This window comes from Galeopterus variegatus, unplaced genomic scaffold (genome assembly GCF_000696425.1).
Source record: "Galeopterus variegatus unplaced genomic scaffold, G_variegatus-3.0.2 Scaffold643, whole genome shotgun sequence".
Classification (NCBI taxonomy): Eukaryota; Metazoa; Chordata; class Mammalia; order Dermoptera; family Cynocephalidae; genus Galeopterus; species Galeopterus variegatus.
Window position 1 is genome coordinate 321,176 of NW_007726754.1, and position 144,179 is coordinate 465,354.

The 144,179-nt window shown below is 41.6% G+C and overlaps 2 protein-coding genes across 2 annotated transcripts; both read left to right on the forward strand.

Moving 5' to 3' along the window:
• Window positions 1-4,281: 4,281 nt before the first annotated feature.
• Window positions 4,282-66,527, forward strand: MRPS6 (mitochondrial ribosomal protein S6). The gene is made up of 3 exons (XM_008570924.1): window positions 4,282-4,392; window positions 49,557-49,696; window positions 65,910-66,527. The coding sequence occupies exons 1-3, from the start codon at window positions 4,282-4,284 to the stop codon at window positions 66,100-66,102; spliced, it is 444 nt and encodes a 147-aa protein (XP_008569146.1). The 3' UTR covers window positions 66,103-66,527.
• On the forward strand, window positions 23,970-26,710 carry SLC5A3 (solute carrier family 5 (sodium/myo-inositol cotransporter), member 3). The gene has a single exon (XM_008570923.1). It carries the CDS (start codon window positions 24,474-24,476, stop codon window positions 26,628-26,630), a length of 2,157 nt encoding a protein of 718 aa, XP_008569145.1. The 5' UTR covers window positions 23,970-24,473; the 3' UTR covers window positions 26,631-26,710.
• Window positions 66,528-144,179: the final 77,652 nt, after the last annotated feature.

Genomic DNA, 144,179 nt, shown 5'->3' on the forward strand with positions numbered 1-144,179 from the left:
GCCATGAAAGGGGACCAAGAGGCTAAGAAAAATCCCAAGACTGCAGGATCATGGACAGCAAATAAGAGCCCCGTAAGACTGCAGAGGGTTCCGTGACAATGATGCCTGGTAATAGGAGATGGATGGTGATGTGTGGATGAACACAGACTGCAAAGGCTGTGTTCGAGAAACGTAGCTGTAAGAAGAAAGAAGAATGGCAAGTTGAGAGGGCAACAGGGTTAAGATTGGCCTTTTTGTCTAGACAGAAGAGACCCTATGTATGTTTGAGGGGAAAAGGGAGAGGCCTGTGCAAAGGGAAAGTTTGGGTGCTCTAGGGAGGGCTAGTTATATTGGTGCTGGGAGTGGAGACTGAAGTGACATAGGGGCGAGTACACAGGGCCTTGAGAGCAGTTTGTTGATGACTGATCGTTGGTGTTTGCATTGTGTAGTAAACATTGAGATGCTGTGTAGTATTGGGGTTAAGTGTGCAGACTCTAAGTTCTGTATAATTTGGGGCATCTATTAAGTCTCATTTTCCTCATGTGTAAAATAGCGGGAGTGATAATACCCATTTCTGTGGTGAGAATTGAATATTAATATGTGCAAAGCAATTAGAACAGTTCCTGGCTCATAGTGAATGCTTGAAATGTTAGATTTGGTAATAAAAAATAATAGTTATCTTTGAGAATTAATGATCAAAGTCAAGTCTCATTACACAGCAATATAAAATAATAAGGTAAAGGTGATTAAACTGATCCTTGACATATCTTGAGATGACTTTTTTTGAAATAGTACTGTATTTCAACTTCTGTTCTTCTTTGCTATTCCCCCCTCAAAAAAACTTCCTTGCAAATTAACCAAAACTTCTGGTTAGTCAAACCTTAAACACATAACATATTAAGTATCTGGGAGAACCTAACAGTAATTTTTAAATTAATATATTAAATATTACAGTAATGTTTTATAATTCTATACACTAAGTATACATAGTATAAAGTTAAAAAGTTGTTTTGCTAAATATGTTTGTAGTTATAATAGGAAGACACAATTTGCAGCAGCATTCCTCATGATTTTAAGAAATCTTTTTTTTTAATGAAGCCACCAGCATTCTGCTGCAGTGCTTTTAAAAGAAAGGTTGAAGGAGAAAAATCAGGGCATCTGTCCTCCCTTTAAGAAATGGAATTAGGCTGTGGGTGGCCACCAGATTGGGAGGGTTTGGGGGTGCTGTGTTGAGGCATTATGCAATCAGGCTAATTTCCTTATACTATTTGTCAAGTTAGAGAGAGGGGTAGAGGACAAAACCATGTCACTTGTCCCTGGGCATTAGACAAAACTGTGGTGCTTCCAAGAGGAAGCATGCTCCAAGATACTGCAGGGTCCATTCTCATTCCCTGACTGGGTCATGTAACTAACAATAGGAGAGTCAGCTGAAGTGGGGACCATTCTAGAAAATCTGGAACTCACTTTTGAAGGTCCAGAAATTCGTTGTTTCCTTCTGTTATTTATTTATAGTAAGCTACTCTTTTAAATCAAAGGTGAAGTTAGCTGACATTAACCAAATAATCTGAATTAATCACCTGTGGAGTTTCTATTCAGAAGAACATGGGTTGTTGACAAGTCTCAGAGAAAATGTTAAAACCCAGATATCACAGAAAAGCTTGTGTTCAAACCATCCTCCTCATCTTTTGTGGAGTATGGGATGTAGGAGATGTGAAATGGTAGGGTCTGAGGATAAAGGAACTCTGTTCTTGGCTTACATGAAATACATGATTAATCCACTGAATAATATCAGCACCTTGATTTGTGTGGTGTGAGAACCGGAGGCCAGAAGTGTAGCATGGTGTCTACGAGTATGTCCGGATCCAAATTTGGTCTCTATCACTTACTACGTGTGTGACCTTGGGCTAGTGACATAACTTTGTCATGCCTATACAGTATTTCCTAATTCCTAAAATGGGGTTAATAGTATTCGCCTCTGTTAAAGAAAATATTGATGATGCATATTTAAAGCACAGTAAGGCTGACTTTATTCAGAACCACTGCAATAGGTATAGAGGTCTTGCAGTGGGGGAAAGATAGGGCTCAACTCTAAATACAGCATGGGCAAGTGGGAATTTATAGCCAAGGAGTAGTGTGGGTGTCAGTGGATGGAAGATCACTAAGAGGAAACATCAGGAATAAGGAGAGATTCTGGCTAGACTGATTTAACAGGATTCTGAAAGAAGACAGGCCAGGGTAATCGGACATCACCTTGGGGATGGTGTAGGATGAGGAACCTGATCAGATATCCAGGATGCGGGTTCTTGCTAAAAACTGAAATTTACAAGGAGGTGTACAGATGGGCCTAGCAGAAAATTCAGAAGCCTGACTAAAGTTTGGCCAAGCAGAGAATCTTATCACCTCATAGAGTTGTGGGAATTTCAGGAAACACATGCAGTAGCCTCAGCTTGGTGCTTGATACAGAATAAGTGCTCAACAAATTTTACCTATTCACGTCAAAGCACTTTAAAGTAGACGAACATTTCACTTTCAGACCCTTTTAATGGGGCAAACAGGGGCAGGGGCAGCAGTCTCTAAAGAGTGGAGATGGAGAAAACTGCATTTAACCATCTCCTGCCAGTAAGAGCTCAGCTGGCGGCCGGAAGCAGAGGTGAGCACGAGCGTGTGTTGGGGGAGATTCTGGGGAGTGCCGGAGTCCCCTTTCCCCACTCCAGGGCACGCTCACGATCTCAGACGGTTGCTAAACGGTCTCCCAAGTACTCAGCATAACCTTTCAACGAACGCCAAGCAAACACTTAAAGAACACCGGGAGCACACCACACATGTCCGTGTCGCATCTCCCCGTGCCAGGCCCCGTTCTCCGCGGTTTACGTGCATCAGCTCACTCACAGGTATCCCACCCCACATCCCACAAAAGCAGCCCGCCCAAGGTCACGCAGCCTCCGAGGGATGGAGCCGCAGCCAGACCGAGCCCGCGCCTTGCGCCCCAGCTCGCCAGGAAGGGGCTCGGGTTAGACGCGCGAGGACTGCGGACGGCGGGCGGGGGGAGCGAGCGGCATCCCACACCGACCCCAAGCGGGAACGTTCAGGAATCCTCGTGCGCAGCCGCGGGGTGGGAGAGCCCCGGTCCGGCCTCGACACCGCCTTCCGCCGGGAAGGTCCCTAGCGCCGGGGAGTCGCGGGCGGACGAGGGGAGCGCGCACCGACGAGACCGCACCGCAGCGCAGGCGCACTCGCGGCCCGCACTCGCCCGCCGCCCAGGATGAGACGGAAGGCATGGAAAGTTCCAGCCCGTTCGAGAGCCGTAGGTAGCAGGCGCGCCGGCGGGGGCAGGGCAGCGAGGGGGCGTGCGGTCTCCGAGGGCCACTCCAGTCCGAGGCCGCGGCACCGCCCCCGCGCAGCTCCGGGACAACGGGCCGGGTCCGTTATAATAGGAAGACACAATTTGCAGCAGCATTCCTCATGATTTTAAGAAATCTTTTTTTTTAATGAAGCCACCAGCATTCTGCTGCAGTGCTTTTAAAAGAAAGGTTGAAGGAGAAAAATCAGGGCATCTGTCCTCCCTTTAAGAAATGGAATTAGGCTGTGGGTGGCCACCAGATTGGGAGGGTTTGGGGGTGCTGTGTTGAGGCATTATGCAATCAGGCTAATTTCCTTATACTATTTGTCAAGTTAGAGAGAGGGGTAGAGGACAAAACCATGTCACTTGTCCCTGGGCATTAGACAAAACTGTGGTGCTTCCAAGAGGAAGCATGCTCCAAGATACTGCAGGGTCCATTCTCATTCCCTGACTGGGTCATGTAACTAACAATAGGAGAGTCAGCTGAAGTGGGGACCATTCTAGAAAATCTGGAACTCACTTTTGAAGGTCCAGAAATTCGTTGTTTCCTTCTGTTATTTATTTATAGTAAGCTACTCTTTTAAATCAAAGGTGAAGTTAGCTGACATTAACCAAATAATCTGAATTAATCACCTGTGGAGTTTCTAGCGCCCGCCGGCCGCCCTGGAATGTCCGCGCTCAATAAAACGTTCCCCCCAAGCGTGTCTGTGCAGTTCTCTGTACCCTGGTCGCTTAAAGCCGCTTTCACGTTGAAAAAAAAAAAAATCTTTGACTTCTCTTTTTCTGACTTCAGCGAAAATCCTGCTCCAGGTGCCCTTAACCCAGTTTCATTCATCCAAGTTGTGGCCTTTCTTGCGCCTTCAGAAGACATTTTTCTCCCCCCGGCTTTTGATTGATCTTGAGGTAGGGGATTTCAAGTTGGAGGGATGATAAGCGAACCAGCAGTCCGCTCACTTCGGGTGATGGCGCGGCCAAGAACAGGGGCCAGCGGCAAGGAGGCAGCGCTTCGTCCTCTGTTCTGGGTCAGGTACTTCTCAAGTCGTCGCCGAAATCCCCGTTCTTCCGTGAATTCGGTAACGTAGAGTGTGGTGTATGCTCCCCCATCCCCAGATATTAAAAAAAAGAAAATTTTTTTTTTTTTTTTTTTTTTTTAAAGATGACTTCCGTGAATTCGGTAACGTAGAGTGTGGTGTATGCTCCCCCATCCCCAGATATTAAAAAAAAGAAAATTTTTTTTTTTTTTTTTTTGGTACTGCGTCTGAAGCATGGTTTCCCACATACAACATTAGAGGGTTGGACGCGTTTTATATTTGAATCAACTTTGGGTCAGTTTCAGGGTATACCAAGTTTGATTGAACTAAATAAAGCATGGGATCATGGTCCAGGCTCTACTGAAGAGCTAACAGTCACGGAGCATTAGGAGATTGTTAGGGACAGGACACCAGTGCCTCTTGATCAGGTCCAGAGAGAGTCGGGCCAGACGTGACATTGTGTCCCCAAGCCTGTTATCCCTGAATTTGGGAGAAGTTAAGATTGTATTGTTTAGTCTATTAAATATCCCCCGTTTTTGGTTCTCTTCCCTTCTTACCAGGATATGTAGTTTAATGAGATAGGAGCATTTAAAAAAAAGACATTATTAAGGATACATTTCAATTCAGTGGAAATTGTGTAAGCCCTTTCTTTAAACTATACTTTTTAGGAGTTGTAGAACTTGGAAAATGTGGTTACTGAAATTTCTTTTGTTTACCTTCCTTGTCTTAGGGAGGTAGCAGGTGATCACTAAAGAGGCAGGGTTTAGGCATAATATTTGCTCATTGCCTAAACATTTGAAATGAAGACTGCACTCTTTGTTTTTGGCATAGCTGCCAAGTACCTTGGTTAACATGGCTACAAGTTTATCAGTTAAGTGTATTTTCTTTACACACACTACTTCTATTTTTTTGTGTTCTGTAACAACCAGGATTCACAATCTTTGATTGTGGAGCATATATGTTTTATTCTAGTTCATATAAACCAAGTGCAGTTTGGTTAAAATAATAAATACCTCCCTTGAAATCCTTGCAAGAGGGCAAGGGCAAACAAGATCCTAGAAAGCAGATAATCAAGATGAATTCCCTGGAGGAGGAGGAGGTGGCCCCCCATAGATAAAAGGTTGTAACAATGATGAAGTAGTGTTGAGATTCTTGAGGTAAAGTAAGATTAAACAACGAAAACTCACTGTGTTGTTCAAAAACTTATCTTTGAGTAGGTTGTAAATGTGTAACAAACACTTCCAGATTTGTGATAATTTTGTTTACTTTCAATTTAGGAAAATTGGATTGTGAAATAGGATGGATACTTGGGGAGATAGGAATAAAAAAGTTAACACTAGGTGGAAAGTGCCACTGACTGTGGGCTTGTACACTTTTAGCAGGCCCTGGGGAAACCTGAGGCAGTTTGTCTTCTACATGCAGGCAGACCATAACAATTCTTCAATTCTTAGTTGGAAATTTTTCATGTTTTCTGAAACATATATCTCTCACATTGTGGCCCTTTAATGTGATCGTTCATTTCTCCCGCAAGTCATTTATGTGTCTTGGAATTGAGGAAGTACGCAGTGTTAGGCAACTTTTATAGCAGATATGGAAGTTGAAAGAGTGCAGTTTTTCCAGCCCTTTCTTGGATTTCCAGAGCTGTTTTCTTGTTTCTTTTCTGTGGTACTCTGTAAGCCTGAAGTACTTCCCTCCCCTTCCGCCTCCATTTTTTTTTTTTTGTCTATGACCCCTAGCTTGACTCCTTAAAATTGAGCTTACAGAGAGATTTTAAATTTAAAATATGGATATTGTGTTGAGGTTCTCACAGCATCTTGCACTGTAGCAAAGTCACTTGTGGGAATTCCCATTGAAAGATTTCAGTGTGTAGTGTGTAGAATAAGAAGTCTGTAGTGAATTATACAATTATATGTTAGTCAGTTCCTCAGAAGTTCCAATGCTATCTTTTTTTCATTTTGCAATTGGGAGTTGATTATCATGAGTTTGCTTTCGTTGTATTTCCAACGTTTTGTTGCATTTATGAATGTAGGTACCAGTCTTCCAAGAAGAAATTTATTTGCAGGTACTGTTTAGCTTGAATTGTAATGTGTATATAAAAATGTCATTTCTATTTTCTCCCTCCTTTTGCTTTAGCATGAAAAGTAGGTAAAAGTGTGGTTAAATTCTGAAATATGACACAGTTATGGATGTTGTGAAACCAGGCCTTTAAAGGTGATGACAAGCAGTCTGAAAAAGTACTTGCTTAGACCATATTAATAGTAGCATCTCCAGTAAAAAGATATTTTGAGAGTCCTGTTATACTTACATAGCATCAAAAGAGTTTTATTCACTTCTGGAAAACACAGTATTCAAAGGCTGTAATGTGGAAAGACATAGCTACAGAGGAAAGACCCAGGCTACAGATTTCTCAGGCAGTCTCATCTCAGAATGAGGAAGACCTTTTCTAACAACTGAAAAAGAAATGGATGGCCTGTGAGCTGGTGAGTTCTCTACCTCTACTGCATCTGGGAACATTCAGGTAGACAGGAGAAGTGTGAGTTACTTGGTGGGTGAGCTCTGACACTGATTCGAGTCCCCTCTCTGGAGAGTCTGGGAAAATGGTTGATGTCCTTTGATTTCACTTTGTAATTAGATTTTGAAAACTGGTACTTAATTTCAGTTAGGTAAAGGACTGAATTGCCAGTACATGAATAATAAAGCCACATACTGTGTAGAGGAGCTTAGGAAAAGTTGTGAAAACTTAGTAGAAGATTTTTATGCCTGGGGTGGGTACAGGAAGAGGAATTTTGAGAAGAAAAATCTGCAGTAAATTTAGGAACATTTTATCATGTCTTATTCGATTTACCCAGATGATAATTACAGCTGGCATATTCAGACTTGTGAAAACCATAGGAGGATGTTTTCCCTGAAATTTTCTTATTGCCAGTCAGGAATTTTTACATGAATTAAAGGTTAATGATTTAGATAATAACTAGCTTAATTGCTAAGTGAATGCATGTACAGTAAAATTGCACTTATATATCTATTCTCTTGTATATGTTTTCCTAATAGAAATAAAATAGATAGCTACCATAGAAATCCCAAGTTCTTTCTCATTAAAACATTTATTTTTATATTCAGTATTCCCCATTTATTTTTGATTTCATTGAAGAGCAGATTATATTTTATATTTTAAGATAACTCATTGAAATAGTTCTTTGTAGGTAGTTTTCTGATGTAATCTGCATTTAGCGTACAGCCTGGTTTTATTTAGATATAGAAAAGTGTAGTGATAATCTAGTTCCTAAAACATAGAAAGCATAGGTTTTCTGGTTGTGCGGTGAAGAATCTCTTTTCTGTTTCTCTTCACTCAAGACTTTTTGATTAGAAAACCTGGCAGAAGTTTTGTATTTGTTTTAGATTACTATCTAAGTTAGGATATTCTGAAAGGAATACCTACTAAATGTTTGCATTTTAGATACTTTTGGAGGCATAGGGTGCTAATGAACTCATATACGGGTCTGGCCAACCCTAGGTCATTGTAGCTTGGCTTGCTTGGCAACATTTGGTAACTAGGAAATAGTGACATTTCTGCTGTTGGTGGGAGACATCAGTTCAAATGGAAACATCAACGTCTAGCTGTCAGATGGCAATGTTAGTCTTTTTCCTCTCATGGGCCCTCCCTGAACAGCTTAGTTTATATCTTTAGTAATCTCTCTTTGTGTTTTGTCTGCTTGAAACCAGACAACTAAAAATAGTTATCCAGTAATGAAAGACTTGAGCCTTGTGGACAATGTTATACTTTTATGTGGTATTACAGTTTTTTTGGATTACAGCTTATTACCGCAGCAAGTGATTGAAGAAGGAGTCCTGTTCCTGCCCCTTAGCTACAGCTAAGGTACAGGAGTGGCTTGGGGGTAAGGAGTCCTTCCTCACCAGATGTGGTTTGTATGTGTGGAGACTGCTTGTCAGAAGTTGACATTTTGCACTGATTTTTTTTTCTTAATTGCTGTTCATGATGCATACATTCAATACTGTTTATAGGTTTTAAAAATTCGGTTATGTCTAGTATTTATATGCAGGATGCTCTTGGATGTTCTCACCTTTTTGATTATAAAATTACTTTAAGAAAATTCAAAGTTTGAGAGCAGTGAGGGACAAATTCTTTTTTTTTTTTTTTTCCCTTTTTGTCTTTTTTCGTGACCGGCAACGGATCGCAACCCTCAGTGTTGCGCCCGTACCGGACCGGGACCGGCTACGGGATCGCAACCCCCAGTGTTGCTCCCGCCCCTCGCTCAGCCAGTGAGCGGCCGGTCTGTATGTGGGATCCGAACCCTCGGCGGGAGCGCCACCGCACTTCCCAAGCGGCGCACTATAGCAGTGCGCCACCGGGCCGGCCCAGTGAGGGACAAATTCTAAAGTAATGTTTTTCATCTAGTGCCTTTGCTGTGTTCGTAGTGCAGGTATAACTCATCTAAGAGACCTGGAATACGGAAGGAAGGGTAGGGAGGGGATGAGGAAATATTGTGGTGTGATTACTCATATTTTACATAAATCTGTTGCAATTTAATTATCAAACTTTTTCTAGTTCACTTAGTTATTGGCTTTGCATTAGAATTCATTTCTAAGATTCTCATGAGTTTATCTGTTTGAGAGAAGGAGTATGTACTTTTAGTGGAAGACAGATATTATCAACACATGTTGTTATCTCTTATTCAGGGGAATCATATTAGAGAAATTAGTCAGATAAAGGTCTGGTACGTTCCCAATTGATCTAAAGGAAAAACTATGCTCAGGAGTTTGGAAAAGGACAGTTAATCTTGTTGTTCTTAATTTAGAGCAGGGCTGGTGAACTATGGTTCATAGGCCAGATCTGACCTGCCACCTGTGTTTTTATGGCCTCTGAGCTAAGAAAGGATTTTACAGTTAAATAGTTGGAAAAAAAAATCAAAGAAGAACAATATTTTATGACACGTGGAAATTATTATTCAAATTTCGGAATCCATAAATAAAGTTGCATTGGAATATATAACCCTGTTCTTTTGTTTATATTTGTTATCTGGTCCTTTACAGAAGAACTTTGCCCATCCCTGGTTTAGAGTATACAGACAGTTTTCTAGGTTCAACATTTTTCTTGGCTTCTTAATGATGCTGTTCTCTGACATTTCTCCTTTTATTCCTCCCTTTCTCTTTTCTTTACGTACTATACCTTTGACCTTCATGTGGATGATGGGCTATTTTTTGTAACAAGCTGAAACTGGTGATTCCTACTGTCTGCTGTGCTGATTATAGCCTGGATGTTCGTTCCCTTGGCATTGCAAACTCAGCGTGGCTCAAAACTTAATGAGTTGGCTATCCTAAAACTTGTCTCTGTTGTTCCTTAACTTCTCTTTATTGCTTCTCTGTCTTCTGTCATCTGGAGCTGAACAAATCTGATTCTTTCTATTCCTGCAGCCCTAATCCCATATAGTTTCTTCTGTGCGCTAGTTGAACTGCTCATGTTTCTTGGACTCTCTTGCAGTTTCTTAGGTGGTCCCTTCTGATGTACTGCTGAAGGAAGGATAGTTAGTGTCTGTAAATATACTTTTTGGAGTACAGAAATTCATGTTTTTGAGATAGTTTAAAAGAATTAAACTGAGATGCATTTTTAATGAAGAAATAATAGAAAGCATTGTTCAAGGGGTCTTCAAAAAGTTCATGTAAAAATGTGTGTTATCAGGGGCTGGCCGGTTAGCTTAGTTGGTTAGAACACAGCCTTGTAACACCAAGATCAAGAGTTCGGATCCCTATACTGCCTCCCACCCAAAAATTTTTTTTGTTTTTTCCACAAACTTCTTGAAGTACCTTTGTATAATGATGGCTTTCTGATTTCCATACTAGTTGATTGTGTTGACACTTGCCAAATTACAGCACACACCTCTCTCTCAAAGACATTCAGAATGAAGTCTGGTATCTAAGGCCACCTCTGATATGACTCCAACCTATTTTTATAACCTCATATCTTAATTTTTTCCATTCTCTATTCCATATACTGAGTAAACAAAGCTACTGCAGATCCCTATAAATACCATTCCCTTTTGTTTTCTTGGGTGCCTGTGTTGTACTGCTTTTCTGTTTGGAATGCTCTCCCTTTCCACGTTACCCCACCACCTCCATGAAAAGCTGTCCAGTTCCTCAAATTCATTTTAACTCATTTGGTAATTAAATATCAAGGACATATGCACCATTAGAAATATAGACTATAATCTTTCCTTTGGTCACATGGTGTTTTTCTATCTCTCATCACATGGATCACTTTCTACTTTGTATTTTAGTTAATTGGTGAGTGTGTCTTACCTTCTTTGCTAGATGACAAGTTCTCGAGGGTCAAATCTGTTTCATTTCTGTCCTCTGCTATGCTTTGTACATACAGTAGATGCTCACTTAGCTGCTTTGAGGGGATTACTCCTCATATTTCTAAAACAGTTCTTTGATATGATGTAGCATGTTGACCTCTCATGCTAGTATGTTGCTTTCAAGTCAGTTATACTTTGCTTTCACTGGGTGAGTTGTATGCTTACTAGAAGTTGTGTTGATGTTCGAGACTATTTTATGGCAGGTAATTTTGTTTTTATAATAATTTAAATATCGTGTGAACTGATAAAACGAATGCAAACTTTTCTTTTTTTTTCTTGAAACCAAGTTGGATTCTTTGGGAAGACTTGATAAAAGGTGAGTCATAAATAATGGCTGTAGAATTAGATATGGCTGAAATAATTAAAAGCTTGGGAGGAAGAGTAACAATAGTCTAGGAGAATTCTGTACATAAACTGCGTTACAAGGATCTCTTAGAGCTTCCACTTTAATGAAAGTGAAACTGGAAATTGTAGATGATGCATTTGTAGATGTGATTTAGATCAAGCAGAAGGAACTTCAATCAGCAAGAAACTCCAAATCATCGGTACCATTCTTCAAGTGCTTTGATCCCATATTAAGGTTGGCAGATAAATTTACATTTACGTGTTAAACTTAAATAAAATATTTAAGGTACGTATGTATGGTTTTTTTGATTGGGTATGATTATCTTGGGGTGAAGGCTTGTGCTTCAGTATATGCTCTGATTTTTTTTGTTTTGTTTTGGTTTCTAAATAAATAAAAGAACTTTAGATCCCAAGTGAAGATACTGGTTGTGTTATGGTGGAATAAAGAACTGACAGGGATACCAGAAGGAACTTTAGAGGTGGATCGACCTGGCTTTGGATCCTTGTACCTACTTCCTAGAGATCTTAACCCTTTGACATCTTCAGTACCTCATCTGTAAAACGGGAGTAATCTGTACATTGGAGAATCTGAAGATAAAGTGGTAACATGACCTTGGAAGTAGTGGGTGCTCAATATGTCATTAAAATAGATTTTTGGTCTCAAAGTTACTAAACTTCATTGCCTAGTTTTCCTTTATTCCCATTTTTATTGATGGAGACTCCAACAGATAAATTTATTATATGTAAGTTTATTTTGTCAGAACCCCAGACTGAGTCAAAACCTTAAAAATTGTTCTCGCTCAGTACATATTTGAATTAGTGGTGTTGATGCTTACTACTCCGCTCCAGTCCCTTATTGCCATGGGGAGTGTGGGCCTGGTTTTGCCAACTTTTCTATCCTACTCCTAGCCAGAAATCCAGATTTTATAAGAAATCTGATTTTTAAGATGTTGGCAACTAATTCAAGAATATTTGAGTACTATGGGCCAAATGAAATGTATCCGTGGGTTAGATATGACTACAGTTTTGTAATTTCTGATTTAGACTATTGGCTTTAGACATCCTTTAAATCTTTTTTAGCATTTATGTTGACAAAGCCCACCTTGTTAATTGGCTGTTGGTTTATAGTAGGATTAATAGCTACTCAGTAGATGGTAAGCATGTTCAGTTCTTAAAGGTAGTATCTAGTTTTGGACTGTGGATTATGTGTGTTCATTTAGGCTAAAGTACATACTTGAGAGAGTTGCATATGACTGAAGTACGACTTAACAGTGTAAACTATCAAATTGGTATTCACAGTCCACTTTGTCTTTGAATGTTTGGGTGGTTGCTTATTTTAAGCATGCATTGGTACGATTTGATTTGTACTCATTGTATTAATCTCTTAGGGGTTTGATATAGGACGTCCAGACAAAGACTGCTCTGTCTAGAAAGTCACATTTTTTGCTCGTACTGTATCTATAAAGTTTATAGTAGTTGATATTACGCATGGCCCTTGGAATATAGTATTACTGGTTGAGCATCCCAAATCTGAAATCCAAATTTGAAACTCTTTTGAGTGCGGACGTAATGCTTAAAGGAAGTGCTCATTAGAGCATTTTGGATTTTGGATTTTCAGATTAGGGATGCTGAACTGGTATTCTGTAAATATTTCAAAATCTGAAAAAAATTTGAAATTCGAAACACTTTGGTCCCAAGCATTACAGATAAGGGATATTCAGCCTGTACCATGAAGAAAATTGAGGTGCTTGCCTAGATAAGAATATAGAGCAGGGGAGTGATGATATATTTTTATTTTTGTCTTTTTCCCTTCCCTACTCTAGATATATAACTTCAAATTGCATATTAAAAGACTCAAGCTCCAAATTGTTCTTACCTGCCTTTCGTCCACTGTGCAATGGACTTGTGTTTTTCCCTGCTCCCCCTGATCATTTTTACTATGATTACAGTCCCCCAGCTAAGAGAATCCTTACCTGTTTTGGGAATACCTCAGTAGAGTTTGGTGCAGAGCTTAAAAATGAAATTGCATATGAAGACATAAACCGAAGAAGGCCTTCCCTATTCCCTCAATCATGAACTGTCACTTACCTCTTCTGCCCGAGAATTCCTGGTTTTGTCTGTTTAGACTCCAGTTTTTAAAAGGTTCTCCTTGACACCTACCCTGGCTGTTAAAATGCTTTAATTTTGTCAGGTGAGGAAACCCAAGTGCAGCCATAATAGCCATACTCCTGTGGATGTGTCCAGTTTGAGAAAATTCTTATTGTGGCGATCAAAAATGCAGTGTTGCACTTGCATCTTGGTTGCTGGGAATATGCTCCTGTGGGAACCTGTGTACAGTCCTTGCTTCTGTTAGAAAGGTACAGAATCAGTTAAAGTCCCTGATAATCTGCCCTGTTTTCAGTTTGTGTTCAGATGGAGTATGTGTGAATTATAAGACATCTGTTCAGTACTGGCTTTGATTCAGATTTAAGATGAGTTGTCTGAGTTAAAAGCTAAATTTGAGGGTAGGCTCTTTGCCAGGCATTTTATAAGAAAGGTGTACTTAAGTGTTTTGTTTTTCCAATTGCTTGACCCTGTTAGGTAAATGACCTAGTGATGGGTTGTTTTCATTGTCATTTTTTTTGTTGCTGTACTGCTTGCCTTTTGTTTTGTTAGCAGTCATATAAGAAAGCAATTGTGTAAAGTGTAATATCTTGAAAGCTTAAGACAGAAGGTTTCCATTAGGGACAGTCTAAGTCCGGCAGACTCTGGTAGCACTGTTGGTCTCATAGGAATGTCATTCTCATGTGTAGACTAAGTAAGGGCAGGAGTTCTTGCAAATTCAGTTTGTGTGTGTAAGAAGATTAACAGTGAGGAAAAAAATTTCTCCTGTCATTTTCTTTGTTACTTATTAGGATGAAATCATTGGAAGCTATTTGTAACTTCAACATCTCTTGCTTTCTGACATCCAGGAAAAGCAGTTCTGAACGTATTTCTCCCAATTTTTATACCGTCTCCTTATCCTATCTTGGAAATACAAGAGGAAAACCCAGCTGCATTCATAATATAGAATACCATGCCCCTGTTTTCCTTTCACATCTTGGGTTCAATTCAGGGCATAATTTTTACCGGTCCTCCTGAATACTCTTGAAGTTATCCTATTTGTGGTCCTATTTTTTACTTCTTGATAATTTTATATTCTTTGAACCTTGGGGAAAATTAGGTTTTTGAATTTCCCAACCAAAAGTATCATTCTGAGGAAACATCCCAATTTTGGGATCTTCTGTTTATAACTTGGCCTCCTGGGAGAATTAGAATCTGGTCTACCAAGAAGAAGCTTGTGTTTACATTTTCTGCCTCAATCACATGGAAAAATGAGAAAGGTATATGTTTGTATTTAGTATCTGTTCTAGGAATGGTTTTTGTCCGAGAGTAAAATCGGACCCAAGTAGGATAAGAACATGAAGGTGAACCACAAAGTGGACCTGGTTAGATATTTTACCTTATAGACCTTATGGTGGTCAGTCTTTGAGGGAGGATAGATGAGTGGTGATAATACCTAACCTTAGCAGTTGATTGAAGCGGAGATTATATGTGTATGTATGTACTCAAGGTATATACGTGTGTGTGTGTGTGTGTGTGTGTGTGTTTGTGTACCCCCCCTCCCAATCCTCAGCTACCATAAGGGTTAGGTAGTGTGATTTCCATTCTGCTAAAGAAAATCTAAAGCAGAAAGGTGCCAAGGGTCACACCGTTCAGTGAATGGCCAAGCCAGGATTCTAAAGGCAGTACCAAATTAGAAGTCATGCTTTTGATAACTGCATCTGAAAAAAAGAGTGTGCATAGAGTATAGTACTATACTTATTTATATAAGTTATATAGTTATAGTACAGTTAAAGTCCTTTTAGATTGAAGGAAGTATTTCATATCTGTTTTGAATGCCTACTAGGTGCCAGCACTACCTTGTGTTTGGGGAATGTAGTGCCAGACCACACAAAGTTCCACCTTTCATGGTGCTTACATTTTAGTAAAGGAGATAAACTAGCAAATGCTGCGAAGAAAACCAAAGCAGGGCAAGGGGACAAGTGTGGCAAGTTCCATTTTAGTTAGGCTGCTCTGGTAAAGCAGAAGCATAAATGAAGTGAGAGAACAAGCCATGGCTACTTCCTGGGGTAGAAGACCTGGTGTGTGTGCAGAGGCCTTGGAGTAGTTCTGTTAACATATATTCCGTTCAGCAGGCTTTTGTTTTTTCAGAGGTCCTCTTCAAGTCTTTCCTGAAAGAATTGACAGTGTATAACAATTGTTTAATGCTTGCTTTTTTTCCCACAGGACTTTATATCTAGTAATCTTATCTAGATGATGTTGCCTTGAGGGGCGTATTCATTTTATAGAAGTGAGAATTAAGACACAGACTCAGGCAAACGTAAAAGTAAATAAGTTAATAAATAGTTTAGTGAATCTTCATATTGTACCCATCAGTCAGCTTCAGCAGTTAATCATCATTTTACCAATCTTACTTTGTCTCCACCCCCCCTTTTTTTTGCTAGAGTATTTTATATTTTCTTAACTTTATCTTAAAATTTCAAACTCTTACAAGAACACTTCATTTAACACTTGCGTGCTTTTCACTTAAATCACTAATTGTTAGAAGTTGTCATATTTGTTTTATCTTTTTTAATCTGAACCATCTGAGAGTTACAGACATCTTGACATGTCTTTCTTAAGAATAAGGGCCTTCCTAGCCACAACGTATTCATTATACTCGACATTGACACAATCCTATTACAAAATATTCAATTATTGAAATTGATGTTTCTTCCAGTAACATTTCTTAGTTTTTTAATTCAGTACTCAATGAAGGAGCATGCTTTTAGTTATTGTTCATTCTCCTTGGACAGTTCTAAAGCCTTTGTCATAAATGACAGTGGCACTTTGGAGAGTCCAGGCCCACTGTTGTGCAGAACCCCTCACTTTGGATTTGTCTGTAATGCTTTCTCATGATTAGAGATAGGTTAAACATTGTTGGCAGGAATATTCCATAGGGAAGTCAGAGCATCATATTGGGAGGCATGTCAGTTTGTCCCACTCTTCGGGATGTTAAGCAGTCATTTGGTTAGGTGATGTCCACCAGGTTGCTTCAGTACCTTTTTCCCTTTGGTCATAAGTGATCTGTGGAGTAACAAACTTGATCGAACATTTTGTTCAACAATCTTCCATTGGTTTTAGGGTCTCTTGGTGATCCCGAGTCAGTTATTTCTGGAGTGCATCAAAGCAAACACAGATGTGTGATTTCACTTGTAAATATTTAGTATGTATAGAATAGATAAGAACTTTTTAGAAACAACTATAGTGTCTTCACACCTGACTACAGTTCCTTAACATCTACTATCCATCTTCAAATTCCTTGAATTGTCTCATATGTCTCTCTTCAGTTGGTTTGCTGGAATCTGAATCCCAACCAGGCCCACAGGTTATATTTACTTGATGGCCTCAATTCTCTTACTCTGTAATAGCTTCCCTCACTCTTCTCCTTTTCTGGATTTGGCTGATTGCTTCCTGGTGTTTTATGTGTTCTTCTATTCCAGGTATTTTCTGTAGACTGATGGGTGAAAATTGGATTAGATTCAGGTTTTGTTTTGTAAAATCTGGGCACATTCTGAAATGGAATTAGTACGATGAAGGGAAGTGAGCCACTCTTGTGGTGGGTAGGTAGGGGAAGGTGGTGGCTCCAGATAATGGTTTTTACTACATCGTGGCCCACTGAGATTTTTATCTGAACAAAGGGTATGTTTGCTTAGTCTGATTTACCTTGTCATTCCACACACCCTCAGTTAGAGCTTTTTGAGATTGCTGATCACTTTGGTGGTGCTCTAGTCTCTCTTGTCCGTTTCGGTCTGCCATCTCTTATTGGCTAGAAAAGACATTATTGATGGCTGTTGAACATTGAAAGTTTAGCAGTCTTGATGAGGTACTTAGTCTTTAATATTCGATTCATTTATTTAATGAACATTTGGCACATACAATGTGCAACATGGTGTTCTAGATGCAGACCACATCAATGAACACCACAGACAAGATTCTCTGTCCTCATGGGGTTTACATTCGGTAGCGAGAAGACAGAATAAATGTAAATAAGTTTTATAGTATGTTAGAAGGTGCTGAGAGTTATGGCAAAACAGAAGGGTGGATTGAGATGGTTTGGGGGGTTACTTTTGAGCAAAGACATAAAAGGAGAGGAGAGCAAGTCTTGTGGAAATTTGGGGTGCAGAGTGTTGCCCCAGAGGCTTGTTTGGTCCATTGTGATCAGAAGGATGACTGCTTGCTGTATTAATATTAATGTCCTGTAATGGGCCAAGGGCAGAAGCATGGAGACAACCTAAGAGGCCAGGATAGTTATCTGGATGAGATAGGGTGGTGATTTGGGCCAGGGTGCTAGCAGTCGATGTGATAAATAGTCTGATTCTGGATCTACTTTAAAGGTAGAATCAACAAGCTTTGCTAATAGATTGATTGTGCGTGGTTTGAGGGAGAGGGTGAGCAAGCAGTTGAGGATGACTGGTGTGAGTGGCCTGAGCAATAAAAAGGATGGAGTTGCCATTCTCTGAGCTGGGGAAGGTTCAGAATACAACAGGTTATAGGGGGCCAAGCCAAATTATTTATACCCCTGAAAAGGATAGGTGGTCACAAACACTTCATTCAGTAAAAACAGTGGCTTATAGATTTTACTGTGAGAACACTGGTATGTGTAGATCATATGGCCAATTTTGTTAACCTAATGTCTTCAAGATATTACAGCAGGTAAAGATTGGCTTAGATGGATTCATATAGCCCATGGTAACTGGGTCAAGTGTAGGATAGACCATGAGACTTAATTTATTTCCCCCCTGGACACCATGTTCCACTATTCACAGTGCAGACCAGATGCAAGGCCTGGGCTGAGGTGTACATGGGGTACTTTACTCTGCCTCCTCTTTTTATACAGGCAGTGTAAGAACACAGCCTGTAGTATGCACCAGGAGGTGAGAGACTTGAATTTTTTTATTCTCTGGTGGAAGGACTGGTTAACACTGATAAAGAGAATGCAGGCAAAAAGTTTGGTCTTGGATGGTGAGAACCTTGATAACTCTTATAACTGACTCATGAAGGTTTTTCCGGTTTGTGTGTTTACTTACCTAAGTGGCCTATGTCTGGGACTTCTTTTAATCTCTTCATTTTCTCCGTATGCATATCTGTTCATATATGAGGATACTTCAAAAAGTTCTTGGAAAAATGGAATTAAAACATACGAATCTTCCCATAAATTTTTTGAAGATCCCTAGTATGATCATACATAAATACTTCAACTGGATTTTATCCTGTGTTCTTTTTGCAGTCTGACCTCGTTAACATTTGTTATATATCCATTTTGGATATGTTCTCTGCAAGAACACACATTTTAAAAAATATGCATGATGTTGAATGATCACTTATCAATTAATATTGTTAGTGTTTCTATCAGTAAAGGGAGTATTACTTAGTATTACATAGTGGGTAAGGGCAGAAGCTATTCAGATAAATAGGTGTGAATGCAAATCCTGGCTTAAACACAAATAATTGCAACCTGGGACAAGTTATACTGCCTCCTTGGTTTCAGTTTTCTCATCTGTAAAATGGTCATAAAAATTGTACTTAACCCATGATTGTTGTGACGATTAAGGTAATACACACAAAAGTCTGGACACAGTGCCTACATGGTGTAAGTCAGTGTTAGCTTTTAAAATTTTTATCCCCATGACTTATAACTCACTTATTTTTGATAAACAATCTTTCACAAGTGGATAGTGCTGAGCTTCTTGAACTCTTCCTACTAAGAATTACCCAAATGTCTAGTCATTGAAATTACATGATGTGGTATCACAGGCACTAGTACTCTGTTAGGTCATATTTTCATTCCCCTCAAAAAGATAAGTTGTAGAGTTTGCTCCTTTTACATGATCTAGTATTATCCACATAAAAGTTACAACCAGTGGTAGTTTTACAGTTGTTTCTCCATACCCCAAAGGTTTTATTTATTAGCTTCTTTAAAAAAAAAAATTCACGGGGCCGGCCCGGTGGCGCACTGCTACAGTGCACCGCTTGGGAGCGCCGCGCTCCCATCGAGGGTTCGGATCCCACATACAGACCGGTTCCCGCTCACTGGCTGAGCGAGGTGTGGGCGCAGCACCGAGGGTTGCGATCCCGTTGCCGGTCCCGGTCCGGTACGGGCGTGACACTGAGGGTTGCGATCCGTTGCCGGACACGAAAAAAGACAAAAAAGGAAAAAAAAAAAATTCATATGAGACAAACTTTTATATTGATAGAAGCAGATTAAATGAATATATGGGGGTGTATATGAATGAAGTGGTAAATCTGATGGTTTATGAACTTTTCTAGGTGAATAAGATTTTGTTAGAAGAAATGTTTACTTTCATGGAAAACCATCCATCCTTCTCTCCCTTCCCCCCCCATGGGAAACGGATAAGAGTAGAACTGTTCTGGTTAGTAGAAGGTTATAACTTTTGTGAAGATCTTAATATGCCTGGCATATAATTGACAGTTTAATTTGAAAGGAGCTGATATCATCACTTCCAGTCCATCACTTGGAGAGTAAACTGACATTTGCTGAGCCACCTGCCTGTCATACTTGGCAATATTATGAGCTTTCTATATGTTACTTATTCTTTATTCAACCATTAGGGGCTAGGTAGTGATTTCATTTTACAAAAGATACAGTTCAAGCTCGTAGAGATTTAGTTGTTTGTCTAAGGTTGGAAGTGACAATTAGGAAGTGACAGAGCTTGGAGCCCAGCCTTTCAAAGCTTGGCTGCTTTCTGCTATATCATGTCACCTACACATGTATGGTGGTAACTAAACCCACCTTTCTTACAGAATCATGAAATCTGGTGGTAGTGAGAGCCTTTGTCTCTTGCTGTTTAGGGGTTGAGGTGGACAGAAAACAAGACATGGGTGTGCTGGTATTTTTTCTTTGTTTTTGGGAAAGGTGATTATAATTCAGGCAATCACGTTTTCAGAGGTGTCTGTTTTATAACCCTTAAATTGCTACCTGATAAGGTGAATATTTTTCATTTGGATCAGAGTATGAGCAGGACTCATCAAGCCTTACCATTGACGGAGTACTAGGCCGGGCCTGTTCAGATGGTACTACGACCCCAAAATCGATCCGAAAGCTGAAGGGATTGTTGTTCAGTCACTTTTAGGGCACCTGCATGTGTCATTGAATTTACTATGACTTGGAGTCCTGACTGAGTTTAGGGATCATTTTCCTTGTTCTGTTTGGTTTTTATGACAGGTGAATTTTATTTTTTTAAGATAGAGTGACCATACATACTGGATTTTACATATTGTTCCAGAATAATTTCCTAGATTGGAAGATAAGTTATATGTTCACCCTAGATAGTAAAAGAGAGATTTGGTCATTTTAACTAATTGTATTTTGGTTAACATATTTTATATTATCTGAAAGAGTTTAATAGCTGATTTAAATTTGGTCTTACCTTTTTTCCTCTTTGTAGTTGGTCTACTGTAGCAAATATTTATGTGTACTTCTCTGGATTAATTTATAATTTAATTCATCCAAATACATGAAATAGTATGAAAATTGCATTCCAATTCTGTGTAAACTATCAATAAAGCATTACTTTCTGAGAAGGAAGCCCTTTCTTTTGAGGGGAATCTGCTCCGTTTCAAAACACCTTTGTGTTTGAGGTTTGGATAAATCTGCCCATCACCACTAGGGGACTGTTTTTTGTACAATCCACAAATAATTTCTCTCATTATAGAAGTATTTTTTTTTTAAATGTACTACCAATGAACCAACCCACATACTTTTTGTAACTATACCTGTTTTATTACTTGCCCCTCTCACTTAAGGGGTTTGCCCGAACTGTGAAAAAAGGCACATAGGTACAGAAATACAAGTTAAAACGCTTCATGTTAGTTGAAGAAAAGATTTTCCCACATATAGTCTTCCTAAAAATAAAGGAACTCTGGATTATGTTCATTGTATTTTTATTGAAGAAATGGTTACTGCTCTAAAAGAAAGAAAAAAAAATAACTTATTTTATATTTTATTTGGAACCACTTTTAAGGAATGTATAATTTATCTCCTGAAAGGCCGAAGAAATTCAAGGCTGTAACAGTCTCTTTTTATGTATGAAATTTATGTATGAAATTTATGTATGAAATTTAGCTGCATTGTATTATACTATTTTATATCTTTCTACAAACAAAATTGACCTATTTTTAGCTTTGTTTTCCTTTTCCAGTCTTTGCCAGGTGTTGGTTTCTGGATGTATTTTAAGTTGGAAAAATCTTAAAACTTACCTACAGACTGCTGTGGTATCCAGTGAGAAACGGACCATCAGCAATGGCTTTTGAAGGGTCTGAGGAGAAACAGGCAGAAAGACTTGAGAACTCAGCCTTGAGCTAGTGTTTGGCCATGCCCTGCTACCTCTCCTGTGGGCAGAACATCTTTTCTAGTTTATCTGCTCTTCTGGATAAGTTAGAGGTTAGGCCTTGCATGGGAATTTCAAACAGTCTGAGCATTCAACAGGGAGCAGAATGCGGCTTAGATACATGCCTTGCATAAATCATATCTGATATTGATAATGATGTTATTGATATTCAGTGCTCCCTAGTGATTGAGAAAGGAAAGGCTTCTTTTGTTTCTGAGCACTGCTGCAACTGCAGCTGCTATGACACATACCTCACCCTACCTCCCCGCCAAACAAAAAAAATTCCCTAGGAATTTTTCTCTCTCTTCCATCTTGGGAAACATATGGTCATCTACTGCCACTGAGAGAAGAGCAGTACCTGATAAAAAGGTCTAATGACCAGTGAGCTAGGCTTATCTGTATAGGTTATTAGGTTAGATGTTGGGTAATAGGATGGAGAGCTCTATTGAAGGTGGCATTTCCTAACTGCCAGCCACAGTTCTCATTGTAATTGAGGAGCTATCCCTTATAATGAAACATATAAAAGTACCCTCTTAAATAATGTTTATTTGTCACTAGATTAGGTTTTATTAAAAATTTAGGTGCTTCTTTCTTTCTTTTTTTTTTTTTTTTTAAAGATGACCAGTATGGAGATCTTAACCCTTGAGTTGATGTTGTCAGCACCATGCTCTCTGAAGTGAGCTAACCGGCCATCCCTATATAGGGATTCGAACCCATGGCCTTGGTGTTATCAGCACCACACTCTCCCAAGTGAGCCATGGGCTGGCGCTAGGTGATTCTTTCTAAATAATGTTGAAGTATTTCTTTAAAAACTCGGAAGTTTTGGGGGGGGTGGTGGGATCATAGAAATAGGACCAATTCAGGATTTGGCAGGTGTGAAGTGATACAGATCCCAACTTTGTATCTTTTTTGCTTTTGTCTGACAATTTTATTTATGCCAGCCATTGACACTGACTTTTAGGAGGAAGGATATTAATCAGTTTTCTTAGTGCTTTATGTTAAAAAAAATATATAAAAAAGGCATGAAGGTGGGATTAATACATTTCTATCTAGGCAGCTTTATGAATTAGACCTACCAGCCTTTTTGGTTAGAGCATTGGTCTTCAGGCGTTATGCTGGGCTCCTTTTCTTGCCAGTAAGAAGCGTGTTTTTAAATTTTTAGTACTGTGGTCGATTTTGAACAGTTTTGAAAAGAGGTAGCTTTAATATCATTTGTAGGACTTAAATTTACTACTGATTTCAAAAGAAAAAATCCTAGATTTATCAGAAAGCAACTGCTTTTTCAAGCATGGAAAAACACTTTACTCTGAGGTTGCCTTATTACAAAAGGAGAAATCACTTAGGAGTTAACATGAGGAAGGCATTAGATTGAATAATAGTATTTTTCATTTTGATCTGTCAGCTGCAATTATAATTAACTTTGAAGCTTCAGAATTTGTCTCTTTTCCAGGAGAAAAATCATCAAATTCATAAACTTGATTTTAGGTAAATTTAAATGTCTGTTTTGTAGAGTGATTTTCTTAATCCAGGACTGAAAAATATCTGATTAACTTATTGAAGATGACTTGTAGATGACTTGTTATCTAATAGTTGACAAATGTCTGTTTTGAGATTTGGAAGACATAATAATCAAATTATTTTTCAGTCTTCCAGAAAGCTTTTCTCTTCCCTCCCGCCCCCTGCTTTCTATACCCTTCAATGAAAAAGCATTAAAATGAAAAAATATTCAGCAAAATAAAACCTTGAATCAGTGCCTTTATGTTCTCAGAAGTTCTCTTAGAAATATTGCCTGATGAAAAAGAAGGGAAGGAAATTATCCCATTTAAAAATTTTCTTTTTATCTTCTTCCAGTGTTTTCAAACTAGCAGAAAGAATACAATTTTAGGTTTGTTTTGTAAGTCATATGTTCCTAGTTTTTTATGTGGAATGTCTTGCTTCCCATTAGGGCAGGAGGCATCTCACAAATTCTGGGTTACTGTATGATAACTATATACATTTGTAGGTAAATATTTACAGTAGGAATCTAGGAAAGTTTTGTAGCAATAGGTTTGCACACAATGAGCAATACTTGATTTTCTGTGTTTAAATTCTTTGGAGGTAGATGATAACATCTAGTAAAAACCACCTGCCTGTTCAATTAAGGACCCTAGCTGGCTGTAAAGTTTAGCCCTATATACTCTCGGGATTCATAGTATTTGAAGATTCATTTTCACTCTGTTATTATGAATAATTAGTGTTTTTCCTCCCCGTTAGGGTGCTTTAAGATCTTGATGCCTTTTCTAATCCAGGACTACCACAGTATGACAAGAAAGGGCAATGTCATAGTGGGCAGTTAGTTGCTGGAGAACTTAGGCCTCTTAGTTATGAGGTTGATGAATTTTTGTTCTTAGTGAAAATGTTAAATATTCTCCCTGACTTTAAGTATCAGCTGTGATAGCATAGATTGCTCTTTCTTGTGGAATTGAAGTGTATTTTAAAAGTTTTTTTTTCTTTTTATAAATAATGTCTTGTTGCGCCGTGTTTTGCTAGACTGAAAGTTTCCTCATCACTTGGTGAGACCCTCCTCTAATTCAATCTTTGTCTTTTGTCTTTGCTGCCTTGCAGGGTTGGTACAGTAGGCTTCACTAGACTTAGCTGCAACTCAGAATTTCTCCTCCAGCACCTGAGTAAATGCTGATGGTCTTGTGGAGAGTGGATTAAGAGCTAAATTCTCAATCTCAATTAAGAAGCGGAGGAAAATTTAAACTGTCTCCTTCAAAGTTTATCACAACCACCACCATCAAGACAGCAAACCAAAGGACAAAGACTACCTGCTGTGTTGCTCTGTGTAGTCCAGTTCACGTATGGTTTACAGACTTGGCTGGGGTTATTATAAGTAAATAAAAAGTCGGAGACTTCTGTCATTGGACGCTTTTATTCACAAGTTACCAGAATGAGGGCTGTACTGGAGACAGCAGACATAGCCATAGTGGCCCTATATTTTATCCTGGTCATGTGCATTGGTTTTTTTGCCATGTGGAAATCTAACAGAAGCACCGTGAGTGGATACTTCCTGGCGGGGCGCTCTATGACCTGGGTAGCAATTGGTGCCTCTCTGTTTGTGAGCAATATTGGGAGTGAGCACTTCATTGGGCTGGCAGGATCTGGATCTGCAAGTGGATTTGCAGTAGGCGCATGGGAATTCAATGCCTTACTGCTTTTGCAACTTCTGGGATGGGTTTTCATCCCGATTTACATCCGGTCAGGGGTATACACCATGCCTGAATACTTGTCCAAGCGATTTGGTGGCCATAGGATTCAGGTGTATTTTGCAGCCTTGTCTCTGATTCTCTATATCTTCACCAAGCTCTCAGTGGATCTGTATTCGGGTGCCCTCTTTATCCAGGAGTCTTTGGGTTGGAACCTTTATGTGTCTGTCATCCTGCTCATTGGCATGACTGCTTTGCTGACTGTCACCGGAGGCCTTGTTGCAGTGATCTACACAGACACTCTACAGGCTCTGCTCATGATTGTTGGGGCACTGACGCTTATGATTATTAGTATAATGGAGATTGGCGGGTTTGAGGAAGTTAAGAGAAGGTATATGTTGGCCTCACCCAATGTCACTTCCATCTTGTTGACATACAACCTTTCCAACACAAATTCTTGTAATGTACACCCTAAGAAAGAAGCCCTGAAAATGTTGCGGAATCCAACAGATGAAGATGTTCCTTGGCCTGGATTCATTCTTGGGCAGACCCCAGCCTCAGTATGGTACTGGTGTGCTGACCAAGTCATCGTGCAGAGGGTCCTAGCAGCTAAAAACATTGCTCATGCCAAAGGCTCTACTCTTATGGCTGGCTTCTTGAAGCTTCTGCCAATGTTTATCATAGTTGTCCCAGGAATGATTTCCAGGATTCTGTTCGCTGATGACATAGCTTGCATCAACCCAGAGCACTGCATGCAAGTATGTGGAAGCAGAGCTGGGTGCTCCAATATTGCTTACCCACGCCTGGTCATGAAGCTGGTTCCTGTTGGCCTTCGGGGCTTAATGATGGCAGTGATGATTGCAGCTCTCATGAGTGACTTGGACTCTATCTTTAACAGTGCCAGTACCATATTCACCCTTGATGTGTACAAACTCATCCGCAAGAACGCAAGCTCCCGGGAACTAATGATTGTGGGGAGGATATTTGTGGCTTTTATGGTGGTGATCAGCATAGCATGGGTGCCAATCATCGTGGAGATGCAAGGAGGCCAGATGTACCTTTACATTCAGGAGGTAGCAGATTACCTGACGCCCCCAGTGGCAGCTCTGTTCCTTCTGGCAATTTTCTGGAAGCGCTGCAATGAACAAGGGGCTTTCTATGGTGGAATGGCTGGCTTTGTTCTTGGAGCAGTCCGTTTGATACTGGCCTTTGCCTACCGTGCCCCAGAGTGTGACCAACCTGATAACAGGCCAGGCTTCATCAAAGACATTCATTATATGTATGTGGCCACAGCATTGTTTTGGGTCACAGGACTCATTACTATAATTGTTAGCCTTCTCACGCCACCTCCTGCAAAGGAACAGATTCGTACCACTACCTTTTGGTCTAAAAAGAGCCTGGTGGTGAAGGAGAGCTGCTCCCCGAAAGATGAGCCATACAAAATGCAAGAAAAGAGCATTCTGAGATGCAATGAGAATAGTGAGGCCATCAACCACATCATTCCCAATGGGAAATCTGAAGATAGTATTAAGGGTCTTCAGCCTGAAGATGTTAATCTGTTGGTGACCTGCAGAGAGGAGGGCAACCCAGTGGCTTCCTTAGGTCATTCAGAGGCAGAAACACCGGTAGATGCTTATTCCAATGGGCAAGCAGCTCTCATGGGTGAGAAAGAGAGAAAAAAAGAAACAGAGGATGGAGGCCAGTACTGGAAGTTCATAGACTGGTTTTGTGGCTTTAAAAGTAAGAGCCTCAGCAAGAGAAGTCTCAGAGACCTGGTGGAGGAGGAGGCTGTTTGTTTACAAATGTTGGAAGAGACTCCACAAGTTAAACTAATACTAAATATTGGACTTTTTGCTGTGTGTTCACTTGGAATTTTCATGTTTGTTTATTTCTCTTTATGAACTTAAGGGTATGGTGAAACACTAACTTAAAATACTGGTCTTTGGAAAAAATTATGTAACTGTTGCATCTCTCAGGCATTGTTTACTTTGTAGGTTTTAGCCAAATTTTACTTAGCAGAAAATCATCTATTTGCAAGACTTTATTTTCCCAGAGATGGATGAAAGTAAATCTTCAAATTAAATGAAACAGAACTTGTTTAACAGACTGAAATGTGCAAATGAGGTTTGAAATTTTCCATACCAAAGTAAGGAGAGACCAATTATTCTCGTAGAGCAGTTAGAGCAGAATATATGTTAAGATATCATGAGTAAGATATACTGTGTGTACTGCCAAGTCTTGTTGGGTCTTTTTATCTGAATGAAGTAGAAGATTTGCTCATTTCTAAGTTTTTCCTCTGTCTCTGTAATTTCTACCACAGTTAGGAAAACCACAACTGAATTCTTAGACATCGTACAATCAATAGTGAAAATCTAACTAATGTGCTTGTATGGTACTTGTTTCAGGACAAGTTGGTTAGTTTGCCAGATGCATTTTGTAAGCATGAGCCTATGGATTCTGGTTGCCAAAAGAAAGGAAGAATGTTCTTCTGTAGGTATTTTTGTACCACCAGTATATGAAATGTTAAGGAACTATGCTTAAGGAACTATGTTCTAGTTCCTTTTTTTTCCTACTTTGACTGAAGTTGAAGTGAACTATATTCTAATAACCACCAAGTCTTGTGTATAAAGTTTCATGTCATGATTGTATTGTTAAGTGATTATGGGGGAGAAAATGAAGTAAACATTACTGATGATCCCCACATTTATTCACCAAATTAAGGTTGTCCATATAGTTTGGGAATTACCGGCCCCCAAACAGTGTTTGGTTAACTAAAGATATTATTATTCATCCTCCACTAATTTTTTAGCTTTATTCTTGTCATTTGGCAGCATTTTCTATTAGCCAAAAGCCTTCCCAAGTGGATCCAGTTGGAAGATATGTCCAGAAACTTGAAGAAAAATTGACACTGCCATTGTGTGCTGGGTTGCCCTAATTGATTACATCATGATATATTAAGGTTGAATTTTTAGAGGGAAAATTTAATTCTGAGGTCATATTGCATCCTTGATAAGTTTTTTTTCTGAAAAGACTTGCCGTCTGTACACAGCCTCTATGTTTTCGTTGTTATAATTACTTAGAACATGAGGATGTTTCAACACAGATTGGCCATCAGTAACAGAAAACTCAGAGTACATGCTTTGCCATTGGTAGATTGTCAGTATAGTCTTTCTATAGGATGGTTAGCATGTTCAAAAGGTGCCATGAACAGGAACTTCTGGGTTTAGCAGTGTGTCTTGTGGCAGATATTACAGGACTTGTGTAATTGTAGGACCCTCTATCTTGACATGGCTTCATACCTCGTTGCAACATCCATGGGTGAGAATCTGTTTTTCACAGGCTATTTCCCCTTAGAAAAGGTACAAAAGATGTTAGAAAAGCTCTGCAGGTTTTGTATTACTTTGTCTGTGTGTACTCCACACTGCCCTTTGTCCTCCGTAAGAGATGAAGGAAGCTACTTGTGTGACTGTTTTCTTTGACTTTCTTTAATCTCTGATACTTTTTAAATTGCATGATTTTATTAAGCTTGTATTCTTTAGGGGAAATTAATTTTAGAGATGATTTCGTAGATTTTGAATCAAAACTCGGTCCTAATGTCTTAAAATTTTTTGGAGTCTATAAACTAGTTTATTATGATGAACTTGATTAGTCCAAAGTTGATTTTAGAAATTATCAGGTAGCATGTCTTCCCATCTTCAGGAGGCTTCCTGATAGACTGAATCTGTAGATGAAAAAATAACTCATTATGGATAGCATGTATTTCTGAAGAGCTTAGAGTGCCTTGCAGAATTCTTTTCTCAATTTCATTCTTGAGATTTATAACCTGGCATCAAATAGATAGGAGGTTGTATGGAGGTTGAGACTGTGACATGTCCAAGGTTACCAAGTCTGTTTGGGAAGAACAAAAACTAGGTCCCCAAATCTGAACTCATGGTTTGTCCAGGTGTATTTGGACAGATGGTTTATCCTATTTTCTCAAAGGAACTATTCTTTCGAGACAACCTTTTGGAATTTGGAAAACTAATAGGATGTTGGGTTATCCAAACTGGCATGAAATTGTATGATTTGAAATTTTCTTTGACTCTGTAAACACATTACTGTGTAACTCAGCGGCGAGAATTGACATATTGGCTGGGCAGCCTTCCTATCCCTTCTATTTACAGTATAAAAGAATAGGAAGTGTTTATGTAGATTTTTCCCCCCTTTATTTAATGTCGAGTTCTAATAGTTTGGAGTATTAGGGTCCCCCTACCTTCTCTCTGCTGTTGTCTTAGCAAGATAGATAAAATACATCATCTTGTATCTGTGTGTGTATAGCAGTAGGTCAAGTTTAGAGTACTAATGTCTGTAAATAAGGAATGATTATTAGCATATCCATTAGAATTGTTTATTCTTGTAAGTATAAACATCAGTTTATTTAGGCTGAAGTCCCTGAAGCTTGTCCTTCTTGTTGCTTCCCAGTAATAGATAATGTGCTTGAATAAGTATGTGAATTGCTGATTGTAACTTCATTTCAGGGGACTAATCTTCAGTCTGTATTTCGTTAGAATGATTGTTCCTGGAATGCCACATAGACTGTCTTAAGCTAGCGAAGTCTTCATACTTTACACTGACTACGTGGGTCCTAAATGATAACATTGATCTCCAGACATGAACATGTATATATTTTTATATTAGTTCAAGCTAAGGTTCACAGTTGACTAAAATAGTATCTATAAGTAAAAATGAGGTGAGGACACTGGTCTTCAGAAGTAGAGAAAAATATTGTCTTATCAGCTGTTAATGGGATCCCCAGTTCTTAGATTTTTGTCTTCTCTGGCAGTCTTAGTCTCAAGATCTGATGAGAAGGCTTATTACACTGGTATGCAGAATGATTATTGGCTCTTTCATGGGACCTCTGATTTCCTTGTTCATCTCTGAGTACTCTGTCCTGCCATCCCAAGAGAGTATATAGCTGAGCCAATCTCTTCTTGCCCAGCTATTCTTTCCTGGAGAGGTTGTCACTCTTGTCAAGCAATAGCAGTGGTGCTGTGTCCTTTGGCCTAAATTTGATAGATCTGATCTCCCAGGGCTTCCTTTTCACTGGGCTCAAAGGATCCATTGTTTTTTCTGCACAACAAGGCTGGCTAGGGTATTGTAGCCATAGCTCTTAGGGATGGTACCTTAAGAAATTAGCAGGGACCCATCACTCTGTAAAACTTCACATTTTACGAATTGGATGGAAAGGTTTTTATTCACTTCTTTGACCTAAGGCTAAGCTTAATTCTCATAAATCTTGTCCAGGGCAGAGTCTTTGTTTCTACATTCATAGTCCATGGCATTTTTCTCTATACTGGGTGCGTGGATTTTCCTCTTTCTCTTTGAATATCATTTAGTGTAGCGTATGGGTTATTCTCATTTTTTACCACTAAATAAACCAGTTATATTATTAGCTCTCAAAGGGTTAGATCCTTCAGTGTTACTCCTTGGTAGTATTAGGCCCACTCGATTCCCTTATACTTTACTTACATCTCATTTTCATCTGAGGTATGGTGACTGGAAAAGGGACTGTATGGGTATCTAGTACTGACACTTTACCATGGTCTAGGTTTGGGATGAGATAAGATGTATATAAGACCATTCCTGTTAAATTATGTGACTACAGAGACTTGGCCGGGACAGAATTTTCTGGAGAAATAAGATAAACTACTACGCCGATAAGTATCTGGGTGATACATTAACAAACTGGTAAAGGACAGACATTAGCTTCAAATCTGTAGATGTAGAATCTTATTCATTGGAGTCTAGAATTTGAAGCAACTTGGCTATCAGCTAGTTTAAACCCCTCCTCATATAAATTAGGATACTAATGAATAAGATCCAGCCTGTAAAACCCTGGTTTGATGTTAAGTATTGTAAAGTATGAGTTAATTAATGCATTAGAGATTAAAATGACATACTTCATATAGCGATCATCTAGTAGGGGAAAAAAAAAACCAAACACTTTTAGGCTTCACGACCCATAATATTCTCATTAGCCAGATGGTGAGTTGCTTAAGTCATTTCAGTGTTGATATTAGCCCAAGCAGACTTTACAAACGGGGTGTATTGTATGTGTGTATACCCACCTGCTATTCAGAGACTGGTCTTTCTCTTTGTCATCCCTTACATTGCTTCTTCAGTTCTTCACCCATTCTTTCTTTCAACAGTTACCTAGTTCTTATTTTGATCTCTTCTCAGCTTAGTTCACTTTTAGTTATATTGTCATGGTGTGCAAAAGTGCTGCTTTGCACCACTATTAAAGATTAGATCCAGATAATGATTCATTAAATATAGTTATGTTTAAATACACTCAATTTCTATTTGCTTAAAATGTTAATACTCAAGAATAATTTTTCTCAGACTTTGACTAATAAAGCGCTAAAAAATTCATCAGTATTTTATTGTTAAAAATACTTCCTCAAAAATTAGGGAGGAGAGCAACAGTGAAAATTCATGAGTCCCTTTGAAATGATGGTGTCAGAATGCAGAGAGGCAACAGTTTTGCGGCCAAAAAGACTTGTTCTTGCAGTAATTAAAATTAAAAATTTGAAACTAGTTGGCATATAGAGAAACCATTTTGTACAAATAGGCATGAGACTGGATTGCATAAGAAGTAATCTTTTGATTACTAGACTTGGTTAGACTTGATAGACTTAAATCAAGGTTACAAACTCCTTTTCTTCCATTAAGTTCACTTCTCTTAATTTGGTATGTTTTTGTCAAACTCTTCCCTCTGTTGGAATACTGTAGCTCTTTGGCTACTTTGACTCCTAGAGGAGAATTTAGCTAAGGTTTAAAATAATTAATGGACTTTGCCGGTGTCGAGTCCCACACCATTATTCACCTAGTCATATAAATGTTTTTATTTAAACCCCTCTCTTTCTCCAGTGTTGGCAATAAGGATTTAAACTTACTGATTCACCTTCAAAGGAATGTTGTGAGAATTGATGTAATTTGTTTCTCTTTCCATCACAACTCCTCCATAAAAGGTGTGATTTAGTTTTTGTTTTGGGGTAAGTACCCCATTTATCTGGTAACCAACAACTTTAACCATTGTCATATAGTCTTTTACTCAGAAATAAAAAAGGTTTGTATCTGTATCATTACTACTCTCATGCATCTTACTTGCCAGGGAGTACTGTACATAATCTGAGACTGTTGACTTAAATCAGTAACCTTTCATTATGTGATGACTCTTAAATTTGATTACCAAATTCACAGCATGTTTGAAGAGAGGGATGCTAAAGTAAGCAACTGAAGAGCAAGTTGAGATAAAGCACAGTGGTCTCAGATCCTTCTTCTTGGTGTAGGAGCAGTGGTTTTGCTCTCTACAGAAAGCAGAAAAACACTATACCATAATGGTTGCCTGTGATAATGAAGCTCCCTCCTCTTCACTTTAAGACAGTTTACATTCAGTTAATGCTATCAATAAGGGAAATGTATATTTCAGTAATTTCAACAACAGCACTAGTTGTCAGCAGATAGCCACAATTGAATTGGAGACTTAACATTTATCTTGGTAAAGTCACTGTGTTCCCTAGTGCTGCTGGGTAAAAGGAGTGTTTACTTTTTTTTTTTTAATTGCTTTTGGACAAACTAGATAATTTTTCAATTTATCAGTGTAGCCTAGACTTCTGTAAGAGGAATGTTCATTAGTAATTCACTTTTTTGTTGTAATAATTAGAGATTAAAATTAGGTTTATTGCTCTTATTGAAGCCCCAAATTGGCAAAGTCCAATATATATGGTATTCCATAATATAGCCAGCTTTTGAAATTTGTGTGTTTGGATTAGTGCCTTCTCGTTGCCAGTATTGACTCTGCTAGTTTGCACCTTTCCCTTTCTTAACAGTAAATTCTTATTTGTTAGTATGTCTTTTCTTAAATTTTGTTACAACTGGTGAAGGAAGTAAAAAAAACAAAAACAAAAACAAAAAAACACATTTACATACTTTATATGCAGCCTTTATTTTGGTCCAGGGAAACCAGGTAACTCTGTATTTGTGTTGCAGTTTAAATGTTATTTATTTTTCTGTCTTTGTTTCTTTTACATCCATAATTAAAAATGTAAAGTTACTTACATTCCGTGAGTGTATTTTAATTTTATCATTTTTCCCATTTTAGATTTGATAGGTATATCTGAGAACAGATATGTGACAACAGTTAATATTTCATCATAGAGAAAAAACTAAAGGTCCATAGAAAGCACAAAATCGTGTTCACACGTATGTCTCCACACGTAGAAAGCACAAGGCCAGTAGTATTCTCACTATCCCACAAGTGCTAGTCATAAAGCCGCCAGGTGTTTCTCTCAGAGGTGTGATGACAGCCACGGTATTGAAAGCCCTAAACAATATGGTTTCTAGGTTATGGGTCCTAAATGGTAAGGGATTCAAAGCAAAAATGTGAGTAAGTTTGTACCACTTTGGAGGGAGAGAGTACAGATGTCAGGAATGCTGCAGTTATATTGGGTTACTAGCTAAAATGGGCTCTTTCCCACAATGTAGAACTAAAGAAATAGGGACAGATTTCTAGGTTTTTGGTGGGTGGAACAGGTGACAAAACTGCTGTAAGCTGTAGAGCCATTGGAGTTGATTTTTTAAAAAATCTTTCGGAAATATCTCTCATCAACAGTGCCCCCCCCAAACATGGAGGAATTCACATTTTAACAGGGCAAATATTACTTGTTTTTAGTTTTTGTGTAGTTTTGTATGTGAGAGGTGAAATTACCTTTATTGTCTTTGTTTGCTTAACTGTATTTCATTTTAATAGAGGAGAATTTGATTCACGTTTTCTGAACATCAAACTAATTTTGAGACAGATCTGCCAAATGAGCTACTTTGGTTTTCACAATAGCACTGAGTCTAAAGGATTCTTTTATCTGTCCCATTACCTTCTTCAAGACTAGTAGATTAGATGAAATCTGCAAATGTGCATGTAAAAGAAGAAAATGTTTTCTTCCACTGAACATTGCCTTTATCCTACCCCTCACTTTCCTAAACTCTGAGTAGTCCATGTTTATCAAGAATGAATAAATGTCTTTGTCTTGAATTTTACCCATATGTCAAATTTGCCCATATTTTGAATCATATGTCAAAAGATAAAACTCAGATGGGAGAAGAGTGACTACTTCTTTGTTCCTACTCTCTTCTATTTTGTATACTTATCTTCTTAGGGAAAGACTTGGCCAACTCTGCTATGTCCCGAATGAAGACTATAGCTTGTGTAGACGAACATGACATGTTTTAGAAGAGTTAACCTGAACACTTTGAGGGAGAGATTCCTTCCTCCAGCAAAGAGCTGACCAGGTGTATACCTATGGCATTATTTTAGAATGTCAGACTTTAGGCTTGGGGATGAGAGAGATAAGGAATGCCAGAAATGCAGGTAAAAGGAGAAGTTTGAGGAACACCCTAGGCTTAGCAATATATGTTAATGCAAAGCAGTTATAACCTGTTAGTCCTATAGATTATGTATTCTGTACCTTTAACTCTTGGTTTTTAAATTTAGTTTGTAAGAACTTTAAGAAATGCTTTTGAAGACTCCTTTGGCAGGAATATCTTTCATTTGTAATTCCATGGAAAACTGCTTTAATTAGCCTAAGAGGTAAAAAGTAGTCTTAGCAGTGTAAATATGTATAATTAGAATTTTCTAATTTCACTGTGAGATCTCCCAACTTTTGAGTGGCAAACAGATTAACAAGTCTTTTGCGCATAGACTTTTCTGTTGGATTGTTAAAATGCAAAAGCTTTATTTTTTTTAGTGATGACATATTACATTAGTGTCAAATAATGGTGTGGAATCGGTTTCCCTGCTTTCCCTTGCTGTTATTGCTTCAGTTTATAGATGGCCAGCAGAGTTCAGAAGTGGAGCAGGGATTTACCCACCATTTGCTTGGAACCTCCTATTTTCTGTTACCCAGACCTATTTGGCAGTCACGTATGAACTGTATTATGCTTCTCAGTGCTTTTTTTAAAAAATTTTTTTGATAAGATGGATATCAAAAATAGTTGCTGTGCAAAAGTTAGTAGTCTTCTTCAAGAAGAAAACCAATTCCTTTTCTAATAATATCCTGTGAAATTGCATCATTCATTCCTTTATTTTTAAGCCAAATATCAGCAGAGTACTGCTGCTTTTATCTTGTAACTTTGATAATATGTAAGTATTAATGCATTTTTAAGAGATTGAAAAACATTGAGAAATGTTTTCCCAGTGTCCTGCCTATTAAGCTTTGTTTAGATTTTCTGTAGGAGACCAGTCAGTACACTGGGGGAGTGTACATGTGTCATTTTAGTCAGTTAGGCATAGTGGACCAAATGTGATTATAAATGAAGTTGATGAACATTAATTTTGTTATGGGTAAGTTTTTTGAATTGTAAACTGATTTCCAATTTACTCTCCATTGTCCACAGCTTTTTTTTAATTTTAAGGTTTTATTAATTGGTTCATCTCATTGTACAATGTTGTAGTTGCAAGCAGAAAGTAGAATTTGGTATAAACCAGGCTACTTCCATATTGAAAGGAATACCATTGAAATTGTATATTTGATTGCTAACCATTCATGACAGTTCTGATTTGACTATTCTAACCTACTGTATACAATCTGATTTTTAAAATTGTAGACATGTATGATCTTGGTTTAATGTGTTTTAAAAAGTGGTATTGTTGTTTAAAAATATGAAAAAAATGAAGCAAATCTGCTAAAGAGCTGTAGTTTTCATTACTGACTGTAAAATACACTGTTCTTTGTGGACTGTGTGTTATTTTGCCAGCTGCTGCATTAGCCTTCAAAAGTATTTGGAAACTTAATATGAACTACATTTCTTGCAAAGTACATTTCTTTCTGTGGTATTTTGTCGTGTAACTGAAGTATAGTAATTATTTTATGGAAATGTTAGCACTTCTGTACCAACTTTGAATAAAATGAAAAATTTATATTTCTGTGACTGAGTATTTTCAGTATAAACTTGTGTCTACCCCCCAAAATTACACTGTTCTTTGTCTCATTTGAAGAGGTTGTACCTCAATTTCTTTTTCTCTTGGTTCATGAATGGTTTCCAGTGAGTTTGCCCCTCCAGGTTATTGTCATTTTTAACCTTTGTGAACACTGACACATTGGTATTGACCGAGAATAGAATTGTGTGTAAGACATTGAAAAAATAAAAATATTCTTAGGTTTTTCACTTCTAATTTTGAAATTCAAATTACAGCAAAGATGTAAGAACAAAATGAAGAATTTAGGGATCATTTTCATCCAGATTCACTAGTAAGCATAGTTCCATGTTTGCTTTGTCATTCTCTCGAATCACGTACGTTTTTCTGATCTTAAGTGATAACATTTGCAGACATCATTCTTCTTTTTCCCTTAAGTACTTTGGGGTATATTTCTTAAGACAAGGACAGTCACTTATAATTCTTAAAATCTGGAAAGTAATACTGATTTTTAATCCAAAGGCTATTCAGATGTTGCTGGTTCCAGTAATGTCTTTACGGCAGCTTTTTTTTTTTTTTTTTTTTTACATTCAGAAGCCGGTCCATTGCATTTAGTTTTTGTCTCTTGTGTCCTTTAATCTATAACAGTTCCTTGGCCTTTCTTTGTCTTTCATGGTATTGACATTTTGAAGTGTACAGGGCAGTAGTTTTGTGAATATTCCTCCTCACTATGGATTTATCTGTTTCCTTATGATTAGATTCAGACTATGGACTTTTGGCAGGAATACAACATAAGTGATGGTATGTCCTCAAAGCTTCACATTAGGAGGCATGTGATGTCATGTTGTCCCATATGGTTAATGTTACTTTTGATAAGTTGGTTAAGGTGGTATCCATCAGGTTTTTCCACTGTCAAGTTACTCTTTTTCCCTTTGGTGATAAGTAATTTGTGGGGAGATAAAGACTATATAAATAACTTATTCTTTTTCAAACTTGAGCACCTGTTTTTAGCATCCGTTGATAATTTTTCCCCAAGTTACTACTATAATGGTATAAAATAGCCATTTTTCTAGTATCTTTTTTTGGGGGGGAGGGGGTATATTGCACTTAAGAGCTTCCTCTTTTGCCATTTATTTGTCAGTATGAACTCACGGGTTATTTTATTCAGTGGATCATAGTTTACTCCTGTCATATTGCTTAGTTGTCTCCAGATTGAGCTAGTGGAACCCCTTTCAGAGTAGTTTGTGTCCTTGTGACATGTTTCCATAATTTTTTGAGTACTTATTTTCTGACACAACAGGGTATTCCAGGCTCATATTATCCTTTTCCTGCCCCAGTCTCTGGAGATCAGGCATTTAGTAGGGAAGGGTCTGGGTCTGCTCATTGATACAGGGATGTCATGATTTCTGGGCCCTTTTAGTGTACTGAGCTGGGAAACTCATGTACATCTACTGATGACCACCATTCTAAACCAGCACCAGAGATTTCTTTCTAGCCCTTCCCATTCTATGTTCATGTCTCCCTTCTCCCACTGCAAGAAATTTGCTGATAATGTTGACATGCTCATATTTTTCAATTCCACAACTTCTTAGAATTAAGTATAATTTTTGCATGTCTAAAAATGTCTTTATTCTACCTCATATTTGTTTGAAAGTTTGGCTGAATATAGAATTCTGGGTTGGAAAGTACTTTCCTTCAGAAATTTGGAAGTATAAGACCTGTGTTTTCTAGCGTGTAGTCCTAGCATTATGAAATTTCACAATTATGTGCCTTGTTGAGTGGGCTCTTTTTTTTTTTTTTTTCCCCCCTTTTGTCTTTTTTACTGACCGGTAACGGGATCGCAACCCTCGGCGGCGTGCCCGCACCAGGGACCGGCAACGGAATCACAACCCTTGGTGTTGTGCCCGCGCCACGCTCAGCCAGTGAGCGGGAACCGGTCTCCACATGGGATCCGAACCCTCGGCGGGAGCGCCGCACTCTCCAGTGCACCACTGGGCTGGGTTGAGTGGGCTCTTTCAATATGATAACTCACTCAGTTCTGGGATAATGATTCTCCTCTTTTTTTTTTTTTTGGAACTCCTTTTGTTTCAGCTCTTGGACTCCTGGACTCTGGTATACTTAGTTTCGTAAGTCTGTTTTAATTTTCATCTCTGTCTTTTTGCTCTTTCTAGGGAAGTTTCTAAACTATCTTCCAATCCTTCTGTGTTGAAAAAGAAATTTAAAAAAATTTCTCTCAGGGTTTTAATTTTAAGAGCTCTTTTGTTTTCTGGATCTTTCTTTTTTATAGCCTCTTATTGTTTCATGGATACTGTATCTTTTCAACTCTGAATACACTGGAGTTTTCTTCTCCTGTGTTTTTTATTTAGTCCAAGATAGAGTTTTTTCTGTTGTGTTGTGTCTTTTCATGTAAGGCTTATCTCAGATGTGTGCTGATCCTTGGTTGTTTATATTTAATAAGGTGAACTAAAAATGCTCCGAGTGTGTGGGTGGAACTTGTTGGCTTCCTTGTTTTGCTTTCATGGCCTGGCTGCTTGTTGGATAAGTCTTGCAGTATCTTTTAGAACAGGTCATATTCCCCAAAGAAAATATTTTTGAGTTTTAAACTGAAGGGTCAAAGGCCTCGTGCCATCATTCTGAGAATCACATGGAGGAAGAGCACAGGGGTCTCAGCATTCAATATGTATTTTTTTCTTAATCCCTTTTTAATATGGTGTCTCCATATCAAACAGTTGTGTTTGTGTCTTCCAGTCCAGAGACTTCCTTCTGTTTTATCCACTCCTGAGAATAAACCTTCAAATGTGGATCTAGGGATCTGACTACTCCTTACCAACCAACTATATTTATTTTAGTCTCACTTTACCCTCACTCTGAGTGCTCGGTGTTGATATGGTTGATTCTTGGTTTTCCCCCTTGTTGCTTTTCTCCATCTTCTTTCTTTCTTCCAAAATTTTCTTGCTGTTGTCCCTTTTTTTCTCTCCTCCCACATTCTTGCAGGGATGTCCCCCCCCACAAAAAATCCTGTGTAATATATACATATATCAAAACATCATGTTGCACACCTTGAATATGTACAATTTTTATTTGTCAGTTATACCCTAGGAAAGCCAAGAAAAACAGTAGTTCTAGTAGGTTTCCAGAAGGGAACATAAGTAGATGCTCGTGTTGAATCCTTCAATTTGCCTGTAGTCCTAGTATCCCCGCTTCACTTAGCCTTGAGTGTTGAAATTTCAGAGCCTATTGCCCATTTCTGCCCTTCCCTAAGTTGGCTACCAGAAATGCAGTTGGACTTTTAAAATTCTGCATGTCTCTATACAAAACTATGAAGATTGTTCACCTTTCAAAGGGACATTAGAAACTATATAGTTGATTCTTTTGTGCAATGCATGAATCCTACCCATTAAAGCATTTTTGTCGTGAAATATAACATGTACCCAGTCCATAAAATGATACAGATGTAGTGAATACAGTTGGTTATCATTTTTCGTGGTAGTTAGGTTTTATAAATGCACCTTGAACACTGAATTAGAGAATACTGAATCATTGCCCCTTGGGAACATTCAGAATTAGTTTTCTGCGAGCCTCTGGTCACATTGTTTTTGCCATCTGATCAACGCATAACCTTGTTTTATGTGTGTAATTGTTTAAAGACACCGTATTTAATATATATGGGTGATTTGTTAACATTGGGCTCAAGGCCACCAAGCACTACAACTCATGCCTGAATGAAGCTTATCTAATACATTTTCTTCCTAAGGCACATCACAGCCTTGCACTTAGGAACACTAGACAGCACTTCAGCACTAATACTTGGGGGCCATTTTAAACAGTGAAATCACCAACAAAATGCACACAAATGCTAAAAGTACATGGCACCAAATAGACTGCAAAAAGGACACTTGTTTATGATATAAGAGCTGAAACAAGAAGGCAGAGTGTTGCCTTGTTCCTTCTCAGTGGGGAATGTGTGAGACAAGCAAATCAAGTTTCCTGCCACTCCACATGTGTGCATGTTCACAAATGACCGAAAAGTACTGGGAATGTTGATGTTGGGGTTACAAATAAGTCTTAGCAAATAGGCAAATTGGTAAACATGGATTTCACAAGTAATGAGAATCAACTGTAATTGTGAAGCAGATACCTATGTGACCATCACCCACAAGAAAAAGAACCTTATCAGCACCCCACCCCCAAGAATGCATATTCTACCTTCAGAAAGTTCTTATTTTAAGGGGTTTTCTTATTGACCCCAAGTCTCTCTCTGACTTTCACTCCCAGTTGTGCCTCTGAAGTGTTACTATTTCTTTCCTTTATTTAAAGATAGGTATTAAAGATATAAAAGTGTACTCCTAAGTCTCAAAGTCAGGCTAATGTTCTCTATTCACGGGGTGTGCAGCACAGGACGTTGATTTCAGACCCTTGACTATCTTGGTCTTTTGTTTTTTTTCTGGATAACTTTGAGGCAGTTGAGGTCCCTTTTCCTATGAGGCCTCCAGGTTGAATTCAGTACTCCTGGGTAGACAGTGCTAATGTTAGACTGTAGTAATGAGAAATAGATAACAGTGAAATAAGAACTGCCATTACCCTGGGGTTTCTCCTCTTCCAATTCTAATTTGAAATCTCTCTGTTACAGCCTATGGCAGATCCTGTAAAGACCTGTTGTGTCTATGTAGGGCTTGCTGTCTCCGTTTCCAGAAGTTTTTTTAGCTTTTCAGATTCTGGGTTTTATTGTTGCTGTAATATTCCTGTACATTCTAGGAGTTGAGCATCCATTGGGTTTTTTATTTCTTCCCATGGATTTTTAGAAGTTCGGGGACACTGCTGAACATCTGAATGTGCCTTTGCTTTTGTTTTTGTCTTTCACCTTGTTTATTCCTAGTTCTTTACTTGGCATCTCTGTTTTTGACTAACTGGAGGTGCATTAGCTTCGTTATGCCTCTCTGCCTTTCAAAAACAAAATGGTGTTGTTTTCCTCTTTGCAGTGAAGATCTTTTTTCTTAAATTTTATGACTCATTCTCATCCTTTCTTTCCGATTGAGTTAAGTACAGTTAGCAACTTCCATCTCTCAGCGCTCAAGTTTTCTTTGACTCACATATTCATCAAACGTTTAGTGAACACATACTGCCTGCCAAGTTCTTTGCATCTGCAGCATCTGGTGAAGATGTGAGATGCAGCCTTGAAGAGATTTAGGGGAGGGGGCGGACTCCTAGATGATGACACGTGGAATTACAGAGGAAAGGCACAATTCTAGGAAGTAGCCAAATCTTTTATTTTTTTAAATTTTTTTTCCTTTTTGTCTTTTTTCGTGACCAGTAACGGGATCGCAACCCTCGGTGTCGCACCCGTACAGCGACCGGCAACGGGATCACAACCCTTGGTGTCGCACCCGCACCGCGCTCAAACCAATGAGCGGACCGGTCTCTATATGGGATCTGAACCCTCGGCGGGAGCGCCGCCACACTCCCAAGCACCGCACTCTACCGAGTGCGCCACCGGGCCGGCCCTAGCCAAATCTTTTTTAAAACAACCTTATTGAGAGATAATTCACATATACAGTTTACCCATTTTTTTTTTTTTTTTTTGTCTTTTTCTGTGTCCGGCAACAGATCGCAACCCTCAGTGTCGCCCCCGTACCGGACCGGGACCGGCAACGGGATCGCAGCCCTCAGTGTTGCTCCCGCGCCTCGCTCAGCCAGTGAGCGGGAACCGGTCTGTATGTGAGATCCGAACCTTCGGCGGGAGCGCCGCCGCGCTTCCCAAGCGGCGCACTATAGCAGTGCGCCACCGGGCTGGCCCTACAGTTTACCCATTTAACGTGTACAATCCAGTGGTTTTTAGTTTATTCAGAGTTGTGCAGCAGTCCCCACAATGAATTTTAGAACATGTTCATCATCCGAAAAAGAAGCTCCATAACCACTGTAGTCATTTCTCATCTCTCCCACCCCCTGCCCCAAATAATCACTTTTTATTTCTATATATTTGCCTATTTTGGACATTTTTAAAGGTATTTTTCCTATCTAATTGTAATTATATCTTTTGACCAACATCTCCTCATCCCCTCCCCTCGCCAACCACCTGAGTGTCTGGTAACCCCCATTCAATTCTCTACTTCTGTGAGATAAACTTCTAGATTCTGCATGTGAGTGAGATCATGCAGTATTTTTGTGTCTGGCTTATTTCACTTAACATAATGTAGGGAGATGCAAATCAAAGGCACATTGAGATAACACTTCACACCTGTCAGGATGGTTGTTATCAAAAATGATAGATAGCAAGTGTTAGCGAGGACGTGGAGAAAAGGGACCCTTGCACATTGTTGATTGGAATGTAAATTAGTACAGCCACTATGGAAGACAATATGGAGATTCCTCAAAATACTGAAAATAGAACTGCTATATGACAGCAGTCCTACTACTGGGTATTTATCCAAAGGAAAGGACATCAGTATGTTGAAGAGATATGTGCACTCCCATGTTTGTTGCAGCAGTGCTAATAATAGCCAAGATATGGAATCAGCCTAAGTGTCCATCAATGGATAAATGGATAAAGAAAATGTGGTATAAATACACTATGGGATACTATTCACTCATTAAAAGAATGAAATTCTATTATTTGCAACAACATTGATGAGCCTGGAGGACATCATTTTAAGTGAAATAAGCAGGCACAGAAGGACAGACACTACATGATCTCACTTACATGTGGCATCTAAGAAAGTAGCTGAATCTTGATGGATGTTTTTATGCCTATAATTACCTTGTGCTCTTACACCCTTTGTTTTTCCTGCTCTTCAGAAGAATCCATTAAGTGCCTTTCTCCCAATTCTTGATTTTAAGCACTGCTGCAGTGGCCCAGTTGGTGGACACACATTTGGCCTGTTGTTCAGCAGCATGTGCAAATCTGACTCTCTTGCCAAAACCCATTTTTCTGATTCTATAAAAGCATATTTAAAAAAATTCTTAACCCAGTCAGCTGACTGATATTTTTGCTAAACCTTACACTGGTATTTAGAAAATTCACAGGACCTAAATGGAATTTTCTTATAAACCTTTTGTCTCCATTAGTAAAATCCTTACCTTCCCTGATTTCCCTGTCATTCCGGGCTGTTCTTCGCCCCCCCACCCTCCGAAGAAGTTAAAATATAAGGCGAAGGCAGGAAACTGGATTGTACATGAAGGAGTGCATTCAGTAAGACAGGTAGCTTCGTAATGTCTACCTGATTCCTGCTCTCGCTATCTGTTTCACAAGCTTTGGCATTTCATTTACTTGCTGCTATAGTAACCAGGACTCCTGCCAGTCTTCCCGTTTCCCATCTTTTATTCATCTCTAAGTGCATCTGGAAAGGGGCTGGGGAGGATAGAAATGGACTTTACAATGTCCTCAGAATAGCAAAGCATGAGCACCTTAATTCTGGAATTGTTTCCAGCTGATGAAGCAGTATTTGCCACAAGCAGTCACCCACTGGGATGGTCATTTCCCTATTTCACATTCAGAGAGAACTCCAGTGAGAACTGTGAGAAAGAGTAGAACTTTTATATTCCTTAAATAAGAGTTGGAGAAGGTCATTGCTTAAAATCCTTTATAGACATGTATCATTCAAGTTATTTAAAAATGGATCCCCGATACAGATTTCTCGGTGTTTTCCCTCTGTAATTATTTCTTTAAAAAATGATTATGTAAATAAAATGTAATATTTATGAGCACTTTTTATTTAATTTAGCAATTCTTAAGAGTTATAATAACTTTAACAGTTAAATGACCACTTGATAAGTCTGAACTATGAATCTATAGTATTTAATCCAACATTATTTTAAAAATTTGGATTTTTTTTTTTTTTTTTGTCTTTTTCCGTGTCCGGCAACGGATCGCAACCCTCAGTGTCGCCCCCGTACCGGACCGGGACCGGGAATGGGATCGCAACCCTCGGTGTTGCCCCCGCGCCTCGCTCAGCCAGTGAGCGGGAACCGGTCTGTATGTGGGATCCGAACCCTCGGCGGGAGCGCCGCCACGCTTCCCAAGCGGCGCACTAGCGCAGTGCGCCACCGGGCCGGCCCTATTTTTGTTTTTGCAGAGCACACAACAGTGGCTTATAAAAAGAAATAGTTTTTCACTGCATTACAATATTTATTTTCCTAGTACACTTTATGTATATTGGTTTGTCTTTTTTTCCCCACTCCCGCACTTTTTAAAGCCTGTTAAGTCTTTGTGCAGTAGTTACTCCATATTTGTTGTAAATGGTCTATTAAATATGATTTGTGGGCAAAGTAATAGAGCAGTTTTCAAAAGTGTTTTTTATCTTCGATCTTTAAAAAGCCTATAAAAGTTACTTTTCTAGTCACTTCAAGTTACGTGGTGTATGATAGCCCATTTAGGTGAGTAACCATGTTTGAACATGTTTTATGTATCTTTATGTTTCATAGTGCTTTAGACTTGTCCTTTTATTTTAATTTTTAAAATAGCTTCTATGGTTGATAATTTTTAATTCTTAATTACCTAGAAGACTACAACTCTTGATTCAAAAGGTTGTGGTACAGAAGGGGTTCTGTCAAGTCAAAAATATTTATCAAACAGTTCCTGTGGAACCAGTTTTGTAGCTGGGCTTTGCAGATGTCATTAGGGCTGGCACTTCAAGAGGTAGATGATTGTCCATTTTGTTCTTCCAAGGTCTGCTAGTGACAGAACTGCTTCTTCCCTGGAAGCCTGTTCTACTGTTGAAAGGTTAGAGCTCACAGGTTTTCTTTTTCAAATTACTGTGAGAATGCAGAATTTTTAGGGGCATTCTCTCTATTTGAAAATTTAAATAATTTTTAAAGGATATAAGCCTTGGATTTAAGATTCAGCAAAAAATGGGAAAGGCTGTTACATTTACATTTTCACAGGTTTTGACGCTTTTCTGTCCTGGTTCTATCTTCCCTAAGTTCTACCTGCTCTTGGGGGTTGTACCGCTTTTTGTAATACGAGGAAGGCAAGGTGTAGGCAGATGCTGTGTGCCATTACATGTGGATTCTGTGTGTTTCTAATGTCCCGGTGGACTGAGGGGGGGTTGTGGTGCTGGCTGGGTGCATCTGAGGGCCACTGGCTCAAAACTCTGCTATAGAGTTTAATTTATAAGATAATTTTGCTGCCAAGTTTCTCTTTGGGGATGAAAATATGTTTAATCAGTTTAAACACTGGACATTGACCAACGATGTTGTTTATGATACTCCCATGAATTCTTAGCTGAAATAACTTTTACTGGATGGGGATTTTATTTTGGGGGCACGTAGAGATGACCTTCTTTAGTTCTTCCCATCTTTTTGCTCTCATCTTTTGTGATAGAAACTTTGCCAATTAGAACCTCTAGAACTGTGGTTTTCAAAATGTGGTCTGAGGACCATTGGGCTTCCCAGGGATCCTTTCAGGGGATCATTGTAAAAGAAGTAGTGGCTAAAACAGCTAGCTCATTAGCATAAATCCATGCAGTGGCACTTTTACTAGTACTCAGTATTCTTCACTCCCACACAGTTGCTGTTTTCAAAAAAGCCAGTTTCACTTAAGCATGTCCTTCAGAATGATGAGTGGTACCAGAATAGTATTGGAATTCCGTCTTGGCAGGAGCTTTGGAAGTTGTGGAGTTCAACCTCCCACCCAGTGCAAATGTTGATACGATGGCCATCCCATGTCTATTTGTATCCTTCAAGTGATGGGAAGGCCACTACTTCACAGGGAGCCCATTTCATTTTCATACAGCTGTAGTTTTTTAGAAATGTATTCCCGTGTACAGATCAAAGCTCTGTTTCTCTTTGATTTTTACTCTTTGATTCCAGTCTACCTTTGGGGTCTAATCAAAATAAATCTATCTCTTGTATAATAGCCCTGAAAATATTTGAAATTAGCTGTTGGGTTTTTCCCTAAGTATTTTGTAGGCTAAACACTAGGAGTTTTAGAAATTATTGATTGTAAGATCAAAAGTTGGTTTTAATTTTTCCAGAATTAGTTCTCTTTTTTAAAGTACTGTTCAGTTAATCTTTTTTTTGGATAGTATTTTATCTTACCTTATCAGCAAATAATTAGAACACTATTATTTTAACATTTACATTTGTATGTATATTTGAACTTGATGTTTTTGAAATGTATGTAATATTTAGTATTTAGTTTCACTTCTACATGAATTCTGTATCTTTTTGATGTACAATATTGGTATTAATAGCATTTTTGTGCTACATGAAAAAGTGGGAAAACACTAGTACATATTGTAATTTTTCTTCAGTATTACAGTGACTACCCTGCTATTGAGCTTTGTTGTATGTGAAAAGTGTCTTCAAGTTGTTTTAGAGATAGGAGGAAACTTAGGGTTCCTTGAGAAAAGATAGGAGTAAGTAAGCAAGAGTCCCACTTAGGGAGGTACAGTTGATACATTAACTCATTTAACAACTGTTTCTAGCACCTATTCTGTGATGTGGACTGTTTTAGACTTTGGGAATCCAGTTGTGTACAAGACAGATAAAGGTCCTTGCTCTTCTGAAGCTTACATTCTAGTTGGTGAAAGAATATTTATAGATTGCCACAAATGCTGTTGGAAGTAAATGAGAATGACATCGGGAGTAGAGTACCTGTGGTGGGAGGGTCACTTTTGGATGACGAGGATATCATATTGAGAGCATAGAAAGAGAGAGAGGGAGAGAGAGTTTTATTAAACTTTGCCTCCAAGAGATGTTGAGAATTGCAATATGAATGTTATGTAGAGCTTGTAGAAACAGAAAAAATTGAGAACCAGTAGTTTAGCAGATGAGGAAACTGAGGCATGAGTTTACAGTAGACCAATTTTAGCAATTTATCCAGGGTTGTATAACTCATTAGTGAATGAGCTGAGACTAGAATTCTGTTTTCCTAGTTCCCATTCATGTTTGTGAATTGTTTCTTTTCTGTATTTTTTCAAATGAATGTTTTCAGTACCCTTTCTGTGCCTTGCCAAAATTGTGTTCCATCAACATATATGGTAGGTTGGAGGAAAGTCTTGGGATACTGCTTTCAAATGGAGTGGGAAAAACCCTTATGAAGCATGCCTGACTTCTCTTAGATAGTTGGAGTTAAATGATTCAGAGAGACCTTGTAAATGTGAATTATGGCAGCAAGATAATTTGCTTTCTGTAAACCATATGCTTTTACAAATTGAACATTGTGCTGGATTGAGCAGAACTTTTCTTCCACCAAGCCTAAGAATTTCATTTTAATAGATCTGAAGGTTTCACTAAACGAGGAAAGTTGCAGTTGGTAACCTGGGTTGATTAGGAGATTAGTAGCTTGATGGATGGAATGGTGAATTTGTAGAATCAGTTCTGAGCCCTGTGGTAAATTGAACAGCCAGGGTGGTGGTATTCATTAGGTGCTGTCCTGTGTGTCCACCTGATAAACTCATCCCATGGGGAATTCAACCTCTGCACATCAGTCAGTGGCCCAGGCTCATGGTTTTATTTGTGATGCATTTTAGGGGCAGTGGTTTGAGGCCCTGCTGGCTTCCCTCAACCCATCAAATTGTAGAGCAGGGGTTGGCCAGATAGTGAGTAGTTTAGGCTTTGGGGTCATATCGTCTCTGATGTAATTACAGATCTGCCTTTAGCATGAAAGCAACGGTAGACACTGCAAATGCATGAGTGTGGCTATATGTTGCAATAAAACTTTATTTGCAAAAACAGGTAGCGAGCCAGATTTGGCCCATGGGCCCTAGTTTACTGACCCTGTTTAATTGTGAGGTAAGGTATATGGGACATGTTGAGCAAGCTTAATAAACAAGAAGTATTTTTGCTTCTTCCTTCCTTTTTAAAATTTCTGGGTAATTTGAAATTACAGTGAAGTGAATGTGGCCATTTAATTTCAGGCAAAATTGAAATTAAAAGGTATGATTTGGGTAGCTTATCAAGAGATGGTAATTAATCAAAGTTGGTTTTGTTTTGTTGTTTTTTTTTTTTAAATCATACCCTTTTTAAAAATTTGGATAGATGGTAACTTATCACAAGTTAATTGATATAATGCCAGCTCAAGAAATGGCATTTTAAATGAAATGAAGTAGTATTCTGCTGGTGATAATTAGGCTTCTGCAGAAATATGGAAATGTCTTTGTGAACTAATGAAATGGGAGAAGAATTTAGTATCCCTGTGATTAGAACTGTATAAGAATATGTCTAACACAATCATAAAGAAAGTTGCCATAGACTTTTTACCTAGTTATTATTAATGGGAAGAGATTTTGGCTCTTATTTTTATTTTTTTCCGGACATTTCTATTTTATCATAAGGTTGGTTAAATATGTAAATAAACATAACATTTCAGTAGGAACTTTTAAAAAATCCCTGGTGTGTTACAATATGAAATCAAAGTAAAAATTTCTTTCTAAGCCTTAAGCTAGTACTTTGTGCGTTCATAACATTTTAGCAGTATTCGTTAGAAAGAAACTTTATAAAATATAGTGGATTTTCTTTTGTTACCAGAATGCACACTTAAACTTCTGCAATTTTCTTCTCATTTGACCCAAAATAAGCCATTGGAAGGTAGCCTTTCCTTAAGTTCCTGCACTTCAAAATCCTGCTCGCATCTGTTCACTTCTGCCTCTGTGGGAGAAGTGCCCCTTACCTTGGCCAAGGTGTGCTCTGGCCTCCTCCCAACTGCATTTTGGCAGTTTTTCTTTTCCTTGCAGCAGGCTCTTCCACTTAACTACCTGCCTTGTCATGGCATCTCTGTAAGGCCCAATTACGAATCGGTAAGCCTTCTCTTGGCTCTTTTTTTTTTCTTTTGGCGAAGATTAAATGTGTAATAGTAAAAAAGCACTAGGCCAATGTCAGGCATATAGAAGTTATGCAGTAAATCATAGCTGCCATTACTGTTGTTGTTTAAATCCTACACTTTATCCTCTCAACTGGTCCATTACTCTTTAACTGCTCACTTGCTCATGTTTCTTCTCTCCTAAAACACTTTGTTCAAACTTGCTTGCCCCTCGAGCTCAACACACCTCTTCTGTGGGAACACTTGCAGTCTGCCTTCTGGCCCTGTCTTGCTAGGTGCCTATGCAGCCACCACACTGTGGCTTTTTCTTTATCTCCACCCTCTGCCGCATCATTCTGGAGACTTCCTCTTTCTTTGGTTTCTGTGAAAAGGCAGGGTCCTGATTTTCCTTGTCCTGTTTGACTATACGTTTTCTATTTGCTTCTCTGACTTGGACTCTTGTCAGCCCCCAAATGTTTGCACTCCCAAGTTCTGTAGTTGACCTCTCTTCCTCACCTCCATCCTCCCTCCTTCAGCGACCTCTCCTCCTCTTCAGGCTTTAGGTGGCCTTCTATGCAGATGACTGTAAAATGTGTATTTCTAACTTGACTACTGTTTTGAGCTTAAGATTGACATCTTGAGAGGACACCCTAGGGGAGCTAGGAGTATCTCAGACTCAGCATGTCCTAAAACAAATTCAACTTTTATTGTTCCCAGCCAGCTTCTCCAAATTTCAGTGCCATTCTCCTAGCCGCCACATTTTGTTGCCCTCTTTTGCCATATCTTGCCCTTATTTTCCACATTGCACTAGTTACATTTTTCAGATTTGCCCTTGTATTTTTCCTTCCAACATTTTTTTGTGTATACATATGCTTAGAGAGATATCTCCGGGGCTGCTCTGGTCCCTGAACTCTCTGGACTCTGATTCTTCAGATTTTCCTTGGTATCTGTGAACTGTTTCGTATCCTTACAATAACTATCTTTTTTTAAGTTAGCCAAAACCAATTTCTGTTGCTTTTACCCAAAGATCCCTACCAGTAGAGCTGTTTTGATTGGAACTGACCAGACCTAATCATTCTAGTTCTTGTATTGATTCTGATGGGCTTTTTTCCTTCTCTTTAAAAATGAAAACAAAAACAGCCAGATACTGCTGCTGCTTTGAAACGTACGATAGAAGCCCTGATGGACAGAGGAGCCATAGTGAGGAATTTGGAAAACCTGGGCGAAAGAGCACTTCCTTATAAGATCTCCATCCACAGTCAACAGCACACGAGAGGGGGGTAAGTTTCTTCATGAAGTGCTTGAAAAACGTCTTTGATAGGCTCAGTAGGGAATACTGTTTAATTAATCTTAGAAATTATTATAATTTCACAGTCAGATCCCTGTCATGCCAGGTGTCATTCAGGCATACACCCTAGCAATGTTGGCTGCAAGTGGGATGCAGTTATGCTGGCCCTTAACGGACTATAATCAGAGAACGGAAACAGGCCATTCTAGGAGCACTGGCCTTATCAGCTCTTGGTTGTGGGAAGCTTTTCTTGTCAGCCTAAGCACTGTTTTTCCCCTGGTGCTTTAACTTTGCCTTTAAAACACCTCAGTGAACAATGCGTTGTCCACATACTCAGTACATCCTTTGTAAATATGTAGCTTACAGATAACAAGCAAAATGAGTCTCTTTCAACCAGTTTGCATAACCAGAGCCTAATCCACAAGAGAAAAGTGGTTTTACCTACTCTGGCTAATGATCAGTTTTCTATCATGGAATTTTTTCTCCCACAGTGTACAGCAGCTTCCTCAAACATATGTCAAGAATTTGATTCTGTAGTATAAGCACCTTTGTAGAAATTCTTTGAGAGCAATTTATAGTGTCAATTTGAAGCTTCTCTAAGCCCCAATGGTGTCTTTTTTTATGCCCATGGTTTCTGGTTTGGGGAAAGGATCTTCTCATGTTGGTAGGTTTCCTGGAAGTAGATGTTAGAGAAGATGGGAATCAGTTTTTAGCACAGTGGGAAAATTCCAGGAGTAGAAGACTTGATTCTCTCTCTGGTTCTCACCAGCTCTTGTGGCCTTCAGCAAGTCATTTGGCTTCTCTGATTCTGGCTTCCTTGAGTACTAAATCAGGTAGTCATTCTCCCATCTATATTGTCATGGGGATCAAGTGAGATCTGCACATGTGCTCTGTGGACAGAGTGCTGCTTTGAATCACGCAGATCTAGTGGTCTTGTGCAGGTGCAGTACATGAGCTGGGACCTGAGTGGAGTCACGTCTCACATCAAGGCTTTCTTAATGCATTTGAACCTTCTGCTGAGATGCAGCACGTACTGCAGATTTCATCTTTTGCTTGCCTCTCTGTGTTTAGTGCTAGTGTTCAGCTTCTTGAGAACACCTTTGAAGAGAGTGCCTGAGGTGTTGCTAGGCAACAGAAAATGCACAGTGGCTAGGTTTCTTCCACAATCATAACAACAGTGAGGGATGGAGATAGTGTGTGTGTGTATACAACCTTACTTTCTATCTTCACCACTAATGGGTGTGGTTTTAACAACAAGACTATGAATCTTTTTGCCTTTTTGTTTAAAGAGGAATATAAAATCTGGCCAAGAGTTATTAGTCAGGTTTTCAGGTGAAAGGCACTGAACAGGGAGAAAAGTCAGTTTCCACATTCATGTGATGCTTGCAGGGGTGTCCAGTAGGGGTCTTCCTTCTGCCCTTTTTCCAAATAGAGGATCTGACTGTGTTGAGGGCTGGCGTGACCAACATCCTAGAATATACACTTGTAACAAGTGCTTGGGTAATGCTGATGCTGCTTGTCTGAAGCACACACTTTGAGAATCACATATTAACTCATTTAGTTTTCAGGCCTTTGTGTGCAGTGCTAGGGTGTGGGGGGTACTGTTTCTCTTTATGGGTGGAATAAATTCAGGCCCTGAAAGAACCCACCTTGGGACTAAGCTAGAATTGCTGACAGCGCTAGCCCTGCATTTTGGATTTCTGACAAGGTGCATGTGCCTCACCAAGAACTGTGTTGCAATTATTTAGTTCATTGACTTTTAAGGATTTTATTTCTTGTTCTTTTACTTTTAGACTCCTCAGCAAAGGAGAAGTGATATTCATAAACCTTATTACATATGTGTATTATATATAGACACAGAAAGGTGGTGCCCAGCCGCAGTGGGGAAGGTTCATGTTTTTCTAGGATAAATCAGTTTCTGGTATTTATTTGTTCAAGATTTTCCAAAGTGTGGTCTGTGAACACTAGTTCTACAGAGATGCTCCACCAAAGAAAAAAAAAGGTATGTGTGTGATCAATTCAATGTGGGAAGGCTTGCATGATCTAATCCCTTCTGGAGAGTCACAACATACATTGACATATAAACAGTGAGAAGCCTCCTCTATAAGATCTCTTCATTTATCAATTCTCCTTGACCATATTACCTTTTATTGTAACATCCATTAATAGTCTCCATAGTGACTTTTGGGGATTGAGGATGTGAGAGGCTAGTGTAGTTTGGATTTACCTGGATAAAGATTTGGAATTGGTTGGTGTGCCCAGATGTCTGCAGTGTGGAGCTTAAAGTTAGTCTGATACTAGCTTCAGCCAGTCCCCTCCATAGTCACTAACCCCAACAAGGTTTGCACCAGCATTTTGTTCACTTGGCATATTGTTTATGTGCATTGCACATAGCCACACAAAGTATTAACAGACATTTATTAAGTGGATTATGTGCCAGGGTGTGTTAGGTGCTGGGAAGGCTCACTTTTTTGAAATGGTTAAGAAGAAACAGACTGGACTTGTTGGTTATGTATTTAGCATTCAAAGCTTTGGCTCTTTTTGAACAGCCCTAGGCCAGGACATGTATCTGTAGTTTTGGCGAGGGGCTGTCTGAATCGTGATGCTGGTGTGTAGTTGGCTAATGGAGTGAGTCTAGATGCCTCTGAAAATCCACATTCCACTGTGGCGTTGTAGGTATCATGTGTTTATTGCTTTTATATTTTACAGGGAGAAATGGATGCCCTAGTGGTATCCATAGGTCTCGGGATGATTCTTGTGATTGTCGTGGTTCCTGGTCTCAAGGAATTTTCGGTCTAATCTGGGGCTTGGCTGCGTAGTGCTAACTAATAACGGGAGTGTGAGTGAAGGTGCCCAGCACAGCAGGGAGTAAGTGTCAGGAGGCCCTGTTGCAGTTACTTCCCAACAGGTTGGGCGATTGCCTCTGTCATTCTGCTCTCCCCACCTCCTTCCTCAAAGTCAGTCCCCCTGCTACACATGTGCAAGTAGGCTGAAAGAAAGGAGGAAGTAGAAAAGTGCTTAGGTAGGAGAGATCCTGCTGCTTTAGGGTTATCTGGGAAGTCTTCCCAGAGGAGGAGGGTATACTTTGGAAATGGTACCTGATGTTTATTACTATAACATCTATTACCAGTTTATGCCAAAAATAAAAATATAGTCATTATATTCCAAATATTAATTTGGTCAGTCCCCACTTTCAAAACAGGTTATTTTCCAGAAATTTGTCTGTAAGTCTGTTGTTTATAACTGGGAACTTATTTTCCCATTGGAACAACTTGATGGTTAAGTCCCCAGACTGGTCCACAGAAATTTACTTAATTCATAATCTTGGGGGGTCAGAAGAATTGTGTAAGCCATATATATACAGTTGAGGACCATTTTAAACCTGTTTTTAAAAATACAATTCTGTGTTCTACCTGGCAGAATGAGGCCTGGGTCAGGTCACCCTTACTAGGGAGACAATATTTCAGACACCTGTAACTGATTAACACTATTTTTCCAAGGGAAGTCGTGTCCCAAGTCAATTGTCTCCCAGGTGATGTGAATTTAGGAACAGGGAGAAGTTGATCAGATGCCCCTGGTGCTGCTTGGTTACATTGCGGTGTTTGGGAAGTTTGGGTCTCCTCCTAGGCCAGCTTTCCAGATGGAGGCTGTTGGCCTTAGCACCTATTGTCACCGGGCAGCATCTGGAAACCATTGGAGCACAATCTGGAGTTGGGAGTCTCAGGAGGTCTAGGAATCAGTCTTAGCTCTGGGTTTGCTTTGGTCTCTCTCAGGCCCCCTAGATCATCTCCCCTTTTGCCTTTACATGCTCCCCTTGATATCCTCATTAACCCTGTGTGAAAGGCAAGGTTGTTGTGGAGTGTTATTACTGTATTCCTCAGCATCTGAAAGGGGAGGAAGTCGCATATGTAGGAGGGAGCGTATGCTTATTTACATTCTTGTTAAAAGTGGGCAGGCGTTTTAAGCCACTCTTTGCCAGCACCACTTCAGTGTCTTACTCCAGGGCTCACATCGTTTAAGCTTTCCTTCCACTAGATGGGCTGAACTGAGACTGAGTGATTTCTGGTGCAGGAGATGGGACTACAGAAGAAACTGGTCCATATTCAGTGTTGGTTGGGCTTGTGCTTGTCTGTAAAAGGATGCTTCAGATTGGTTTTGACTCTTGTGTTACTGTAGTGAGATTGGGCTGACTTCCAAATTCCTGTGTGTAAGAACTCTTCAGTAGTGAAAGGGGTTTTTCTTGTCTAATTTGCCCCTTCCTTCCCCATTTTCATCTGTTTTAAAATTTGCATAGGTGCTTAAAGCAAAGTTCTGCTGGCCTACATATAAGATATCCTTCTATTTATGGGTAAGCAGAATGATAAAAATAACTGGCTCTGTGGTGAATCAGTGGAATTTTACTGACTCGTTCCCCAAATGTGTCTGCAGCTTACTCCAAGAGTGCTGGCACCCACTCTATAGGAGATTGATTCTCCTCTGTAGTTTTCCTGTTAGCTAACATTTCCATGTTCTTGTGCTTTCCTGCCAGCATTAAGTCAAGGCCAACATCCCAACCCCATTCTTGTGTGTAGGTACCTCTGCGGTGGACTTCATGGCAGGGCTGCTATGGCCTTGGATTTTTTTTTAGTGGTGGTGCCCCAAGATTTGTAAGGATTCTGCAGCAGGTTTAGCAGTTTTTAAAATGTATGATACCCAGATATAAAAAGAAATGGGGCTTTTCCATGCAGATGGTACATTGGCATTAAGGTGAATAATTCACTTCCTCAGTGAACCCTGAATGAATCCAGCAAGGTTTAACTGAGACAGTCTAGGAACTGGCATTCAAACAGATCTGTTTCCTGTCTTCAGAAAGGCTTCAGGGCTGCAAAGCCCTCCCCTCCCCCTCTCCAACCCCCCACCTACTGTGAGCCACTGAGCACTTCATTGGAAATTTCCACTTGTCTGCTAGGGGGAAGGGGAGGGTGTCTGCGAGAGACAGAGACAAAGAATATTACTCAAATTCAAGCAAGCTCTTTTTATGGAACTTGTAAATACAGGGTTAAGACAAACGTGAAATTAAAAAAAAATACAATCTTTACATTTAAGAGCACTACAAGAAAACACATTTCTTCCCTCAACAATTAGGGGAGTAGAGGATGGGGGCTGGCAGCTCTAGGAGTCCGAATAGCCTTATGTCAGAAGGTGGCTGAGTGATAGGGAGGAGCTAGAATGCTGAGAGCTGCTGGTTTCCTTATGACAAGGCTGCTGTGTATGGAATGTTCTTGATGGCATCATTTTCCAGTTTGAGCACAGTCTATCCTTGCAGAACCATTTCTCTGTCTTTTCAGATTTCTACGGGGTTTTTGTTATAGTAGTAGAGTTTTGTAGTGTGAGAGTGTCTTAAGAAATGCAGACAAGGGTAAATTATCACCTTGAAGACCGCATGGGCAATTTCTACTTGCTCCAGCTTTTGAACATTGGCATCTACAGTGAGAAATGCATTAGTGACTGGACCATGGCATCTCCCCTCTTCTTCTGGACTGATACTTCGCCCAGTATCAGTCATCTCCTTAACTTGCACTTCTGCAGAGTTGATGTGCATAAAAGTTAAGTGTTTTTGTATAGAAAAGAGAGATGCTTGGGTAAAGCTGACATTGACCTTGAAGGTCGAAGTGATTCTATAAGTAGAACCACGCATGGGAAAACAGATCTTTAAACATAAACTCTGCTAAGCTTTGTGTTCGAGGCGATGGCAGTGCTTACATCAACCCTGGCTGCCCGAACTGTTTTCATTTGTGCCCTGTAGCACATGGTTGAAGGTGCTGGGAATATGTAATATAATGGGATTTTCAATTATTGAGCTGGATTCTTTTAAAATGATCTGTCCACTTACTGATTCAATCACTGATTAGAGTAAAAGTGGAAAATGGAAAATTAACTATTTGGAGAACTTTGGTTTTTTGTTGTTGTTTCTTACTGGAATGTCAGCTTTGGGGCATGACGAGGCGGTTGCAGTGCAGTCATAATTCTGAACTATTCTACCTTGAGTCTGGAGTTTATTGTGAGGACGGAGATAAGAAAGAGTCCACACGCATTAGACTTGTGGTCTTGTGTTTTGATTCTGCCTAGCTTGGTTAGGAGAAGAAGCAAATGTTGATATCTAATTGTGGCTCTTGAGTCCTCTTGATCCTCCTCTCTGTCAGGGCCAGGATGAAGGTGGGACAGTGGGCTCTCAGAGTCCCCTGTGGATATGAAGCTCCTCTCCTTGTCTCCTTCCCTTGAACTGTAGCTCCTCTGACCTTCAGAATTGTTCCTCCATGGAAGCCTTCATCAGGATGTAGGAAGTAGGTATGAGGTTCCAAGGTCATTTTTTCATCCTAGCTCCCATTTTTATAGTTCTCTAATGTACCTGTGCTGTCATGGGAAAGGGGTGCTTGTAGGCATCAGAAACTGCCCAGACCCACAACTCCAAGTAGGATGTTTCTAGGTCTTACTTTCTTCATGTGTAAAAATGGAAATACAGGGCTGTACTCAGTGCTACACATCGGTAAAAGTCTCATTCTCATTCCTCTGGTCATCTGTAGTTAGCAAAGCCCAGAAGCCGGGAGTCGAATGTGCATGACCGCCGCACTGTTGTCACATACACAGTCTCCCATGGAGTGGGAGACTTGTTGAAGGAGTGTAAGCCTGGGTTTCTGTTAGCACAGCGGTCCTGTGACTTCTCTTTCCAGCTGGACTACATGTTCCAGGAGGATGAAGCCATCTGGGCCTTATCCTATTAGCCTCCTCCTGAGGTTTGCCTGTAGTAGATACTCATTGACCAGTTAAGTTTGCCCAGATAAGTAGCTAAGAAAAAAGGATATATACTGGAAGCAGCCAGTAATTGGTCAAGGTCCTTTCTGTGTGGGAAAGCCATAATGGACCATTTACCTCTGTGCCTGGCCCACTAAGGCAGACAAGAGATTGAGTTTGTCCTGGACTTCTGTTTGGTTCCCTCATGGTCGGGGAGGGGCAGCTTGGTTCCCTGGGAGGAGAGGTGGAGAGGTAAGAGATTCAATTTTCAGTTGAGAGTGGTGAATACAGTAAGATCTGCTCATCTGAGCCACTTTCCCCCTTCTCTATTTTGGTGGTGTTTTCTTTCTGTGGAAATTTCCACGGTATCGTAAGGGACCATGGGAATGGAAGCTGTCTGCCCACATGAGCCGCATGCACAGATCAGCAGGGTGATGAGCCTGAGATGATGGTCACAAGGTGTGGTTGTTTGCACAGCCCATTTGCATTTTGGACAGCAACCCTGTTTGGGTTTGGTTGCTAAAGGAGTGTCATGACTAGTGGAGGGGAGTCAGAAGATGGGTTAAGAGGGTGAAGGCGAGAGGGGTTTTGATAGCAATAGGGAGCCTCTTAAAGCCAAGCTGTAGCACAGTCGTAGGATTTCCAGGCCTTTATATAGGGCTTCACTTTATCTTTGAGAAACCTCCAAAATGCTGAGTGCAAGGTAGCAAGAGATGTGGTAGACAAGGTGAGGAACTCTGCAGTCTGGAGTCCAGAGCCTGTCACTCACTTTGTGACCTGAGAGATCAGTTTCCTCTCTGGGCTTCAGTTTTCTCATATAAGGGGGTTGGACTGCATTGTCCTTATGGTCCTTTCCAGCACTTAGATTCTATGAGTCTGTAACTCATTTGGTCTCAAAGCTGCCTGAGGCATCTTGTGTCCTGGAGTCAAAAGACCTGCTCTATTTGAATCCTGGCTATGGCTACTTGGTAGATGAGTGAGCTTGGGCTAATGACTTAGCTTTTCTGAGTCTGTGTTCTTAACTACAGTAGACTGTAAGACTCAGAGACAACAGTGTGTAGGAAATCACTTTGAAAACTACTAGAGGAGTAGTTGTTGCTGGGGAGAGGGCTACTGGACCCAAACCAGCACTCAACACCACCTCCTCCTCCTCTTCTTCCCTTTTCTTAATTGCCATATGCAGTGGAGCTTCAGCTTTCCCTTCATCCTCTTCTAAGGAAAATTAGAGAGTCTTATGTAAGATACTTTAAGTTCTGAAATACGAAGTTTCTGGTATATCTGGCCTCTAGTTTCCATCCTTGGGTATTCTTTTTACCCTTATCACAAAATGGTATCTAAAAGCTTTAAGTGTATTTCTTAGGATTGTTTGATGAGTACCAGTGTATACAGAATACTGTGCAGGAAGACTACATGAAAATTGATTTGTGGACAGTTGAGTTGGTTGGTGGCAACTCTAAACACATTTTGTTTTAGAACATGTTTAGACTCCTAGGCTAGCCCACAAAACTGCCTCTTGAAGCTGACGTGCAGTTGAATGGAAAATGGAAGAAAGGAGTGCTTGCTGTTAACAATATCGTTAAGTAAAACCAGGACAACCCCAGAGATCGTGTTTGAATAAGTTGAACACTTGACTGTAAGGAAGGGCAGGCTTAAACTTAGGAGAGCAGGAGACACCTGGGGACTTTCTTCAGGGAGGGACTAGGAATGCTTCCAGGGTTGGCAATGGTGGTGGTTGGATTATTGGGTGCCCAAAGAGTGTCAGGACCTTGCTAAATAAACACTTTCCTCCATATTGCCCCGTGTAATACATGACATTTTACCAGCACACTACCTTAAGCTACCAGTACAGAACAGGGCTTTAAGTGAAATAATCCAAGAGAGGAAGACTCTTCTCTAGACAAAAGGCAAAGAAAGAGGAAGAAGCCCAGAAGAGAATGAATATGTGTTCAAAGGAAAACTACCTGCTATATGAGGGGTCTTCAAAAGTTCTTGGAAAATGCATATTATGAAAAAACTTATGCACCGATGGCAAAGTTTTTTTGCACCAAAATAAACTCGTACTGCCTTGTTATAACATTTCTGAACAGGATTTAGTTTGAGACATTAAGAAGGAGAAGACATCAGTTTGAAAAGAGCCCCTATTAGAGCAGCATGAATTGTCCTAAAATTGAAGCAAGAACAAACATCAAATTTACGGTGAAGCTTAGATGGAAGAAAGATAAAATCATTGATGCTTTATGAAAACTTTGTGGGGACAAGTGTCCCAAAGAAATCAGCCGTTTTCAAATGGGTAACTTTTTTTTTGTCTTTTTTCGTGTCCGCAACGGATCGCAACCCTCAGTGTCGCACCTGTACCGGACCGGGACCGGCAACGGGACCGCAACCCTCGGCGTTGCTCCCGCACCTCGCTCAGCCAGTGAGCGGGAACCGGTCTGTATGTGGGATCCGAACCCTGGGCAGGAGCGCCGCCGCACTCCCAAGCGGCGCACTGTAGCAGTGCGCCACCGGGCCGGCCCCAAATGGGTAACTCTTTTTAAAGAGGGATGAGACAATGTTGGAGATGAAGCCCACAGCAGCAAACCACCCACATCAAATTGTGAGGAAAAAAAATTAATGTTGTTCATGCTGTAATTGAAGAGGACTGACAATTAACAGCAGAAATAATAGCCAACACTGTAGACACCTCAGTTGGTTCAGCTTACTCAATTCTGACTGAAAAAATACAGTTGAGCAAACTTTCTGCTTGATGGGTACCAAAACTGTTGTTCCCAGGTGAGCTGCAGACAAGAGCAGAGGTTTCCATGGAAATTTGAAAAAAGTAGGATCAAGATACTGAAGCATTTTTTTGAAGAATTGTAACAGGAGATGAAACATGGCTCTTTACCAGTACGATCCTGAAGACAAAGCATAATCAAAGCCATGGCTACCAAGAGTTGGAAGTGGTCCAGTCAAAGCAGAAGCAGATTGGTCAAGAGCAAAGGTCGTGGCAGCAGTTTTTTGGAATGCTCCAGGGATTTTGCTTGTTAACTTTCTGGAGGGCAAAAAAACAATAACATTTGTGTAGTATATGTGTTTGGAGAAAGTTAGCCAAAACTAGCAGGAAAATACCTGGGAAAGCTTCACCAGAGATTCCTTCTCCACTGTGACAATGCTTCTGCTCATTTCTTTCATGAAACGAGGGCAATTTTGTGAGAGATTGAGCAAGAAATCACGAAGCATCCACCTTACAGTCCTGATTTGATGCCTTCTGACTTCCCCCCTCTCCCCCCATCTTAAAAAATCTTTAAAGGGCACCTATTTTTGTTCAGTTAATATAAAAGAGACTGCATTGATATGGTTAAATTCCCAGGACCCTCAATTCTTTAGGGATGGATTAAATGGCTGGTATTGCTTACAAAAGTGTCTTAACTTGAGGGAGTGTATGTTGAGAAAAAGTTTATATTTTTTATTTTTGTCTTTTAATTACATTTTTCCACAAACTTTTTGAAGTCCCCTCTCAGATTAAAGTGTGGTAAGAGTGTTCGCAGACAGAGAGTAAGGTCATAACTTCTGCATGGTAGTCTTGGAGGGACTTTTGATGAATACTAAGTGAGAGAACAGACGGATACACGGGAAGAAAGAATTGCTGGAGGCTGTGTAGGGTGATAATTCTCTGTCCCTGCCACCAGGTGGCCAAAATGAAATTACTTGGGGGCAGAGGGAGTGAGTTAGTAAAAGGCTGGGGGTTGGAAAGGAGGAGATCATTTGAGGTTGGTCATACTTATTTTTTAGACTAGATTCCAGAGCCTTGCTCAAGGTAAGTAATAAATAATTAGATGTTAAACAAATGAGCGATTCATAAATTGGGTAATTGCAACCCTGTTACCTGCTATATGGAGTAGAAATAAGCAAGTGAAATGAAACCTTGGAAAATTTGGCCAGGCTGGTATATAGTTTTCCAAGTAAGCCCAAATTGTGTTCTCATCAGTGAGCAAGTGTGCAAGTCACTGCCTCAAGAAATTTGCAAGATAGTGGAGGAGTTTATATACCCTTTTATTTCATTTCTCAAGGAACTTTGGGAGTCTACATAAGCTGTAATTGCTCCCTTATCGTCTCCACCCTGTATCAGGTCATTGACAAAGTCCTACCCATCAACTTCCTAAATACCATTTTTAAATCAACAGCTTTATAGGGGTATAATTGACATACAATAAACTGCATATATTTAAAGTGTACAATTTAATAAGGTTTGACATGTATACACCCGTGGAATTACAGTCAAGATAATAAACATATTTGTCACTCCCAAAGTTTCCTCCTGCCCCTTGTGATCCCTCCCTCCTACTTATTGTCCATTCCAAGCAACCACTAATCTGCTTTCTTTTGCTGTTGATTTGTTTATATTTTCTAGAATCTGATAGAGATAGTCAGTGTGTGTTCTTTTTATCCTGTTTGTTTTTGCTCAGCACAATTATTTTGAGGTTCATTGATGGTGTGTATCCATAATTTACTCCTTTTTATTGCTGGATAGTAGGCCATTGTATGCTGTCATTTTACATGTTGATGAATATTTGTATTGTTTCCAGTTTGGAGTTGTTACAGGTAAAAGCTGCTATGAACGTTTGTGGACATGTTTTTGTGTGGACACATGCTTTAATTTCTCTTGTGTAAATGTCTAGGAGTGCAATGACTTGATTATAATGGCAGGTGTACATTTATTTAAGAAAATGCCAAACTGTTTTTTTCAAAATGATTGTATCATTTGCATTTCCTTTAGCAGTGTATGAGAGTGTCATTTGCTCTGAGTCCTTACCAAAATTTGGTATGGTCAGTCTTTGTATTTTAATCATTCTAGTAGGTATCTCTTTGTGGTTTTAATTTGCATTTCTCTAATGACTAATGATTTTAAGTATCTTTTCATGGATTTCTTTGCTATCATGTATCTTCTGTGAATTGTCTGTTCAAATCTTATGCCCATTGTTTAAAACTTGTTTTCTTGTTCGTTTTTTAAGTTTGAAGAAATATTTATATTCTAGATACAAGTCCTTTCTCAGACATGTAATTTGAAAATACTAGTCTGTGGCTTGACTTTTTATTCGATGAGCAGTTTTAACTTTTGCTGAAGTCTAATTTATCATTTTTTTCTTCTATGGATTATGCTTTTGATGTCATGTCTAAGGAATCTTTGTTTAACCAAGGTCACAAAGGCTTTTGCCTGTGTTTTCTTCTAGAAGTTTTATAGCTTTAAGTTTTACATTTAAGTCTGTGTTCCATTTCGAGTTAATTTTTTTTATATGGCACAAGTGTAGAGCAAAGTTCACTTTTTTGCCTGTAGATACTGAATTGTTCTAGCACCATTTGTTGAGAAGACTATCCTTTCTCCACAGAATTGCCTTTGCAATTTTGTGGAAAATCTTTGCCTGTGTTGTGCACATACGTATGGGTTTGTTTCTAGACTGTATTTTTTTGATCTATTCTGTGTACCTTTACACCAATACCATACTGTCTTGATTACTATAGCTTTATGATGAGTCTTAAAATTAGTGGTGTAAGTCTTTCAACTTTATTCTTCTCTATCAAAGTTGTTTTAGTTCCAAGACTTTTGTATGTCCATATGAACTTTACAATCAGTTTGCTAGATTTTGATTGTGATTCTTTTGAATCTATAGATCAATTTGAGGAGAGAAGACATCTAAGTAATTTTGAGTCTGCTTACCCATGAACAAGGTATTTCTCTCCATTTATGTAACTTTTCTTTCAGCAGTGTTTTATAGTTTTTAGTTCACAGGTCTTGTATACATCTTTTGTCAGATTTATCCCTAACACTTTCACAGTTACTTTCAAGGTCTGATTATTTGTTACTAGTGTATAGAAATACAGTTGATTTTTGTATATTGATTTTCTATCTTACAATGTTGCTAAACTCATTTATTTGTATCTTTTTTATAAATTTCTGTAGATTTTCTCTCTATATAATCATGTCATATGTAAGTAAAGACAGTTTTACTTCTTCCTTATCAATCTGGATGTTGTTTACTTCTTTCTCTTGCCTGTTGCACTGGCAAGAACAACCAGTGCAATGTTGAATAGAAATGGTGACAGTGGTCACCCTTGTTTGTCCCCAAACTTGGGGGGGGAGCATTCAGACTTTCACCATTTGGTGAAATATTAGTCATAGGTTTCTCAAAGATGCCCTTTAAAAGGTTGAGGAAGTTTCCTTCTAGTCTTAGTTTGCTGAGAATTTTTATCAGGAATGGCTATGGGACATTATTAAATGCTTTTATTTCCATTTACTGAAGTGATCATATGGTTTTTCTTTTTTAGTTTGTTAATATGGAGAATTACATTGATTGATTTTCAAATATTAAACCAATCTTGCATTCTTAGGATAAACTCTTCTTGTTCATGATACATCGTTCTTTTTATGTATTATAGTAGTCAGTTTACTAAAATTTTGTTTAGAGTTTTTTCACTTGTGTTCATGGGGGATATCAGTCTTTTTTTTCTTTTCTTGTAATGTCTTTGTTTGGTGGTTTTGGTACAGGATAATGCTGGCCTCAGAGAAGTAGTTGAGACATGTTTTCCTATTTTCTGGATGAGTTTATGTCAGAATTGATGTTTTTGCCTTACACGTTTGGTATAATTCACCAGTGAAGCCATCTGGACCTATAATTTTCTTTTTGGGAAAGTTTTTAAATACAAATTTAATGTTTTAAATAGGTATGGGGTATTCAGGTTATTTGTTTCTTCTTAATTGAGCTTTGATAGTTTGCATTTTTCTAGGAATTCTATAATTTTATTTGAGTTATCATATTAGTCTGTTTCTGTTGCTTATAAGAGAATACTTGAAACTGAGTTATTAATAAAGAACTGAGATGTTTTGGAGTTTGGGAAGTGCAAGGTCCAAGGGGCACATCTGGTGAGAACCACCTTCTGGGTGGGAAAATTCTGCAGAGTCCCATTGTGACAAAGGGTGTCACATGGTAGGAATGGCAAGAAGAGCAAGAGAAAACTAACCTTTTCACTCACACTCCTTACAAAGCCATCAGAACCACACCCATGACAGCCCATTAAACCATCAACCCATTATTCCATGAATGGATCAATCCATTCATGAGGGCCCTTATGGTCCAGTCACCTCTCCAAGGCCCTACCTTTCAAATATCATAATCAGATTTCTCACCTTCTTAACACTATTACAGTGGGGATCAGATTTCTAACACATAAACTTTTGGGAACACGTTTGACCCATAGTAACTGTCAAATTCATTACAAAAATTGTTCATAATATTCCCTACTGTCGTTTTAATATTTGTAAAATCTGTACTCATTTTACCTTTCTCATTCCTGACATTGGTGATTTGTGTCTTACTTTATTGATCAGTCTGGCTAGAGGTGTGCCAATTTTATTGTTGATCTCAGTGAACTAGTATTTGGTTTCACTGATGTTCTCTATTGTTTTTCCCTCTCACCCTCCTCCCTTCTTTCTTTCATCTTACTAGATTTAATTTTTTTCCCCCATTCTCTTAAGGTGGAAGCTAAAGTCATTGATTTGAGGCCTTTCTTTTTATCTTCCATAAGTGTTCAGTGCTAAGTGCTGCTTTAGTGGCATCCCCCAGATTTTGATATGTTTTTACTTTCCTTCAGTTCAAAGTACTTTGTACTTTCCATTCTGATTTCTTCTTTGACCCATTGGTTCATTGGTTATTTAGATGTCTGCTAGTTTCCAAGTATTTAGAGATTTCCCTAAGATCATTCTATATAACTTAAATCCCTTTATGTTTATTGAAACTTGTTTTATGGACCAGAATATGGTTGACCTTGGTAAATGTTCTGTGTGCACTTAAGAAGAACGTGTATCTTGCTGTTGTTGGGTGAAGGGTTCTTTAAATGTCAGTTAGTTTCAGTTGGGTTGATTTTGGTGTTCACTCTTTGTCTTTTGCTGATTTTCTGTATACTAGTTCTGTTGATTACTGAGAGAGGAATGTTAAAAGTTTCCAGCTGTGGTCTATTTCTCCTTTCAGTTCTGTTAGGTTTTACTTCCTGTATGTTGAAGCTCTGTTGTCTGGTGCATATACATTTAGAGTTGTTCTGTCTTCTTGGTGAACCCATCATTATGTATTGTCTCTTTATCCCTGGTAATTTTCTTTGCTCTGAAGTCTACTTTGTCTAATACTACTAGAGCCTCTTGAGCTTTCTTTTGATTAGTATTTTTGCTAGATATGTTTTTCTGTCCTTTTAATTATTTGCTTACTTGGATGATTTTTCCACTAGGCTTGGCTAAGAGTGAATGGTCATTTAGGCAGTTTTCTTATAAGTTTTGAACCTTCTTTGTATGGAATTATAAAAAATGCCATTCTTTTTCTCATAACTTTCTTTCTTGCTGAATTTGTCCATTTTCAATGTAGTCTTGACTGAGTTCTATGAGAATTCCACTTTTCATGCTAATACCGTCATTGTCAAAGATTTATTCTGGGCCTGCTTTATGTTAGTCTCTGTTGAGGGTGCTGGGGATAGCAACAAAGTTCTTTCTAAGGCAGTTATGTTTTAGTGGAGTGAGATGGATGGTAAATCCATATATACTATGCCAGTGGTGATAAAGGGCTTGGGAGAAAATAAAGCCTTGTTTAAGGGAGATAGAGAGTTAACGGGGCTTGGCGGATGGGACAAGGGTGGTGCTGCTGCTGTAGAAGTGGTCATAGAAGGCCTCTCTGAGAACAGAGCAGAGACGTGACAGAAGTGAGGGATGACGTATGTGGAACTTGGGCAAAGAACATACAGCAGAAGGAACAGCAAGTGTGCAGAGACCTAGGATGGGAGTATGCTTAGCAGTGCTGTATGGGGTGCCTGTTGCATTAGTCTGACCTGAGTAGATGAATATTAAATTCTTTCTCTTACCCAAGGTTTAAGTAATTTTCTTTTTGTTCCTTGTCAGTTCTTGAACAAGTCCCTTGCCTTTCTTAATCCTTTTCCACATTTGTGAAGTGTGGTTGATGGTACTTACTGGATCTCTTAGTTGCATTAAGTCACTTGTAAAATATTTTGCAAAATTGGAAGAGTGCCTAATAGATGTTTTTACAAAAACCATCAACTAGATGATTTGAGAACTTTAGTCTTGTCTATGAGTTAGAGAATTCTGTCCTTGCAACCATAATTTACCATACTTTAGTATTTCTTACTGTTTGTAATGTCACAATGTTATTTTGCTGCCATAAAGTTTGTCTGGATTCAAATTGTCATGAGAGTGTAATGGGAAAGGCCATAGGGAAAGGGAGATTGGGTATACTACACTTCCGTTTAGCTGGTCAGCTAGTAGTTTCTGTTTTGACAAGGATGTCTATGTTTGTGTGTCATTGATGTCTCTCTGGGAAGAGTAAAAATGAAAACATTGATCAAAATAGTAGAATTGTTATATTTCAGAATGCAGGAATTTACATATTTTTATTTTATTGCAGGTATTTCTTGGTGGATTTTTATGCACCAACAGCAACTGTTGAAAGCATGATGGAACACTTGTCTCGAGACATTGATGTGATTAGACCAAATATTGTAAAACACCCTCTGGCCCAGGAAGTGAAAGATTGTAAAGGGATTGTCCCCATCCCACTTGAAGAAAAATTATATTCCACGAAGAGGAAGAAGAAGTGAGAAGATTGACGAGATTTTAGCCATGTACTTAATTCTGTAACATTTAAGCAGCATGGATGAATAGTTTACAAGCTTGGCCTTTTTAAGAGTGTGTTGCATGTGCCCGTTTGATTTTTCTAAGGTATTTTTAGCTCTTGGCCACCTTTGCAGTGTGAGGTAGGGAACTGCCCTCTGAGAGCTGCTTCGTAATCTGTGCTACCAGCAGATCATTCTTGATTTTGGTTTCATTAATATAATTTCTTTGTCAGTGAGGACTTTTACTCTTACAACAGTAACACCACTTTGAAGTGCACAACTCATAAAACTGCCTTGGACTGTGAGCTAGTCATTCAGACTGTATAACCATGCAAAAATGAAAATTGATGGCCACTGTACTATAAGGGCAACTTTTGAACAGAGTAATAAACATGGTTTTTAAAACTCCAGGAGATGTTTTTTTCTCTTCACCTACCCTAGCACAGTGCACTATCCGAGGCCTTGCAGTTCCAGTCTTGCTGTGGGTGCCTAGCGCTGTGTGGGATGTGCTGCCCGATTACCTGCTGGAGATCAGAAAGTGGGAGGAGGGGTGGTGGGGTGGGGATGTGTCTGTTCCTTGACCACTGGGCCTTCTACACAATCAGTAACTTTTCTTCTCACATCTTACTTGTCACTGTCGTGGGTGCTCCTTGTAGGGGGACACATGTTCTAGGGTACTTGGGCTCTGGCACTGCTTCTATCATTTCTTTGCTGGGCACCTGCTGCCTCTACTGTCCCTCAGCCCTGGGCAGGACTCTTTGAGGAAGTGGCCACCTGGCAGCTGGATGGCTTCTGTGATGGGCGAGGGTGGAGTTTTTTCCTGGAAGTCGCTCACGTCTCATCCTCAGTCTCCTCGGGGATGGTGAATTTGGAAAGACTTGAGCAGCCCTTCTACCTTCCCAGAGGGTGCCCTGCAAAGGGTGTCTGTCACCAACGCAGACGACAGAGCTTCTGCATGTAAAATGTTGGGGAAAGTGCTGGTCACTAAGAATCTCTAGTTATATTGATTTATACTATCAGACCATCTTAAAGCAGGAAGGGGCCGAGAGATCTGGCGTCTGCTTCATTTTTAACTGTGGCAGGACCGAAGGAGACAGACGTGTGAGAGATGCCCATGAAGCCAGGAAGGGCCGGGTCTCCTAGCTCCTAGCTCAGGGTTTCCTCCCTCTGTAAAGCTGCTTGTCTATGCCCTGGGTCATCAGTTTTGTCACTTGCTTTTTCCTAAGAGCCCAACTCCAGCTTCAACTTCCTCCAGAGGCATAAAGTTATAAAAAGTCTTTTTGAAGGCAGTCGTTCAATAAAGAGGGTCATTAAGAACTGTAGGCTGGAAATAAAAGAGATAAAGTAGAGGTCACCTGGGAAAATATGCCACTTCCTATTTTATTAGGAATTTTCTGAAAGCACAGGCCCCACCAGGGCTAGCAAGAGCATGAACTCTTTTCCAGTGTCTCCATTTGCTCGGGTGCTATATCTGAGGTATGCTTCCCATTTTCCTCAAAGCATGTTAAGCGCACACTGCATGCCATATGCTGTGCTACACATGTTTGGTCTCATTTAGTCCTTTTAGCAGCCCCATGGGGAGCATTGTTATCCCTGTTTTTTGGATAAGGAAACCAACTCAGATTTGACCTCACAGCTACCACAGGACAGCTGGGATCTTGAACTGGAGACCCTGATGCCATCTGGCCTTTTCTATCCAGTAATACTGAGGTTGTCTTTGCCCTCTCAGGTTTAAACAAGGCACCTGGGTGTCTGGGATGAATTGTCACCCCTCAGGTAGTAGCATTTGTCCTTGTGGCCTAAGTGTGGTGTTGGCACTTTCTTTTCCTGCATTTGCTAGTCCTTAAGACAGTTGATGCAACTGAGCATTCCAGGTCATGCAAGTTTCAGAATCCTGTGGCACAGTTTAGAGAATGCTAGGAAGGATACTAAGTAGGACAGCTGTGCAGTGTGCCAGTTCCCATCCTTGGAAGCTCCAAAATGAAGCCACTGTTCCTCCCCTCTGATCTGCTGATTCATAGCTTGGCCCTTGGGAACTAAGGGGCTCTTGCCCTCTTGCTGCCTCTGGCCTGTCAGAATGCCTGGGTTGGAGCGGGTTGCATGTGTAGGTGACTTGCAGGCTGCTTGTTTGCTGTCGAGCCCAGGGTCAGGTCTTCCTGCCCAGGCTGGTGGTGGTCCAGGGTGCTGTTTGGTGGTCCACTCCTCAGTGGAAGATCATGAGCAAAGTGCTGGAAGTAGAACAGTGAACAAAGCCTGCTGTCCCTGTCCTCGTGGAGTTGATAGTTATCTGGGAAGGCAGACCAAGTGGTATGCTACCATATGGGCAAGTGCTGCCAACAGGAAGTGCAGGGCAGGCAGCTGGGTGCGGGAGTGATGATGACGTTCCACATGATGTAGGCGGAGGATGCAGCATGTGCAGGCACCCTGACGCCCTGAGCTGGAGAACAGAATGGAAGGCAAGAAAAAGGACATGACAAGGAACTGAGGGGCCAGATCTGGGAGGCCAGAGGCCCCTGAGGAATAAACATGAAGGGATAGGGGTTACTGAGGGGAAATGAGCTACAGAAATGCAAGAGAGCCAGCTTAAGGTGAAGTGACATCCCCAGATGCTCCCTTTGGGCTCATGTCCTTGCAAAAGGGCATCTTCCCTGGATTTGTAACCTTGACTATTTGTGTCCACTTTGGACAGGATTAACCTTCCAGAAGTACAGATGGTCTCCTACTCAGTGATGGTTCAATTTAGGATTTTTCTACTTTACAATGATGCAAAATTGATAACTCATTCATTAGATACCAAGCTTCGAGTACCAAGTATTTACACAACCATTCTGTTTTTTACTTTCAGTACAGGATTCAATAAATTACATGAGATATTCAACACTTTATTATAAAATAAGCTCTGTGTCAGGTGATTTTGCCCAACTGTAGGCTCAAATAACTGTTGTGAGCCTGTTTAAGTTAGGGTAGGCTAAGCTGTGATGTTCAGTAAGTTAAGTATATTCAATGCATTTTTAACTTACAATATTTTCATCTTACAATAGGTTTATCAGGACTTAATCCCATCGTAAGTCGAGGAACATCTGTACTTTGACTTGACCGGTGTTGTTGGCTTGACCCAGCTGCACTTTAGGACACCGTACTTGGACTTCTTAGAGCAATTTAAGAGGAGCTTCTCATCAGCATTTAAGATAGTGCTCAGGGTTGACGATGTAAGTGATACCCTCACAGTCCTCTCAGCTTTCTCTGTCCAGGGCTCTAAAGTCACTCCTCCCTCCTTCCAGTATTTCCTGAAAGACTTTTATTTTTGCCAGCCCTGCCACCTGCCTGGAGAAAAGTGTGCTGACTCAAGTCCACCAGGGCAGAGCTCCTGAGAGGAGGCTGAGAGTCCCTGTGACAGTAATGCCTCCAGGAGTCAGCAGTGCCTGAGTCCAGAGGTAATGGCTACAGTACAGGCCTGTGACAAACCAGGGGGTTGTTTTTTGAAGGAGTGCTGGTGCATGAGGTGGGCTCTGAGAGGTGGAAAATGAGATGGAGGCTGAGGGCCCGAGAAGCTAGTCTCCGAGGTGTGCCTGGGAAGCTGCTCCCCATACATTTCCAAGTCACAGGTGTGGTCATTCAGCGGGCCTGAATGGAGACAAGCCCTGTACCAGGGAATGCCAACAGGAGGGACGATGGAGCCCAAGCAAGCCTTTTAGATTTTTGCTGAAATACCAGTTATTTTGGCTGAGATGAAATATTTGGTTTAAAGATTATTGGAATATTGAAAGCATGAGTTGTGCTTCTGAGCTTCTAGTTCTGGAGGAGTCTAGAAGAGCAGTTGTCTACCCCAGCCCACCTGAGGAATACGAGAGAGTGCCCTCAGCAAGAGCTCAGTGTGCAGATTACTCCTTTACCCTCCTAACACCGCCATGAGGCAAGTACTCCACTCACATTACAGAGAAGGCACCCATGGCTCAGAGAAAGTAAAGCCACAAAGGAGGAGTTGGGATTGGGAGCCATGACTGTCTTATTCTGAAGCCCACTTTTGGCCTCTACACCCTTCTGGAGGTGGACGCCACCCATCTGTGGAGTCCAGGCCATGATGTGAGGGGCTGGACCTGAATGACCTACTCCCCTGGGTCCTTCTTATCGCACATGTAGACCCTGGTCCGAGACTTCCTCACTGTAGGAGAGGATGAGTAGACCTGAGACTTTGGAAGTGTTTTAATCTCGGGTCTTTAAAAGGAAGACCTGAGAACAACAGAAGAAAATGTTAGTGTTTCCTGGAAACCAGGTGTCCTTTTTGCACCTTTCTCCCTGCTCCATAATTTCCCACAGAGCCTTTTTCTCTCCACATTGCTCCAGAGGTGTATTTATAGAGCATGCACATTGCAGGTGCTGCCCTTGGCAGGACCCAAAAGAAAGAACAGGCAGTGTCCCTGACCTCAAGCTGTCACAGATAGGGGAGGTAGAAATATTCAGCTATTCAAAACACAGGACATAATTAAAATAATAATTGAGATTCCATCCAAGTGCTATGGAAACTGGGAGACCTGGATTCATTAGTGCTTGGAATGGGAGTGGGGCTGGAAAGTCGTCCAGCAGAGCTGGCATTTCAGCTGGCATGGGAACAATTAGTGTGGAGCATGGGTTGGAGAGACTGGGAGGTGGGTAAACCAGACTGTGTTTTGGGAACCCCCGGGAGCAGGTGAGTTTGGTGTGATGGGAAAGAGCTTGGAGTGTGGGAGCCACAGGGGCTGTAGCTGGAGGTGAGACGGGGAAGTCAGGTAGGGTCCAGTCGCTGCCAGTGAAGAGAGACTTTGTGGCTGCTAAGGGTTTCTTGAAGGATCAGGAGTCCTTCAGGGTCAGGAGTGCTATAAGATGTGCCTCCTAATTGAGCACCCCCATGCTGCCTGCATATTTGTGAGAAAAGAAGTGATTCTACAGATTCACTGTGAAGTACAAAGAGGGCTGAGGCAAGGTTTTCAGATGTCCACATGAAGGTGGATGGTGTGGACTAGAGAGTGGATATGTTTGCTCAGTGACCCCTAACTGAACAGGGTGTGCTTTGAAGTGATATGTGTGGGAGCATTTGAAAAGTACAACTCACTCTGTCTCTGCTGTGGTCTGGGCTATTGCCATTTGCAGTAGGGAGGCTCAGCAGAGAGATTACTGCACCTGTAATGGCCTTGTAAAGCTACCTGCCAATCCCTGTCCTGTCTTCTGCACCTGGCAACAGGCAAGGATGGTGTTGGTGGGATGTTTTCCAAGGCAATTTGTGGGATTCTGGTCACCTTGATAAAAATTCAGTAGTGGAAAGAGCATAGAACTTTTGGTCAGAGACCTGCTCAAAGGCCCTGGCTTTGCCACCCACCAGCCACTTGACCATGGACAGTTTTTTTTCCCTTGGCTCTCTGTCCTCATATGGAAAATGTGGGCAGTGAACCAGATGGTCTCAAAGAGCCCTTCTGTGCCCTGGACCAAGTTCTACTGCCTAGTTTGCTGAGGGTTGATTCCATCACTGATGTAGGAACTTGGTTGTTGTTAGGACAAGGAGATGGGGAAGGGTTAAAAGGATTTCTCAGAGGCTTATTCTTTGCACACTTCTTTTCACCTTCTGATAAGCATAGCTTTTGGTTTCATAACCTGGTAGTAGGTTCTGTGGGGCTGACTGTTACTCTAATTCTAAACAGAATAGGCACTGTACTTAATCACAAGAAAACAGCAAAGGGAGCCCCAGAGGTTAGCACAGTCATTTGCTGGGCTTAAATTGCCAGCATTCTTTTTGCTCTCTGAAAATGAAGTTTTAAGGGACATGGACTTAGGGCCAAATACAGGCAAGAGGTATTCTGTTAGTCCACAGAAGGAAAAGAGTGTTGTAATCAAGACGACTGGGAGTGGTGGTGAAGTTTTGGGTTTTGGAGAGCCACACCACAACCATCCTGCACATTCCCAGCTCCCCTGCAACCCAACAAGATTAACAAAAGTCAGACTCTTGAAACCAAACTTCATCTACAATGTATTCAAGTCCTTTGGGTTGCTAAAAGGGGGAAGAATTGGTGTTGGTATTGCATCTGAAGTCTTGTCCCCAAAACACTGGCATCATCACATTTCCCAAAGAAGCTTTGCCCTGAGACAATTCCATTGTGAGGAAAAGACAAGGATGCATTGTTCAGCAGACAATGCCAGAAGTATTATGCAAAATGGGCTCTTAACCCCTCGGTTCCAAATAAGTAGGAGGCTCCCTTGCTTCCATAAAGCTCCTGTTTGAGCTAACTGATTTGACTGGGATGCAGAACCCTTTGTTCAGATGGATCCCAGCATGTAAGCACCTCTTTGTGGAAGACTAGATACTACTCTGATAGAGCTGTCAAGCTCTTGTTAATTGGTACAGTTGATCCTCATTATTGGCAGATTCCATATTTGCAGAGTTGTCTACTTGCTAAATATATTTGTAACACCAAAAATCAATACTGGTGGCATTTTTGTGGTAATTCACAGATATTTATAGAGTGGCAAAAAACTTGGGTTGCCTGATGAGTCTGTTCCCAGTCAAGGTCGAACAGAACAATGCTGCCTTCTTGTTTCAGCTCTCATAGTGTAAACAAATGTCTTTCACGCTATATTTAGTGCCATGTTTTTTGCATTTGTGTGCTTTTTGTTGGTGATTTCACTGTTTAAGATGGCCCCCAGTGTTGCTGAAGTGCTGTCTCGTTCCTGAGCTCAAGAAAAGTGTGATGTGTCTTAGGGAGAAAATAAGTGTTAGATAAGCGTTGTTCACGCATGAGTTACAGTGCTGTTGGCCTTGAGTTCAGTGTTAATAAATCAATAATATATAGTAAATAAGATGTCTTGAAAAAGAAGCACATACAAAACAAGATCATGTATTGATGCTTCCAAGATCCATTACATGATAACCTACTGATCAAAGTCATTGGCACAATAAGGATTTGTTTTTCTTTTCCTTGATACATTTATCAACTAAGAAAGAATAAATTTGGGGTGGCCCAGGGGTGAGGTTTGGTTTAAAAGTCAGTCTTGAGGGAAAAAGGTTTATGATTTGAGATAGACTGAGGCATGGAGTAGAAGTATTGGGATTATGAAAACTGGTCCTGGAAGGTTAACTTTGGGGGGTGGGGGTGGGGGTGTTCTGGGTAAAGGGTAACATTAGGAACATCTGTAAAATTAGTGACATGTATCACTAGTGGCATATATTGGTCAGGAATAAATATAGGAATAATGTGATAGATCCAGCAATCAGTCAAATTTCCTCCCTTAGCTACACTCTGAGATAGTTTGACCAATATATTGTCATGCCATGCCAAAGATTGGGAGAAAAGGGTGAGAACAGAAAAGTAAATGAAGGTCATTTTACAGTTTTATCCAGGTGATGAGTCCTACAGTCTGGCGAAGACCTACGAGTACAGATACTCCCCAAATTAACACCAAAAGTCTGAAAAATACAAGGGCACACATTCATGCGGCATAAAATATCTAGAATACATAAAATTCCTAAAACAAGAAGGATAGCAATTATAAAGTAAGTGTAAGGATTTGTTAAAACTGATGTCTTAGACTTATACAGGCCCGGTCTGGAATCTTGGGATAAAGCAGTCTACCCAGATTTTGTCTGCTTCTTGTCCTGGTTGGAAGAGGGAAGTTGTTTGTGAGTCAACTTCATCTGAAGATCTCCTGTGATAGAAGAAGTCCATTCATGTGTGTGTGCCTTTTTAAAATGAGAAATATGAATATATGAGCCAGTGCCTTTAAGTTTAGCTGCACAAGGATTGGTTAACAATACCTGATATGGTCTCTTCCAGCGTGGCTACAGAGAATATTTGATATCATTTCCAATAAAGTCTCCAGGTTGTAAGTCATGTTTTCAAATTTCATCTCCCAGAAACATGCTGTGAAAGGACTCTCTGACTAGCTTAGTATTTTTTTCAAGAAATTTTGTCAGGCTTTGGCAATAATGTAAAATGTCCCCTTTTATTCTACTGCTTCTAAATGCATGGGTCTTCCAGTGATTATTTCAGAAGAAGATAATTGATGTTTCCCAAATGGGGTGGGAAGCAACAAGCAATACCAATGGAAGAACTTTAGGCCAAGGAAGACCAGTTGAGTTTTTATTGTGCCCCTGGTGTATTCTACCAATCCAGAAGACTGGGGGTGGTATGCACAATGGAAATATTGATTAGATAGGCCAAATATCACAAATGGATTTTATAATTTGTCCAGTGAAGTGAGTTATGTGATCACTGTGAAGCTCACATGGAATTCCCCAAGTGGAAATAATTTCTCCAAAAGTATTTTCCTTACTGTAAAGGCTGTGGGCCTTCTGCATGGAAAGATTTCCATTCAATGTGAAAACATGCAAATCAAAACAAGATCATTTTTGTAACCTGAGTTGGTGGCAGTTGGATAAAGTTCATTTGCCATAACTCAAAAGGCCCTGGGGGTAGGAAAATGTCCAGGTGGACCATGTGTCAGTTTCCCTGGGTTGTGTTTAGGACAGGTGGCACTAGAGTAGACCTTCTCAGCTACTGTTAAAGGACTGTTTCCAGTAATACTGTTTTCCTGGGGCTATCATCTTTTCTGGGCTCCAGTGTTTTTACTCATGGACATACTGTAAAAATGGAAACAGAAGTTCTGTAGGTAAGACAGGCTTTTCAGTAGGTGCATAGCATAATTCGGTTTCAGGAGAACACATTCCCCCTTTTATTTCCCATAAGGCCTGATCACTTTGAGGTATGTCCATTTGGGCTTCCCTTAAGAGGAAAGGAATTAATTTATAAACTTGTAAAGATATTCTCATATGTTGGATATCTTCTTTAGGGCAACCTTCTTGGCCACAGCATCTGCAAAATGATTGCCCTTACTTTCTGGGGTGTATAATTTAGAGTGTCTGGGAATTTTCATGATAGCCAGTGATTTAGGCTTTTGATGGCCTCAGGAAGATCAAAAACGTCCATTTTTGATGGATTATACAGAGGAGGTTAGAAACCCTCTCTGTCTCCATAGCAGGCTGGAATTACAGGCGACCGCAAAAGCGTATCTGCTGTTAGTATAGACATTGTTCTGATTTTCACCTAACTGACAAGCTCTGGTTAGGGCAATCAATTCTGCTTGCCGAGCAGTAGCCATCCCTGGCAAAAGATTATCTTCAGTCATCTCAGTTAAAGAAACTATTGCAGAGCCAGCAGAATATTTTCCAGATTCATCCCTTAAATATGAGTCATTAGAAAACCAAATTAAATTAGCATTACCCACTGGTGTTTCTTGCAGGTCTTCCCTAGGAGAAAGATCAGGTCCGTTAGGGTAATATAGTCTTGAGGTGTCTCATCAGAAGGGAGAGGCAGAAGGGTGAAAGAGTGGGGGTTGCAGTGAGAGTGATATTAGGGGAAGATAATAAAAGAGCTTCATAACAGGTAAGTCAGCTCAGAATAATATTGAGTGTGATGAGAATTTAAGACAGCTTTTATAGAATGTGAGACATAAATAGTAAGTGGAGAACCCATAACAATTTCAATTGCTTAAAGAGTAGTGCAGCTGCTGAGATTGCCCTCATGCAGGGGGGTAAACCTTCAGCTGCTGTGTCTAACTGTTGACTATAATATCGTACAGGTCTATTTTGGTCTCCATGTTTTTGGGATAGGACTCCCAAGGCATTTCCCTTACCTTCATGTACGTAGAGGAAAAAGGACAAATTGTTATTGGGATGTCCTAAGGCTGGTGCCGAGATGAGTCTTTCCTTTATTTTTTGTGAAGTCGATAATCCTTTTCCATCCAACTAAGGGGATCTCGTTGGTCTGTTTTGATAAGAGCATATAAGGGCTGGACCATTAGTGAAAAATTAGGTATCCAGTTTCAGCAATGTCCAGACAGTCCCCCAAATCTCATAGTTGTTTTTTAGTAGAGGATCTTGGGAAGGCTAGGATGCCCTTAATCCTATCTGGGTGTATTATCAGTCTCTTCTTAGAAATCAGGTGTCTCAGATATTTTACTTGGTGCTGACAAAATTGAAGCTTTTCCTTGGAAACTTAATGGCCTTTCAAAGCTAACGGACAAAATTATGTTGAGTGAAATAAGCCAGTCACAGAAGGAGAAATACTGAATGTTCTCACTTATGTGGGAGCTAAAAAAGAGAACAAAACAAAACAAATAAGTAATAATAATAATAAACTGTGCATACTAGAGGTGAGGGGGGAGGGGGGAATCTATAATTAACAATAATTTACTGCATGTTCCCAAGCGACTAGAAGAGTGGAGATCAAATTGTGCACATCACAAAGAAATGATTGGGTTTTGCAAGGATGAGTATGATGATTGACTGAATCATCACAATTGTATACAGGCATTGAGATACAACTCTATACCCCATAAATATGTACAATCAATATGTTTCAATAAAGAAAAAGAGCAATTCTGGGATGTAACAAAGCTGTATTTGTTGATGTCCTGGCACATAGAAAGCCCTCAGTAAATGCTATCATTCTTGTTTGTGTCATTATTAAACAAACACATAATCACACAAACAAACGAACAGTCTTAGGAGATAAAGGCTGTTATCCTTCAAGGTTTGGAGGTTTGGAGAACAAGAGAGGTGGTTATCCACATACTGAATAAGTGTGGATCTTCCTGGGAAATCCAAATCAGCTAAATCAGATTTTAATATCTGAGAAAAACAAGTTGGGCTTTCGATGTAGCCCTAGGACGTGACAGTTGTTATACTGATGGTTGTTCCAGCCAAAAGTGAATAAATATTGGCTATTAGGATCTATTGGAGTGCTAAAGAATGTACTGCATAGATCAACAACAGTAAAGCCTTCATTTTTAGTAGGAATGGCTGATGAGAAAGTGTGAGGATTAGGCACCCACTGGGTGTCATATCACAATATTATTGATACCTCTTAGGTCTTGTACAAATCGCTTATCCTTTCCATTAGACTTTTAAACTGGGAGGATTGGGGTGTTACATGGGCTAGTGCATGGAACAAAGAAGCCCTTTATGTAGGATTAATACCTTCAATGGCTATAGTAGGATTAATACCTTCAGTGGCTTCTTGTCTCAATGGCTATTGTTTAATATTAGAGGTTTGTGTCAGTCCACCTCAATCTTAATAGGGTTAGTGGAGGCAAATAGAGGATTGAGTCCAAAGACAATCAGGCAGAATTGACAATTGGGTAGATTCTTTATAACCTGAAAAATCTGATAGAGTTATTGTAGCTTGTATTTGTACGTGGACATTTAACATCTTTATTTGTAGTTGCTTGGTCCTTTGGCTCCATTGCAGATACATTTTCCCCTTTGAAGAAAAGAAGATATGTGTATTATGTAGTTCTAAAAAGTCTCTACCAAGTAAGCAGAAGGGACAAGCAGAAAAATATGTTGACCATATAGTGGACCAACCTGAAATTGCAAGGGCAAAGATTTATATACAGTCATGGGCTTATTAGAGACTTCTGCCATTTGGATGGTTTTTTTACTCTGAGGAAAGGATTTATGTAAAGTGGTGGGGTTGAGAACAGATAGGGTGGCTCTTGGTGTCAGTGAAAGCCTGGGTATGTTCTCCATTAATTATTATTTCCATTTCTCCCAGGGTGTTAGTTAGGAGTGGAAAAAACCCCGAATGGTTCCTTGAAGCAGCCCTATTCAGCCTGAAAGGGCTTGTTTTCTTGCTGCTATTTTAAGTTTTCTACAATACTTCTTTAAATATCCAGGTTTCTTACAACAAAAACAGTCTCCTTTTTGGTTCACTTGTGGCATTCGTTTTCTTTTGTCATAGGGCTTGGCCAGACAGCTGTTGAAGCTGGAAGCTCATTATTTTTACTATTTTAGGTTTTTTTTTTTCTTTTGCAGAGTTTTTGACAATTTATCAGCAAAATTGACAAGATCATGTGTTTGGGTGGTTGCCCAGTTTACCTGGTGTCTTTTGACTAAGGTCATCAGGTCTTCATCAAATGCATTAAGAAAGGTAGAATTTAAGAGGGAATCATTTCGATGGTCTCAAAAACTATTATCAGAAATGCCAGAGTATTGTTTTAAAGTCTTTTCAAATTTAAAGTCTTCTTCAAATTTCATTAGGGCCCTATCTACACTGCTGAATTTTACTCCAACCTACATTTTTTGGAAAAATTTGTGGGATGGCCTCATGAAGGGCCTTGTCATAGTTGTTGAGCTCCAGTTTGACCTGCTTCATCTGCCCTATCAAAGTCTCAAGGGGTTATTCCAACTGGCCTTTTTGAGCCATTCAGCAGCTTGTGCTTCAGAGACTAACATGTGGACTAGCTGATAAAGATCTGAATATACAGGCTCATAAGTTCAAATATTTAAATCACACTCTCTGGCAAAACCTATGGGGTGTTTAGTTGGGTCTGGAAAATCTTTAACAAGGTTTTTAAGCTTCTTTCTAATTCCCTGGCCTCTTGGCTATCTGATATCTCCATCTTGCTGTCCATCCTACCTTAGTCACCTGCTCCCTGGTTATACCTTAGATCTTATAATTACCAATAGCTACATTATCCGAAGTCTCCGTTTCAAACATCCCACTCCTACCTTTCCAGCTCACTCCCTTTTGTACCCTAGTTCCAACAATCCCTTCTCTGAACCCCTTTGTGACCTACCAATCCTACCATCTTTTCATTGTCTCTCTCCTCATGCCACCACTTCCTTCCCTACCCAGCTTAAATTCCATCGGTTGCTATTATCACTCCCTCAACTCTCTTGATCCTCTCTTGTTGATTATGTTCAAACTCTACCCACAGCCTGCACCTATGCAGCTGACATGGCTGGAGAAAAACACATCTCTGCTGACTAAGTCCCAGGGCCACTAACCACACTTGGGCCTTTGGTGCTTCCTGGAACAGCAATACTTCCCTAGTCCGTCAATTCTCTACCTTCCCAGGTAAATATTTCCTTCTTTCCCTTCTCAGTCTTCCAGTACCTTTTTGCCTATATTTTACTCTTAGCTGATGACCTCGCACCCTATTTTACTGAAAAAATGAAGGCAAAAGTTCCACAAATACCCAAACATCTACTGTCCCGCTTGCATCTGTAACTACATCCTCCAACTCCCTCCCAGAGGAACTCATGATACTACAGAGGGCCCATGTCTTTCTGGCACCCAAGGTTTGGTCCCAGCAAATTTCCTTCTGCCCTCCTGCATCATCAAATTTCCTGTCCTCTGGCCACTCCCATCATCAAAAAACATGCTGTTAATTCTTCCTGGAAAAGACTCCTCAAAAGAGTTATCTGTAGTCCTTGTCATTTCCTCTCTTCTCAGTCTTTTTAATGAAAATAATGATGAAAGAAAAGAAAAGAAGCCCATGCTTTTGTATTGGAGTGCATACCCCACGCCCTGAACTCACATCAGGCTTTTGCCTCCACCCCCTCAACTCGCTCATGTCAGGGTCCCTCAATCCACTCTCCTCTGCCCTTGTTTTCCTTTCTGATCAGCAGCACTGAATGCAGCTGCTCATTCCCTCCCCCGCAAACGCCTCCTTCGCTTGTTTCTAGGGAGTCACAGGCTGCACTTGTCCTGACTTGGGCCCCTTCGTGGGCTCCTCTGCCTGTTCCTCCTCCTTTCTTTCTCTCTGTGTTGGAGGGTCCCAGGCTCAGCATGTCTGCTCTCGCTCCCCGGTGATTTCATCCAGCTTTCTGGTTTTAAATACTATATATATATGTCCCAATTTTTGTCTTCAGTTTGCATTTCTCTCCAAGGCTCCACACGGGCATCTACAACAGCCTACATGGCATCCGCCCTTGAAAGCCTAACAGGCATCCCAGACTTCACGCATCCGATACCTGAGCTCCTGCTTCCCACCCAAGATGCTCTTCCAAGAGCCTTCCCTGCCTTTCACTGGCTAAGCCAGAAGTCTCAGAGTCATCCTGGACTCCTCACTTTCCTTTACCTCTCCCATCTGGTCCCCTGGGCAAATCCTGTTGTCTCACTTCAAAACATATCCGGAATCCAACCTTTCTCATCACCTCCACTGCCAGTACTGGGTCCAAACCACATCATCTCTCTCCTGGACCACAACAAGAGCCTCTTCTGTTAGTTTCCTGGGGCTGCCATAGCAAAGTACCATGAACTGGGTGACATAAAACAACAGAAATTTATTCTCTCATGATTCTGGAGGTCAGAGGTCAAGGTCAAGATGTCAGCAGGACCATACTCCCTCCAGAAGCTCTAAGGGAGAATCCTTTTGTTGTTCTTGGCATTCTGCAGCTTGTGGCTGCCTCACTCCAATCTCCACCTCTGTCTCCACGTTGCCTTCTTCCCTGTGTGCGTCTCTCTGTGTCTCCTCTCTTCTTAAAAGGATACGAGATTTGGATCTAGGAGGCTACCCTAAGTCCAGGATGATCTCATCTCCAGATCCTTAACTAATTACATCTGCAAAGATTTTATTTCCAAATAAGGTCACATTCTGAGGCTCCAGGTGGACCTGAGTTTTGGGAGACACTATTCAACCTGCTGTGCTTTCTCTTGGGGCTCCCTGTGCTGCTCCTCACCCTCAGGTCTGACCTCAGCCCAGCAAAAGAGCACATGACTCTTCTGCTCACACTCTCTGAGGGCTTGTTTCACCTGGAGTAAAGGCCAGAGTCCTTCCAATGACCTATAAAACCTGACCTGGTGTATTAGTCCATTTGTGTTGCTATAACAGAAATACCTGAGACTGGGTAATTTATAAAGAATATGTTTATTTGGCTTATGATTCTGGGACAGCTGCATCTGGCATGGGACTTAGGCTGCTTCTACTCATGGCGGAAAGCGGCAGGGAGTCAGAGGTTACAAGCAGATCACATAGCGAGAGGAAGCGAGAGAGAGAGAGAGAAAGACGAGGTACCAGGGTCTTTTAAGCACCCAGTTCTTACAGAACTAATAGAGTGAGATCTCACTCAGGAACCCTACCCCCCAGGGAAAGCATTAATGCATTCGTAAGAGAGAGATCTGCCCTTATGACTCAACTTCCAACACTGTCACATTGGGGATCAGATTTCTGCATGAGTTTTAGGGGGACAACACATCCAAACTCTATCACTCTGTCTGGTCACCCCATCACCATCCCTCCTGCAGACTTAGTTATGCTGGCTCCTTGGCACCCCTCTGCCTCTCACCCTTTGACCAGCAGTACCCTCTGCTTGAATACTGCCTCACATCTTTGTATTTAACAGACACACACATAACATTTATAATATGCCAGTCCCAGTTTTGAGCATTGTACGAACGTTAACAATTAATTCATTTAGTCCTCTTAATAACCTTATACCCAGGATACTAATGCTTGTCATTTTACAGTGATTGAAACCAAGGTACAGAGGAGTTAAGCAACCAGCTCAAGGCCAAACTGCTAGTCAGTGGGTCGGATGCAGAGATCTGGCTCCAGTTAAAACTTCCTAGGCTGTGAAATCTCTTGTTTTAAGAGAGCCAGCTCTGACAGCCCTGTCTTCCATCCATTCTGGGATGGACTGGCCCAAAACTGGATAAAGATCAGTAAGGAAAAGTACAGCAAAGTACCTGTAGATGTAAAACACAAACCAAGGGTGAGTTGGCAGTAGGTAGCAAAAGCCATAAAGAAAGCATCCTTGCGACCAAGCAATTCCGCTCAAAGGCATTTACCTTGAATCATGATGGTGCACAGAGTTAAGGTACAAGGATATTCACCAAATTGTTCTTTAATAAAATCAAAAAGTTGAAAACCACCTAAATGTTCTACAATAGGAGACTGTAGAAATAAATTATGTATGGATTTACTATGCCATCATTAAAAATCAACATACGATAGAATGAGAAAATAGTTAGGACATATCAATGGGAGTAAAATGAAATTTAAACTATGCATAATTGTGTTTTAGATAGATAGACTTAATCTGAAAATAAAGCAGATTTGTATCAAAAAGAGAACCAACTTTACAGATGATAAAAAATATAGATGGGTTAGTATAATACATATGGGGTTTCATAAGATATAATAGGAAGTCAATGTCTGGCTCCTGGCATAATTTTGAGCACAGAAACATCATTAGGTTGGCACCAATTTGGAAGAAAACCAACCAGCCTGAGGGTCATCCACAAGAAAGGAGTGGGTGGGCATTGAGCTCTAGCCTAGGATACCAGATCACTCCTTTAGTTCCAAGGACATGCTAATGCTCATCTTAGGACCCTGTCAGGGGCAGCTCAGTCCCCTGTGGGAGCACAGAATGCCCGGAAGAAGGTCCTTGGTGTAAACCAGGAAGACTCAGAAGAGGGAACAAAGGAAAGGTTTCGATTTGAATAAATAGGTCAACTCTTAAAAAAGAAGAAAATTCAGTCATTCACAACAACATGGATGAACCTGGAGGACATTATGTTAAGAGAAACAAGCCAAGCACAGAAAGACAAATATCACATGATCTCACTAATATGTGGAATCTAAAAATGTCGAACTCATAGAAACAGAGAGTAAAATGGTGGTTACCAGATGCTGGGGGCCTGGGGGCTGGGGAGATGGTCAAAGGACACAAAATTCAGTTAGGAGGAATAAGTTTTGAAGAGATCTGTTGTATGTCATGGTGACTGTCGTCAATAACAATATATTGTATTCTTGAAAATTGCTAAGAGTAGATTTTGTGTTCTCATCACAAAAATATGTGAGGTAATTCAGATGTTGATTAGCTTGATTTAGCCATCCACAATGTGTGTGTATATATCTCTCAAAACATCGTGTGGTACACCATAAATATATAGTTTTTAGTTCTCAATTAAAAAAATTTTAAATATACAGCTATCTCAACCCAAGCCTCCCTGTCTAAGCACCGTTGAGTGCTTGCTGTTGTGTAGGTTCCCGCACTTTGCTGAGGGTAAAGAAATCAGTGTTGGTCCATCTGTTTTATTTTGCCCCCTAAACCTATCTGAACTACTGCAAGGACTGGTTCTGAGACTAGGAGCTGCTTTTGTGTTGAAATGGGTCTGTAGCGATGGTGACAGTCACGTGCATGAAGGGTGAGGCCACCCTGAGCAGGGGGAAAGCCTGGGACCCTGGTTGTGCACCTATGTTCCATGTTATCATGTGAAAAAAGCAGTTTACAGAGCATTACAATACAGTCTGATCTCTTCTTAAAAAGAAAAAAAAATTAGGAAAAAAGACCAAAATGCTGAGCACCAACTCCTTATGTCTAAGGAGTGTGATGATGGGTACTTTTCATTTTCTTTCTTTTGTTAACTATAATTTCTAATTTCTAAAAACAATGTCCATGTGGTAAAAAACACATTAGAAAAATTTCCAATAACAGTGAAGAAAGACTGAGCAAACAAAATAATACGAGGAACAAACGAAAGGGTCACCACAGCAAACTTTCCTGTGATGCAAAAACGTGAGCAACACCGGGCGTTTATTTAGAGAAAGCTAGTGTGATTTGGAAGGTAGTAAACGTGGTTTGTGAAGCCATTATCTCTGGGGCCTCATTAGGCTCTTTCTGGTTTTAAGAGACACCCAAGAGGTTCTCAGCAAAACACAACTTATAACAGAATTAAGACAGGATCGTTTAGCCTAACAGAAGCTATGGCTTAATTGTCTATAAGTAAAGAGATTTTAGATTGAAGACACTGACCATTTTCACAGAGCAGAGAACAAGTAGATTTGGGCCTAAATTGATTGAGAGAGCTTGAAGAAGAGATCCGTGCCAGGGAGACTGAGACCCAGGGAAGTGGGCTCTCTCAGTCCTGGGAAGACTAAATATAAGAAACACCATCTGTCACAGAAGAGTGAGGGGAGACTTTCCTGAGGCAGGCTGCCCAGAAGATTCCTTGAAGTCCAATCCTATGGTGTCTTGATGAAAGCTTAAACTCACCTCATCTATTCGTGAACAACCTGTCCTGGAACTCAAGAAGTGTTTGTATTCTTGGCCAGGACTGGTTTGGGGAGAGCTGGTGGCCATCTGTGTGATTGGAAGGTTGCCAGAGCACCATTCCTACTGCTGAGCCATGCTGTCTGATATCCTACCAGGTACCAATCATCTTTTGGTCCTCAGGAGCCCAATGGTGTGTGAGTGATACATTTACAATTTTCTTTTTTTCTCTTTTCAAGTTCAAGAAGCAATAAGTTTGGGGATTCTGAGATAACTAGTTTAGAATTTTCTCTGTTGAGAGATTAAGAAAAATTATCCGAAACTCAGAAATAAGGCAAACGGGCATGTTCTTTCAATGTCATACTGGGGCATTGTCTGACAGGCTCACCCCAGGATTATTTCATTCTTGAGGGGAATATACCTGTGTTTGACTTTACTATTCACAAATTGATAAGCCCAGACATAGTAAAGTTAATGTTAACTTGTCGATTTCTGTCCCTTAGGAAAGATAACCACAAATGTTATGGTCTTACTCCTGTGTAGGGCATTGACCAGTTTTGCATCTAACCTAGCAGTCTTTCTAACTTTGTTTTGTTCTTAAATGCCATTAAGTTTCACAAATGCTCTTTGAACCATCTTTACTATCCTACTGGTTTGCTCATTAATGAGTTAAAAGTTCATTGTATATTTGCATGAGAGTCATGTGTTTAACTTTTGAAACAATGCTTTGACAGGAGGAGACATTTTAAGAGCATAACATTGATTCTCATCTGTATAAGATGATTATATGGTCATTCCTAGAAGAGGGGGGATGTGTCCATTCTCAGGTAATCTGTGATTAGCCAGCCCCTTGGTGAGCAAGAGGTAATTGGATTTTTCCCAACTTAACAGCAAGCTGAGAGCAAGGTCTGCAGGGGGCTGTGGGTGTGGCCAATGCTTCTAGAATAGAAAGACGGAACTCTGAGATAATGATTAGGATTCTGAAATGAGAATCCTGGTGGATCGGAATGTCAAACTGGAGAGTAAGATCTGAGAAGCAGAGGAATTCAGGGGAAGACAGGTGGTGGTGCTGTTGTGGGAGAAGGTGGCTGAAGTGGGCATGAAGCTCACTGGAGCAGAGGGGTTAAGACAGGGAGCGGCAGGGAGCTGAAAGAACCACCTGTGGGGTTGAATTTCTCCCTGACAGTGACAGGCCCTGGGCTGGCAACAGGAGCACCTGTCCCTGGGATGCCTGGAGGGAAGTGGTGTGCTTGGAGGAGAGCCAGGTCTCACCCGTGGCCAGAAGGTGGAGGGACTCTGGAGGGCAGAGGATGACAGGAACTATCTTGTTTAAAAGAGGATGGGACCAAGGGGTGAGAGGGGAGATGTGGCAGAACTGTAAGGGGCATTGAGGATCCAGGTGAGAATTGGTGATGGGAGGGCTGATATTTTGGATCATGCCCAGAGATTTCCAGGATGAGAGACACGAATGAAGGAAGTTGGCCATGAGAGGCCCAACAACCATAAAAATTATTTGGGTGATACAGCCAGAGGGTCTGTGTGTCAGTGGGTCACTGCCTACCCTGCCCCAAGGCACAGAGGCACAGGTGCACTTCAGACACCAATTTGTGTGGTGTAACAGCTCATTCTAAGACTTTCCCAGGAAATGGCATCCTGTGTCTCATGGGAGTCCACAGATGAGGAAAGCTGAGGAGGAACCAACCTTCTCAAGCCATAGAAAGCAACACACAGTGCATGAAGCCTGTGGACTTGCAAGGCGATGTTGTATGGATGGCAATCTGCAGATTGGTCAACTCCACTCCTCTCTCCCACCTGGGCTGCTAATCTGGCCCCTGTCCAAAGCTCAGGGGCCACACCGCGCTGCAGAGTCCTGACTGCTGGTCCCACTGTGGAGTGTTTGGGGCTCTGGCTCAAGGGACCTGAGCTTCTCATAGGCATCTCCTGAGTAAAACGAATCACCATGCTACTCTGCACTCTGTGTGGGGGCTGCTTCAGTCCATGTGTCTTTCGGCCACAGCTGCAAATTCCAGTTTTATCTCATGTTTTTGAGCCTGTTTGCCTTTGATTATGGTTTGGTTTTGGAAGGGAAGAGGCATACACTATCCAGCTCCCTTTTTTTCTTTCTCAGATGAAGTAATAAAAGCTTATTTATAGTGGAATTGTTTTTTTCCATTATGGCACATTTAATTTTATTATTCTTCCACCGTGCATTTTGAATTGCATAGGGGAAGAAACACATAAAAGAATACTTCCCACTCCCCCTTGTAGTTGATTGTGGGAAAAAAAAGTGTAGCATACTATTAGTCATTCTGCACCATGATGATTTTTTGCCTGTGACCAACAGAATTACATTTTGCATTCAAATGAACTTTCTGTATGAACCCTTTCAGCTCAAGTGGACATAAGATTCCAGGTATGGCCAACTGCATGCATCACACCCAAAGTCCACTTCTTCCACTGTTGATTGTTCTCCCCTGGGCTTCAGAATGCTGCCGAGCATAATTGTTTGGGTTTCTGAAAAGAATTTTGCTTTTATGCCTTTCTATTTAAACCAGCTGCAAACATTGTTTAACTCCAGGTATTTTGGTCCAGCCTTTGACTACAGCCATTTTGGCTTCCCAGGTTCCTTCTTCATCACCTCGTATGATGCATAATTGTGATCATTAAGTCAATCAACAAACATCTCCATGTGTGTCAGGTAGATATATAGGTAAACAGAGATATAAAGGTAAACAGATTAGATGAGGTTGCTGTCCAATTGGAAATTACACATTCTAGACTGAGATGGAGCAATAAGTCAAAAGCAAATAAAGCAATAAAGCAACACAGTTTGCAGCACATGCTATGAAGAAAGCAAGCAGGGGCAGTAATGAGATATGGCTAGGGAACCTCCTAGGAATCAGGGGGAGTGCTTTGCTCTCTTAGGCCTGGAAAGAGGACAAGGAAAACCTCTCTCTTTGGAATCAAGGAGGGACATTAATTGCTCAATCAGGCTTGCAAAATATCTGGTTGCATTTCATATGAAGCTTTGTTACATGTTCTAAATCCTTAGGTTTAAATCCACATGTTTTACCATTTTCCACTGTTTATTCTTACAGTGTTTTCTACAGGTTGGGCTTAATAGGTATTTAAATAAATGGTTTATGCCTCTATCTTCATTTCTAGGGGAGAAAATGGACTCATAGGGAGGGTGTTGCCTGAAATCCCTACAAGTTAGGGGAAGGGCTTTGATTAGCCCCCATTGCTTCTGTTTCCATTTGTAGAAATAAAAGGGAAGAAGGTATTTACCAAGCTGTAATGCTCTCCAGGAAAAAGGTGGAGATGCTGAATATCCCATTTTTCTGTAGTTCAATTGCTCACCAGTTGCTTTAAAAAGCATCCTACGAATGTGGAGAAATCAGAACCCTCGTATATTGTTAATGGGAATATAAAATGGTACAGCTGCTTTGGAGAACACTTTGGCATTTCTTCAAAAAAGTTAAATAGTGTTACCATATAACTCAGCAGTTTCACTCCTAGGTTTATATTGCAGGAGAATTGAAAAACATGTCCACACAAAGGTCTGTACACAAATGTCCAACCAGCATTATTCATAATAGCCTAAAGGTAGAAACAACCCAAATGTCTCCCAACTGACAAGTAGGTAAATAACATGATCTGTTCATACAATGGAATATTATTTGGTAATAAATAGGAGTGCAGTACTGATACATGCTACAACATGGATAAACCTTGAAAACATCATGCTAGGTGAAAGAAGACAGTCCCCAAAGCCCACACACATATTGTATGATTCTATTTGTATGAAATCTGTCAAAGAGGCCAATCCATAGACAGAAAGTAGATTAGTGCAGGGAAATTGGTGGGGGGGGGGGGATGAAGAGTGAGAGCTAATGGCTATGGGTTTCCTTTCTGGGGTGATAAAATGTTCTAAAATTGACTGTGGTGATGGTTGCCCATGTCTGTAACTATATTAAAGCCATTCAATTATACACTGTAAATGGCTGAACTGTATGGCCTGTGAATTATATCTCAATAGAGCTGTTATTAAAAAAGAAAGGGTCCTGAAGCTCATGATGCCAACTTGGGAGGTGACAGAGGAAGTGGATGCTGTCCCAGCTTGTCGTCAGGACTTTGGAATTTGGCTTTACCAGGGGATGCAGCCTATGGGGGCTGAGTCAAGTTGGGGCCTCTGTGTGCAGAGGGGATCGTGGGAAGAGGACACGGACACTTCAGGTTTCCACGCAGGCTGCACCCTGGCTGTCCCTATGAGTTTATAGACACAGGCGTGGTGGAGTAGGCCCATGCATTGCCTCATAGAATCCCCCACTCAAGTAGCCACAAGGCTGTAGCATTAAAGGCCACTGGAGACACTTCCCTTATTCAGGCAGGCATCATCAGCTACTTTTTAAATTCCAAGGTACTGATCTTTTGTCTACAAATCATAGATCTTTTCAGGAACTCTAGAAAGATATTTAAACCAAAAATAAAAAATAAACCACTGGGGCATTTTTTTCTTCAAATCAAGGAACCGTTTTAAATCTAAACATGTAATAAATAATAATACTCATTTGTTTGTTATAGTTACTTTTCTATAAAGTGCATGATAACCTCCCAAAATAGTTGTTACTCCCATTTTCAGATGAAGAAAATGACATTGATAGAATTGCAGTGCTTTTTGAAAAATCCTCCAGCTCTCCTTTCTCTAAAGCCTGGCCTTCTTACAGTTTTTGAAATGTGCAAGGCCTGTCACATAGCTGGTGCCACAGTGGCATTTTCAGAAGTGTGCCATTGCCCGCAGGATGCACTTGACCTTGGGCCAGCAGAGCAGGGTGGGGCAATGGTGAAAAGAGTCAGCTGCGGTGTAGTTTCGTGAGCAGGGTGCGTAGACACATGCCGTTGTCTGCAGTTCTTACTGGTACGGTTCTGCTCGGTAATTAGGTAAAAGATTCGGGCATGGGGCCGGCCCGGTGGCGCACTGCTACTGTGCGCCGCTTGGGAGTGCGGCAGCGCTCCCGCCGAGGGTTCGGATCCCACATACAGACCAGCTGCTCACTGGCTGAGCGAGGTGTGGGCGCAACACCGAGGGTTGCGATCCCGTTGCCGGTCCCGGTCCGGTACGGGCGCAACACTGAGGGTTGCGATCCGTTGCCGGTCACGAAAAATGACAAAAAGGAAAAAAAAAAAAAAAAAGAAGTGGTTTTGTACCTGCACCTCAGTGATGAATGTGGGGGCAGTTCTGAATTTGTAGTATATTCATAAATTCTGATTGCTCATGGGTAATTCTTTTTCCATCCACAGCTCAGTCTGGGTCTGAGGCAACCTGGGTCCATGGCTAGAGTTCTTCTAGTTCGGTTTCAGGAGCCAAGTCGTTCTTGGTAACTCCTGTTTTCATTCTCTTCTCAGTTCCCAGCCTGGGCTGCTCTTCCTGTGTGGACCCAGAACCCCAGCCCAGATGTTTAGACCTATATTTGACCTTGCTGGGCCTTGGATTGTTTCTGAGACACTAATTGCTCACTGCTTTGTGTTGCCCCTTTGCTTCTGGGCTCTCTGTTTGGTTTTGAGCTCAGCTATTTAAGAAAATTCTTATTGTATTTTGTTTTTATTTTCTGGTAGCGAAGTTTGAAGTTCATAATCTGAATTTCATCAGATTATGTCTAAGTGAGATTCTCTTCCTGCTTTTCAAAATATTGTTATTAATCTTGTTTGTTAGTTACATTCTGGTCCAAAAATTGGTCTTTCTTCAGTTAAGAAGCATTTTCTTCTATTTGTTTTTCAAGTTTGCTTCCCCCTTTTTCTCAGGAACTCCTAATATTCAATATTCAATAGCCAGTTTCTCCCAGTATCCGATATTCTCGAGTCTGTATTCACTGGCTCTAATAGTTTTATTCATGATTTTTATTTCACTGAATTTTTGCTCCATGTTCTGAGATAATTTCTTTTTTTGATCATTGGGATCTTGAGAAAGTTCAAGGCTGAGGGATGGATATAAACTGTTGGCACTCGGCACTTTCCGTGTTAGTCGTTTCGGGATGGTTTACACCGGAAGGCAACAGACTCCTGAACCTCTTGATGGGGAAACTACCTTGGTACGAGGGCACCTTTAGACTACAAGGCTGAACCCAGATGGCGTTTTCAGTCTGACCAGTCCCAAGATGAATCCGGCTTCTAGGGGAAGTAGCAGTGTGGATGGTTTTGAAGTTGATTTTATCCTTTGACCCTCCTGGTTATTTCCCAGAATCGCTTCTCTTTTTTCTTTGTGCTCTGCTTATAGGCCCCAAGCTGGCCTATCATCCTGCCACCTGTTCTGGGTAATGTTACTATTTGTCACAAGCCTATGGGCTCTGTCCACCTTTGCACCTGTTTTAGTCTGCTCGGGCTGCCATAACAAGAAACCACAAACTAGGTGGCTTAAACAATAGACATTTATTTTCTTACAGTCCTGGGGGCTAGAAGTCCAAGATCGAGGCGTAGCCAGGTTTGTTTTCTTCTGAGGCCTCTCTCCTTGGCTTGCAGAAAGCCACCTTATTGCTGTGTCCTCACATGGTCTTTCTACTCCTCGTGTCCTTCAGTGTCTCGGTTTCCTCTTCTTTTGATACCAGTCAGATTGGATTAGGGCCCACTCTGATGACCTCATTTAACCTTAATTACCTCTGTAAAGGCCCTGTCTCTATAGATGGTCACATTCTGAAGTACTGGGAGTTAGGGCTTCAACACTTGAATTTTGGAGGGACACAATTTAGTCTGTAACACACCCGTAGAGCTTAGTGCAGGTGTGGCTTATGGTAGATGCTCAGTAAAGGTTAGTTGAGTGCCTGAATGAAGCTTTTCCCATTTATTCTCTTTCCCCATTTTGATTTTCAAGCAAAATGTGTTGCCTGGGATGGCACCAAGTTCTTTCTTCAGATAAATTAAAGAACCATCTCTTTATTGTCTGTTTTTGTTTCATCTTTAGCCAGTCATATTTTTTGTAAACAACTCTATAGCAGGGTGAATACATGGCCTCCCCCATCCCTCCGGCCAAAATATCCTTTTATTGCATGGTGAGGAAATGAGTTCCATGCCCGAGGTCAGATTCTGCTCATAGTCTCTGTGGCAAAGCCACTGGATTTTCACAACAGGCTTTTGAGTTTTTGTCTATGGGGATTTGAATCATATTATTGCACGCTGGATTTACCTTCCTTGGGAATTTAGTTCCTTTTTAATTTCTAAACACATTTTGTCTGTTTCATCATATTTATTTCTGTGTTTTGCCTCAAGCTCTGAAAAATCTGAATTTCTCAAAAAGCACAAAGAAGTGCATCATACCAATTATATCAGTAATATGCAGTGGTTCTTCTAGTTTATAATAATGAAAAGATGGAATTAAAAATATTTTCCTTTGCCAATTTTTTTCTTCTGCATTCTTCATTTTTATATTTTGCTTTTAGTTTCCTCATTGAATTTTTGATCTCTGAAACAGCAGTTTAAAATAGCTGTCCAATGGTATATGTATCCACAACAGAGTTTGTTGCCAAGCACAGAAAATGAATGGATTCCTTATTTAAATGTTAAATGCCTACATAGCAAAGTCTATGTATAGAACTGAGACAGAGATCTGGAGTTGGATTCTACGATGAATCTCATCAAGATGACACTTCCAGTAGATTTAGAATGTTACCGAATTTGAATTCACCAATGCTATTTAATAAAAAATGTGCTTCTCTTCTCTGCATGGTCTGAAGAGCTCATAGAAGTTCACATCCTGGCTATTCTGAACTACTTGCTATGACCCACACTTTCCATGCTTAGGTTCTTTTCTGGCTCATGAGCATGCCTTTCTGTCTGCCAACAACACTTTTCTCCTCTGCTCACTGGGAAGATTTCCTGAACCTAGACTAGCCTAGGTGCTCTCCAAGATCCTAACTGCTCTTCTTGAGCATGTACAATACTGGTTTGCAAATGATTGTTGATGTGTCTGTCTTTCCCTTTTGTTTAAGTGTCCTTTCTGTGCCATGGATCTGTTGGCAACTGATGAGGCCTATGGGTCTTATGTCAGAATCTGTTTTCTATAATGAATAGAAATAAAACACACTGGGTTCTGATTGTGGGCAAGATGGAGTAGATACACTCCACCCTTTCTCCAATGAATGCTGCTACAAAACTCATACAGAAAGAATGGACTAGCTACTTGAAGACTCTGAGAAGCAGATGATAATCAGCAGATTGGTAAAGGAGACAGAATCTCAAGTTCTATAGAACTGATGGTGGGTTACCATTTTTCTTCTTCTGGAAATCACCTAGCCTGGATTCAGCACATCCTGGAAACCAGAAGTGGGCAGTGGTACAGAAGGCGAGCCCCAGAGGAAGCCCACTGATCTGGCTTGAGGGAGCAGGAAGGAGGTCTCCTAATACTTAGAAGGAGTGAAGAAATCCCTGTTTTGTTTTTCTGTCTTCTCCATTCTCTTATGCCCCAGCCTCCAAGCAATCCTGTGGTGGCAGGGGCACAAGAGCCTAAATCTCTAGGGCAGGAGAATCTTCCCTGTGATCAGAGGAGCTGTAGTCCCAAGAGAGTGGGGGGACCCCCAATGCTTTGTTTTCTCTCTGTCCTCCTACCACTTGTCCCTGGATACAGATACAGTTGTGGGACATGCATAGCAGAACAGGCTAAGCAAAGCTCCAGCTTTCTGGCCAGAGGACCAAAAGGTTGAGCTCCTGGGGACTGGAAAGTACCAGAGAGAGGGAACAGCTAGGGAGAGCAACTCTGTAAAGTTGTTTATGAATTTCTGGGCTCACCCATGAGATGCACAAGAATAGACCTGACCCTAAATAACATACCATAGACTTTGAGAACCAAACTACAAAATAAACCATTGCTCAGGTCCTAGACTGGCCACTGGATAGTGTACATGTACACAGGAAGAGATCTGAAATCTTGGAAAACAGAACTGATATTGGAAGCACAACCTCGTAAACAGAAAATGAGCAAAAGTATAATATAGAAAACTGAACAGCACTATAAACAACTGGTTCTAATTGACATTTATAGAACACTCCACTCAACAACCACAGATACATATTCTTCTTATGTCCATATGGAACTTTCTTCAAAAGAGATCATATCTTGGGTCATAAAACAAATTTTTAACAAATTTAAAGAATTGAAATTAAGGGTTGGCCCATGGCTCACTTGGGAGAGCATGGTGCTGACAACACCAAGTCAAGGGTTAAGATCCCCTTATTGGTCATCTTTAAAAAAAATAAATAAATTAAATAAAGAATTGAAATTATACAAAGTATGTTCTCTAACAATAATGGAATTAGACTAGAAATCAAAACCAAAATGTTAAGGGCTGGCTGGTTAGTTCAGTTGGTTAGAGTAGTTTGATAACACCAAGGTCAAGATTCAGATCCCCTTACCAGCCAGCTGCCAAAAAAACCCAAACAAACAAAAAAACCAGAAAACCCAGAATGATAAGAAAATTTCCAAACCCTTGGAAATTAAAAAATATACTTTTTAAGTAATCCACAGGTTAAAGAGGAAGTCTTAGGGAAATTAGAAAATATTTTGAACTGAATGAATATGAAAATATATCAAATTTGTAGGATGCAGCTAAAGCAGTGCTTAGAGGGAAATTTATATCATTAAAATTCTCATAAAAGAGAAAGGTATCAAACCAAAAATCTAAGCTACTACATTAAGAAATTAGAAAAAGAAGAGAAAAATAAACCCGAAAGAAGCAAAGGAAAAGGAATAGTAAAAATGAGAGCATAAATCAGTGAAATTGAAAACAATTTCAAAAACAATAGAGAAAAAAGAATGAAACCAAAACTTGGTTCTTTGAGGAGTTCAATAAAATTGATAAAACTCTAATGAGACTGGTAGAAAGATGGAGAGAATACAAATTACCACTATTAGGAATGAAAGAGGGGTTATTACTACAGATTCTGCTCATAAATTTGTCAGTTTAGAGAAAATGGACAAATTCTGCAGTAAACACAAGTTGCCAAAACTTACCCAAGATTACATGTAGGTAACTTGAATAGCCCTATTAAGATTTTAAAAATTAAATTTGTAGTTAAAAACCTGTAAAAGGAATCTCCAGGCCCAGATCTTAGCACAGAGCATATGGCTAAAGCTATGAAATTTTTAAAAAATTAAAACAATGAGGGGTAGTGCTGAGGGCTTCAGCCATGCCCCTCTGACCTCTACATCCAGCCCAGCAACAACCCAGCTGCTGCCAGACACCTCTGGGGAACCTGAGCCAGGGTGTTGGGTCCAAGGGCCTCAGCCACACCCCACGATATCCACGTCCAGCTGAGTGTGGACCCAGCCACAGCCAGAAGCCCTCCAGGCTCCCAAGCCTGAATGGTGGGTGGGGTGCCATGGGCCTTGGCCACGCTCCCCTTCCCTCTGCAAACAGGCCAGCAAAGGAGCCACCCTTGGCCAGCCCCTCCCTGCCTTCCCTCTCTCCTCCCCACTTCTTTCCCCCTCCCTCTCCCCTCAACTGCTCCACGACATCTTAGAATGTAAAATAATAATAATAATAATAAATAAAACAAACAAAAAAATACAATGAACTCACTAGCAGATTCTACCAAATATTTGAAAAAGGAGTACAATGAATTCTACACAATCACTTCCACAAAATAGAGGGACCTCTTCTCAGTTCATTTTATAAGGCCAGAATTACCCTGATACTAAAACCAGACAAAGATGGTATCGTAGAAGAAAAGTACAGAACAGTATCTCTCATGAACACATATGCAAGAATCCTCGATAAAATATTAGCAGAATATTAGCAAATATCCAGCAATACATAAGCTTACAAAGAGATGCTCAACACCATTGACCATTAGGGAAATGCAAATTAAAACCCTGATGAAATAAAACTACACACCTATTAGGATGGCAAAAATAAGAAATACTGACAATACTAAGGACTCATGATAATGCAAAGCAATTGGAACTATCATGCACTGTCAATGGGAATGCAAAATTGCACAGCCACTCTGGAAAAACACTTGGCAGGTCTTATAAAGCTAAACATACACTTAACATATGACCTAGCAATCCCAAGTGAACTGAAAACTTATGTTCACACAAAAACCTGTGCATGTATGTTTATAGCAGCTCTCTTCATTATCACCGATAACAGGAAACAACCTAAATATCCCCCAGTGGGTGAATGGGTAAATAAACTGTGGTACATTCCTGCAATGGAATACTGCTCAATTTAGCAATAAAAAGAAATAAACTATTGGCCCATAACAACTTGCGTGGATCTCAAAGGTACTATGTTGAGTGAAAGAAGCCAATCTGCAAAGTTTTACGTGCTGTATGATTCCATTTATATGAAATTCTCAAAAAGATAATAGAGGCAGAGAACAAATTAGTGATTTCCAGGGGTGAGAGGTTAGGGAAGACAATGTTGTAAATTTTTTTCCATCTCAATTCGTGGACCCCTAAGTTCTAATTATGAACCGCTTGAGGGGAGGGTCTGTGGGCTCTAGGTTAAAAACACTGCCGTATGCTTTATGCTATGTAGGAATGGTGTCTTTTTTGTTTATCCTTCTGTGCCCCACATCAAGTAGAGTGGACTGGCATATAGTAGGAGCTCAGTTATTTGGCAAATAAAAGAATAAGTGAATGAACAAACTATGAAATGGTTTGAACATATAACAACTCATTGAGAGATTCCAAAGACTTGGAGAAAAATTCAGCACATTATGTTTAAATCCACATGTGATTACTGTTGATAATTATGAGCTGTACGCTCTCTAATTACTCTCCTAACTGTACTTTCCTTTTGGGGCCACCGACCAAGCCTTGTCTCTTGTGTGGTCCCTGCGCTGTTTCTGGGCATTTCTCCTGCTTCCTTCTTGTAGAGGGAATGCAATTAAATACACAAATCCTTTTCAGAATTAATGCAACTATTGTCACCACAGATGGTAGCGTATTGTCAATGAAGTACACACTAGAAAGAGATTTATCAGGCTTTGTATGACAGGACTTCGTGCGGGTGGTGCTGAGATAATAATGACATCCTGAAGATGGGCTCATTCAGGTTCAGCAGGGCGTCTGGGGCCAGGGGCAGAATTGGGCGAGCTCAGCAAGGTACTTTGGATGAAAGGGCACCAATGGGAAATGTAGAGGGACCTGATAACTAAAGAAGGCCTTGCTCATCCCCAGCCAGGAGTAGGGGCCAGTGGAGAACTCAATCACCAGAAGGTTCTGGAAAAGTTGTACAGACTGAATGAGTTGTTGCCACACGTTACTTGTTTCATAGACCTGCATGATTGAAAAAGGATAATACTTTATTTCATGCAGTCAAGTCTAGGATGCCCTTAATGGTAAAACCAGCCATTATTTTATACACCAATAAGAAAGGAAAATCACTGCCAACAGACTGTGATGGATTCCTTTAACGATGGCCCTGAATGACATATGAATCAATCGCATCAGATTACTTTTAAATGAATCTTCCTCTCTTCTGAGGGATTTGGTAATGAAACAAATATCTCGGCGATAGGAAGTAACACAGCTTGCTCAACTTGTGGGTATCTTCTTTTCTGAGGTTTCCGATGCACTTGGTTGTTCCTTCGCAAGAAGATGTGGACTCATGATCATTCCTTCTGTGACAAATAGTGTTCACTAATATCGCAGTTACATCCTATTGCTTGGCTTCCGTGCTTTTCTGAGTACAAAATAACTTGTCATTTCAATGCTGAATCATAGTGAAATCTTTTTGAGGACATTTCTAAATGGCAGTTCAACTCTCACCTTAAACTAACAAATGCAAGTACATCAATGGAAGCGATGACACTGTGAGCAGCCATGACTAAGTGGAAGTACATGCCAAAGCAACGGCAGTGATGTCATGACTGCCACTTGGCTGATGGCTTTTGAAAGGCACATTGATTAAGAAGCATCCAGATTTCAGAGATGTTAAACCTTGAAAAACTGCATCATAGGATCAGTGGAATTCAGTAATTCTGTCAGATTCTGTAATTTGGGAGCGAGCTCTGCACTTAAGACATGTTTCTCGAACATTGCAGGGGAATGTTCTAGGATTACAGTGGGAAACAAGCTAGATGACTCCTCGGCCCACATAGAGCTCAACTTAGTAGGAAGAACAGGCAATAAATGAATAATCAGAAAAACGATCATGTTATTTTAAGTGCAATGAAGGAAATAAACAGGAGGCTGAGATGGCACCTCACAGTGGGGTGGGTACAGGGTGTATGTGCCCATTTGTCTTGAGCCTCTCGAATCTTGCTGATTTCCTACTAAGTCAGCATTTGGATTTTGGTCTCTGAGAGTCATGGACAGCCTACAAGGTGATAACTATCCCAAGGTTTGCCTAGGACTGAGGAGTTTCCCAGGATGTGGGACTTTCAGTCCTACAATGGGCAGTCCTAGGCATATTGGCACAGTTGGTCACCTTATGGGGGTTCTATCCCAGTTTCCTTGTAGTTTAATATTTTTACTACTAGTTCCACGTCTAATGAAGTTTGATACTAAGCCTACAACTATGACTTTTCTTTCACTTCGGTCTCTCTTATTTCTATAAAAAGGTTAATTTGATAGATATGACTAAAATCTTATAATTCCTAAATACATTCAATCATTCAACAACACCTATTAAGCTCCTACTTCAAGTCCTTCAGGGGTGACAGTGGGAGGTCAAGGTCGCTACTATGGGTGCCAAGACCTGTCCACATACAGCTGGAAGATTAAGGTGGTGGTGTATGGCAGTGGCCACCAACGGCCCATTGAGAGAAGGTGGGCGGCTAACAAAACAGAGATGAGGACGGAGAAAGCTGCCTTTTTTTTTTTGTACTTTTATTTTACTGTGGATGAACAATGCAAACCAAAGGCTGCGAAGAAGAGTAATTTTCTTTGCCTTTGAAATGACTTAAGAGCAAAACCAACTCTATCCTTTCATGTTAGGAATCATTTTGGCAAAATGATGTGGCTTTCTGTTTTTTAACTAAAAAACAAGCTGAACTCTGGATTGCAAATGCTTTTGTCGCTATTAGAAATGTAGGGATTTTTTCTCTTTAAGATAATGAAATGCTTTTTTTTTTTTTTTTGGTGGCTGGCGGGTATGGAGACCTGAACCCTTGACCTTGGAAATACACAATCTTGACTTCCCTTTCAAGCAAGGAGCCGCCATGTGAAGTCATTTTCGAGTCTGTATGCAAATGTGGTGATTAGTTGCCAGTGCTATTACCATACTTATTAGTTTTCACAGGGCCTCAGCGAACTTCATGTTTGACCCCTGCCTTCAGTCTCAGGGTTGTGTGTTACGACTCACACACACACCGTACTTTCCACAACTACTGTGATTCCTTTCCTTTCCCTCACCCATTTGCTTTTTGTTTTTCTCTCACGACTCATAAACACAAATTCCTTCTTCAGTGATTAATTGTATTGAATGTCATGGCCAGTCTTAGAAATGTTGTAATCTGAATGAAGTGATCAAACTTTCCACTTGATCACTCCTGTTTGTTTTTTTTAAAGATGGAAGTTGTCATATGGAAATGGGGGCACTAATTCCTTAACCTGTTCCAAAACTAGCTCATATACACCAAGGAAATAGAATGTGAGCCTGTGTGTGTGCTTGGAGCAGTAGAATAGAAGGGGACCAAAAGTCTTAAAGTTAAGTAGAATCTGGAATCAACATTTAAATTAGATATGCTTTATAGGCTGATGTTATTTGAAACTGAATAGCTGACGTCAAAAATAGATTTTCCTTTCTTTCCAAGGTGTGGACAGGATCCAGAAAGCGGCAAAAATAACCACATGCCTTTCTTGGACTCCTGACTCTCACCCCAAAGGGTTTTCTTGTGTAGGAACCAACAATTCCTTGGATGGAAACACTGGATAGGCCAGTCATTATTTTCAGATTTAGGGGACTGCAGATTCTTGGCAGACCTCCGTTGTTTTTCTAGAGTAGTAGGCAAGCGGTTGGACAAAAAGCAAGAAGCTGATCCATGCTGCTGGCTTTGGGTTCTTTGTGCACAAATGGGCACGGTGAGTGGTTGCTCTGCTCACCTCCCTGTTTTGTGGGAAAACGTTCTGGTGACTGCCATCCTGGTGTCAATCTTGGTCTCTTGGAAAACAACAGGCTCTTTTCCCTTTGCCTCTGGGCTTGCCCGTCCCTGTAGGAAGACCTCAGCAATGTCTGCGTGTTGCCAGCACAGCCCATTGAGGGGTTAGAAATGGTAGGATTGCTTGTAGAGAGAGAACAATCACTCGATTGTCCGGTTTTTTTTTTTTTTTTTCTCTTTTCATCCAAACATGCGGTGGCTTTGTCGCACAGCTGGGGATACTGTGTTGAGGAGCCTTTGCTCATGGCAACGATTCCTCCGTCCACTTTCTGCCGATTCTTGCACTGGAAAATTCCATTCTTTAACACCGGGATTATATGTCACCGTCGCTGAAATCATAGACAGAGCCTACTTAATTTGCTGCAAGCATGAGAAACAGCCAGAGAGAATGATAGAAGCATAGCATTCCCTTGTATAAAGAGAGTATTGAACAAGGTCAGTGAACCAAAGAACCAGCAGGTCACACCCTCCGGGGGTCATGAAACTCTTCCCGGGTTTCCTGTCTTTAGGAGCAAAAATGATGCCTGTTTAAAAAGAAAATTAAAAAGTATTTAAGATTGGCCATGATAATTGTTTGAGCTGAGTGAGGTATTTGAGGGCTCATTATACCAGTTTCTGTACTTTTGCATATTTTTGAAAGTTTCAATAATAAAACATTTTTAGGAAATATTTGAATATATACCTTGCCGTTTCATCTCAGACCAATCCCAGAGCCCCAGAGTGGGTTTCATGCACGCATGCGCGGCAGGGAGGGCTGCCGCTCTGAGCATGCTCGTGACTTGGCCTCTGTCAATCGACTGTGAGCTGAGCCCCCCAAAGAGTCTAACCATTGTACAGTTTCAAATGGCCTTTATTCTTAGCCATATGTTCTTCAGTCCATATCCTGAATGGGTTATTTGTTAAACACAAGAAGCATTAGCAACATAGATGTTGAAGTTCACATAAATGACTCAGTAAATTGCCTCATGATAATCCTCATTTTATCCGAAGATGGCCTTTCTTTCATCAGTCTGTCCCTTTGAAGATGCTCCTGGACCTCAGAAACCCAGTGTTACAGAAAGAAAAGATACTGACAATTCTGTCTAATTTTGGTTTTCATTTATAGAGAACAAATGGTTGGTTTTCATTTATAGAGAAGTGATTACCAATGGCAGCTAGTTGATTTTTAAGCAACAAAATGTAAGAATTTCAGACATGAGGCCATGAAAGTAATTTTTGGTGCTCCAACTCCTGGTTAACTTCGTCCTATATTTTAATCTGAGCACCAAACATCTGACACAAAATAACACTTTTATTGACTTCCTCCTTGTATCTGGTGGCCTTGAAATGGTTTTCGTTTCGTCACTGTTTCCTAGATCTTGTGGGCACAGAAATGGTAGAAGTTTCTGGAAATGGGGCATGTAGGTACATTGTAAAGTTTATGGATTTTAGACACACACTTGTGAAACTCAATGTTAATCCTCACATTTGATTACATTTTAAAGTATATTAACTTCTAAAGATTGTAGCTAACATGGAATTTATAGTATATATATGATGATAAAATTTTTACTCCCGGTTTCTTCTTTTTATAATTTGCCATACTGGATATCTTATGTGTGTCTCGCATCTTCTGGCCCACCTTTGACACCAGCCATTGCCGGGACAACCCTTTTATGCAGGTGTAACCAGACAGTCCTCATTGCGGCTGCACCATGTGTCTCCCTTTCTGCCCTGGGCTTCTCTGAGTATCCTGGCATTCATGTATGTGCAACCTGGAAGCAAGAGGGAGGAAACAGTCCATGGGGCAACCCTTGACCAAAAGGGGATGAGAGTTTATAGGTTAATGCTCCTCTTTTCCTTTCCTTTGGCTGAGAATTCTGAGGTACATTCCATACAGCTTCTTAGACAGTCCTCACAAGAGAGCACCTTCTCTCCCTCCTTCCCTGCTTCTCTCTCTCCAGTCCCTGAGTACTGTCTGCTGAGATCACTCTCCAAGAAAACCTTCCTTTACAAAAGCTCTTGTTGCAGGCTCCGCCTTCCGAGGGGAACCCAGGCTGAGACACTCAAATGATACACTATCATGAATACAAATTGCTCAAAGATTGGTTGGATTGTATACCTCTGTGAATGAGATTAAAAGAGAAGTTTGGGAAATGCTGGACCAGATGACCATTGGAATCACAGTGTTTGGAATTAGAATCATCAGGTCCCCATCCAGCTCTAACTGGCTTATGAGTATCTGAGTTTTCCATGAAGAGAAAATCCCCAAGCCTTGTCAAGCCCATGGAACATATTCGAGTGTGTGTGATATCCACAAGAAATAGAAAACAAACAAAACAAAACATTTTCACAAACATTCAGAAATCTCCAAATCTTAGGAGTTGTCTGCACTATTTCTAGATCTAATTGTAATACTGCAAGTGATGCCGGTCTACTCCAAGGAGATTGTTAATCTCACTCTAGGGCATGGTCTATGCCTATAGGTAGAGGGAGGCCTGCTTTGCTTCTGTCGTGATACATCCCAGGGAAGGGTGGGCCAGGTCATTAGGCTGGATGCTCAGGATTCTGAAAATCTAGTTGCCTCCCTGTATCTCTTTGTATCAGATGATCTAGGCCAGTGGTTCTCCCCTGGACAGGACCATCTTCTTCTGAAGGCAAATTTTTCACAAGGAGGGAAGTTAGAAATGCTAATTCTTGGGTCCCACCCCAGATATTCAGCAATCTTTTTTGATAGGCCTTCCAGGTGTCTCTGATACTGGCCTGAGTTTGAGAACCACTGCCTTTGGTCTTTCCTTCTCACCCTGGCTTGCAGGTTTTGGGGCTTGATATGGATTGAATTGTGTCCCCCAAATTTAAAGTCATTGATGCTTAATCCCCATTGTAACTATTGATGGTGGGAAATGCTATTATGGTAATTGAAAAGTGGGGCCTTGAAGAGGTGATTAGATTCTGAGAACCATGCCTAGTGAATGGATTAATAATGGTGGTATGGGCGTGATACCGAGGGCTTTAAAAGGAGAGCACGTGAGTCTCTCCCTCTCTGCTTCTGCCATCTCGCAAGTGATATCCTGTGTCACTGAAGCCACCACCAAGGAACACCCTCACCAGATGTGTTCCTTGGACTTTGAACTTCCCAGCCTTTGAAACTGTAAGCAGTAAATATTGTTTATTTGTAAATTACCCAGTTCCAGGTATTTTGTTGTAAGCAACAGAAATGGACTAATACAGGGCCCTTCACTACTGATTCATGCTCCCATCCAGAGAATGGTCCCAGGAAACAAAAGGTTACTTGATTATCTGGGAGGTGAGAAAAAAGAGGCTGGAACTGTGTTGGCTGCCACTAGCTTACAAGCAGATTATGTTCTGGGCTTTGGAAGTCAGCTGTTTGGAATGTGAGCTGTTTTCCTGGGAATGGTAGATAAATTCCCACGCCAGCACACGAGGACATACTTAATTCTGAATCTAGCTGAAATACTGCTGTCACAATGAAAAAGAGCAGATCACAATACTCCTGAAGTATTAGTAGCTAATCAAAGAAGAATAAAACAGTAAGTGAAACACAGATAGTGTTTTACTAATGTTGGTGGTCAAAAGAAAGGTGGATTTGGAGGCAGATGAAGAGGTAAATGGGGATTTGTGGAGATATTGAAGGAGTTTCTGGCCTTTCTCTTTAGAACGACATGATACCAATTCCTTTAGGCAGGCTTTTCTTACATGTAGTTCTGGACTGTTACCTACCTTTTTTCTGAAGGCAAATTTCCCACTAAGAGGGAAGTAAAGAATTCTGAGACAAGTTGGCAAGAGTTAAAAAGGAGAGCACAAAGAGTAGGAGAATCAAAGAGAATGTGAGTGTATTTATTATCATGAGCATCGATGGAGACAATTAATTTGAGTTATAAGCAGTAGAGATGGATGGGCACAGACGAGGTCAGGATTCTCCACTGACATTGCCAAAAGAGAAGAAACAAGGCAGACAGATGCTGACCACTGACAGACATGCTGTCCTGGGAACACTTCCTCTCATTGTATGTGCCCATTTATGGTCCTTAGTCCCATTTCATGTCCCCTGACTCCATACCCTCTCCCTGGCCTTAGATGGGCAGCTGACCAGAGGACTTGCCAACGACCACTGGTGGGTTGTAAGAGGACGAGCTGGAGCAACCTCCTTTTTCTTCCTGGAGATCTGAACTGAGGAATACCCAGAGCATTTCCATGATGGGAAGAGGTACGAGGCTTGCCATGAGTTTCACACGTTCACAAATCAAATGCTTCTAGCCAGGTTTCCTGTGGTGGCTAAAATGCTTTCTTTTTGGTTTCACAATTCTATTTTTGTATCATACAAATTATCAGAGCTGATAGTTGAATGGCTGGATTTGGGAAAGTGAGGTAGCCTTAATGGAATTAATTAATTGAATAAGATTGCCTGGCAAATGGCTGCATTATACCAAAGAAGGCCTGAGACTTAATTACTGATGGCGTTTGTCTTTCTTTTCACACCCCAACAATAAGCAACTCATTTCTCATTAATGTTGGGGCATCTTCCAAAGGGAAGAAAAGAGGCCAAAATATCAGGAAGGGAAAAAAAGCTGATGTCTTTGTTCCCCAACTCATTATCCTGATAAATCATAACTGCCTCTGTTAATTAGATGGGCAGCCTTAACTGGCTGACTCCTGTCCAACAATTACCTCGGAAAGCACCACCATTGGGAATATTTCCTTCCCTTGGGAGGAGATGAAAGGAAGTCTGTAATGAAAAAGGGGATCATTTCCCCAGCCATGCTGGGGAGATCACAGTTGTCAAGACAAATTTCTAGACAGAAAGGCTGGAGCTGTCTCAGGAACATTGCCTGTGCATTGTGGTGATGGCCGAGGGTCTAACGCAGCCTCCTAATCTAAGGCTGAGGTAATGGTCCTCGGTGCCTCCAGTTCCCTCCAGGGAGATTAGGACCTAATTAACTAGGGGAACAAGTGTAAAGTGGACCAGATTTGATCTGGCCAATTTAATTGCTGAGATTGGGCTTGCATTTGGCAATGGAAACAGTGAATTAACTATAGCCGGAATACAGCTAATCCCTCAGTCTTGCTGAGACTGTGTATAAAACAGACTGGACTTGCTGGGGAACACAAACAAAGAGGGATTTGCAGTGAAGGTAGAAACGTACCCTTGCATGGGAAAGGCTGGGGAATGAAACTGGCCACAGAAGAAGGCCAAATGTTCTGGATTGCCTGCATTGGGTCCCTGCAACATTATTATAGTACTCCCTTGCATTCTTGAAAAAGTCGCAGTTTGGACAATAAATTAGATGGTTACTGTATTTCAATGTCAATTTTAAGCTGCCTTTTTTTCCTTTACCAGAAGAGTGGTATTACAGGTTGAATTGTGCTCCCCAAAAGATGTTGATGTCCTAGCCCCTAGTACCTGTGAATGTGACCTTATTTGGAGATAGGGTCTTTGCAGATAATAAAGTTAAGAAAAGGTCATTAGAGTGGGCTTCTAATCCAATGTGACCAGTACCCTTATAAAAAGGGGAAATTTGGACACAGAGAAGCACACAGGGAGAATGTCATGTGAAGTTGAAGACAGAGATGGGGGTGATGTGTCTACAAGCCAAGAAAGACCAAAGATTGCCAGCAACCACCAGAAGCTGGGGAAGAGGCCTGGAACAGACTCTTCCCTCATAGCCTCAGAAGGAACCAGTGCTGCCAACACCTTGATCTTGGACTTCTGGCCTTCAGAACTGAGACAATAAATTTCTTTTGTTTAAGCCACCCAGTCTGTGGTACAGTCAGCCCTTCCAATCTGCAGGTCCTACATCTATGGATTCAACTAACTGCAGATTGAAAATATTCAGAAAACAAAACAAAACAACGATAAAAAGATAATACAAATAAAAAACAATATAACAACTATTTACATAACATTTGCATTGTATTAGGTATTATAAGTAACGTAGAGATGATTTAAAGTATATGGGAGGATATGCATAGGTTATGCACAAATACTACATCATTTTTATATCAGGGACTTGAGCATGCACAAATTTTGGTATCCACAGGGTTGGGGGTGGTGGTGGCGTGTCCTGGAACAATCCCCTCTGGATACCAAGGGATGACTGCACTTTGTTCAGGCAGTGGGCAGTGCTAGGAAACTTACTCAAGTGGGTACTGGGTTCAAAGTGTCTGATAATGCCCTGAGGACTCTCAGTCGTACAGTTCACAGAACTGAGCCGTGTGGTGGCAAAGGCTGGCTGCAGGGCAAGGGCGAGAAGCTGCACAGTGAACCAATATGTTTCTTACCTCTGTGCCAGACTCTGGGAAGAGGGTGCTGGAGACACCTGGTTCTTGCCCTCAAGGAGTCAGCAGTCAGGTGGGAAAGCAGGCTGTGCAGGTGACCTTGTACTTAATTAGTTAAATGTGAATATGTATTGGTGTACCCTGGAGGAAGGGAAACACATCCGGAGGGGAGCCCAAGCTGGGCTGAAAAGAAACAGCCTTCCCAGGAAGGGACATCCCAGCTGAGACCTGATACACAAGGGCCACATAGATTTTAAAAGGCAGGAAGGGGAAGTGGGGCAGGGAGACAAATGTGAAGGTTTGAGGGGAGCAGGAGGTGTGCAGCTTATCTGGAGAAATCCAACAGTGAGGCCGGCTGGGGGAAGCCGCCGTGTTCTCCAGTTCTTTTTGTCACTCATCAAACGTCTGAAGCAGACTCGCCATTCTCCAGAGCCCAAGCTGGGCTGGTGGAGACCAACATGTAAACTGCCAGTCATGCAGTGATGGCCCGGAGCTGGGAAAAGAGGAGGGAGCAACCTCTGAGAATAAAGTCACCACTTCTGTGGGGAGACTGAGAGCAGGAGGAGGGACCTTGAAGTGAGTCACCAGGAAGAGCCATATGCCGAGCCTAAGGTGGGGAGAGGGACGGGAGAAACCAAAAAGGTCAAACCCTAGTTCAGAAAAGAGGGACCCTTTGGTCCCCTATCTCTCTGGCCAATAATTTCATGTGGCTCAGCTTGGAGAGGTCGTGTCACTTCCAAAAGTGCTCATGATTTCCATGTGTATAATGTGATTCTATTTCCCTGAAGCACAATTTGGGTTGCCGCTTGTGTAAGTTTCATTCAGAGACATGGCAGGACATTTCAGAACATTCTACAGAAAACCTTTGTGATGGTCTCTTGCCCTTGAGGATCCGGGCCCCATATCCTTGGACCTTGGACCCCATCCAGGACTTATGTGGACACTCTCTTGAGTTAGGTCCCCCTCACCCCCTTTGGCCAGAGTCTGAGGAAATAATGAAATCCGTAGACCCAATCAATATAGTGTTTCTGTTTTTGAATGCTAGCTTTGGCATCTCTTAGGTGCAGCTCAATCAAAAGGGGTTACGAACAGTGCTGTTTTCAAGATGGATCTCTAGGTTGGATGTTAAAGTCAGTGTTTCTCCCCTCTAGTTGACTTCTATGATTCGTCTCTGGTGGGCCCAGGACAAAAAGTCTTGGTAAGGCAAACCTGGCTTCTTGTTTTGTAGGCATGGCATGCATTTTGTAAGTTTACAGGTCTGCATTTCAACGTGAACAATAACAATAATTAAAGTTTCTTTAGGCTCCTCGTGTCCAAACCACTCTTGCAAAACCACCTTTGGATGAGCTTTAAGTGTCAGCAAATCAGAAACATGTGGACTTAATTTCCTTTGAAATGCACCAGGGGGAGAGGGACCAGTGGGACTTGGCAGCCAGCTTCTTAGGGTTTGCCAAGCCCCAAATATTGCACACTCTGTGAGAGCCATTCTGCTGGCCCCCAGCAGTTCATCTGGCCAGTCCACCACTGCATCTCTTGCTGTGCCATTTAGGATTTTTTCTAGCCATCATGCTGTTCTTAGGGTCCATTTAGCTGCCAGAAGGACACTGTTAACACCACCCATATGCTGCAACAGGACTTTGGAAGAGGGACCAATACTGCAAGGAGGTGTCAGGTTGGCTCACATCTTATCTGGACCAACGGGCCGTCTTTTCAGCCATGACTGTGCCTTTAAAACCCAAAACAGCTATGAGAGAAGTTTTTCAATTTGATTTCTAGATGAGAAAATATTTTGCTTTTTTGGCCGAAGATAGTGTCAGGTCCCAAATGTATTAGGTTTTATTATCATCCAACATTCATGCATATAATGTGAAACATACCCATACTCTGCAAAGACCACAGCCACCCACCATTAGGCTCCAAGGTAAATATGGGGCCACAAGTCCCCTGGGAAAATAAAGGAATTTCACTCAGAGGGGCTGAGACACTCAGTTTAGTAGTTCTGGTGTCTCTCCGAGGCCCACAGATCCCAGCCAACTAAATTAAGAGTAAGGTTGTGTTAACAAAGTCTTCATCACTCTCTGGTCCATTATTTTCTTTGTTGATAGTAATGCCCCTTTTTTTCCTCCTATATTTTCTATGTCCAAGAGCCCCTTTGCTTAAAATAATAATGCAAAAGGAAAATCGAACCTTTAAAAAGTACTTTTTGTATCCAAAACAACTAGCACTTTGGTGCCAGTATGTGTCATATGCTGCCTCTTTTGTTATCCGCATCTTACAAAAGAGGCAACTGAGGCAGCTGCAGAGAGACTGAGTAACCTACAAGTCACACAACTTGTAAGTAAAAGAGCAGGAACTTGACCTTGGGCTGTCAGGCTCTAGAAATGGTGTTCTTTCCAGTATCACTGCTGCCTCCTACCTCATCGTGATTGTTAAATTTTAATGCATCAACTGGATTGTACCAACGGATGCCCAGATATTTGATCTAACATTATTCTGGGTGTTTCTGTGAGAGTGTTTTTGGATGAGATTAACATTTAAATCAGTAGACTGAGTAAAGCAGATTGCCCTCCCTCATGTGGCTGGGCTTCATCCAATCCACCGAAGGCCTGAATAGAACAGAAAGGCTGACCCCCTTTCTGTGCTGCCACCACCACCACTGTCCCCGAGTAGGAAGGAAGTTCTCCTGCTTGCCTGCCTTCAGACTGGGAAATCAGCTTTTTCATGCCTTTGGACTCCAACTGAAACATCAACTCTTCTTGGGTCTGAGCCTACCGGCCTTCAAACTGAAACTTACACCGTCAGCTCCTTTGGTTCTCAGGCTTTCAGACTCAGACTGGAACTAAACTCTGAGCTCTCCTGGATCTCCAGCTTGCCAGCTCACCCTGCAGATCCTAGGACTTAGCCTCCATTATTGCATGAGTCAATTCCTTATAATAAATCTCTTTATATAAATACACAAATCTTGGGCCGGCCCAGTGGCGCACTGCTACAGTGCGCCGCTTGGGAGCGCGGCGGCGCTCCCACCGAGGGTTCGGATCCCACATACGGACCGGCCGCTCACTGGCTGAGCGAGGTACGGGCGCAACACCGAGGGTTGCAATCCTGTTGCCGGTCCCAGTCCAGTACGGGCACGACACTGAGGGTTGCGATCTGTTGCCCGTCACGAAAAAAGACAAAAAGGAAAAATAAATAAATAAATAAATAAATACACAAATCTTGTTGACTCTGTTTCTCAGAGGAATCCTGATTAATACATCCACTTCTTATTTGATCTACCAGGCAATCTTATGAAGTAAATAGGTCAGGTGATATATTGCTATTTGACAGATAAGGGAAAACAAGAACTGGAAAGTGAACATGCATGTGTGCCCATGCACATATACCCACACACGTGCATGCGCACGCACACACACACACACACACACGTACATGCACTTCAGGACTAAGATCAGAATCCAGGTCCACTCGTTCCTTTTTCAGTACTCTTCCCCACGGCACCTGTGGTGCAGCCACAGATGGCAATTCTAGGTCACATTTAAAGTGTCTTTTATGTCCACCCATGATAGCAAGTCCTCATTCATGAAGAATCTGCCTCTGAGTATCTGGGCATACAGAGGAGCCACTACTGTTTGTTTTTCAAATTCCAGACTAAGTTTCAGCTACAGAAAACAGTGCAGCAAGAAAGGAATCAAACCTAGCAAGTTCTCACTTGGAGATGGTGAATACAGGGAAAGGATCATTGAGGGAAAATTATCCTCCAAACAATTGGATGCTGAGCAGACAAGGATATCTGGCTAGCAGAATCACTGTGTAAGCAAGGGCAGACATCTCATTATCTTTGTTGGCTGATGTAGAATCCAAGGCCATGCGATGTGCTAAGACTATTGTCGCTTATTCTTGTGATTACTCAGTCTGTTTAGTTCCAAGGCTTTCTGTTTTGCAAAGCCACCCCCACCTCAGGATTCAGAGAAAATATGGTATTCTTCCCCAGCCCCTCTTGCCTTCACAGTGTCCACTCTGGCAGGCCAGGGCTGAAGTTGAGCTGTTAAACGTTAAAGATGTGTCTTGACTGTATTTAAATAGTTTTGTTCAATCCCAATAATCTGTTGAACTTTCAAAAGGAGAGAACAGAACTGAGGTTACCAGAGGCAGGAAAGGGGAAGGGATGGGGAAGGGTAAGGGAGTATTTATAAAAAAATAGTTTTGTTCATTAGAAATGAGTGGAAGATTGGCAGCAATGTTTATACATCCTCAACTGCTCTTATCCAGCAGCCAGGAGTTCAGGAGGAGGAGCTACGGCTTCTACTGCCATTTATCAGCATGTGGCCTTCTGCTGCTGTTTATCAGCAGCAGGGTGGGGCAATACGAGGGTACTTCAGAAAGTTCACGGAAAGATTCATATTATCTTTTTTTTTTTCCTTTTTGTCTTTTTTCGTGACCGGCCACGGGATCGCAACCCTCAGTGTTGCTGCCACACCTCGCTCAGCCAGTGAGCGGCCGGTCTGTATGTGGGATCCGAACCCTCGGCGGGAGCGCCACCGCGCTTCCCAAGCGGCGCACTATAGCAGTGCGCCACCGGGCCGGCCCCCATATTATCTTTTAATTCTGTTTTTTCCACAAATTTTTTGAAGTACCCTTGATACTGGGTTTCAGCAGCCGCAATATGCTTGTGTAATCCTCTGATCCTCCCCCATTCTCCAGCCTCTGATTCCAAGCATTTTGGTGTTGAGATGTCTGCAGTAAATGGATGCAGGAATGACGCACTTGCCTTCGGGTAGGTTTCTCCACTTGAGGCACCGCCACCTCACTCACACACCTGCCTCTGGTTCTGCAGAAGCCATGAGCTAGTGGTGGAAGAGGACGGGCTGGGCTGATGCTGCCAAGATGGGGCAGTGACTGGAAACCTTGGTTTTAATGGATGAGGTCTATCAAGTTTCCATCTGGAGACAGTGAATTCAGGAAGACAATCTTGGATTGGACAAGTGGATGGAAAAAAGTTCTCATCCTTTGAATAGAAACCTCTGTCTCGCCCAACCTCCTAGTCCTAGAACAATGTCATTTTCAAAAGGTCTAGTTTTGTGGCTTCAGACCATAAACTAGCCACTCTGTGCAGCAAAGAAAAGAGCGTTTTCCATTTAAAAAGTGAGACTCAAACTCACTAGATCTGCCTGAAGCCAGAAGCTTCTGACCTCCACCGGCACCTCTCTAACAGATAACGAATGGGTAGATTTTCATACTTTGAAAAGCACTGGTTTTTGTCTCTGCTGGCTGAGTAAGCTTTTGCAAGCAGGGTTGAACAGGAAATGCCATTTCTCATGGAAATGATTTTATTTCCATGGTACCCACATTTGGGCCTGTTCTCACAGGGTGGCTCAGCATGCTGCACAATGTACTCTGAATTAAGGAGGAAAATGGAGATTATGGAAACATTTGCTTTGGGGGAAGAAATTGAGCAAAGAGACTTATTCATTCGCATTGACCTTGGAGCTAGATATCAAGTAATGTGGCAGTTCATGCTTAATTATTTGCTCAGGGGCAAGCAGGGCTCATGTTCGCTGTTCTGTAGCTGTGGTCCTCTCCCTCCCAGGGTCTAAGGATCAGCAGTGTTAGATGCCGTTCCCAAGCAGGCCGGTGCCTTTGATGGGTCCTGATACTGCCTGGTCACATTCCATCTCATCAGAGTTGTCCTTTGCAGCCAGCCAACCCCAGTGTCATTAGTCACCCCACAGAATAACACAGACCTGACTGTGTAAAACAGGTGGCTTTCTACTTGGTTCCCCGCTGGGATATTTCCATCCTACAAAGAGGTCTGATTGTACATTCAGCAGGCAGTCTTTAAAAAATATTGATTCAAATTGAAATCACCTTTAAAATATGAATATCTAATACCCTACCCCCTACCCCCAGATCAAGAAAATAGAATTATCTGCGGATAGGGCCTCGGCATCAGCATTTTAAAATCTTCCCAGGGAGGTGTTTCTAAGGTACAGCCAGGTTGAAAATTCCTAAACTGGAGAAATGGAAGCTATTTTCTTGGCTATGTTTGCAGGGATTTCTGGGTCTCTGTCTCTCACTGTAGGTGGTGCTGTGACATTTGTAGGTATGAAGTAAGGGCCACAGGAGTGTTCCTGTACCTGGGAGTGGGCTTCATTGTTGTTGGCTCTGCTGTTAGGGAAACAGGCATTGCACAGGCCAAGCCCACCTGGCAGGTGAACACACACATGTGCACACGTGCACTGTTAAACCTTCTTCCTGGGTTGACATCTGGTCATCTGGCTGAGCATGCAGAATATCCAGTAGCCACAGGAGCTGAGATCCCCATGACCTCAACTTCTAATCTGAAAGAAAGTGAGCCGAAACACTGGGTACTGGTCAAGCTTTATTAAAGGAAAAGAATCTGCTGGGCTGCACTCAAAATGGAGAGCAGCAACCATCGTTGGGTTGGAGAGCTTATATGGGCTGTAAGTAAGGCTGACGTAATCAGGGAGGGGTTTGGTGCTGGTGTAGAAGATAAGGCTGGCTGATGCAATCAGGTGGAAGGTTGCATCCATGCAGAAATAGAGGAGTTTCTGTTTCTCAGAAATCATGAGGTTTCTTGTAAGGGAAAGGCTGGTGGCCATTTTGTGCTCAGTGTGTGTAAAATGGCACCAGTCACATCCAAGATCCATCATTCCCGCCTTTTAAGCATGGGGAGAAGGGAAAAGGGGTGAAGGTCTTACTCTTTAGAAGCTACTTCCTGCTGGAGATGGGCAAAGATATGAAAGAAAATAAAAGATATATGTTGGCAGGTAAAACAATTAGGTGGTGGGGTATTGGTTTCATGTGGGGAGGCTGTATTCTTCTGGGGAAGGGTTGACGGTTCTCAGGGGTGGGTATCCTCCTCCCAGGAATAATTTGGTGACCTTTTGGTTGGTGAAAGCCTGCATATGTTCCTGTAAGAAATTAGAGAAACACTGAAATAGGCAGGGACCAAGAAGAAGGACAAGTCCCATCATGGTTAGGGGTCTGACATGTTTTGTCCTGAAATCCTCCCCCATCACTATAGCCTAGGTGAGTGGTTTGGGTGAAGCAGAAATGTTTTTGTCGGGGGGAGGGGCGGTGCACTGGACTTCACCAGAATCCCCTTTGGAAAGAGCTTTCTAGTAGTTTTTACCCCCTGACATGATGGGGCAGTTGTCTGGTCATAGCATGTTGTGGGAACGTATGTCAGGGATGTGAATGTGTCCTGTAGGGTTCCCCTGAAGATTCTGGGTAGCAGACCTGGGGGTTGGAAAGTATCCTTCCACCCAGCAAGACCTTGGTTATACATTGTGAACAGGGTGTGGCATATGTCTCTGTTAGGAAAAGAAGCAAGAGGAAGAGAAAAGACAAGTGTTCAGGGGCTGAGAGGTTGAGAGGGTGCAGAGTAGGAGGAAGGAGTAGAAGGTAACCTCGTCGGGGGTGTAATCGCAGAGGGTGCCCTGCCAGGCTAATTCAGTCACCCACTCAAGGATGTCTTCAACACTGGAGGTGGCAGGTTGGGACCAGTCTTGGATCAGCTCCTGTGTGAAGGACGCGAAGCAGGCCTGCAGGGGTGAGAGGATAATCACCAGGGGAAAGATCATTCTTCTTCTAGGATTGGGGGAAGAGTGGAGGTCCTGGAGATTTTCAGTTTTGTGAGTCCTAAAATGGACAAAGGGTGAGGAGATGTTGGGTTGGGGGTTGAGCAGAGGGACCCCTCTGGCTCGGTGTTAACAGATTCTTTGGGAAATCTCAGGTGCTAGTTTTACCAAGGATAAGTGATACCAAGGGGCCTTTCCTAGTACCTTTACTGCCGTGGGGGTGGTGAGAAGTACTGTATAAGGCCCTTCCCAACATGGTGAGAGGGGCTTTGGGATTCAGGTTTTAATATACACTTGCTGTCCTGGGCTCAGTTTAAAATTCAAGGGGATGGTGGGGAAAGGATGAGGTAATAGAAGGTTGACCTGTTCTCAAAGAAGATCCCTAATGAGTGAAAGAGTAGGGAGATACCGGCCTAAAGGTGATGAGCTGGAAAGGAGAGGTGTGAGAGTGAAGGATCTACCATACATAAGTCGAAGGGGCTGAGGCCAGTGGGTTTGTGGGGGACAGTTCTCAAGTGAGTGAGTGTTAGAGGGAGAATTTGGGTCCAAGGGAGGTGAAGTTCCATGGACAGCTTGGTGAGGTGTGTTTTTATGAGGTGACTGGCCTTTTCTACTTTGCCTGATGACTGAGGCCAATGTGGTATGTGTAAGTCCCTTTTGATATGTAAGGCCTGTGCTGTGAGTTGTGTGATCTGGGAAATGAATGCCGAGCTGTAATCAGACTGGAGGCTGGGGGGCAAGCCAAAATGAGGGATGATTTCTGAGGTGAGAGCATGCATTACTGCTGTAGCATCCTCTGAAGTGCAGGGAAAAGCCTCAACCCAACCCAAAAAGGTATCTACTAAGGTTAGAAGATAGTGTGTCCTTTTGTGGGGAGGCATATGAGTAAAGTCAATTTGCCAGTCCTGACCAGGAATGTATCCTCTGACCTGGTGGGTGGGAAAGGACAGAACTTGGAGGCCACCTTGACTGGAGCAATGAGTACACAAAAGACAATTTTGAGTGATTTGTTTAAGTAACATGGCCATGTGGGGAGAGTAATATAAGGGCTGAAGAAGGCATAGTAGGGGTTCATAGCCTATATGAACTGAATTATGGAAATCTAAAAGGATTTGCTCACTTTTTGTGGTAGGGAGGACATAGTGACCGGAGAGAGTATACCAGTTGTCCTTCCTCTGTGCTCCCAACTGTTGGAGGTGTTGTATTTCTTGAGGTGTGTATTGGGATGAGGGCATGGGGGCCATGAGAAGGACCTGAGCAGGAGAGGAAGAGTGGGGGCCTGGCGATTGAGCAGCCTGCTTTGCGGTTAGATCCGCCAGTTTGTTTCTCTGGGCTGTGGGGTCATTGGAGGTTTGGTGTCCTCTGCAGTGTATAACCCCAACCTCCTTTGGGAGTTGTGCAGCCTCAACAAGTATCTTGATAAGAAGTCCATTTTTTATGGGCCCTCCCTGAGTGGTCGTGTATCCTCTCTCCTTCCATATGGTTGTGCAGGAGTGTAGGATGTGGTGAGCATACTTAGGGTCAGTGTATATATTGACTTGCTTGTTACTTGCCAGAGTGAGAGTGTGGATGAGGGCAATGAGTTCTGCCTGTTGGGAAGTGGTGTTAGGGGGAGGGGGGCAGTCTCAATAGTTTGTGTTAGAATTACTATGGCATAACCCCCCTGGGGGGTAGGCGTGGAGGTGGCACTTCCATCAATGAACCATGTATGTTGGAGCTGCATAGGAAAAGGATTGAGAAATAGGTCTAAAGCCTCCATGCAATTATGTTCTAAGGGTCGTGAGAATTTGGGGATGAGAGTGGCTGGATTTAAGGGAGGGCAAGGTTTAACGGAGAACTGGGAATTTTCAATGAAGTTAAGGTGGATAAGTTGCAGGTGGGAAGGGGAGAGAATTGACATGGCCTTATGGCTGAGAAGGTCTTGAAGATGATGGGGGGAACAAATGCCTGTTTGTTGTCGAAAAGTTAGTTTAGAGCTTTCTTGTGCTAAAAGGGCAGCTGGCACCAAGGCCCATAAACAGGGAGCCCATTCTCGAGCTGTGGTGTCTAGTTGTTTAGAGAGGTATGCAACCAAGGAGCAAATATCTCCTGCCTCTTGTCCCCAAACCCCGACTGCCAATCCTTGGGTTTTGGTGATGTATAGGATAAAAAGATGAGATAGTTTTGGGAGGGGTAGAGCTGGGGCTGCAAGGAGAATGGCTTTTAATCTCTGGAAGGGAGAATGAATGGGCTTTGTGGGATCTAAGGGAATGGCAGGATCCCCTTTGGCTGCCTCATAAAGTGGTTTTGCTAAGCACACCAAAGTTAGGAATCCATAGGTGAAGATACCCTGCAAGCCCCAAGAAAGAAATGATTTCACCCTTTGTGGTAGGAGTAAGGAGTTCAGAAATTAAACTCTTGTGATCCACCATTATTTCTCTGGTGTTGGGGGTGAGGTGGACTCCCAAATAGGTGACTGAAGGAGAAGAAATTTGGGCCTTGCTTGGGGACATTTGATATCCCCTGGAGGCCAGGAAATTAAGGAGAGCAACAGTGTGGGCCTGCAAATTCTCATAGGAGGAGCTACAAAGGAAGAGGTCATCCACATATTGTATTAAAGTGCTAGAGGTTGGAGGAAGTTCAGATAAGTCTTGAGCTAAGGCCTGGCTGAAGAAGAGGGGGCTATCCTGAAATTCCTGAGGTAGTACTGTCCAGGTGAGTTCTTGGGAATGATGCATATCAGGATCAGTCCAAGTAAAGGCGAACAAATTTTGACAGGAAGGGTGTAAGGGGATAGAAAAAAAGGCATCTTTGAAGTCAAGTACAGAGAAGAAACGGGTTGTTGTTGGGATTGTGGATAGAAGAGTATAGGGGTTAGAAACAATTGGGGTTATGGGTAAAATGGCCACATTAATGACCCTGAGGTCTTGAACTAAATGGTATGAGCCATTAGGCTTTATAACTGGAAGGATGGGTGTATTAAAAGGGGAGTGGGTAGGCCATGAGAGATGAGAAGAAAGGAGTTTGTGTATGATGGGTTTTAAGCCTATTAGGTGTTTGTTAGCAATGGGGTATTGTCGGACATTAGGGAACAAAAAGGGGTTCCACAACTTAACAAGGATAGGAGAATGGTGCATAGGAATGGAGGGAGAGGAAGTGTCCCATACTATGGGATTAACCTTGTCCAAGGGGAAGGGGAAGGTGGAAGCTTCAGGGGCCAGGTCTGGGGCTACCTGTAACAGGAGTATTGTAGCTGGAGTTAAAGTGTTTTGGGTAAGGGTAGCTTTGAATTTGGAAAGGATGTCCTGTCCCAGTAAGGGGGCTGGGCATTGAGGCATTATTAAAAATTTGTGTGTGAATTAGGTGTGATGTAGAGTGCAGGAAAGGGGTTGAGTGATCCATAGGTGGTATTCTGATCATGTGACCCCTACTATTGTGATAGAGGATGTGGTTGTTGGTCCTGCATATTCAGGAAAGGTAGAGTAAGTGGCCCCTGTATTGATGACAAAAGAGATCAGCTTACCTGCTACGAGATAGTTACCCTGGGTTCACGTGTGGTGATCTCTGTGGGGGCCTCGGGCCATGGGCATCAGTCCTCCTCTTGGGCGAATCCAAGAAGTTCCGGTAAGGATTGCCATGAAGCCAAAGTCTGTGGGTTGGGGACTGGGCCACTCCCTCTCTGGCAAGTGGAACAGTCAACCCCCCAATGATCTGGCTGTTTGTAGTGAGGACAGGACCCAGGAGGGAACCTGGGGTTAGGACAGGCCTGTACCCGATGTCCTGGTTGACCACATTTGAAGCAGTTCCCAGGTAGCTTGCCCCTAGAGGCAGTTGGCTTTCGAGTGTGTGATCCACAGATAGCATTAGCCAGGAGCTGATATTTGGCCTGATCTCTTTTAAAAAGAGCCTTCTTTTCTCCTCCTCCTCCCTATTGTTAAAAACCTTGAAAGCTGCATTGAGGAGGTCTCGTTGGGTCATATTTGGGCCATCCTTAAGTTTTTTTAGTTTTTTTCAAATGTCAGGGGCTGATTGGGTAATGAAATGAGAGTGTAAGAGAGCCATGCCTGCAGGGTAGTTTGGGTCTATATGTGTGTATTTATGTAAAGCCTCAGAGAGGTGGGTTAGGAACTCACTGGGATTTTTGGTGGATCTCTGTGTGACTTCCCTAAGCTTGTCATAATTGACCAACTTGTGAGTAGCCTTTTGGAGACCATGAAGTATGTGTGTGATCATATTATCCCGGAGATCCCAGTCCCTGTGGCTGGCCTGGTAGTCCCAATTTGGGTCCATGTGAGGGACAGTGATGGCTCTCATGGGCCATCTATTATTTTGAGCATGTACCTTGTCTGCCTGTTGTTGGGCAGTTACCAGACCTGCTTCCTGTCCTTGGGGGACAAAGTAGTAGTGAGTATTATGAAAATATCATGCCAGGTGAGATCATAAGACTGGATAAGATATCTGAATTCCTTGAGGTAGGTATCTGGGTCAGACTAGAAGGACCCTAGTCATTTTTCTATTTGGGAAAGGTCCAAAAGAGAAAAGGGGATATGGACCCGGACAATTCCTTCCATCCCTGCCACTTCATGGAGGGGATATAAAGGAGCCAGAGCTGAGGCAGGGTTGTCACCTGATGAAGGGGAAGAAGGAGAGGGGTTGGGGGGCTGAGGATGAAGAGAGGGAAAAGGTGAAGGGGCTGGTGGAGGATATGGAGCATAAGGAGTTGGTCGGGGAGCAGAGTGGTCTGACAGATCAAAAGATTGATCTGAGTCCAGAAGGGGAGGTTGGGCATGGGCTAGGAGAATTTGAGACATAGGAAAGTTTTGACAGAGAGAAGGATGTGGTAGGAGATAGAAGAAGGCTTGAACATAAGGAATCTCTCTGGCTTTGCCACTTCGGTGACAAAAATTGTCTAGGTCTCTGAGAGTGCCCAAATCGAAAGTGCAATTTTCTGGCTACTGGGATCCATTGTCTAGTTTGTATTTAGGCCAAATACCCTTCCTGGGTTTCGGCACCAAAATGAAAGATAGTGAGCCAAAATGCCAGTATCGGCCAAGCTTTATTAAAGGAAAAGAATCTGCTGGGCTGCACTCAAAATGGAGAGCAGCAGCTGGGGCTGCCCTCAAAGTGGAGAGCAGCAACCATCATTGGGGTGGGAGGGCTTATATGGGCTGTAAGGAAGGTAACATAATTAGTGAGGGGTTTGGTGCTGGTGTGGAAGATAAGGCTGGCTGATGCAATCAGGTGGAAGGTTGCACCCATGCGGAAGTAGAGGAGTTTCTATTTTTCAGAAACCATGAGGTTTCTTGTAAGGGAAAGGCTGGTGGCTATTTTGTGCTCAGTGTGTGTAAAATGGTGCCGGTCACGTACAAGATCCATCATAATCTGTTCTCTAATCTTTTCTCACCTGTATTCTGGTTTCCCATTGATTAAAAAGGTACTTAATTTATGTCAGTGATGTTAAAAACTCTTTCATCTTATGACCTTTGGTGACCTTCTAAGCACTGTAAATACCACATCTCTCTTCCACCAGAAACTCTTTCATCTTATGACCTTTGGTGACCTTCTAAGCACTGTAAATACCACATCTCTCTTCCACCAGACAAAGTCCTAATTTATCTGTAACCCAGTCCAATTATGACAAAAAATGTACAAGAAACACAGACAGTCTAAAAGGAAAAGAATGGAAAAAGATATACTCTGCAAACTCTAAGCATAGAAAAGTGGTGTGGCTATGTTAGAATCAGATAAAGTAGACTTAAGGTAAGAAATATAAACGCAGGTGATCCCCCAGATGCCCCTTAGCGTTCCCCACTCCTGCACTGCCTCAGCGCTCGCTCCTTCAGTCCATGCGGTTGGGCTGTATCCTTGGGGATGGGAAACTCAGGACAGGATACCTGGGTAGGGGTGCCCAGGTCCCCCCTCTGTGGGAGCTCCATAGACCCTCTAAGGTCCCCACAGCTTCTCCTTACACTGCCCTGCTCTGGATCCTCCTTTCCCCCTTTTTCCCCTTCTCCTTCTCTCATCTTCCAGGACTTCGGTGTAATCTCATCCAGGGATTTAGATTTTACAAAAGCCGGGAAGAATCTTTTCTTTGTTAAACTTAATTAATTAAAAAAAATTTTTTTGAAGTATAATTGATTGTACATATCTGTGGGGTACAGTGCTGAATATCAATACCTGTGTGCAATATGTGATGCTCAAATCATGATAATTAGTATATTCAACATTACACAATGGAATCATTTTTTGTAGCCCTTTACCAATTTCTCCCTTACCCACTTAAGCCCCCTTTCCCACCTCTTGTGGCCTTAGTTCTGTTCTCTCCTTTTGAAAGTTCAATAAATTATTGTGATTGTTTTATCTCTCTCTCTCTCTCTCTCACACACACACACACACATACGCACACACACACACACACACACACACACACATGAGTGAGGACATGTGGTATTTCTCTTTCTGTGCCTGGCTTATTTCACTTAACATAATCTCTAAGTCCATCCATGTTGCTGCAAATGGCAGCATTTCTTCCACTGGCCCAAATCCCTGAGGCAAGGAAATGCAAAGCTTGACTACCAGCCAGAAACTGGTCTAGGTGGGGGATAAAGGGAACCAAGCCCAACTTAGTATTTGAACAGTTGATCCCGCCATTGCACCTGGAAGCTTTCCCAGGTGCCCACGATGGCGCTCCTTGCACTCCTCCTGTCTCTTGTCTCTGTTTGGATCATGGCTTAGGAGGTGTTTGACTTTCTTAACCTCCACCCCTCCTAACTTTAACCTGTTTAGGGCAGCCCTCACTTTTTGCAGGGCCTCCCAGCTCACTCAGAGATCTTGTTGAATGGAGCAGAACTAAGTTACTCCCTCTGCAGCAGCATATGGGTGGAGGTTGGGCTTACAGGACCTCATCACAATCACCAGGGATGTTTGCTAACCTGACCCTCTGCTGTGTGCAGGTCAGGCCTATTCAGGAAAGCAAGCAGTTCTCACTCAACAATCCAGGCGTACCCTGTCTTATAGTGAAATTGCACTGGTGGAGTGCCAAGAATTTGCTACCAAAATGTGGTCTGGGGACCAGCAACACCTGCATCATCTAGGAGCTTGTGAGACATGCAGATTCTCAGCTGACCCCAGAGCTGGTGCATCAGAACCTACATTTTAATAAGAACCCAGTTTACTTGTGTACCCATTAAAATTTAAAAAGCTCTGCTCTAGGGTGTATGCATCCCACTAACATGAATCAAAACAAGGCTAGTCTGCATTTAAAAATATTTTTTAAACAAGAAAAAAAATCATGAAAAATTTATTAAATTAGCAAAGCATAAAAATAAAAAGATTATACCAGTATTTTTGTTAAATAGATACTTTTTTATTAGACACTGCAGGTGCAAATGTAAATTAGTGCAATGTTTCTAAAGGGCAAATTGTTTGAGAATTCTTAGAACAACCCACAGCTGTTTAAAGCAACAATTTTATTTCTATGACTTGATCTGAAGGAAAAGTTTAGGCTGTGAAGTCACTTCGAGGATATGGTGAAAAGGATTTTCATGACAATGGTTTAGTTGTTTTTCTAATCTTTTCTTCCTCACAATCAGAACTCTAGTTCTGTAGAGGGGAGGGGGTTAAAAACATGTTCTGGACTCTTTGAAGGTAGCCAATGGGATGTAAGGAGAAGTCATGGGGAGCCGTCTCCAGGACAGTGCTTTATGAGGGGAATGGTCTCAGTGACTAGCACCCTCCAACCTATGGCTCTGCCCCTCCCCCTTGTCCTGCCTGGAACGCTGATGGGCTGTTGGAGGTGACCATTACCCACTAAACCAACATCAGTGCAGCCTCCTTCCAGACTTTTCATTATATGAGAAAAATAAAATCCCAATTTGTGTAAGTCACTGTCTTTCAGGAGTTTGATATTTGCAGCAGACACAACTCCTAACTTATACACAACCTAAATGGCCAACAACAGGGGCTTGATTAATAAATTATAACTTATCCCCACAATGAAACTCTATACAGCATTAAAAAATCATGTAGAAGTATGGTTTCAAATTATTGCTAGTGGAGAACACCTCCCCTTTTCTATATTCAGTCTTTCATAGAATCCCAGTGTATAGAACTGTTAAACGTTCTATTTAAAAACTGCTGTTCTAGGGAGGCTGGAGGGTGGGGACTCATAACCTTCTCCTTCCACCTGCAGTATCTACTCTCCCCTCTGTGGGGCTCCTAAAACCTTTTCATAGGTCTCTAGAGTTTGGTAGAAATATAGAACACAGTCTGAAAACCACTGTTGTAGTTATCTCTCTATCTACATGAAGAAAAGCTCATGAAATCTTGTTAAACAAAGAAAACAGCTCACTAATTGAATTATGGTATGATCCAATTTTACATTTAAAGAAATATATAAATACTCATCTTCCCAGGCTTCACCAATCTCTGGAAAAAATGAAGTCACTTAAATTCCCCTGGCTGGTGGCCTTCATTTGTGGAACACCAGCATCTCCCTCCTCGGTCTCCCTAGTTATCTCTGAGGGACCTAGTGGTGTTTCCCACCTGTCCGGAGCACAAACTATCTCATTCTCTCTCTGGCCTCACAATTTTCATCACTTGCAGAAGTGTCTGAGGACAATCCCAGCCCCTGCTCCTGGTGTCAGTGCCCTTGAATGGGAAACCATCTGTCCAGCATGCCCACCTTGTGCTCACTGGGCTGGAAAGACCTGTCCTGCATGCTGGGTGGAGCCGTGCTACTCTCCAGAAAGAACCAAGAGGATGAAGAGCCTTCCATGGTGTTGAGCTGTGGCTCAAGGGCAGGTTGGGGACCAGAGGCCATGCCCACAGTCCTGTTGCCTCCCCATTTTCTAGTCTTACCTGGCCTCATGCATACATGCATCTAGCATCAACCTCCCTGGCTTCCTACACCCCTAAGTGAGCTTGGGAGCAGGGAGCAGGGTTTCAAGTTCATCAGTCTCAGTTACTCTCCCCCTATTCTGTGTGTGTGTGTGTGTGTGTGTGTGTTTATTAAAGCCATGTAAATTGGAATTTAATTTCTGAATGGCAAGATTGGGGTGCTTAAAATGTTTTAATTATTTTTCTTGTTTAATTGTATTTTTTAAAAATTTCTACAATAAACATGTATTATTTGTATTAAAAAAAAATTAGGATGCACCCGACATCAGTTCTGACTCTGATCACTGAATACACTTAACTTAATTGCTCAGTACATTGAACTGTGAGTTTCCTGCCACCCAAGGTAAAGTATTTTACTTGTGTCAATGTTGGATTGGTGGAGGTGGGACTGGGGAGGGGACAGTCAGTGTAGGGGGCAGGGAAATACCATAGACATAAACAAATCATGTAGAACTGTTTCAAATGATTTCCAGTAGAGGACACCTCTCCTTTCGTATATTCAGTCTTTCATAGAGTCCCAGTATCTATACACTGTTACCAGTTAACAGTATGTGTACAGGGAAGACTGAAGACAGTCTGAAGACAATACATTCTGACAAAGCCCAGCCCTCCCTTCCTCCTGGGACTTGGTGACACGTTCTCTCTGGAGTGCTAGTTCACTGGGCTCCTTGGTCTGAGGCTGGTGGCAACTGGACTTTGGGGACACCGGCTGACCACGCAGGCAGCTGTATCACAGACCCTCCCTTTGGCACACCCCCTCGGTTCTCATACTGGCACATCACAAACAGGCAAAGGTCACTGGGGAGCGGGGTGGGGGCTGCAGTTACGGCGAGGGTAGTGTGATGGTGAGGACAATGGTTGATATGACAAAGGACGAGTATGGTTTTCACCACAGAAAACCATAAAAATGTCCTAATTCCCATTGAATCCTGCTCCTTGCAGCCCTGGCTTTTGCTGCTAGAGGCTGTCGACCTCAGGCTGATTTGCAGAATGGTTCACTCACGTGATGGGACTTTCAACTCAGGTGGGAACTAGACAGCGGCTCGGGGACGCCTGTACAGAGGGTCTCTGTTGAGTTTCATTCATTAACAATGTTCCTCTGAGGGAGCCATTTGGCCATGTGGATTCTGCTTTCAGAGTGGACTTTCTAGGTGCCCTGTGGTAGGCGACACCATTTCAGAGCCCCCTTCTCACTGTTACAACAAAGGGTGGCCCTTCCTGTGCCTTGTGGGGACTCTCGAATGTCTCTGTCATCCCACATCTGAGCCTCTCCTGATATCTGACAGCTCCTGCTTGCTTTATTCTCAGAACATCCCTTTTGACCTTCTCTCTTCCTTCTTGTCATTGACCTCTGACCCAGAATTTTCCTTATCCCCATCCCACCCTGTAGTGCACAACATTGCTTTAAATGACATCAAAGTACCCCCTTTTTTGTTTTAAATGCTCTAAGTGGCCCCCATCTTCCTCACCCCTCCACTCCTCAACAGAGTGCCAGCCACCCAGTGTTTCTTTCCCTTGTCTACCTTTTCCTTAGGAACACCAGCTAACGTTGGTAGAGCACATGCATTAGTTAGCTTAGTCCTGACGGCAGCCCTGTGGCATAGGGACTACAGAACCCCCCTGTTTGTTAGATAAGAAAATGGACTCTTGGCAAGAGCCTTGGCCCGAGGTCCCCCAAGTGGAAGGTGGCAGAGCTGGGACAGATTCCAGCCCGGACACCCTAGCTCCCGCCTGAGCTGGCCACCACAGCCCTGGTTTAGTGGTTCTTTCCTCTGAGGAGCCTGTATTGAAATTTTTAAACACCCAATCCTGCCATTCAGAGTTTTCAGTGGTTTTCATGGTGTCATAAGGCCCATCTGCCTGCAGGACAGACCCTTCCAGAGCCTCTGGCCCAGGTGTTTAGATCAGCAGAATGAAGCCTCCTGTTCTCACAGATCCACATGACTGCAGCCTCCTGGCCAAGGAACCTCAGGACTATATGACGGTCCTGCTCCTGGTGCATGTGACAGTTGTCGCTTGCCTGTATTTGAGCTGAAAGTTTTAAAAAGAGATATGTAATTATCCACTCTAGGGAATAAGGTAGGGGGAATCAGAAAATAGGGTTTATAACTTGCTCAAACATCTCTACATAGATGATCACATTTAATTGTCGTACAGGTATTTTTATTATCAGCCCCATTAAACATTTTTTTCATTGAAGAGAAATTTATATAACATAAAATTAACGATTTTCATGTTTACAATCCAGTGGCACTTAGTACATTCACAATGTTGTGCACACACCAGCTCTATCTAGTTCTGAAACATTTTCATCCCCGCAAAAGAAAACTCACTCAAGAGCCATTCCCTATTTCTCCCCCTGCATCCCCCTTTCCCCATCTACTGGCAACCACTGACAGTGTCTGTCTCTAAGGATTTACCTATTCTGGTTATGTCATATAAATAAATCATACACTATATGACTATGTGGCCTTTTGTGTCTGGCCTTTTTCACTTTGCATGTTTTTGAGGTTCATCCCTTTGTAGCATGTGTCACAATTTCCTTTTTATGACTAATATCCCATCGCATAAATAGACCACATTTTGTTGATCCATTCATTTGTTGATGGACACTTGGGTTGTTTCCACTTTTTGATTATTGTGGAGAGTGCTGCCTTGAACATTTGTGTACAAGTATCTGTTTTGGGTACTTATTTTCAATTATTTTGGATATATACCTTAGGAGTGCAATTGCTGGGTTACAGGATAATTCTCCATTTAACTTTTTGAGGAACCTATTAACCTCATTTAAAAGGAGGGCTTAAAGAAATTATGTGTTGTCCAAAGTCACATGACAAGTAAATGACAGAACCAGCATCGGAAGCTGGAGCTTATACTGCTGTCATTCTGAGGACCCTGACCACAGCGAACATCATTCATTCACTCACCCAACATCTAGTGAGGGCTGGAGCTAGCCAGCCTTTGTGACAGATTTAATGATAACTCTCAGAAAGGAGCTTTCTAATTGCAGAAACTTCTGGAGAATACAAAACAAGGGGCCTATTTTTAATCATAAATCAACATGACTGGTTCACAGATACATTCCATTAATTCAACACTCTGTTTGAACACCCGTTGGACACCCTGTCTCCTGTCTTACTGCAGATTTTAATGTCAATGTGGGGATTTCACGCTGATTCTCCAAAGGACAAAAAGGTCCACTCTCCCTAGTTCTAATTGTCTTTCACTGTCAGCATTTCTTGATTGACCCTGGGAGACGAGGGGGTGAGGGAACCGATTTGGTTCTGAAGTTGTGATTGGATCGGGGCATTCTGTGGAAGTCACTGACTACAGGGAATCTGTCGATGGCAGTGCATGCTTAAAGGGTTAAATGCCACGGCCAGGGAGAAACAGTGTGCGCCTGGATTCAGCTAAGGTCTACTTGGCGGGTGGGGGAGAGTTACCGGAGATGGGGGACGGGCAGGGCTTCAGCACTGGGAATCCTATTTTTCAGTGGTTTCTGGGGAATTTTACTATGAAGAGGTAAATTCTTAGGTCTGCCTTCTACTTCTCTCTGCTTACTGGAGCATTTTCGGCACCGAGAGGTGACATCAGAGGCTTAGCCAAGGCTAGAAAACAGGCGTGGGCTCCTCCCGGCTCCCACCCGCCCTCCACTCCCCTGCCTGGCCCCGCTGACCTGCTTAATCAGAACCCCGCGAAGCCCACGGAGGAGGGCGCCCTGGCGAGTGTCATCTCCTCAGCCGCGCGAGGACAGACGCCCCGGCTCGGCCAATGAGACGCGATCCTGCGAGCTCGCCCGGGCGCTGGAAATTTCCGTGCGGCGCCCCTGGCGGGACCGTGCGCTCAGAATCCGCAGCCCTCGCCCGCCAAGCCGGGGCCAGCTCGCTGAAGAGTGGCAGTCAAAACAGCCCTGGGGTCTGGGTGCTTTTCCACGAGTCACCGAGTCAGCGTGCGACAAGCTGTTTCCCTTGTTCTCCCCACCTCTCTGTGAGAGAAGCTCTTAGCAGATCAAGGAGAAGCAGGCGATGCCTGTATCATTGCGGGGGTGGGGTGGGGGGACAAATGGTGGCATCGTTTTTCCCCTTTGGTGGGGGGAGGGGGTGGGAGAGAGAGAGAGACTGAATGAGAATGAAACAGGATCAGCGCCGTGATTCAGAGACACGCCGAAAATTCCAGGGCCACAGAGCGGGGACACGTTGCTCAGCCTGCCCGTGCGTGGGAGGGGGGAGCGGAGATACAGAAAAGGGGTTAGGCCGCCGTCCCGGGGGAGGCGCGGGAGCCTGCGTGCCAGTCCCCGGAGTGAGGGCCACCGGCGGGTCGCTGCGTTTCCACCTGATCCCTATCTTCCTTAACTCCACGTGAATTATGGCGATAAATCCCTGTTATTTCAGGAGACCCAGGCCTGTTTCTGCTTCTCGCAATGTTTAAGAACTTAGTGAACACCGTGCAAAATTTACAATGCAACCTTGTCCAACAGCGCTTCTGCCCAAAGAGAATTGCAATGGCTTCTTCTGGGATTGGAAGGGGACAAGGGCGGGGACAGCAGGCCCAAGCTATCTGGAGTGGGGAGAGAGAAGGAAAGAGAAAAACAGAGGTGTTTCTTCTTAAAGTAGGAAGCTTCGGGAAGAATCCATGGAGCGGAATGGGAAGGAGGGACCATCAGTAGTCCCAAAGTCCTGAGGTAGGTGACGGAAGCCCGGCATGGGGCTGGGAAGCCTGGATGCTCCAGTTCTGCTAGTGGCCAGCGGAAGGTCCTGCGAGGATCCCCTCACTCCTGTAAGCCTCAGTTTTCACCTCTGTAAAATCAGCGACACAACAATTCCTGCTCTATTTACCCAGTAAGGTCATCTGTGAGACTAAAATAAAACGAAACTATGTCTATGAAACTCTAAAGAAATATATGGAAGGGCATTTTATCCCATCCATTAACAATATATAATCTATGTTGTTTTAGATGCATTGACTTGTGACAAAGATCCACAGCTAAATCAATCAATACATTTATTGATATATTTAGTAAATCTTTATTGAGCACCTACTATGAGCCAGGCAGTGTTCTATGCCTGAGATGCAGCACTGAACAAACCGGGAAAAGCCCTGCTCTTGGGAAGCTCACACTGAGGGAGATGGGATAGAATAAGAAAACTATAGAGTTTTTAGGTAGTAAAAAGTGATGTGGAGAAAAGAGCAGGAAAGAGGGGCCGGAGGGTGGGGGAGTGATTTTGAATCGGGTGATGAGGAGGCCCCATGGAGAAGGTGGACTTGGAGCAGAAGCCTGAACAGGAGGTGCAGGGCGAGCCCCATGGATTTTGGGGAGAACATTCCAGGTGGGGGGTGCTGGCCAGTGGAATGGGTCTGAGGTGGAACCGTGGCCCCTCCTATTGGAGGAACAGGAAGGCAGCCACTGTTTCTGGAGAGCCGTGAGTGATGGGGTTAGGGGTTGTTGGGTTGGAGGTGGGGTACAGGGCCGGGTACAGCATGTAGGGCCTTGAAGGTGACCTTCAGGACTAGCTTTTACGGTCAGTGTTCTTTACAGTTGGAAGGCATACACAGCTGTGGCTCCGCCTTGGGTCTTACCTGACAGAAATGCAATTCATTTTTAGCTCGGATACTGGCAAGCACCCAGCAAGCATTTATGCCAAGGCCTGCTATGTGCTCTTGTCTGTGCCGGGGGCTCTGAGAGCATCAAGAGGTATAACACAGATCCATGGCTCCGAGGAGGTGGCAGGCTTTTCAGTATAATGTAGCTGCCCAAATACAAGGCAGTTTCTATCACTTGCTGTGCTGGGTGGAGGGGCCCTAAAGGCAGGAGGAACTTGGAGTTTTGGGAACCAGGGGTACCCAGGGATTGGGCTGGGATCATAGTAGGTGCTCAGTGGTTGTTTGTGGACAGACGAGTGACTCAAGTTGGATAAGCAGGGAGCAGTTTGTAGCTAATGTCCTCCTGCCCGGGCCCAGGGTGGCCGGCATTCCTGGGCAGCAGCCACTCACATGCCGTCAGTGTTGCCAGCACACAGCGGTGCTGCTGTGGCCGCTCCTCCAGCCACAGGGTGGTCAAAGGCCTCGTGAGGAAGTAAATGGCCATGTCAGTCACTGTGTGGAATGTTTCCCCTGGGGAAATTTAAAAATGGAATCTGGCGTCCAGGCCTCAGCCTCACGTCTTTAATAGGCCAGTCACGATCCTGGGGCCAGGGCCTCGGGGCAGCTGCTTCCTGCCCGAGGCCAGTTTCCTTTCCAGGCCTCTGACTCTCCTGTGTTTGGTAATCCTGCGAGACCTCTCCACTCTCACCAGGCGAGGAGGGTGATCTGGGCTAGAGAAATCATATGAGGTCAGTTCAGAAAGTCCCGCACCACCTTGCCATTGTCCTTTGCAGAGCTGACCGCTGGGCTGGGCTCCCTATCAGCAGCTCGGGAATGCAGCAGTGGAGGCCCCTGCCCCTGGCACCTGCGTCCTCAGCTGGGGGATCCGGGGCTCCCTCCCAGCCCTGGACTCCCAGCTATAGAATTGCTCTTGACCTCCCTGGACAGGCCTGAGCTAGTCCTATAACCTTCAGGGACTCAGCTACACCCACCCCAGGCTCTGTGAAACCAAGACAACCTCACGTGCTCATTCCTCAGTGCAGTGGCAGCCACGCGGCTCAGGGCAAGAGAGGGAGGGGAGGGGACAGTGTCCTATACTTCCTTCACATAGCTGAACGTCTTATTTAACTTTTTGAATAAATAATGTACCATATGGTTCAAGAAATCAACAAGTATAGAATGTTACACAGTGAAAAATATCCTTTCCCATCTGCCCAATTCTTATCCCCCACCCCAGAGAATTAGCCACTGTTTTGTTGTGTATCCTAGAGATTTTTTTTTTCTTGGCACATACAAGCAAATAGAATATGTATTCTTCCCCCACTCCCATCTCCTTTCCTTCTTGATTGGTATTTGATTGGTCGTACACAATACAGTGTTCTGTACCTTGCTGTTTTCAGTTAACAGCGTATCTTAGAGATCTTTTCATCATGGTACATAAAGTATTTCCTCATGCTTCTTTACTGATCTTTACTATTCAAAATGTGCCCAAACAATTCCTTATACACGGACATTTAAATTGTTGGCAGTCTTTTGCTTTCAAATAATGCCGTCATGGATCAGTTCTCAGTTTAGCACATGATTATGTTTATGCATAAGGTAAATTCCTAGAAGTGGAACTGCTGAGTCAGAGGATAAACGCATCTCTAATGGGGACAGATGTTGCCAAATTACCCTCTGCAGAGGGTATGCCAGTTTATGCTCGCGGTAGCAGTGTGAGAGAGTGCCTGTTTCAGAGCTTACCAACAAAAGTTGATTTCCATACTTTAAATATTTGCCATTTCTGATAAATTTTTAAAAAATCAGTATGGTTTTAATTTGTATATTTCTTATTATGATGGAGATTGGTTATATTTTCATATGATTGGTTATATTTTCATATATGAGGAATATGTATATTTCCTATAAACTGTCCACATCTTTGCCCATTTTTCTATTGTTTTGTTAGTCCTTAGTCTCATCAATTGGCAGGAGCTCTTTATATATATATAGCACTTCAGAAAGTTTGTGGAAAAATAGAATTAAAAGATAAAATGAATATTTCCATGAACTTTTGAAGTAACTTCATACTAGGAAAATTAACCCTTTGTTTGTGATATGACTTACACATATTTCTCATTTTGTCATTTACTTACTGATTTTTCTTAGAATGCTTTTTTCAAAAAAAATGTTTCTGGCCATGCAGAACTTGTTGATTTTAATGTAGTTGAAATTGTCAACCATTTATTTTGTTGCTTTTAGATTTTGAGAGAACAAATGGGACAAATAAAAAATAAATACCAACATAGTGGAATTTAATACACTTATATTAGTAATTACTTAAAGTGTGAATATAGAATACTCCAATTAAAAGGTTTTCAGACTAAAAAAAAGAATGGTGACCCAAGTGTGTACTGTTTACTGTCAACACATTAAATATAAGGACAAAGTTAAGACGAAGGTAAAAGGATGAAAAAAGTTATATTGTGCTGTACTAACCAAAAGAAATTTGGTGTGGCTATATTAATGCCAAAGAACTACACTTTAAGGGAGGAAATTACTTGAGAGAAAAGAAGATGTTTTACTATGATAAAAGGATTAATTCAACAAGAAAACCCAAGAATCTGAAATCTAACAATATCATTTCAAAACATAAATCAACTTAAGTAAAGGAAGAAAGAACAAATCATCAATCATGGTTGAGAATTAATCATGTATTTTTTTATATTCTAGTTTCTCATTTATTAGCTTTTTAATTATACTTTTTTGTGTGATTACCCGAAAGATTTTATTATGTATCCCTGACTTAACTTTTACCTCTTAATTGATTATGCAATAACTTTCTGACAGTTTTAAGTCCATTTCCTTCCACACTTTGGGATATTGCTATAGTATAATTTTATTTCTATGTGTGTCATAAAGCTCACATTATTATTTTTTCTGCTTCAAACAGAAAATATTCTTTTCTCTTTTCCCACATATTTATTCTTGCCAGTGCTCTTTGTTCCTTCCTGAAGTTCTGTGCTTCTATCTGGAAACATTTTTCTTTAGCTTGAAAAAATGTCCCATAGTATTTCATGTAGTGCTTCTCCATTGGGGATGAATGACCTCAGCTTTTTTTTTTTTTTGATTGTTTGAATATATGTTAATTTGCCTTCATATTTAAAGGAAATTTTGCTGGATATAGCATTCTGGTTTGATAGTTTTTGTTTGTTTGTTTGTTCGTTCTCTTTCATTGCGTTATATATAACATTTCATTGTCTTCTGGCTTTCATGGTTTCTGTTGAAAAGGTCAGCAATCAGTCCTACCTTTGCTCCCTTGAAGCTTAAGTGCATTTTTTCCCCCTTGCTGTCTTTAAGATTTTCTCTTTGTCTTTGATCTTCAACTGTTCTACTCAGATGAGCCTTCTTGTGGTTTTTTTTTTTTTAATTTGCTTTCCTCGGGGTTCACTGAGATTCTGAATCATTGAGTTGATATCTTTCATCAGTGTTAGGAAATTCTTGGCCATTATCTCTTCAAATATTGCTTCTTTCCTTATCTCTCTGTCCTTGCTTTCTTGACTCCAATTATACATAAGTCAGATCTTTTGACTGTGTCCCATATATTACTTATGTTCTGTTCTGTCCTTTCCATTCATATTTCTCTCTGTACTTTATATTATTTTTCAATTGATCTGTTTTTGAGTTTACTAATCCTTTGATTTTTACGTTTACGGTTTTCTGTTGTATACAGTCTTCTTTCAAAACCAACAAGTTCTTAATTTCAGCTATTGTATTTTCAGTTGTAGAATGTCCACTTGATTACCTTCGTGGATTCCAATTATTTTCTTTAACATGTTTGTGATACTTTTTCAGAATAATAGTCTCCAGATGATATCTCCCACCAGTGAGGGTTGTCCTTTCCTTCTGTTAGGTGAAGAGAGAATTGTTTCAATCTAATTAGGAACTGAGTGGAGTTGAGGCTGGATCCTACTTTAGTACAATGCATCCCACTTCTGGTTTGCCCTGAATGTCCTGCCTTGTGGAGATTTTGAGCTAAGCAACCATTCCAAGTAGGTTAAAATTTGGTAAATGTCTTGAGGGGAAGACTGATCATGTGTTTTGTAGGTTCTCCCACTAATGAGATATTACCTCCTAAGCACCTACAAGGCTAGAAATTTCTCTCTGCCTTTCTGACCCTGCCCCCTTCTGGGTGACCCAGAACTTAGATTTGCTGTCCTGGGGAAAATTAGCCTTGTGTTTTGAGCTCTTCTAATTTCCAGTTCATTGTACTAACCCAAAGCTTTGCTGGTTTCTCTTCTCATGTACAGTCCTTCTGTTTGAGAAAAGCGAGTTATAGCCCACATCCAGCTGGTGATTGTCAGCTCATCTAGGACAAGCTCTTCTCCTCTGGAATTTTTATCTAGTTCTTGTTATTTCCACGGTTCTCCACTGTCTTTAAAATATGACCATCTCTCATTTATCTGATTATAGTTGTTGTTACAGAGAGAGTGTTGATTTTTTTGACCTACCATATTCTACCCGGAAGCCCAAGTACCCTGTTTATCAATCTTTTATTTAGTTTTTGTTGTTGTTGTTTGTTTATTTTCTCAATATGCATAAGTTAAGTTAATTTATGAGATTTTTGTGTGCAGTCCTTGCCAGATTTTGGTATTATGCTTATTTCATGAAGAGGGTTTGAACAGTTTTCTCTTAAAAATGCTCTGGCACAGTTTAAATACCAGTGGAATAACTGCTCTTTAATGGGAAGTAAACTTGGTTTGGAGTTTTTATTGGCAGAGGATGACAGGGAGAAACTTTTGGGCGAATTTCTTTGTTTCTCTACAGGTAATAGTTTATTAGATCTTCTCTCTCTTTTGGAGTCAGTTTTAACAAATTATATTTTCATCTACAGTACTGTCTAGTATAAATATAATACGAGCTACATGTATAATTTAAAATTTTTCTAGTAGCTATATTTAAAAAGTAAAAAAAGCAGATAAAATTCTTTTTAATAATATTTTATTTAACCAAATATATTTATCATTTCAACATGTAATTAATTTAAAAATTATTAATGAAATATTCTCTTTTTGCTTTATAGGTCTTTAAAATCCAATGTGCATTTTATGGTTATAACACACCTTAGTTTAGACTAGTTGCATTTTAAGTGCTCAATTCACTGTGCTGGGCAGCTCTGCCCTTATGACTTAATCATCTCTTATTAAGCCTCTACCTCCCAACACTGTTGCATTGGGGATTAAGTTTCCAACTCATGAACTTTGGGGGACATATTCAAACCATAGCAAAGATATTCTCTGTTTTTCTTATTTATCATGTAACTTAGTTCTCCTTTATCCTTGTTAATTTTTTTCCCACTCACCTTGTAAAGCTTTGAAGATTTATTTTTCTCTTGTCTTTGGTATTCTGTAGTTTCCCTATGATGTATCTAGGTATGCATTTATTTTAATTATCCTTCTTAGGTTTTGGTATACTTCTTTCACCGAGGGTTTACATTTTACTTCAACATTGCAGAATTCTTGCCATTATCTCTTTGAATGTTGTCCAATTCTTTTCTTTTTTTATTGGGACTCCTTTTAGATTTATGTCAGTTCTTTTCATTCAGCTGTGCATGTTTCTAAACTTCTTTCTTATATTTTCCATCTCTTTATTTTTTTAAGGTATGTTGGGTAATTTTCTCAAATCTTCCAGTTCTCTTGTCTAATATTCTCCTTGTCTATGGCAAATGTACTATTCAATACATCAATTGCATTATTCTGTAGAACACTTACATGTTTTCTTTCTCAAACTTCCGTTTGGCTTTTCGATAATATCCCTATTCTATTTTTATTCAGTTCTTACAGTTTATGTTTCTTCCTTTATATATATATATATTTTTTTGTCTTTTGTCTTTTTCCGTGTCCGGCAACGGATCGCAACCCTCAGTGTTGACCCCGTACCGGATCGAGGACCGGCAACGGGATCGCAACCCTCGGCGTTGCTCCTGCGCCTCGCTCAGCCAGTGAGCGGGAACTGGTCCGTATGTGGGATCCGAACCCTCGGGCGGGAGCGCTGCCGCGCTTCCCAAGCGGCGCACTTATCCAGTGCGCCACCGGGCCGGCCCCTCTTCCTTTATATTTTTAAAAATATTAAATATCTCTTTTTATATCATCCTGTTATCTTTAGCTCTTGATACACTGTTTTTCCCATTTACTGCATCTGTGGATTTTTCCTCATGGTGATCCATTTCCTTATGTAGTTTGTTATTTCTGCTTGTCTTTAGTGTGGCTTGTATTTTTATGGTAAGCCCCAATTTCCAGGGTTTGGGGACCACCTCTGCCGAATAGATTTGTTATTTTCCTCTACCATGGCCCTTGTGGATTTCTGGAGTCCTGAACTACTTTTTATGTTGATTTGTGGCTTAAGGCCGCTGTGCTAGGCAGGTAGTGTGAATTCACACTCCCTGATTCTGATGCCCTGGGTTCTGATTTTTAGTATTTTTTCTCCTTTTCTTCTTTAAAGTTCAAGTGGATGGCACGCTTCCTTGTAATTTCTCAGACTGGTTGGGAGAATTTTTCTAGTCCATGTTTCCTATTTCAAGTCAGGAGCAGCATTTCATGACTCCCAACCCTATATTTTACCTTATCTGTTACTCTGAGGGCACTAGATTCTGGCCCAAACTCTTTTTTCCTTGTGGACATTAAACCTGTAACTCCTAGCCTATGTGGGGTCCTCGTTTTCCATTTATCTCACATGCTGAGCTTCCCTCATCATTACTTTTACTCTTCTTGTCTTGGAGCTTAACTATGAATACAATTTATTTCTTGTTAAGTTTTATCTAGAATTTTAATCTGTTTGAAGTTGGAGTGAGATAGGGTGACCCCCACTTTCATAACATATGAAATTCGCTTCTGTGAAACTGCTTGCTGTGTGACAAGGTAGATTAATTAGGTTTAAATAGGGTTTGAATTGCTTAGAAAATGTTGTTTGAAAATCTCCCTCAACTCTTTAGCCCACTGGATAGAAGTTAAAAGCTAAATATTAGCCTGCACTTAGAGAAGTTTGAATTTTGTTTGCTGTTCCCCACCCACACTGCCCCTGAGCGATTAACTGGCTTGTTTCAGCTTCTGTTATCAGCTTGTGCTAGGCCTCTCCAAACCCCCTCCTCACGCCAGGAGGTTGTGTGTGTATGTGTGTGACTATATGATAACTGTAAGTGTGTGAATATTTGATGATTTTAGCTGTGTAACTAATGTAAAAATGTGACTTTTTAAAAACTCTCTAAACTTCAAGTCAGGGCTGTTCTCTTCTGAGACTTTCTTGGAGGGGCAGTCACCACCCGGCCAATAAAGACCCCATTTTAAATTCTCAATTGGGTGTTCTGTTTCCTTTTCCATGCAGCAGCCTCACAGCAGGAGTAAGGGATTTACCAATATAATGACCAAAAGTCCATAAATAAGATTTGAAGAAAATTTATTTTTTTATAATAAATTAAATACAACTCTGTTATGGAGTAGAATTCAAAATTTGCCTGAATTTTTAAGATAGTCTGGACACTAAAGAAATTTTGTTTGAGTTAGAGATTTGGGCCAATTTCCTTCATCCCCTGAGGTTACATGTTTGTTTTGTTTTGTCATCGGGGGTACTTCTGTGGAAAAGATTGAGAGGCACTGCCCTGAGGTGACCTTGATTGCTAAGATGGAAATCACTCCATGGGCAAGTCCCCTGACACATAAGTTATCCACTCAAATCTGGAGAGCACTTGCCTGGCTCAGTGATCTGTGGCTGTTGTTTTGCCTAGGCCTGGCCTAAAATGTCAGGAATCAGCTCTTTAAAAATTATTGTTACTCATGACTAAAGTTAAAACACTACAAAATGTTGTAAAATGGAAAGAAAAGTATCCCCAACCAGTCACCCCTTCACTTCCCCTCCTAGTCCCTTAAGTCCCCACTGCTAACAGCTTCTTGTGGACCTTTCCAGAAGTGTTGTATGTGTAGATAAAGATTTAAAACAAAACAAAATAAAGAAATAGGTCATGCTATATGTGTTTCTTCAGATTTTTGTTTTTTTATTTATCAGTGATTTTGGATATCTTTTTTGTATCAGCACATGTAGCTTTACCTCATGTTTTCAGCAGCCAGAGTGGATTTCCCATACGTTAATTGTTCTTTATTAATAGACATTGGGTTTATTTTTCTTATTTTTGCTATTTACAAGAACACTTTAAGGAATGTACTTGTGCAGACATCTTTTTGTAAGTGTGTGAGCAGGGCCAGTGGTTTGTGCATTTAAACTTTTGATAGACAGGGTTGAACTTCTCTCCAAAATGCGGCAGCAATTTATACTCTCACCAACAATGAAGAACCACCCAGTAAGCAGGACTTTAAGAAGCCTCTGAATTTGTCCCTTCTGCCTGCATCACATCCCCAGAGCATGCAGGGAAGTTGCTGTCTAACACCCTTCCTCCTGACACGGCACTAGGTGTCAGGGACTAAAATCTGGTAATTGATATCAAGATCAGATGTTGCTTTGCTTTTGAAAAATATGGTTGCTTGAGTGGCTTTTGGGATTCCAGATGGAGACCAGGCATGGGTCAGAGGCTGGGGAGGGGGAGAATAAAGGACAGTGGGTGAAAAAAATACCTATACAATGAAACTCTCTTAATTTAGTGTGTATTGTTTTTTGATAAGTAATACGTTCTTACTGTAAAAAAAAAGAGGAAAATATGAAACATACCGATCAGTTAATAATGCTGCTAATGTGTGGGTTAGTAAATAATGCTAGCCAAAATAAAACTACTTTGTGTGGGGGCAATTGACACACCAAGTAGTGAATAAAAATAATTTCAATAGTGAGACAAGCGCTGTATTTGCAGATATGACCTTTCATTCCTCTTGTTCTGGGTGCATATGCAGGTGTGTATACACTACACACAGGAGTGATACTCAAAGCATTTAATAACTGGTTTGGCATGGACACTGCTCAGTCAGAATGGATAGCAGTCTGGATGGCTGGCTTCTGCTGTACTGGCCTTAACTCTTTAGTTTCTGGATCATGGGAAGGTCTGGGAAGTCCTGGGGAGGGGTTGGGTGGCTGGAGCAGTAGGAGGGCTGGGGAGTGGCTCAGGGGAGTGACTATTTACCATTCAGTATGAAATGTTTTAAATATTTTAAAATCCTCTCTAACCATACTGGTGTATACTGGCTGAAAAATCAGCTTTAAGTATGCATTCCAGTTGTGTATTTTTTAATAATTAAAACCGTATATTGCACCAACTATTTGCTGCTTCTAAGAGATATTCTTTAAAGATAAGGACACAGAAAGTTTGAAAGTAAAGAGAACAAAAATATATGCCATGCAAATAGTTACCAAAATGTGCTCTAACTATAATGATTCGTAAATTTCTCTTTGAACTTAACATTGTCCCTATGATGAAATATTCTTCTGCATTATTTTTTGATGACTGTATATTATGTTATGGATTGGATGTACCATCATCTATTTAGCTAATCAAAATATTGTTAGACATTTTGGTAACTACCAACATTTTAATGTCAAAAGCAACGCTAGGTTGGATATTCTTGAGTATATGGTACTGCCTTGAGCACTTCTCCAGTTCTTTTCTCAGGATACGTTTTTGAATGCAGAAGCACTGCTTTAAAGTTTATGTACATTTGTAAGTCTTTTCGCTCTATTTTGCTAAATTGACCTATAGAAAGGTTGCATGCATTTATATTACCATTAGCAGTGCATAGTCGTCCCAATGCTGCATCCCTGTTGCGATGTGGTATTTCTTCACCATTTTTTAAAGAAACAAACAAAATGGAAAAAGAAAAATGCATCTAGTTTATAAACTTTACTTTTTAATTTTTCCTCTGTGGTAGCATTTTTATGTTTTTATATGTTATATGTTTTAATATGCTTTATATGTATGTTCATCTTTTAAAAATTGATCTGTAAGAGTTTATGATAAAATAAAGATATCAAACCTCTGTCGTATATGTAGCAAGTATTTTTCTCAGTTTTCCTGGTAATTTCTTGATATTTTTTTGAAAAGGAGTTTTGTCATATGGTCTATCTTATTCTTTTCCACATGTGAGCCAGCTACTGGTTAGCAGTTGTCTTTCATCTGAGGGAGGGTGCCCTCGAGTCCTGAGCCTAGAGGCTGAGAAATGCTGGTGATGTCTCCTTGACAGAGGCAACCTCAGCTGAGTATGTAAGGACTCCAGCAAGGCTTTCTTCACTGCTGCCTGGTTTGCTTCTAAAGCTTCTTGCTGTAGAATCCCCCTCTGGTGTGGCAGTTGCCTAGTGATTTGAGATAGAAGTTGTCTTGAAACTCCTTGGGGTGTTTCCAAATCGCAAGGAGGCCACTAAGATATGGGGCCTTCCTCTTTGTTGTTGGTGACTTCTGAGCAAGCAGCCTGTGTTTTCATAGTCTATAAAATGTCTCTTCAGAACTTGATGTGACTTTGGGTAGTGGGACCTTGGATTTTCTTCTCATTCAAAGCCCATGCATCCTTTAGTCAGCAGTACTTGAGTGGCACAGAATGCAAAGCCAGCTGTTTTCTTGGTGGGGATCATTATTAAAATACTTAGAATTCCTGCAGCAGTCTTGATACCAGACAGAGAACGAAGCCCACACCAGAAGCAGAGATGGAAAAAACCAGGTCCTTGTTTACATCCTTGAAACATTTAATCAACCATTCCCTAAGCTCCCCTACAGGGAATTTATATTACATAAAATAATACACTCCCTTATTGATTATGCTGGTTCTGTTACTTTTGGCCCAACCTCCAAGTGGATAGAAGAGTTATATTGCCAAAGCCCTATAAAGCCCCATAGCTGCTTAGTAGGCCCAGGTACAGCATCTCAAAATGCACAGCACCATTGAGCTTTTGCAGATCTCTGAGTTGAAATTTCCTTTTTGCTCTCCTCTAGAGAGCCTCTCCTCCCTCCTCTGCTGAGGTTTTCATTCCTGTTGGCTCCCAGTCTTCTGGGAAAGACCAGAAATACCTCCCCGCTGTACATGTCTCCCCTTCAGCCTCCTGTGTGAGGGAAGGATGGCTCACTGCAGGGGGTGGAAGGGAACGCTCACTAGTTAGGAGGGGGAGCACTAATGGAGAGGGCAGCTCAGGAGCAGAGAGGATGGCTCACTAATCGGGGAAGGGCTCATTACTGGGGAAGCAAAGAAGATTTCCAGCCAGGGAAGATTTGGAGAAGATGGGTCATGTTGAGTATGTTTGGTTTGCAATATCTTTCTGTCTGGGAACTTTAAGCAGCCTGGTGTACTGCTCTTGGGGGAGACGGAGAAGCTCAGAGATCATGGGCTTTGGGGTTGGCTGAATGGTTATGTAATCCAGTGGTGACAAGACAACTCTTTCCTTCTCTTTGTTCTATTATCCTTGGGATTGGCCTCATCCTCTGGCTGGTTTCAAGATGGCAGCATCAACTTGAGTAATAACATCCCAAGGAATGAGGGAGGCTCTTCCTGTGGCTTTCTCTCAGGAGAGAAGACGTTCCTGTCCCTCACTGTACCCCCATCTGCACATTCTACTCACGTCTTATTGGCCATCATTGTGTGTCAAGCTCATTTTGAGGAAACCATTGGCCACTGGGAATGGTGGACTCTTGGACCTTTTCAGGTCCCTCTCCAAGGCCCTCCCTGGGTACACAGCTGCGTGGGAGTAGAGCAGATATCTGAACAAAACGGCATTTCACCATGTTCCAGAACTTGATCTACGATATTTTCAACACCCCTCTCAACCCCAACAATGAGGTTGGATTATCTCATTTTACCGAGGAGTAGACTGTGCTTAGAGATTAAGATGTTTTGATATTGTAAAATGAACCTTTTAAAAAAATACCTTGGTAATAGACTTTGCAAGTGGGCAGCTCAGGGATATGATTTCCAGTTGGTGGGTGGAGTTCAGCCAAGTGCAATGTGATACCCTCCCACCTTTGATTGGGGCCAACAGCTCCTCAGACACAGGCTCTTCTGGGATGCTCTTTTCCTCTCACCATAGAAAAACCACTGTCAGCAAAACCAGCCCTGCTCTTAATAATGGGAAAGCTTGCCGGGCACCAGACAAAGTTACACTGGAGGACAAGGTCAGGCACAAACCTTTATAGATTCACATGTCTTCCCACCCCCGCCCCAGCCTACTTGGGGCCACCCAACAAATGATGCCCTGGAGCCTTGGCATGCAATTAAAAGTGAAGAAATGCTTAATCAAATCATGCCACTTGCAGTGAGCTGGGCTGGAATGAGAAAGTTGTGCAGGACTGCCCACAATGGAAATTTACCAGGCCAAAGTGGACACCAAATACTCCCAGGTTGTTTTGAAATAGATACTGTCGTGTTCTGTAAAGTTCTGAGATCCCTTTCCAAATATTTAAAAATGTTTCCTTTAACTAGGATTGCTTTAGGAGCACACATACACACACATACACACACACACACACTCCCCCTGCCCCAGAGGCTTATACTATGTGCATGGGAGAAACAGAAACCCACAGCAGACCCTCCATGCACCCAAGTCTCTCTTCAAACTGGCCCGGACTCGTGTATCCCCTGTATCATTTGTTGAGACAGTTCTCATTTAAAAAGTTTATTTACATTTTCCCTTCTCAAAAATGCCATGACTAACTTTCCATTCATTATCAAAATATTCTTTTGCCACTAATTTCCTTTCTTGGTTAAAATAAACAAAGCAGAGCAAATGCTGTTGGCATTGCATCTAGGATGCACTCTGCTGTAAACAAGAGAACATTTTCTGAACGGATCTTGAAGAGTTCTCCCCTGAGAATTTCCTGTGTAGCTCCTCTCTGTTTATTAACAACATTTGGCATGGAGGGCAGAAACTGAGAATCCCAGGGCAAGGGGAAGCTGCCTTGAGCATGCCAGGACCAAGGCGAGGCTTGTTTCTCAGGCCAGGCCCCTGCAGGTACAACCTAGACCCTGTGGTGGGCTATGTGTGGCCTTGGGTGGCCATTTGACCTCTCTGGGCCTCAGTTTCCTCAGGTATAGCATGAAGCCCTTGGATCTTATGATCTCTAAGCTCCCTCCTGCACTGAAATTCTAGGATTCAAATCCAGCAATGTCTAAATGGAAAACAAAAAGGGCGGCGGGAGGATTCTTGACAAAAAAAAAAAATCTTAGATTTTAGGATTCAGGAATTTGTAGTGAAGGGCTCTATGTGTGAACAAAACACTTCATTTTCAAAAGATGGAACAAGGGAAAAGTAGGTCAGAAAACCAGTTCATCCAAGGCTTCCTTTCTGACAACACAGCTGAGAGCTTGCCTTGAACCCCCAGAATATACCCTGCAAGTGGAGGGGCAGAAAGGGGGTGCATAACACCCCTCCTCCACTGCCCTGAGCCAGGGGAGAGTTCCCAGCCCTTTAGCTTCTCTTCTGGCCCACAGCCTAATTTGTATGACTGCCAGAGGGACTCTGGGACATCGGAGCAGACCAGCAGTCTTTTTTGCATTAGGCCCCCAGGCCTCCTAGAGAAATGGGGTGTGGCTGGGGTGGGGGATGGCTGTCCTGAGCAAAGAGAGGACCAAAGGTGTTAGGAGGCACTCACCTTAAAGTAAACCAGAGACAAAATGCTGCATCCTCTCGTGATCGATGTGGCCATTGATAGGGCACTGCCCGTGTTTCTCCAGGCTCCTGAGGACCTGTTCTCCACAGCAGGGCTGAGGGCAGAAAGAGGGACTGCTGTTGATAAAGGTGTGATGACCTTTCAAGGTTGGCCAAAAGGAGCCATCATCGTCTCTGCTGGGGACACTGCCCTGTCTGGAGCACCCTCAGGATGTGGCCATGTGGCTGAACTTTCCGCAGAGCCCTGACATACGTAAGGGCCTGCAATGCGATGGGAGGGCGGCCCCGGCAGTGAGCCCCAGCTGCACAGGACCCAGGTCCTCCTGGGCATCTGGAAATGGGAAGGAAGTTGAGGGCTGGAGGCTTGGATTTCCATGTTAGTACTAGGTGGAGGCCGGGTATGGAATGACACTGGGAGCCAGCATAGTGGCCCCCTAAATCAGAGTGGCTTAGGGAAATCAAGATGACTCTGACCACACTCTAACAGCCACCCTGCAGTTGTGGCTCCCAATTCAGGTCAGGAGACTTTGCTGCTGTGCCAGTTTCAAGATGAGGATGATACAGGGCTTTCTTCCATAAATTTAAATTGATTTAATTTAGAAGACTGTTCTCTATTTTGAGAGTATGTCTTCTCCAGTTTTGGAATTTAAAATGTCCTTTCTTTTATGAAATGATGGCAACAGGTGATAGGGCTAAAAAAATTTTTAACAAAATAAAAAGTTGACACATCTTACTGATCCCTGTGGCTGACTCTGCTAGTTTCCTGTCCAGTTTGGTTTCCCCTTCTGTCATACTAAGAGAAGTTTAAAGGGGCATGTGACACCCAGAATAAAGCTTCCAGTTCCCAGTCTTTCTTGGAGCTCAATGTGCCCATTTGTCCAAGTTCTGGTCGGTGGGAAGAAGGGATACACGCAACTTCTGGGTTGTGTCCTCCAAGGAATGGGGCTGTTTGCTCCCTGCCACTTTATATCTTCCCAAAGGCTGGAATATAGACATGGTGGCAAGTTATCTTCGACTTTGCAGATAAAGCAACATCCTAGGGGTGGCAGAGCAGCGAGACAGAGGAGCCTGGGGTCCCAAACCGCTGGGTTAGCCTGCGATGCTATGTCATATGAGAGAAATAACCATTGATATTTCACATCTGGAGATCCATTGAGTCTGCATTTACATGTTATGTACAGAGTGGAAATAGAGGAGATGATCCAGGAACAGAGAGAGGGAGGAGAGAAGAGGGCCTAGGATGTCTGTAGAGAACTCCAACATGTAATAGTTATGCAGAGGAGGGAGAGCCCAGGAGGGGCCTGAGGAAGGGAAGCCGGAGAAACGGGAAAGCAAATGGCATGAAGGAGCCACCGGGAGAGAGAATTTGAAGACAGAGGGAGTGTCAGCCGCTTCCACTGACCCCGAGGGTCCAGTAAGAGGAGGCCCCACGTGGCCATTTTGTTTAAAATGCACGTGAGTGGTGACCTTATCAGGAATTGTTTCATTGAAGTGGTGGAGTGAAAGCCAGTGGCGGTGGCGTGAGGAGTGAATGGGAGGTGGGAGAAAGATGGCTTTTTTTAGAAGTACAGCCATGAGGGAAAGAGTAAGAGAGGGCAGGAGCTGGAGAGAGGTGGGGAGACTTCCTGTCCTGTCCTGTCCTGTCTTGTCCCACTCTGTCCTGTCTTGTCCTGTCCTGTCCCATCCTGTCCTGTCCTGTCTTGTCCTGTCCTGTCTTGTCCCACCCCATCCTGTCCTGTCCCATATTCTCTTCTCTCCCTTTTCCTTTTTTCCTTTTCTAACTTTCAAAAAGATTGCAGAGTCTAGGGTACTTAAACACTGATTGGAAGAGTCGGAAGGGACAGGCTAGAGAGAGGCTAACTGATAGCACCAGGCCCTGAGAAGGTGGGAGGCGTGAGGCACAGAGGCCGTGTGTGGAGGACCTGGCCCTCGTCAGGACGGTGGAGGGTTGGTGCAACTCAGGGATGTGTGTTGATAGATGTGGAGGTGGACGGTTGGTTCCCTTTTCTTAGGACAGGAGAAGGCAAGGTCATTCACAGAGCATGAACAAGGAGAGGCTGCAGACACGATGAGCCTGGAGAAGGCTTGAAGTATAATCTGTGTGAAGTAGGAGCCTGCCCTGACTGGAGGAACCCTCCGTGGCTCTGGCCACAGGGCAGTCCTGGGGGCGTAGCTGAGGTGGGTGGCCGTGCAGCTGTGTGATGTCCCTCCAGCAATGCCTTGCTGGCTGGTGGCCCCCGTGGAGATGGACACTGACATCTACCCAGGGCTGCAATTTTGCTACATGGGTGGGAGGTAAGGACGGAAGAGGAAGGGAAGGTGTAGTATTTGGAAGAAAGTAATTAAAAGAGTGGACCATGGAATCTAAGCAGGATAAGATGGAAGGTGAAGAGCATGTAAGTGCTGGATGAGGAGTATCTGGAGGGGTCGCTGGACAGAAGGCCTCAGTGTGGATGGGACAGGTGCAGTGAGATTACGGGATTGAGAGTGAGGTTAGGGCAGGAGGCTGTGGTCAGAGAATGGGGCACTTAGGTTTGAGATTTAGAAGTGGAGGAGCCCTGAGTCTTGTCCAGGTCCAGGCGGTGAGCATGGGAGTGGGATGCCATGGTGGAGGGAGAGAGATGGCCACTGACGATAGGAGGGAAGGGACTGAGGGGCCAGCATCTTGGCTGGGCTATACATGAGGATTCTGAGGCAGCAGCATGAGTTCGATGGACAGAGTCCTGAGCCATTTGCTATATATTTGTTGGCTGAGCAAAGGTGCCCAAGAAAGTCCAGAAATGTTCTAGATGAGGGCAAGGAAAAGACCTGAATGACCTCAGCTCTATTTGAGTAGGTAATCTGCAGAGAAGTGGTCTGGAAGTGACACTATGGAGGCAGAAAGACAGGAGCCCAACTTCTGGCCCCAAGGTCAAGAGCATAATAATGAATGGTTTCCACCTGAGAGGCCAGCAATGGAAGCAGCATCGTTGGGTCAGCCTGGGGGCAGTGTGGTCACTTCAGCTTCTCTTGGTGAGCTTTTAAAATGCAGGTTCCACAGCCTAAGTGTCCACTGATGGACGGATGACTGGATAAGGAAAATGTGGTATATGTACACAATGGAATGCTACTCGGCCATAAAAGAGAATGAAATTCTGCCATTCACAGCAACATGGATGAGCTTGGAGAAAATTATAAGTGAAATAAGGCAGGCACAGAAAGAGAAATACCTCATGTCTTCACTCATAAGTGGGTGCTAAGAAAGAAGGAAAGAAAGGAAGAAAGAA

What these genes read in the sequence shown, in the direction of transcription:
- MRPS6 (XM_008570924.1), top strand. Translation starts at nt 4,282, where the DNA reads ATGGCGCGGCCAAGAACAGGGGCCAGCGGCAAGGAGGCAGCGCTTCGT. An exon ending in CCCGTTCTTCCGTGAATTCG is followed by an intron (nt 4,393 to 49,556) that starts GTAACGTAGAGT and finishes AAACAAAAACAG; the next exon opens with CCAGATACTGCTGCTGCTTT. An exon ending in CAACAGCACACGAGAGGGGG is followed by an intron (nt 49,697 to 65,909) that starts GTAAGTTTCTTC and finishes ATTTTATTGCAG; the next exon opens with GTATTTCTTGGTGGATTTTT.
- SLC5A3 (XM_008570923.1), top strand. Translation starts at nt 24,474, where the DNA reads ATGAGGGCTGTACTGGAGACAGCAGACATAGCCATAGTGGCCCTATAT.